This window comes from Aethalodelphis obliquidens, unplaced genomic scaffold (genome assembly GCF_003676395.1).
Source record: "Aethalodelphis obliquidens isolate GAN/ISIS:26980383/991018 unplaced genomic scaffold, ASM367639v1 scaffold30, whole genome shotgun sequence".
Classification (NCBI taxonomy): Eukaryota; Metazoa; Chordata; class Mammalia; order Artiodactyla; family Delphinidae; genus Aethalodelphis; species Aethalodelphis obliquidens.
Window position 1 is genome coordinate 17368747 of NW_020837974.1, and position 142620 is coordinate 17511366.

Sequence of the window (142620 nt, forward strand, 5' to 3'; positions counted from 1 at the left end):
TCCTTATCTGTGAAATGAGAGCTGAACCACTTGCCTCCTGGGGCGGTTGAGGGGAGGCAAAGAGACCATGGCTGGCATAGCTGGGTAGAAGAGGCTTAGGGCAGTGCTGATGGAGCAGGCAGCAAAAGCTCGTCTCCAAACGCCAAGTACAGACCCTGAGTACATGACAGCTGCCATGACAGCACAGAAGGGTCTCAGAGTACAAGCTGAGTATAGGAAGCTGGGCTTGAAAGGGCAATACTCATTCCATTTATATGAAGTTCAAAAGGACACAAACCAATCTTGGGGTTAGTGGTCAGGAAAGTGTCCTGGGGAGGGTGGGGCGGGAGAGAATCTTCTGGGGGGCGAGTCACGCTTTGTTTCCTGATCAGGTTATACACGCTTGTGTTTACTTTGTGAAGCCGGGCACTTGTCTGCATGCACATTGCAATAAAAAGAAAAAGAAAAATACGATGGGTGAGAGGGAAGGGAATAGAGCAGAGGGTGCACGAGGCTACTGGGCTTTGTCATCGAAGGTCTCAGAACAGCCAGTTCTCAGAGCTGGTGGATCCCCAAAGACCCCGGAGTCCAAGTCAGCTAACACTTCAAGTTCCCCTAGGCCTTTGCCATGGGGCCATCAACCCTCTAGTTGCCTGCTTCCAGCAATGGGGCGCTCACTCCCTCCGGGGGCAGTTCCCAGCTCCCAGCCACCTCTCACGGCCACGGAGGGTCATCTCCCCCAACGTCAACCAAATATCTAAGAGAATGCAGATGCATGACCTCAGTGAGTAGACAGGGGGCAGGTGGCGAGCACATGTCCAGTCCTAACAGGCACCCGCCACTCTGCTTTGCACCATGTAAATGAAGACCTAGGGGTCACTAGGGTGCTCGATTTTTCACAAGAAGCTAGAAACCCAGATTTGTATGTATATTACCCTGGTTTTTAAATGCTCAGTTTTTAAAAACCACACCCCACATTTGTGGTCCCTCTGTGGCTTACAGAGGTGATGTCCTCCTGGGTGAGTGGGTGTCCCGAGACACCAGAAGACCCCCAATGAGAGAAAAGAAGCAACAGGTGAGACCCCTCCCCCGCACCTTCCCTAAGCTCCCTAAGCTCTGGCACCCCCAAACGTTCCTTCCTTCTGTCCCCGTGGGATGCGGTTGTTATGGTGATGAGAGGGAGCAAGGCTGGAGACACGCCATCACCGCCTGCCCTCCTGTGGCCGAGCAGTATCATTTGTCGGTGAGGAGTTCCAAAATTTTGCAAAAGCCCCATTGCTTTCCTCCTCAGGGGGTGCGGACGAGGGGATCAAAGAGCAGTCCTTACACCCCCCCAGCCCTGCCCCACCCTCCCCATATGAGCCACAGACTCCCCACTTCCCTTGGGCTGTTTCCTCTGCCTCTCAGTGCCCTCCTCCTACGCCACCCTCTCAGGATGTTCTTGATCAAACGCTACTCTTTCCTCCCCCCACCTCCCAGCTCTGCCTGTCCCTCTGTCCAAACATCATTTCCATGCTCATAAAGAGTGAGCCGTGCGCATCATTTTGCTCCATTTCCAGACTGAAAGTCCTCCAGGCCAGGGACTGTGTCTCATGCACGTCTCCTCGCGAACGCAGAGGCAGCCAACCAATGATGGCAAAATTGAAGTCGTTGGCTGCCTCATTGTGGATGTGTTCCTTCCTCCAGGCCTTTGTACATGCCATTCTCACTGCCTAGAATGCCGGCCAGTGTTTACACCCAATGACTAGTATGAGTACAGGGATGTTTACGATGCCTTTCATATTCACTATGTGTTGTTATTTTCACAAAAACCCTAGAGAGGGGCAAAGCGAGTCATATCCCCATGTTATGGTTTAGGAAATTGAGGCCCAAAGAGGGAAAATGACTTGCCCAAGATCACTGAGCAAGTGGGTTGCAGAGCTGAGACTAAAATGCAAGTTTCTTTTTTGTTTTTTTTTTAAACTCATGCGGCTACCAGACTGGGGTCAAAGAAAAGTCCTTCAACGTTAGAGGGGAAGAAAAGAAAATAAAGAATTGGAAAGTTAGTCAGGAAAAATGCAAATAAATATAACAGGTATACGATATTAATACTGAATAAAATGGAATTTAAGGCATCAAAGTATTAAAAGAAAGGTAGCTGTTTTATACTGATAAAAGGAGCAGCTCACCAAGAAGGTATAAAAATCATGAGCCCTCTTCTACTCGTATTGTATTTTGTTTATAAGCACCTAACAACATACCTACAAAAACGAAGCAAAAAACTGAGAGGAGGCCAGAGAAAAATGAACAGATCCTCTATCATGGTGGGAGATATATCAGGTAGAGAAAACTACATAAAAACAGAGAAAATATAAAGGATATAATTAGTAAGCGTGAACAAAATATATTTCTAGAACTTTAACCCAACAAAAACACACATCCTTTCAAATACAAGAGGAACAAACAGAAAAAAAATGGACCAGAAAATCCTACAAAGACGATCTCGACAAATTCTCCATCACTGATATCATAGAATCTACAAATGTTGACCATTATGCAATACATTCAGAAATCAACAATCAAAAAATAACTTAAAATATTCCATCTACCTTAAAAAATTATAAGGCACATAACACTTTTAATCAAAAGGGAAATTATAAACCATAATAGTTAGCAGTGAATGACACTGTGTAACAAGACCTGTGGAATGAAGCCATAGCAGTACTCAGAGAAAAAATTATAGCCTGCAGTTGATTTATTAGAAAACAAGAAAGACTGAGAACGACTGTTAGCCTCAAACAAGGAACCTCAGAATGGAAGAAACCTTAATTGACAGCAGCTCGTGTAGAGGAGAGAACTGGAGGGTTTAGCTGACAAGTTCAATACCAGCCCCAACTGGGGTGTGGCCACTACAAAGTATGATTGCAGGTGGTATCAACAGAGGTATGGACTCCAGATCCAAGGAGGTGAGAGTCTCCCTCCTCTCTGACTGGGCAGGCTTTGGGGGAGGCAATGGTTTCTATGTGGGACTCTGACCAATTAGATCATGCCCAAAGCCAGACTGAAGAGGAAGAATGACTGAATGAATTATGGCTGTGTCATCTGAATAAGAGAATCACTGCGCTGGGATGGAAGAGGATGCTTACTACCTCCAAGGGGTAGAACCAAAGCCAGAAAGCAAAAGTTCCTGGAAAGCTAATTTGGCTAAATCCCAGGAAAGATATTCTCCCAGTTAGAGCTGTCCAACAGTAGAATCTGGTTTCTAGAAGGCCTACTCCCCATAAGCAAGACTGTTGGGAAGCTGAGGGTCTGCGGGCTTGGAGGGCTGCCCCCGCAGAGATCTGGCGTCCCTCCTCTCTGGAGAAGTTCCTCTTAAAAAGACAAAACACTCTCTTGGCTGCTTCAGGAAACCCTCAGGCCTTCCGCAGTTCACCAAAACAGCTCTTGGTGACTGTGCTCCCTTATTTCTAACCTAGAAACCTACTTCTTTTAAACTCTGCTCCTTGGGCTGGATGGCTCAGAATAGTAGTTAAATGCATAGGCTTCCAGCCCTGGATTTGAATCCAGATTCTGCCCCTTCCAAGTTGTATCACCGAGTAAGTCTCTTCCCTGAGCCTCAGTTTCCTCCCCAGGGAACTGGGGAGGCACCGACGCATCTACCTGCCTCCATGACCCTCAGCCCCACCACGCCCCCTCTGCTTTAGCGTGTCTGCCATGCTGGGAAGATGCTCATCGGTAAAATAATCTGTAAAATGATCTGGGCAATGATTGGATCACCTGTGACGTCGGTCCTGGCCTGACCACATGCACAGGGCTGCTGGGCAGATCGATGGGAGGTGAGCAGTTCCCACCCCGTAGAGTTACTGTACAAGTTGAGTGAGACAATGCAGGTCTCTGGCTGCTATTGGCCTGCCTGACCTCTCTCCCCAGGGCTCTTCAACTTGCTTCAACTCCAGCCAACCACATCAGCTTCCTCAGGGCCTTTGCACTTGCTGTTCCTTCTGCTGGGATCACTCTTTCCCCAGATATCCACGTGTCTATGTCAGGTCTTAGCTCAAAAGTCACCTCCAGGGCTTCCCTGGTGGCGCAGTGGTTGAGAGTCCGCCTGCCGATGCAGGGGACACGGGTTCGTGCCCCGGTCCGGGAAGATCCCACATGCCGCAGAGCCATGGCCGCTGAGCCTGTGCGTCTGGAGCCTGTGCTCCGCAACGGGAGAGGCCACAACAGTGAGAGACCCGCGTACCACAAAAAAAAACACAAAAAAGTCACCTCCACCACTAGATGGTCAGCTCCATGAGGGCCCTTGTTGCTGCATCAGTCACTGCTGTGTCCCCAGCCCCAGCAAGCTTGCTGAGTTGAGTATAAGCAGCGACCCCCACGCTGGCACTCAAGACATGTGCGCGCCTGTCACTTTCAGCTTCGCAAACTGGCTCTGCAGGCCGGAGGCTGTTAGTCCCTTCACAGTCCTGTTGCTTAGAACACCTCCTCCCTCTCAGGAAAGCCGTCCCACCAAACCCTCGAGGGCCAAGCTTCTCTTCCCCTCACCCGGACCCCCCTCCTCCCTCTCTCTCTGGAGGGAGGGGGAGGGGGGACTCAGATGCCAGCCCAGACGGTGAGCATCCCCAGACAGTCGCAGCTCCCAGGCCTGCTTTGGTGAAGACTTGGATTTCTTAAGTGACGTCGAGAAGATGAGGAGTCCCAAGGGGGCCCCAAGAATGAAAATGAGTCAGTCGGAGGCAAACCCGAAACCTCAGAGGCATCACCACTTCTTGGAAAGGCGAAGATGTGTGCATTTAGACAGAACTGTGCACGCAGAGCGGGGGCAAGCAGCAGGCCCGGAAATGGGGCCGGTCGGGCGGACGAGACCTTTTCTAGCATCCTCTCTGGTTCCCTCCACCTGGCCCGCTCCTCCAGGGTCTCTGCCCCTTGTCCTTCTAAATGTCCCTCCTCAGAGAGGCTCCCCTGACTCCACCCCCACACTGCTTCCAAGCACTGTCACTATGTGACACGATACTGTAGGTGCCTGTCATCCTGGGTGAGATCCTGGGGGCCAGGTGTGTTTCCGAATTCAGAATTACTCAGATTAGAGAAAGGTCATCTTGTATAAAATACCACCCATCAAAACTACCCCTGCCCGCCATGGGGCCCAAGGAGCACACTGTGACCAGTCACATGAACATCTCTGCAGCGAGACACACGAGTCTTCACACCAAGGGGAGTAAGTAAAGCCTCCAAAGAGCCTCGCATTTAGTTCATGTCAGGTCTTGCTTCCACCTGAGTGATGAGAACGCTTCCGGTTTCCAGAGCTTGTGGATTTCCAATGTTAGATAAGGAGTATAGATATGTGTATGTTTGTTTGTGTACTGCCTGTTTTCAGAACTAGAAGTCGAACTCCAGGAGAGCAAGGACTTTGTCCAGTGCTCTATCAGTAGCACCTGGCACCTTGCCTGGCACACAAGTACCCAATAAATATCCGAAGAAGAAATGAATGAGGAAGCCAGGCGCTGGATGTGAAGAAGTGACTCTGTCCTGATTGGGGAGAGAAATAGCAATCACGGGGCTGTGGGCAAGGTATCTCCAAAAATCATCTCACGAATACCGCCCCCTCCCCCTCCAAACACCCATTTTACTGACAAGCAAACTGAGGCTCAGAGAGGTTAAGCAACTTCCTCCAGATCCCACAGATAGGAAGAACAGCAAGCTGACATTTGAACCTGGGGCCCCTGTCTTCAAGCCTTTTCTCTGCCTCAGGGTCAGAGAAGCAGAATGACTTGGCTGGAAGCAAAGCAACAGGGGTTACGGCCCATCAGATGCAGGGTCCCCTGGTCTCTCTAGGTCTCTCATCCTCCACTGGGGTTCTCCCATCCACATTCTTGCAAGGGCAAATTCGTACAACATCTAGGCAAGCGTCGGCCTCTCTTCTAGCCGAGCCAAGGGAAATCTGGTCAAACAAGACTGGTATGTCTCCACGGTCCTGAGGACTGCTCCAAAAGATGTCCCTCTCGGCCACCCCAGCAAAGTGGCACAGTGGGAAAGGACAGAGGTTGGGAAGGAAAGCAGGTTTGAATCCCTCCATCTGTCACTCTTAGATGTGCTCTTAGATGTACGACCTTAGGCAAGGCCGCCGCACACATCTCTGAGTCTTGGTTTCCTCACCTGCAAAATGGGCAGATTAAATGCCATCCAATGGGGTGCATTTATTTACTTAACAAATATATGGTGCTTGCTTCACACTGGGCGCTGTTCTGTATGCTTGGCACTTATGGATTCAGTTCATCATCACTACAAATGGTATAAAGTAGACACTATAATTTCACAGATGGGGAAACTGAAGTCTTGAGAAGTGGCAAAGCCAGCATTTGAACCTGTGCGATCTGGCCCCAGAGTCCATGCTCTTAACCTCCAAGCTATATTTCTCGACAGCTAACAGCAGACATGGATACTGACTGTGGATGTGTTGTGTTGGAAACTGTGCTAAGGAGCTTATAAAACATGATGTCATTAGCACTCACAGAAGCTCAATTTTACAAACGTGAGGAAACGAAGCACCCAGGGGACCTCTGTCCCTGCCCCACTCCCAGCTGCCATCAAGGGCAGTGGACATTTGATCCCAAACTCTCTCCTCCATCCGGGGGGTAGGGATGGGGGGTAGGGGGGTAGAGAGAAGGGGGTCCGGGAAAGGGTCTCTCTTCTCATTTCCTTGATACTTCATTTCAGCTCCTCTTCTGAATCTGAACAGCAGGAAATTGTGAATGCCTTCGGGGACAGCATTCCTGCCCCTCCCTCGGCTTTCTGCAACCCTGGGCTTTGCTGTACAAAACACATCAGTTACTCAGTCACTGTCCAGAATTTGGAAAACCTCAGGTCATCCCAGACCTGTTGGTAACTGGGTGTATTGTAACCAGCGTGACTGGTTAGTGGTTTTCCCTCCCTGCGGCCTTCCCCCAGCCTCCCTCTAGATTTAGCTCCAGAGGTCCACGGTGGGGCCCAGGAATCTGTATCGTGATTCTTATGGTTCAGGCAAAGGTAAAATACACTGGCCTACACTCCTCGGCATGGCATTCAAGGCCTTTCACAACACTCCCCACCTTTCCATCCAGCACTGGCTTTTCCCCCCACTCCCTGAACGACCTCCTAGCCTTTATCCATGCTGTTCCCACTGTTCAGCATGCTGTTCCCTCTCATTCTACACCTACCAAGCTCTTCTCCTCCTCTCCCAGGGCTGGCTCAGAGGTCCCTGCTCCATGAAGTCCGTCCCACTGACCCATGAAGGTTGATCACCCCCTACCTGTGCTTCCTCCCTTCCTCATAGCTCTCCCCAACCGCCCCCCCGAGAGGGAGCTCCTTGAGGGCAAACACCAGTGCCCTGAACAGCACTCAAGCAGTGCCTAGTGAGTGCTAATGAGTGAATGAATGGCTGGGGTAGGTCACCCCTCTTTGTATACCTCAGCATCCTCATCTGTACTCAGGGTGGGGCTAGCTGAGTTCAAGTGGCCTTTGTAGGACTCTGGAAACCCCTGACTGTGGGGGAAACCTGGACAAAAGTAAACCTGAGCCTCAGTTTTCCCACTGGACTTAAGGATTTTAATAAAGGCACTGCTGTCCCAGCAAATGCCTGGTGATCCTAAAAGGCCGCCCATAGGGGAGGAGTTGCAGGGGGGCGGGGGTCCTACCTCGCCGCAGAGGGCAAAGGCTGGGATTCAGGCAGGGTAAGTGCTGGCCTGGGGGTGATGTATGAATCCCAGCAGCAGGCACCGTTTGCTGGTCCCCAGACTGTCCTGATTACAAGAAACATAGATTTTGTTCAAGAGAAGAAGAAGAAGGAGAAGGAGAGGAAGGAGAAGAGGAATCTAGATTCCTGGGTTTACTGAATCTGAATCTCACCAAAAAGAGCCTGAGAAACTGCACCTTAAGCGAATCCCCTGGAGAATTTGTTTCCGGGGTAGTTTGACAAATGTTGACATGTGGAGGGCAGTGGGCTCTGGTGCCAGAATGAGTGCATTGGAATCCTGCTCTGCACTTTTTTTGTGGGCATCACCTTGGGCAAGTCATGTAAGCTGCCTGTGCCTCGGCAGTTCTCATCTGCAAAATGGCCACAATAAACACAAAGCAGCGACCAGAAAGGTTATTTTGAACTTTAACTCAGAATACTTTCAGTGCTCAGAGCAGGCCCGTACAACATAAGTCCCAGCAAATGATCGCTATTATTGGGCCCATCCAATACTCAAATAAGGACAGCAGAGGTCGAAAAGGCCTTGTTTCACCAGATTCCTCTATCCAAATCCTCACCGACCTCCCGTGCGCGGGGTTGGGGGTGACTGCCCAGAGAAGACGGGGGAGGTTGGTGGCCCAAGACCTGCCTCCCCCCACGCTCACGACGTTCCCAAGCCCCTTCAAGGGGCCGCCCCTCTGACGTGTCGGGGACGGGGCGAGTTTGGGGCGTGCGGGTGTCTGAGCATCAGCCCTAACCTCCCCAGCCCCGCTTCAGGTACGCTGGGCGGAACGCACGGAGGCTCCGCTGCCCCTCGCGCGAAGAGGAGCCGGCAGGTGAGCAATCCCCACTGGGGATCGGGAAATCCCGGGGTCCCCGCCGCCTGGCGTCCCGCCGGCGGCCCAGCGCTCTGTGGACCGCCGCCGCGTGCCCGGGCCGATCCCCCAGCCTCCCACCCGTGCGCGGGCCCCGGGTCCTACCTGTGTGCTCCTGGCCCAGTCGCCGCTCCAGCGCCGGAGCGGGAAGTGGGAGACACCCCGGGCGGCCGTCCCAGCCTTGGCTGCGTCGGGCGGGGCTTTCCTAGGCCGCCTGCCAAGCCCGCCCAGCTTCCTGCGCCCCGCCCCGCTCCCCGCCCATTGGCCTGCGCCTCCCCTCACCGCCCCGCTCACCCCGCGCTCCTCGGGTCGCCCTCCCGGCAGGGGCGCCGACGGTCACAGCTGAGTCCCTGTCCCGGTCCCCTCCGTCCCCGCAGTCCGAGGGGCTGCCGATCTCTCCCGGAGGCTATCCCAGCGCCCGGGCCCCAAGGCCACTGGAGGTCACACCCCAGCGGGGAGAACTCCGCAGGGCTTCCCCTAGCTCTCAGAATAAAATCCCAGCTCCGGGTGGAGCCTCCGGATTTGGCACCAGCCGGTCCCACCGCCCCTGCCCCTGCCTGTCCTGCTGAGGCCCCTCTCTGCCTCTCTAGGCACAGGGGGCAGGTCCGTTAAGGGTTGGGGGGCTGGGCATCTTTAATCCTGCTACTCTTCCCCGACAGCCCAACTTCTGCTGGATGCGGACGTGTGTTCTTCTCTTCAGCAAACGTTTTCTGAGCGCCTTCGATATGCCGGGCTCTATCAAAATGTAGATTGTAAAAAAAAAAAAAAAATGTAGATTGTGAAACAACTCTTCAATCAACAGTTAGTACCATCTGGCAGACCCCTTTCTAAGGCCATGCATATATTAACTGACAGCTACCCTGTGAGGGAGCTATACTACTGTCCCCCAGTTTACAGATGGGGAAACTTGCTCAGAATCATGCAGCCGGTGTGGGATTCCAACCCACGCTCCATGGACCACTAATCACTGCACACCGTAAAAGCCCTGTTAGAGCCCAGAAGGTAGGGAAAAACAGTAAATGAACAAAGTATTTCAGGTAACAAGAGATACCAAGAAGAGAGTAAAACAGAGAGAGACTTATCTCCTCCTGGAGGAGGAGACGTTTGAGCTTCTAGCCTGAAGGGGATGGGGGCAAGACTAGTTTAGAAAGTGAGAACAGCAAGTGCAAAGGCCCTGGGGTGGGAACCAATTTATCGTGTTGGAGGAATTGCCTGAAGGCCAGGTTGGCTGGAGAGCCTTGAGGAGGGGAGAGGGGAAGAAGGTCAGGTAGGAGGTGTGCAGACCCAGGCTGGATAGTGCTGGGGTCCCCTCCTAAACATGAAATCTTCTTTTGCCCCGTCTTTGTGTCTCTGAGTTTGTGCCAACTTTTATCTGGAGACAGTGGAAGTCTCACTTTGGGAATGTGTGGTCTGGGCTGTCTGCCCTCCTGGCCTCCCGAACTGGGCTCCCACCCTGTTTTCTGCATCTTTAAGTCATTCTTCACTCTTCCCTCGCTTCCACCAGACCGACTGCGTCTGCGTCTGCGTACGAACCCCACTGCTTACTGTCGGACTCTGGGTGAAGTGGCTCGTGCACTGTGCCTCAGCTCCCACATCTGCAAAGTGGGGGTGATCACAGGCCCCACCTCATAGGGTCTGAAATACATGTGATGAGATGCATGACAAGTTCTTGGAGCAACGCCTGGCACATAGTAGGCGCTCGATCGATGTTCGCTGTTGTTCTGATCAGAAGGAAGATGAGAAGCCAATTCAGAGCCTGCTTCCTCCACCTGTTTGCTTGGTTGTGAAATGGGGGTAAAAACAGCACTGAAAAGACAGGAAAGGATGGGGCAGATGTGGTTGGATGTGAAGACATTTGGGAAATCTGGAGAAAGGGAATATGGGAGTTCTTTGTACTTGCCACTTTTTTGTAAGTCTGAAATTATGTCAATGTAAAGCGTTAACGACCCGACGCAGCCAAAAAAAAAAAAAAAAAAAAGAGTTAACGAAAATAAGGCAACGTCCTGAAGCCTTAGAAGGATAATACATGTAAAGTTTGCCCTCTCGCATATAGCTGCACTATTTGGATGCCTGCCTGAGCTGTCTAAACTTTGTCAGTGGCTGCTCTGTGTCAGGCCTTGGAAGGGGAGTTGGAGGCCCCAAAGCAGTAACAACTCAGGCCCTCAACACAGGCGGTTGCCAAGTTCGGCCTCAATACGAGCTCAGCTCACATTACATTACTTGTTTTTAATCCTGTCTTTCAGGTTTAAATTGTTTTTTTTAATTGTAGAACAGTTGTAGATTTTACAGAAAAATTGTTAGTACAGAGAGCTCTTATAGTACCCCCTCCCCTGTGCATAATTTCCCCTATTAGTAACGTCTTGCATTCATGCAGTACATTTGTAACAGTTAGTGAACTGGTATTCATACATTATTATTAACTGAAGTCTGCTCTTTACATTAAGGTTAAAGCTCGCTTTCTTCTGAGCTGTTCTGTGGGTTTTGACAAATGCATAATGACATCTATCCACCAGGACAGCAACATAAAGAAGAGTTTCACCTTCCTGAAAATCCCCTAGGCTTCACCTCCTCCTCTCCATGAACCTTGGAAGCCACTGATCTTTTTACTGTCCCTATAGTTTTGCTTTCTCCAGGATGCCATATAGTTGGAATCTGACCGTATATAGCCTCTTAAGACTGGCTTCTTTCACTTAGTAATATGCATTTAAGGTCCCCCCCATGTCTTTTCATGGCTTGCTACCTCATTTCTTTTTAGCACTGAATAATATTCCATGGTCTGGATGGACCACTCCTTATTTAGCCATTCACCTACAGAAGGACTCCTTGACTGCTTTCAGTTTTTGACAAGTATGAATAAAGCTGCTATAAACACTTGTGTGCAGGTTTTTATGTGGACACGTTTTCAACTCCTTTGGGTAAATACCGAGTGTGATTGCTAAGATCATATGGTAAGAATACATTTAGTTTTGTAAGGAGCTGCCCAACTCTTCCAAAATGGCTGTGCCATTTCGCATTTCCGCCAGCAGCGAATGAGAGTTCCTGTTGCTCTGCGTTCCTGCCAGCATTCGGTGTTGTCAGCTTTGGGGATCTTAGCCAGTGTAGTAGACGTGTAATGGTAGCTCATGGTTGTTTTCATCTACAAGTTCCTTAAAGATGTATTATGTTGAGCATATTTTCATATGCTTATCTGCCATCTGTGTATCTTCTTTTTCATCTGTCAAGATCTTTTGCCCATTTTTAAATAGGGTTGTTTGTTTTCTTAGAGTTGAGTTTTTAAAAATTCTTTGTATATTTTGGATACAAGTCCTTTATTGGACATGTGTTTTGCAAAGATTTTCTCCAAGCTTTGGCTTATCTTTTCATTCTCTTAACAGAGTTTTTTGTAAAGTGGAATTTTTGACTTTAAATGAAAGTCAACTTATTAAAAAATGAAAGTCAACTTATTAAGTTTTTTCATTCGTGGATCACGCTCTTGGTGTTGTTATCTAAAAACTTATTGCCAAACCCACATCCTAGATTTTCTTCTATGTCATCTTCTAGAAGTTTTATAGTTTTGCACTGTACATTCAGGTTTATGATCCATTTTGCATTATTTTTTGTGAAAGGTAGAAGGTCTATGTATAGAATCCCTTCCTTCCTTCCTTCCTCCCTCCCTCCCTCCCTCCCTCCCTCCTCCCTCTCTCTTTCTTTTCTTTCTTTCTTTCTGTTGTCTGCCTGTCTGTCTGTCTCTGTCTCTTTCTCTCTCTCTCTCTCTCAGCTCACACTTGGGATCCTTGAGCTGACATGTGAGAAGTCCAGCTACCCTGAAGCCACAGTCCTGGAGAGAGAACATGGAGAGAACACAGAGAGACAGAGAGAAAGGCCGGAGGAATCCCAGCTGTACGGGACTTCCCAGCCCAGGCCCAGATGTGAGCAAGCGAGCCCTCAGATGTTTCCAGCTCCCATTCCTTAGCCATCCCAGCTGACACCAAGAGGAACAGACATGAGCCGAGCCCACTGAACCCTGACCAAATTGCAAAGTCACCAGCAAAATGAATGTTGCTACTGTTTCAATCTGATGCCAAGTAGCACAGAGACAAACTGTCCCCACTGAGCCCGGCCAGGTTGCAGATTCATGAGCTAAATAAATGCCACAAAGTTTGGGGATAGTTTGTTTTGCAGCCATTGTACCTTGAACTGCTGCAGACCTACAATACTCACCTCTCACGTTCTTGCTTGCCAACAGAACCCAGGCTTCTTCAGGGCAGCGATGTACCCTCCCTGAGGCAATGGATCATGATTTGTTTCAGCCAATCATGACAGTCCCGTTCCAGCTTTCCTAGCCTCCCTTGTCCTATGGGTGGCTGAGTGACCCAGTTCTGCCAACTAAACACACATGGAAGTCTGTATGTGGGGGAGTGCTTCCGGGGCAATGTTAGTATTCCTGATAGAAGGGGTCTTGCGGCTGTGAACACAGACCATCCTGCCGCCAGGAGGGAAGGCCGAGACAACCACAGTGCGGGAGTCCTGATGTCTGCGGGCTACGGAAGCAACTCCAGCAAGGGCCAATATCTGGAATTCTTGTAAGGTGAAAAGAATTTTCCAGACATGGGAGCCCTGACATCTTTGAACAGCTGAACCGCAGCAGCTGTGGTCTACCTCCAGACACCATTTCTCCACAGGAGAAATTTTGACTTTTTGTCATTTTGCAGTTTTGAACAGAGCAGATCCAGGGGGTTTATTTCAAGAGTTGGAGCCATCTGGGGCCTCCAAGCTGGCCTGGCTCACCTGGTTTTGGGGGGTGAGGACCAAGGGATTGATGACAACCCTGAACCAAGCTCTGTGGACATAGCCAGCAGACTGTGTCAATGGGGCTGCGGGTTGATCCCTTTTGCTACCACCCTTGGGGAAGAATGACATCCAATCAAACCTCAGGTAGCTCAGGTTCGATAAACAGGCTTTCTTCTAAAAGAAAGGAATGATGATGACGGTGGTGATGATGATGACGGTGATGATGATGACGGTGATGGTGCTGGTGGGGATAATCATGGTGGTGGTGCCGGGGATGTTGATGATGATAGTGGTGGGGGTGTTGAAGTTGATGATAATGATAAGGATGGTGGTGGTGATGGTGGTAGTGATGAGAGGATGATGTTGAGAGCTGACATTTACGTAGTAGTGTGGCACTATGTACCAGACTCTGTTGTAGGCTCTTGTCATATATTAATTAATCCTTACAAAAACTCTTGGAATTAGGTACTATGATTAGGTCCATTTACAGTTGGGGAAAAGACACAGAGAGGGTAAGATACTTGCTCAAGATTGCACAGCTGGTGAGTACTGAGTGAGCACACTTCCTCAGGAGAGAGAAGCTCCTCTCAGCAGCCTAACTGACGTTGCAACACTGCGCTTGTTGCAATATGCTTGATTTGCCATCTGGGAGGAATGTACACAGAGCTTAGTGTTCCTGGCCGAAGACCAGTACACTCCTGCCTGCTTACTTCACTGATGTCCCGGGACAAAGGAAAAAAAGTCCTGAATTATACTGTCTCCAGGGTTGCCTTCCTCCAGGCCACCACGGACTCAGCTGTCAGAATTCACAAAGTTAAATCTCTCTCTCTTTTGATTGAGAATCTCCCTGTGACTTCTCATTGCTTAATGGTTAAACCAGAGTTTCTCAACCTTGGCGCTATTGATATTTTGAGCTGGATAAGTCTTTGTTGTGGGGAGGTGTCCCATTCATTGTAAGATGTTTAGCAGCATCCTTGGCCCCTACCCACTAGATTCCAGAAGCCTCCTGCCTGTTGTAGCAATCAAAATGTCTCCAGACTTTGCCAAATGCAAAGTGGGGTGGGAAGTGGTGGTGGCCCCAGGCATGGAACCACTGGGTTAAAGGAAACAGGCTTCCAACCTTTAAAAGCTAATTTGACCACAGGACTCTCAGGGGACCCTCCCATCAGACAGCGGGCTTCCCAAGGGTGAAGACCCAGCCTTACTTGGCTTATTTCTCTTCCCCTGAGATTGATCTGTAGCTCAGAGCAATGAGGACTCAAGAGATAGTAGTCAAATTGAGTACAACCAGATTGTGATCGGGGTAAAAGGCTACAAGCAGGAAGCGTGGGGACTACCAGGGAGGGAGGCATCCGAAATGGGTCCTGAGTGCATCTCTGAAGAGGAATGAGCTGCAGTGGAAGGTAGGGCAGCATTCTGAAGGAGACAAGAGGGAAGGTGGGCACCCAGGCAGAAAAAGCAGCACGAGCAAGGGGTGGAGGTGTACAAGTATATCTCAGGGAGTGCCGGGCTGGGGCCAGCAATGCAGCTTGGGGCCATATTACAAAAGGTCTTGAACACCAGCCCCAGGTGATGTGGAGCGTCAAAGGATTCCAAACCAAGGCAAGAGAGGTTCAACCGTGGGTTATAGAACAATCCCTCTGGCAGCTGCATGGATGGTGAATCTGAGGGAGACACGGCTGGTGACCAGCTAGGGTGTTGCAATAATGCACATGAGAGCTGAGGCCCAGCAGAGGGGAGAGCAAGAGGCAGAAGGATTCTAGGCATGGCAAGCGGCACTGTCTTCCTGTTTCATTGTGGATAAATCCTAATCCTTTCCAAGAGTGAAAAAGCAAATATAAAATTTCCGGCCCATAGTAAGTGATTAATAATATGAGCTTCCCCTTCTCCATCTCTGTTCCCTGGGCTGGCTGTGCTCTTCTTGCATTCCTCAGCCTGCAGAAACCACCGTCTTTTTTGAAGGCCTGACATGTCCTCAGTGGAGAGGTCTTGAGCTTCCCAGACAGGGTACCTCCTCTGTATGCCTGTGGCCACTTACCCAATGTGCTTGTTCAGGAGTTTTGGGCACCTTGTGATTTTGTGCTTGTTTTCTCTATTAGATGTGAGCTCTTTGCGGGCTGTGACTCTGTCTGTCTTGTTCATTTACTCTGTGAACCAATATTTATTGAGCACCTACTATGTGCCAGGCACTGTACTATGTACTGGGATACAGCTACAAACAACAGTCTTGTATTTCCAGCACCCACAGAGCACCTGCTGAGTGAGTGAGTGAATGAAGGCGTGGACTGTGGGATCGTTGACGTGGCTGAGACCTACAGAGCTTCGGTGAGTCACCCTCGACTGCCCAGCAGGAAGTGACCAAGGAGGAGCTGAAGCCCAGACAGTTAAAGAACGTGGAAACCAGCTCTCGGCACACTGGGGCTCCACGTCCAATGCTTTCCTGTGATGTCTCTGTGTTCCCTGAGTGGCCTTTTGCTGGTCCTTGAGTGCCATCTGTGTCTTTGGTCTTTAACTCAGCTTACCTCTGGCTGGGTCTTTTCTCTTCTCCTTCGGACACTCAGACATACCTCTTGGGAAATGTCATTCCTCCAGACTGGACTCATTTCCATTCCTTGGAAACTTGCCATGTGCCCAGTGCCATATAATTAATTGTCCCATTTAATCTTCAAACAACACTGTGTATCCCCATTTTATAGACGAAGATGTTGAAACTCAGAGAGATTAAGTAACTTGCCCAAGATCTCACAGCTAACAAGTGGTAAAAATGCACAATACCCAATATCCCTCCTACTCCACAGCCTGTGCCCTTGACCACTCTGCTATACTTCCTCTCTGGGATTCTATCTGGGAGGTATATCAGTGGGCTTCTTTGCCTTGAGGGCAAGACCCAGACCAAAATGAGCCAATGACTCTCCTGCCTATGACCATCTCTCCATGCACATGTGCATTCACACCCTACACACCCACTCCCATATCCACAGTCACAGAATTAGCGTTATTTTGGAAGATGCGGGGCCATTCTGGGACAGAGGTCACAAAGATACAGCTATTACAAAAATAAAAATAAAAAAAGATAAGGCTATTATGTCATCCTCATAAAGACAGTTGTTTGCCTCAGCATGTCTGGAAGGAAGTTACAAGGATGAAAGGACTAGTATGGGGCATGGAGAGAAGAAAGTTGAAAGGCTAAAGTCTCAGGGTGATTGAAGGAGGTTATAAAAAATGATGGTTAAGAAATCAGAGATATACAGGACAATAAAATATGCAGGAATGGGGCCTTGGGAAAAAACAGGCTGGTTTATTTAAAACCCTGTCACCCAGAACCCTGGGGTTTATTCATTCATTCAGTGTATATTTATTGATGCCTATTATATGTCATCACATCCTGGGAGCTAGGGACTGCAAAGGCGAATAAGACATGGTCCCGGTCCCCAAGGAGCTTATGGTCAGCTGGAGGAAAGCATGACCAAGTAATTAGGGTACAATGTTATACCAGTTCTGAGAGGGAAGCATGAAAACAGAAGTTTTCTGGAGGAAGGGCCAAACGTGGAACATCTGATGGGTGAGTAGGCGTTCTCCAGTTTAAACGTGAGTGGGACGAGGTGGGGAGAGTGACCCAGGGGAAGAAACAGAATTTGCAAGGTTATTAAGAGGAGACCAACTACTGGGGTAATTGATACGAGATTAAAAAAAGCTGAGGGGACAGGGAGAATGACAAGACAGTTGGAAAAGAAACACAGGGTTCTGGTCCAGGAGAATAGTAGCTTTTAAATCTTTTTGATTACAACCCACAGTAAGAAATGCATTTTCTATTCTGGCCCGGTACAATCACACACACACATGCACATGCACACGTGTGTGCATGCATGTGTGAAACAAAGATCAACAAAGCAATATTTTGCACTGCGACTTGCCATTCATTCTGAAATGTTGTATTCTGTTCTATTTTGTTTTTCAAATGTTGGTCAGGGGTGAAATAAGCTTATCACAAAATAGTACACATCGTATGATTTCATTTATATGCAATTCTGTAACAGACAAGACTAATCTAATCTACGGTGGTATAAATTAGGTCAGTGGCTGTCTGGGCTGCAGATGGGGTGAGGCAAGATTAAAAGCAAAGAAGTGAAAGAGAGCTTTCTTAGGAGATGAAAATATTCTGCATCTTGATTAGGGTGGTGCTTACATGGACACATGCATTTGTCAAAAATAAATACATAAAAATAAATGCATGGGAGGGAACTTTCTGGGGTGGTGTTGATGTTCTATATCTTGCTAAGGAATTTGCATTGCACAGGTGAATGCATTTGTCAAAACTCATCAAGTGGTACACTTAAGATTTGTGTATTTCATTGTATGTACATTTTATATCAAAAGGAAAAAAATTGTGGGCAATTAGAGAACTGTAGTTGATGATATGCAGGCTGAAGTGTTAGAAGAAAATATTCTGGTGTCGGCAACTCACTTTTTGAAATGCATCAAAAATTAAAATAGATTGGTGGATGGATAGAGGAATGGAAATATTTACAGATACGTGATAAAGCAAATATAAAAAACTATTAACACATGTCAAGACAATTCAATGAGGAAAGGCCAGCCTTTTCAATAAATGGTGCTGGAATAACTGGATATTTACATACAAAAGAATAAAGTTGGGGACTTCCCTGATGGTCCAGCACGTGAGGTTCCACGCTCCCACCGTGGGAGACCTGGGTTAGGTCCCTGGTCGGGGAGCTGGATCCCACATGCATGCTGTGACTGGGAGTTCGCAATGCCACAACTAAAAGAGTCTGAATGTTGCAACTAAAGACTCTGCATGCCACAACTAAGAAGTCTGCATGACTCAACTGAGGGATCCCGCATGCCGTGACGGGGATCCCGAGTGCTGCAGCTGAGACCCAGTGCAGCCTAAATAAATAAATATTTTTTTAAAAACCCAAAAAAACAAAAGAATGAAGTTGGATCCTTACCTCACATCATATACAAAAATTAACTCAAAATGGATCTAAGACCTAAATGGAAGAGTTAAACTATAAAACTCTTAGAAGAATACATGGATATAAATTTTCCTGACCTTGGACTAGACAATGATTTCTGAGCTATGACACAAAAAACACAATCAACAAAAGAAAAAAGAATAAGTAAGTTTGACATCATCAAATTTAAAAGCTTTGAGGCTTTAAAGGACACCATTAAGAAAGTGAAAAGATAATCCCCAGAACTGAAGAAAATTTTTCAAAATCATATATCCCATAAGAGACTTGTATCTAGAATATGTAAACAACAAAAACTTGCACACAACGGCATTATGCATAATCCCCAAAAGGTGGAAACAACACAAATGTTCATCCACTAAGAGTGGATAAATAAAATGTGCCCTATTCATACGAGGGAATATTATTTGGGAATAAAAAGAAATGAAGCACTGATACAAGCTACAACATGGATAAACCTTGAAGACATTGTGCCAAGTGAAAGAAGCCATCTGTGAAGGATCACATGTTGTGTGATTCTGTTTAGTATATACGGAAGTTCCAAAATAGATAAATCTAAAGAGCCAGAAAGTAGATTATGTTGCCCAGGGTTGGAGGTGGGGATGAGACAGCAGGAGACTGATGGTTAAGGAGTACAGGGTTTCTTCTTGGGGTAATGAAAAGGTTCTAAAATTGATTGTGGTGATGGTTTGCGCGGATCTGTGAATATAGTAAAGCGATTAAATTATACACTTTAAATGGCTGAATTGCATGGTTTATGGATTTTATCTCAATAAAGCTGTTTAAAAATGTTAATGTAGACATAAATGAAACAATTGATAAATTGCTCTTCACCAAAATTAAACACTTCTGCTTTTCAAAAGATACTACTAAGGAAATAAAGAGGCAAGCCACAGATGGTAAGAAAATATTTGCAAACTATGTATCTAATAAAGGACTTGTATCTATAATATAAAGAACTCTAAAATGCAATAAAAAACAACTCAATTCCTAAAAATGGGCAAAAGACTTGAACAGACATTTTACCAATAAATATAGACATATAGCAAATAAACATGTGAAAAGATGCTGAGCATCATGTCATTAGGGGTTTAGAAATGAAAATCACAACGAGATACCTCAACACACATATTAGAATGGCTCATATTTTTATATTAATTTTTTTTTAATATATCACAATTCCAAGTGATAGTGAGGATTGAAACAACAGGAATTCTCACACCTAGTGGGAATGCAAATTGATATAGTCATTTGGAAAATAGTTGGACAGTTTCTTATAAAGTAAAACATGTTCTACTATACGACCCACTTTTCCACTCTGAGGTATTTATGGAGAAATGAAAACTCAGGTTCACACAGCAATCTGTCTGCAAATGTTTACAGTGACTTTATTTGTAACTGCCAAAAACTAGACGTCCCCCAGCTGGTGAATGAATAAATGAACCTCAGTACATCCATATGATGGAATGCTATTCAACAATAAAAAGGAAGAATCTTCTGATACACACAACACTGTGGAAAAATCTCCAAAGTACTATGTGTTATGAAAGAAGCCAGACTGAAAATGCTACCTACTGTATGACTGTTTATATGACAGACTCTAGGGAGAGAAACTAGACCAGTGATTGCCAGGGACGGGGTGGGAAGCTGGGTCACTGCAAAGGGGCAGGGGAGAATTTTTTAGATTGAAGGCACTGCTCTGAATCGTGATTGTGGTAGTGGCTGCTTGACTGTATTTGTCAAAACTCACAGAACTGTGCACTAAAGTAGGTGAATCTTACTGTAAGTAAATTATACCTTAATCTAAAATTTTTAAAAATATGTATTAATGGTAGAATCTAGATGGTGGGAATATGTGTATTCAGATCTTCTTGGTATGTTTGAATAAGTTCAGTATCAGATATTTGGCAAAAACATCAAAAAGATATTAAGCGATTGATAAAAATAAATAAATGTACGCATGACCAAAACAAACAATTAATTACACAAAAAAATAGTGAGTCATTTCACCCTTCAGATCTTAAATAATAAATTAATAATTAAAGCATTAGAGGTCATGACCCACTAAATTGATTTTATAAGCTACTGATGGGTCGTGACCTGCAGTTTGAAAAACACTGCTTTAGACCAGGTTAAGGCACTTAGGGTTTAACCTGAGAGAGCCTGGGGAGACTGGGGCCTCCAGAAGTGAGCAGAGCTAGGCGGGTTCCCCACTCTGGGACCAGGGCCAGTTGGAGGTCCTGGGCAGTAGCTGGAGCCTGTGCCCAGCTCAGAGGGAAATAGCTGTCTGCTGTCCCCAGGGAAGCTGGACCACGGACAGAATCCTGTCTCCTGCATCAGAGAGCCCGCTTGAGGTGACAGCAGAAGGCAGTCAGCGCTCTCGAAGTCATCTGGGTGGGTGAAAACCACAAGGCTCTCATCCACCATCTGGACTGGATTGGACCCTGGATTTTCACTCGATGCTGGATGGGAAAAAGTTCTCCCATTCTGACAGAGATTAGCTTTCTCACCAGCCTTGTCACTGGGCATACAGGGTCAGGCTTAATTTAATTTATTACTAAAATCGTGTTTCCTAACTTCAAGACAGTTGTGGTCAAGGAAAAATGTATCTCTATTATATGTGATTTTTATATTGGAGTTACAGTTAATTTCAATTTGTAGAGGTGTTCATGCATTAAAAAAATGTTCTTCTACTTAAAAGTGCAAGTTTGGAAGCCCTCATTCAAAGTCATTTCTGCAATTTTAAGAGCTGGGCTTACCTACCCACGGTCTTGGAGCTCAAGACAAAACCCTGGTGTCTTCTTTACCAGAGTCATCACCTGAGCTCTGCACCATTTGCCCAACGCTCAGAATATTCACAATCCCGGAGAGGAGCAATGCCTTTCATACCTCTTTGCTTTTCCATAGATGTTTTTCCCTCTCTTGTTCCCCTGGTGAAACTCCTATTCGTCCTTCAGTACTCTGCTTCACCTGCACCTCCTCTGTGGCGATTTTTCTGGATTCCTTCTCCTACAGCAGAGGCAGTGATTCCTTTTTTGGCATTTCCATCTATCTGCGCGAGCAGCTGTAAAGTCAAGCTGGCTCTCTCTTTGGATGAACGAAACGCCACAGGAATTTGTTGTTCCAAATAAAGTTGTCTGGTGCCGAGACCTCATGCCCCAGAGTATAACAAATTACTCTAAGTAGCTGCTTGGACTCTCCCAGCCTCCAGGTTGAGACAGAGGGCATGTATGCAGTGTAGACACTTACGGAGAACCCTCTGGGCTCTGATCTACAAAAGGCACCACGGAGGGGATCCTGTCACCTCCCTGTGCACCATGAGGCAGCATGGCATTGTCACACAATCCCCAAAGGCCCGCACCCCCTCCTCCCAGTTGAGGAACTCGCTGCTTCTGCCCATCTCCCCCAAGCTCTTCCCTCTGTTCCCTTCTTCCCCGGGAGTTTTCACTGGAAACACAGCATGGTCTTGCTTGCCTGGGGGGGGCGGGCAAGGGATACCGAGGCCAGACAGTTTCTTACTAACTCATACCCTGTTACACATGGATCAGCGCTTACTCACCACGTTACAGTGATTTATTTCCTGGCCTGGACCTTTCTCTGAACTGTGAGTCTTCTGAGCTCAAGAACAGTCTCACTGACCTTGGTCTCCAAATGCTCAAGAGTGGGCTTTCTCATTGTGTCACTGAGGCAAGTTTTTTAAACTTCTCTGAGCCTCAGTAAAATGGGCCCAATCTTATAGTAGTTTGGTTGGGATGAACAAAGGTAATGCATATTAATTCCTTAGAACAGTGCCTGTCGTGTACCAATAACTCAATTAATATTAGCTGCTATTATTACTTGTTATTCTTATTATTGTTACTTGTTGTGGGTGTTTGGTTGCCTACCCAACAGTCATTCCCAGCTCCTTTTTTTCCACTTTAGAGACTGAAAGTGCAAAGTACTCATCTTCCCAGCCTTGCTTGCAGCTGGGACAGGAGCCTGTGCCCCAATCTTGGGCAACAGGACTTGAACAAAAGTGTGCAAGAGGCTTCTGGGAAAGATTTTCCTCTCTGATAAAAAGACAGTGAGATAGAGACCTTGGACACTATCATAGAGAGAGGTGATGCTTGGAGCTGTGGCAGCCATCTTGTGACCACGAGGGCAGAGGCAAGGATAAAAGTCAACATGCTGAAAATGTCAGAGCAGAAAGATGCAAGGGTCAGGGGCCCTGATGACATCTTTTTTAAAAGTAATTAATTAATTAATTAATTTTTGGCTGAGTTGGGTCTTTGTTGCTGTGCACGGGCTTTCTCTAGTTGTGGGGAGCTGGGGCTACTCTTGGTTGCAGTGCATGGGCTTCTCATTGCAGTGGCTTCTCTTGTTGCGGGGTATGAGCTCTAGGCGTGCGGGCTTCCGTAGTTGTGGCTCACGGGCTTAGTTGCTCCATGGCATGTGGGATCTTCCCAGACCAGGAATCGAACCCGTCTCCCCTGCATTGGCAGGTGGATTCTTAACCACTGCGCCACCAGGGAAGCCCCATGACATTGTTGAGTTGCTGCCCCAACTCTGGAACTTCCTATCTTAGAACACTTTGTTAAATTGGATCTGAAATGTCCTTATTATGAGGGCTACTTTGAGTTGGGGATTCTGGTATTAGCAGCTGAAAGTATTCCACTGAATACATTATTACAGAAATTTATGCTCAGTAACTGTTGAAAGGAAGTGGCAGTACGACTCCTGGGGCCCTTTCAATGAACACCCTCTACTCTCCAGCCTCCACTCCCCCACCCAGATTCACATTAGCACAAGAGCTGACTGCCAATCGAGGTCATAGATGGGTAATGCTTCTTGGTCCACTAGTACGTGTGTTGGGCTCTTGGGCAGTTCTACAGTGTGTCCATAGGAGAGTGGGTGGACGCACAGCAAAAGAAAATACAGAAGGAAGGGAGGAACCACTCACAAGTGAATAATCCAGATTCCTCGGGCTTGGTTTGTGCTCAATCTGATCACACAGCCTTGTTCATTTCATCTGGGGGCATCCCGTAATCAGAATTGTAACATGGGGGTCAGCCTGTCATGGATGAGCAAAGAAACCATTACCTATCATCACCTTGTTATGACTACTTCTAACTTAGTTTCTGTACGTTATTCATTTTATTGTATTGGAAACTTTGTCTCTCTTTTGCTGAGAAAAGGGGTCGGTGGGGAGACAGGGGTTATGTTTCTCTTGTTTCTGGTTAATTTTGTGACTAGAAAAAATTTCGTGGGAAAGACAGATGCACAACCTATTTACACCACAACTACGGGTCCCATGGTGATGCAGGATGTTACAGCAATAACTGGTGTGTGCCTTGTACAGGTTTATTTAACACTTGGTGTGGGAGTCCCATAGGTCAAAAACTAGCTAAAATTTTTGAGAAGGGGTGGGGTCATACATTTTAAGGATGTGATAGGTCTGCTATAGTTAAGAAATATCATTTCTGTGGCAGCACTTGTCTCCAGCGCTTTCTTGAGCTGCCGTGTTCTCTCCTCATGTCACCACAGTTCTGTGTGTGTGACCATATTTCATCTCCACACTTACAGAACTTTCTAGGGTCAACAATGGCAGCTTCAACACAAAGGCCTTCTTTCTCCAGGTCCCACGCAGTCTCCCCAACCTCTGCAGCTGCCCGTTCTTCCTCAAATGTTCTCCTGTGTTGATTTATAAGATTCCACACAGACTCTCTAATCACCTTTTTCTCTTTCCTTTCTTCTTCCCTCTAAATGGGGTCATTCACCATGTCCTCTTCTTTTTCCTCTAGCACTCTCCTTCTTGTTCAGCTCATTTACAAACTTACTTTTCCCTTATCGGATACGTGCCCGTGATCAAAGCTTCAACCATGCATAAGGATGTAAAGTCAGTGAATGTTTTCCCCTGGATCTACTCCCCCACCCCCGACCCGCCCAATCCCTCTTCCCAGAAGGAAGCTCTATGAGTATTGAGATGTGCATTCTTGTACAAACAGAGACATAATTTGATAGTGTGGTTTTGACCACAGCTCTATGTTGATATTTCTGTCTCTACATCCGGCCCTGCCAGTCCTCCGTGTCCCAGTGTTTCACGACTCCCATCTGTGTGCGTTTCCCCTGTTGCTATCTCTCAGACCTCTCAAACTCCATGCCTAAGACCAACTCATCATCTTTCTCCAACTTTACTTCTCCTTCTGTGTTCTCAGCCTCAGTTAATGGTGTCGCCATCCAATTAAGCAAGCTGGAAATGATGTCACCATCTTTGACCTCCCCCTGTCTGTCGGTCTCTCTCTTTCCCCTTCTCTCTCATGAAAGACAGCTGTAAGCCACCATGGTCTGCCCACTCCACTCCTGGATTCATTTTCACATCTGCCCTATTTTCCTCTCCCTGCTGCTTCTGCCCTTGTCCAGGCCCTAACTCCCTCTCATATGAACTAAAGCAACAAATTGCTTTTTGTTGCTGGTGGTAGCCCCTGTATTATAGCTTACCCAGCACCCCTTCTTCTCTCTCACTTCATTCAAGCTGCCATGGCCCATGCCTAAAGAATGAATCATGACTGACTGAAGCCAGAAACAGCAGTCCTAATCCTCTTTGACAGATTCTCACTTTCCTGGGCTCCTTTGCACCAAGAGGTGGTGATGTGATTCAGTTTTGACCAATAAGACATACAGAGGAAATCTGGAAAGAGGCCCATGAAGAGAAAGACCTCTGCTCGCCCCGCCCCCTCCCCCCAACCAGCACCATCATTTTCATTTATGTTTTATTTTTTATTATTTTATTTAATTTAACATTTTTGGCCATGCCATGTGGCTTCTGGGATCTTAGTTCCCCGACCAGGGATTGAACCCGGGCCCACAGCAGTGAAAGCACAGAGTCCTAACCACTGAACCGCCAGGGAATTCCCTCATTTATGTTTTAGAAGTTTAAACTCTTTAGGCTGACATTTGAGGCCAAGACAACCTCACTCTGCACTCATCTTTCTTGCAATGTTACCCACTTCTCACCACATACCTTATGCTGGAGGCTGGGAGTAAGAAGGCCAAGAGTAGGTATGTCCTCCATGGTAGCTGGTCTCCAAAGACGGCCCCCAATGGAGCCTATCTCCCAGGATCCACAGTCTTGTGCAGCCCCCTCCCACTCTGAACCTGCACAGGTCCTGTCAAATACTTTAATTCTTCGATTGCAGAGGGCCTGATGCTGTCAGTCTGGGTCAAGACGGCCCAGCAGATTCCACTGTTACATCCTCAGTAGCCCTAAGCCACGGGATAAGCAATCCAACCGCGCCGAGACCACTGCGCCCGAGGCAGTGTAAGTGAGCCCCAGGAGAGGCCATGTGGAGGAGAACTGAGAATCTCAGTCAACACAGAAGACCAAGGTGCCCAGCTTGTGTTGGAGGGTGAGCCATTCCCACCAGCCTCCACCTGCTTGTGTCTCCTGAACTGACACCCAGCGGAGCAAAGACAAGCTGGCAAGATGGGGTGAAAAAGTAAGTGAAAATCACTTCTAGTCAGACTCAACTAGTCTCCTCTTTCTTGCAGACGATACTACCCCTGCATCCACACTTTGCCTAGATTAGGTTTCCTCCTCATCACGTTTATCCCATCCTCAAGGCTCATCTTGAATGTCACCTCTTTAAAACCTCTCGATTATGTCCACCCTGAACACTTGGGTATTTGGATCAGCTCTGGAGCAGGTGTGTGTTTTTGCCCACCTGCATGCACCCTCCCTTTCTATTGTAACAGTGCACCGATTTTGTTTGGATGGATGACCCCTCCTTCCTTTTTGGTGAAACTGTCAATCAAGTTGTCCACTCACCTCTGCCTTGGGTGGGACATAAAAACTGACTGGGGCCAATCAGCTGCTCTCTCCCTCCAGTACAAATCCTGAGATGGGTGACATGAAACCTCAAAGGGATGGCAGCCTGACTGCATCCTCATAGCTTCTGCCAGCTGGGTCCCCCAAGCTGCTCTCATCCCTGTTCAGTGCAAGAGTTGATTCTTCAGCTTTCTCTTTGTTATTTGTTACGATGAATGCAAAAGTGGAATGAAAATGAAAAATTTGATGAGTCAACTAGATACATTCTTTTCAATCTTGGCTTCCAAATCTATTTTCAAGTGAGTTTTAATTAAGAGATAAAACATATGATTTTACCTCTATTTTTATGATGATGGTGTCAACATATATGTATATATATGTTTTCAATCATATTATAATTGATTCATAACTTCAAAAATGTATTAAGTGCTAAAGAATAAAATACTTTTGAAACATCAGAACAAAAATAATATTCACTAAGCTCTTAATTCATGACAGATACTATATGTAGGGTTTTTAGTTTTTCATCTCCCCATCCCACCCCTCCCCCAATCCTGATGTCTAACACTGTATTGTGGACAAAGGGAGAAGCAGCAATTTGGAAATATTTGTCTGTCATTCCCAAAGGAATTAATAATTTTCAAATCAGAATAAAAGTGTCCCAAGAGGTTGCTGAACCCATGAGGAAGAACCATGGAGAAGGAATTCTCCACTTTTCTTCCTTTTAGAAGAAACACATGTAAAGTGAAAATGATTTACAACCTGTTCCCAGTGAGAAAAAGAGAGAGAAAATGCTTTTGTTGGAATGACCTTTAAGAGCCTGCGCCGTGGGACGTGTGAATAAATTTAAGTGTTTTCTAAATCAGTCCTGCTCAAACTTTGATGTGCTCGTGATTCAGCTGGCGATCTTGTTAAAATGCAGATTCTGCTCCAGTAGGTCAGGGTGGGGCCTCAGACTCATGCTGTGAGATGTCCCACAAGCTCCCAGGTGATGCTGATGCTGCTAGTACATGGACCACCTTGGAAGAGCAAATGTAGAATGTTCCTTATGTGATCAGAACAGTCACTGCAATTCAAGAGCTCTCAAAAGGCTTACTGGAGACCACGCTGGATTTGGAGTTTTGATCAGCTTGCCCTGAATTCAACCTTTGATAAGTTTTCTTTTTAAGTCAGTTAGGAAATCACTATGACCTTGAATCTTATCTGAAAATCACTCAGACGCAGGCAGAAGAGAGGCCTGAGGAAGTAGGTGTATCAAATTCTAAATGTGGGGCTTCCCTGGTGGCGCAGTGGTTGAGACTCTGCCTGCCAATGCAGGGGACACGGGTTCGAGCCCTGGTCTGGGAAGATCCCACATGCCGCGGAGCAACTAAGCCCGTGAGCCACAACTACTGAGCCTGCGCGTCTGGAGCTTGTGCTCTGCAACAAGAGAGGCCGCGATAGTGAGAGGCCCGCGCACCGCGATGAAGAGTGGCCCCCGCTTGCCGCAACTAGAGAAAGCCCTCGCACAGAAACAAAGACCCAACACAGCCAAAAATAAAATAAATAAATAAATAAAAATGTTTAAAAAAAAAAAATTCTAAATGTGTTCCCTTTACTAATATTTAGCTTTCTTATTATTATTTGCCACTTTTCCAACATTTATTTGCTCAGGCCAGGGGACGTTAAAAGAAGGCAATTACAAGAAGAGGTTAGGACTGCTGGTAGCTTGACAGAGGGAAGAAGATGGAAATACTGTAAACAGCTGATGCTACAGTTACAAACTTGGGGTATTTCATGCAAAGGCAAAAAGCCCTAGAAGTAGTAATTGTCCTCAAAAGCTTCCCTGTACTCATCAAGAAAAGTCGTTATTGGCTTAAAATGGCAGATAAGTATTTTAGAATTATTAATACAGAAAACAGAAAACTTTTAAAATGTTAGTGTATGAAGGGATAATCTAGTTATATGGAAAATTCCTTTCTGTATAACAAATCTTGGATGATGCTACATAAATATGGCTGTAACTAGATCCCAATTTTTATAGTGTCAATTTCATTATATCTAAAATCTTCATGATCACAGACTCTATTTTGAAAAATAATATTTCTCATGAATATAAGACATGCTTTTCGAGAAAAGTTGGAAAATATAAGAAAGTGACACGAAAAAACATTTACCCGTAATCCCCCCAATGAGGGATATCCACCGATAATATTTTAGTATATATTCTTCTAGTTCTCTAGTTTTCTCTTTCTCTGAAAATATTCTGCATCGTGTTTTTTTTCTGACCTCAAGTATTCTTTGAAAACATGATTTTCAGGCTGCATAATGTTCTGCAGAATTTTAACTTATGCCAACCATTCTCCTTTTTAATTATATGGAGACATTTAAATTGTTGCTATTTTCCTCTGATGGAATTAAGGCTATGATGCACTTCTTTGTACGTTAACCTTTGTGTGAGTCTCTGATTATGTCCTCAGATTCCTAGAAGTGGACTTATGAGGTCAAAGAACATGATATGTCTAGGCTCGTCATGGGCACAGCCAAATTGCCCTTTATGAAAATTGAACAGTCTACACTGTCCAGCAACATGCACATTTCCCAGTCCACTGTTGGACTCTAAATAGGGATCATTTTTAAAGCTGACCTTTGGGAGCTGTCTCCATCCTTCTAAGACAAGGGATGAGTAGAGGGCAATCACTTTCCCTTTCTGCTCCACAAATTCATACCCATTACCTCCACCAGATCAAACTTCAAATGTAATGAATCTCCAAATTATGTGAGTAACAGATGCTAAAGATGAAAAAACGAAAAGGGTTTAACCTTTCTACTTTCTTCTCCCTTTATTGCCATGTACTTTAAAAAATTAAAATGTGGTTTTCATTCTTTTTCTTATTTTCACTCTTCCTATTAGAAATTTTAAAAAAATACAGAAAAGTGAAAGAGAAGAAAAATGACAGTCATCCGTTTTCCCACCATCCAACATTAACCACTGTTAAGATTTTGGCACATTTACCTCTATCCCCTTTGTTAAAGGGGATGTTTGCAAAATTATACAAACTCTATATATGAATATACGGTTTTATTATTTTAAGATTATCATATTACAGATAAACCTCAAGACTTCCTTATTTTCTACCTCATCCCACACCCCTTCCTAGAGCCCCTCTAGTAACAGTTTTGTGATAATATTTCCAATCCTTAAAAAGAAAATACTTTTATATGCATATATTTATCTATTGGAAATATAAACTATTCCCATTATGCATTTCATCATTTTTGCATAAATGCTAATCCTGTTGCATCCTTTTGTATCTTGCTTTTTTCCCACTCCATTCTATGCTTTTAAGATTCATCCGCGGAAATACTTGAGTCAATTCATCCTTTTTACTGTTACACAATTATCTATTGCACGTGAATATTTTGCTTTTTCATTTCCCTGTTAAAGATGTTTTCTTTTTTTTCCTCTATTGCCAACACTGTGACAGCAAACCTCCTGAAGAGCCCAAGGGAAGCTTTCTCCAGTTAATTTCCTAGAAGTGGAGCTGATAGATGAGCTTTTTCTATTTCAGTAACACCAAATTGCTCTCCAGAGCAGCTATAATATTTACAACTCCACCATATACGTACCAGAATACTGGTCTCCTCTCACCCTTGGCAACGTTTTGTCATTCTTATGGGGGAAAATCGGTATCTCTTTGTTTTTATTTCCAAGTAATAATAAGGTTGAACATCTTTCACATTTTGCAGCCATTTGAATTTCCTCTTCTGGAAGATACACTGGGAGACTCAGTTTTTGCAACCATGTTTGTACTATAGATGGAGCTGACATTTTCTTTAATTCTGCTGTTCTCATTTTGGTGTCAAGTTTAGACTAGCCTCATAGAATGTGTTGGATCGACTACTCTATCTTGTTCACATTCCAGGGCAGTTTGTGTGATACAGTTTTGTTCTGTTTTTTGTTTTTCGCATTTTTTGTGTATCACTCCAGTAAAATTATCTCGGTCTAGGCATTTTGGCAGTTGGAGCCAGTCTTCTATACTACCTTTTCAAGTTTATTGATGATTGTTCATCTACTTCTCTTCTTTTTGGACCAGGTTTTGTAATTTGTATTTTTGTCAGAAATTACCTTTTATCTAGGTTTTCAAATGTATTGGCATAAAGTTGTTCATTATGTACTCCGATGTTTTCTAACATTTTCATTCTATCTGGTGTCTCCTCTGCCATTTATAACATTGCCTATGTGTATCATTTTCTTGATCAGTCTTACTAGGAGTTTGTTTATTTTATTTGTTTTTAACAGAACGTCGGGTTTTGATTTCCATAATCAACTTCATTTTCTTTTGTTTTTCATTTTACTCTTCTCATTTTGCTTTTGAAAAATTGCTTTCCCTTTTGTTGTCTCTTCAGTTTTTATTTTTCTACCTCTTATATGCAACACTTAAATTTTGTTTTCTTGCTTTGTAATAAGTACCCTTAAGGCTATAAATCCCTCCTCTAATTGTTGTTTTAGTTAGATCCCACAAGTTTTATGTCTCACAAGTTTTATGTCAGGCTTTTATTGTCATTCATTTCTAAATATTTTATAATTTTTTATTGGTTTTCTTTTCAAGCCGTGTGTATTCTTCAGTTACCAAATGTATGTTCTTTTTCTTTCTTTTTTAAAAATTAATTAATTTATTTAAATTTTGGCTGCGTTTGGTCTTCATTGCTGTGCGTGGGCTTTCTCTAGTTGAAGAGAGAGGGGGCTACTCTTCACTGCGGTGCGCAGGCTTCTCATTGCGGTGGTTTCTCTTGTTGCGGAGCACGGGCTCTAGGCGTGTGGGCTTCAGTAGTTGTGGCATGCAGGCTCAGTAGTTGTGGCTCGTGGGCTCTAGAGTGCAGGCTCAGTAGTTGTGGCACATGGGCTTAGTTGCTCTGCAGCATGTGGGATCTTCTGGACCAGGGCTCGAACCCGTGTCCCCTGCATTGGCAGGTGGATTCTTAACCACTGCGCCACCAGGGAAGTCCCTGTTGTTTTTGTTTTAAAAATGTATTATAAAATCGTTCAAAATACAAAAAGATATAAAAAAATAATATAATGAATACCCAGCTTAAGAAATAAAACTCAAATGTATGCTGATAATTTTCAATTTTACTTTTCATACGTAAAAGATGCAGGTGATAAAAAAACAAATCACTTTGTCTTGCTGGCCCCCTCCTGAGAAGCAACTGCAGTTACTAATTTAAGGTGTATTCTTGTGAGTTGAATAGGTTTCTTTTTGGCTCTCTTTTTGTTGTTGATTTTTCATTTTACTTTGTTGCGTTTTGTGAATACAGTCTGTAGATTCTTTGGAATTTAAGCTTCCTTTGCTGGGCCAGTGCCTAGTCAATTTCTGTAAATGTTTCAACTGTGTTTGAAACGAACAGATGTGCTAATGTTCTTTGTCTAAAGTACAAAATTGATTTCATCACTTCCTCTCTGAGAGCTTCTGTGGTCCTCGGGTTAAAGACCCACTGCCTTAGCCTATGATGTGGTCCCAAGCTTCCTCTTTAGCCAAGCCCTCAGTTACCCTCCTTTGATACAACACATTTACAGACATGTAGCTCTTGTATCTTTTAGGGTCAACTTTCAGAAGAAATGCTTGAGCTGTCAGAGTTGTCCTGTAGCAGACAGTCCAATGCCTGACAACGCAAAGGTCCTATTAGATAGATACTGAGTCAACCAGAGAATGGGCTGTGTTCTGAGGATGGAGTTATGCTGAGACAGGACAGTCACCCAGTGGTGGGTTACTCACTCCCTCATCATGAACTCTAATCCTCACTCACTACTTGTTCCTCCTGAACCCAGCCTGCCACACTGAGGCCTCTGGTTGCAGTACCCTCCACGTCAATTTCTCAGCACTTTCCCTCCTCCCTCCCTCTGCCTGCCCACCATGGTGGATCACTTCAAAGGCCCTCCCACCAACTCCTCCAGTTGCTTTGCCTTCTAGAATCAGTGGCATATGCCCAACCAAGACCCACCCCAGGATGAATCCACACTTAGCTTCTGCTCTGAGGCCCCTGACACGCGAACGGGAGATTGTGTGTGTGGGGGGGCGGGGGGGGGAATGGGGGGGAGGGGAATCGGGTAAGCGACTGTCCCGTCTACACATTTAAGGTTTCAACCTTCGCTGGAACCTCACTTTTGCACTCACTTCGGCCTCTGTTCCAAACCTTTTGACCCCCTCAAGTCCCCTAGCATCTCCCCAGCCCCTTTATTCAGCAGAATGATAGTTTGCTAATTTATGGAGAAAAGAGAAGACATCAGGGGTGAGCCTTTATTTAAACATTTTCACTTCCTTTCCTTCTGTTTCAGAGCATCTCTCTTCCTCCTTAAGATAAAAGTAATCCTGTCTCCGTATGTCCTTGACCCCATCCTCTCCTGTCTCCCCTGTTTTTATTCTACTTTTCCCCTCTGCTCCTGTGTCTCCCCTTCCCAAACCATCCTTCCGAAAAGTAGTCAGCACCCCCGACCTCAGCTTCCGTGCATCCACTCCTATTGGAGGCCAAGCTAGCTTCTTCCTCTCTCTATGGGCTCTAACTGGCCATCAAATTCTAAACTCGGGTCACATCTTTCTTGCCCTGTCCAGAGCGCTGAAGATCCCGACCACTCCCTGCTTCTCAAAACTCTCTCCTACCTATTTTGCCCCTGATACCACTCTGTTTTGAATCTCTTTCTGGTCTTTCTACCTTCTTTCTTGTCCCTTTGATCCTGAAATGTCCCCAGCGTTTTCTACTCGTGGTCCTCAGTTTTTATCCCTCCACACACCAGGAAAACACACAATTCATTACGAAGGGGTGCAGTCTCTACCAAGCTCCGAACAAGCACTGCCATGGGAGAATGCTGGCTGATTGCCACTACAGTGCCCCATTTTTCAAGAGCTGTCAGATACCCTAGGGTTTTACGTGAAATGCCTCAACTTTAAATATAGGTTATGAATTGAAAGTTTGCCAAAACTGTGCAGAGTAAATAAAACATGGATGGTCTCATTAGGGCTGTTCTTTTCTTATTCGACTGCCCCTAGGACAATTTACAAGGTACTGTATTAGTAATGGAAGTTCACATTTATTGAGGATTTACTATGTGCCAGACACACCTCTGAGTGGTTTGCATGTATTAACTCATTCAATCTTCACAACAATCCTATCAACAAAGTGCTATTATTATCCTGCTTTATAGAGGCAGCAAACTGAGGCAGAGAGCTTCAGTACTTTGCCCTGGGTCTCAGAGATTCTGAGTTTAAGAACCAGGTTTGAAGTCCAGACAGTCCAGCTCCAGAGCTCAAGTTTTTAACCACAGTACTCTGCTGGTTTCCTCCCGCAGTAGATGAGAAAACTGAGGTCCAGAGAGACTGAGAAGTTGCCCAAGACCACAGGAGTGGTAACCGGCCAAGTAGGGACTTGAAGATATCATCACAGGGATTGACACTTGCACTTTCTACTGGTCTATAATTAGTTACCTGTTACCTGTTGCCCCTGCTAGACTGCACGACCAGCTCTCAGACCAGGGACTGGAATACAAACGTTTGTAAAATGAGTGCCCTGGAGACGCAAAACAGTCCATTCACCTCTGTTAATAACTTCATTTACTTCTCACAACAATGCCCAGGTAGGACAGTAGCTAACATTTAATCAGCACTTCCATGTGCCATTATCTCTTAAAACCTCACAAACACACTATTTCACAGGGACTATTATTATCCCTACTAGACAGAAGAAGAACCTGAGGCTCAGTGCAGCTCCATGACTTGCCCAAGATCTGGCAACTAGTAAGTGACAGTCAGGATTCTAGCGCACGCTATAAGACAACAGAGGCCTCTTTCTTGACCATGAGGCCACACTGTCAGTTCTACAGATGGGAAAACTGAGGCCCGGGACGGGGCACTAACTTGTGCCCACGGAATCGCGCCCATTGAAGAGGGCATACTGCATTCTTGCTCTTCCCCCTTTTGGGCCGCGGAGTGCCACTGCGGAGCGGGAGGCGGAGGACGAGAAGCGGAAGCCCTTTCCTGTAAGGTACCGAGAGCCGCTTAGATGCGCTAACTCCCGCCCTCAAGGACGGATCCCGCGATTCCAAGGCAACGGCGCGGGCTGGAGAACAGGAAGTGAGTCACCCGGTGGGAGGGACAAATCTGCTACAGTCACCAATGGGAGCGCCGCGTCAGCGTTAGCCCCGCCCCGAGGGAGGGGCCGAGCCCGCCTTTTCGCCTTCGCCGCCGGCAGTGTGGGCTGTGCTTGAGCGCTGTGGTGGGTAATCGGGGCGCGGGGGCGCGAGGCTGACGGGGAAGGAAGAGTGTCGCTCAGGAAGGCGAGGGGCGGACGGCCGGTGGGGGTCAGGCCCCGGGGGTCGGTCCGCGTGCTGTGCCACAGTGTGGCTCCGAGGCCCGGGGACTGGGGCTTCTCAATTCCTGATGGGGAAACTGAGGCCCCGTGAGGGGCGGCAGAGCTAGGTAGACCGGAAGCTCGTCCATCACACGCAGACATTTTAAAAACGTAATATTAGGTGAAAAAATACTTTAAATCATAATATTAGTTGAAAAAGCAAAATACAAAATTCTGTCTAAACTGAATACGTAAAATAGGGCCTTCACTGACCACCCTCTTAGTCTCGCCGGCCTCTGTGCTTCCCCTCTATTTTGGGTACAGAACATATTACTTTGTACAAGTCCACAGCCCCTTATTTTAAAGCCCTGAGGCTGGATGTGTTCAGAATCCCGAATTTCTCGGATTTTCGAAAGGTAATATGGCACATATATTATATGTTCTGTCATATCTTCAGCGGGGTCTGGGGCAATGTCTTGTGATCAAATACATTACCTTTCTCACAGCTAAATATGTACATATTTACGCGAAAGGGGTAAACAACAACCATAAATAGTCTCACCTTAGGTCAGGTCAGGTTTTGAAACTTAAAAGATTAGTTTTGAGATCTTTCGAGATTTGAAAATTGCAGATAAGGGATCTGGATCATAATTTTATCGTTCACTCATGTTTCTCACTAATTCGGACTGAGGCTGCCACAGTTCCTCACCCTGCTTTTGTATGGTCACTTCCCTGTCTCCATCACTAACGCTGTGTCGCCTTGTGCCCTCTCAGCCTCAGTTTCCTCATCTGTAAAATGGGGTCAGTAATGCTTTCCTCATAGGTTCTGGGGAGGATGAAATGAGACTGTGAATGTGGAACATTAATACTGTGTCTAGCACTTGGCACAGATAGTTATGTTTGAGATTTGCTTATTCCACAAATATTTCCATTTTTAAATTATTTGAATGGTGATACACACCCCCCTTTCATAGAGACTACTGACTTCTCTGCATAAACAAGCCTATAAGTATCTTTCACCCTCATTTTCCCACCCCTTTCTCCCAAATTATAGCATTGTATACTGTTCTATACCTCCTTATTAACATTTATTTTGGCTGTTCCTTAACATACTTATATAATTTTCTTTTTTTTTATTAAGATAAGTTACCCACCTATAAAAATGTGTGATATAAGTTTGAAGAACAAAAGTACAGTGAACACCATCCACACACCACCAAGTTAAGGAATAGTACATTGTCATATCCTCAAAGCCGCCACTGAATCATTTTCTTCCCTCCCTACAGATGACTACTGCCCTGAATATTGTGTTATCATTCCCTTGTTTTTCCTTGTACTTTTTAGTATCTATGTATCGCTCATGAATGCAGTGTAGGGTTTTGCTAGTTTTTAGATTTTATATAAATGGGATCCAAATATATATTTTGTGTGACTTGAGTTTTGCACATAACATTACATTTATGAGATGCATCCATGTTACTATGAGTAGCTCTACTTCATTGCTGTTTTGAATTCCATGGTATGATTAGAAAGGCTTTATGTAGGTGTTCTTCAGTTGACTGGCACTTACACTGTTGCCAGATTTTTGCTATTACATCATGCTTCATAAACATACATCCTGGGGTAAACGTGGAAGTTTCTGTAAGGTATATACCTAATAGTAGATTTCTGGGGATATCAGATTTTTAGTGGTATCAAATCAATGTCTGAAGTGGTTATAAGGGCTTATACTCTACCAGCAGTGGATGAAAGTTTCAGCCTCAGCCATTCTTAAGAATTTATGCCTTTCTGGTGACGGGTAAGATATTAATCACTATGGTTTTAATACTCATTTGCCTGATGACATTGAACATTTCTTTATGTATTTATTAGTCATTTGTGCATTCTTTTCATAAATTTTCTCTTACATTGCCTTCCCCTTACTGATTTGTAAGATTTCTTTATATATTCTGAATCTTTTGTGTGTGGCTTAAATGTGTTTCAGATACCTTCCAGTTTGAGCTTGTCTTTTGTCTCTCTGTCTCTGTCTCTCTCTCCCCCACTTTCTGTATTTTTGATGAACAGAGGTTCTTAATTTTAACAAAATCGGATTTATCAGTATATTCTTTTATGGTTTGTACTTTTCATATCTTTTAAAGAAATTCTGCTTTCCCTACCTTTGGGTCATAAAGATATACTCCTATATTGTTGTCTAAAAGTTTTATTGTGTTTCCTTTCTTATGACCTTAATCCTCAAGAATTGAGTTTTGTGCATAATGTGAAGGAAGGGTCTAGTTTTATTTTTTTTCACATATGAATAATGGGTTGTTCTGGCACCTTTCATTGAAAAGTCTGCTTTGATCTGGAGTTCCCTTTCTTCAACATACCAAGTATCCATATATGTATACATTTCTATTTCTTTTTTTTTTTTTTGCGGTATGCGGGGCCCCATTTCTATTTCTTAGTTGTCTATTCTGTTCCATTGGCCTTATTTGTCCATTTCTGTACCATTATCACCCATTATTCATTACTCTACCTGTATAATAAGTCGTGGTACCGGGTAGGACAAGTCCTCCTGCCTTTATCTTCTCTAAGAATGTCTTTGCTGCTTTGCCTTTACATTTTCTATGTAAATTTTAGAACCATCTTGTCAAGTCACACACAGACATGTACACAAAGCCTGTGAGGATTTTGATTGGAATTGTACTGATTCAATTGCATTGGATCAGTTTGGATTTTAAAGTGATTGCTTTGAACATTTCATCCTTAAGTGTTATGTGTGCTGTGGGTTTTTGTAGAAGTTTCCTTCTATTCCAAGTTTGTTAAAGAATTTTTAGTATGAACAAATGTTGGATTTTATCAACTATATTTTCTGCATCTATTAAGATGATTGTATGCTTTTTCTCCTTTCTATTAATGTGGTGGCTCACACTGATTGGTTTTTCTCTCCCGCCACAGCTTTATTGAGATATTATTGACATATGACTTTTTTTTTTTTTTTTTGCGGTACGCGGGCCTCTTACTGCCGTGGCCTCTCCCGCCGCGGAGCACAGGCTCCGGACGCGCCGGCCCAGCGGCCACGGCCCACGGGCCCAGCTGCTCCGCGGCACGTGGGATCCCCCCCGGACCGGGGCACGAACCCGCGTCCCCTGCATAGGCAGGCGGACTTCCAACCGCTGCGCCACCAGGGAAGCCCTTTTTAACATCTTTATTGGCGTGTAATTGCTTTACAATGGTGTGTTAGTTTCTGCTTTATAACAGAGTGAATCAGTTATACATATACATATATCCCCATATCCCCTCCCTCTTGCGTCTCCCTCCCACCCTCTCTATCCCACCCCTCTAGGTGCACAAAGCACCGAGCTCATCTCCCTGTGCTATGCAGCTGCTTCCCACTAGCTATCTATTTTACATTTGGTAGTGTATGTATGTACATGCCATTCTCTCACTTTTTCCCAGCTTACCCTTCCCCCTCCCCTTGTTCTCAAGTCCATTCTCTAGTAGGTCTGCGTCTTTATTCCCATCTTGCCCCTAGGTTCTTCATAACCATTTTTTTGTTTGTTTTTTAGATTCCATATATATGTGTTAGCATACGGTATTTGTTTTTCTCTTTCTGACTTACTTCACTCTGTATCACAGACTCTAGGTCCATCCTGCTCACTGTAAAGAACTCAATTTTGTTTCTTTTTATGACATTTGATGGACTTTCAGATGTTTAACCATTGCTGGGATAAATCACAATATATTGTCCTTTTTACATTGCTAGGTTCGGTATGTTAACATTTTTGCTTTGTTCATGAAAGATAACGGATTTTCATTTTACCTTCTTTTGCAGTCTTTGTTAGGTTTCAGTGCCCAACTTACGTCAGCTTCATCAGATGCTTTGGGGATGGTTTGTTCTTTTTCTGGCTCTGGGATAGTTTATGTAACATTTGAAATGATTTGTTTCTTGAATGTTTGGTAGGATTTCTTGATAAATCCATTGGGACCTGAAGTGTTCTTTGTGGGAAGATAAATTTCCCATAAAATGTCTTGAATGGTTATGAAATTGTTTAGGTTTTTAAATTATCTTTAGTCAGTTTAAAATGAATTTCCTATGACTTTGCACATATTTAAAATACAGCTTATTTTAAGTTGTCTATAATATCTTTTTAAAATGTTTGTGTCTGCAATTAGTTACCCTTTTTCATTCCAAATATTATTTATTTATAAGTTTTCTGTCGGAAAATCTTGTCAGAGGTTTGTCACTTTTACTAAGTGCCTTCAAAGAATAATTTTGGTTTTATTGATCTTTTCAGATATGCACTTATTTTCTATTTCATTAATTTCTGGTCTTTATTATTTTCTTTCTTTAGCGTTCTTTGGATTTAATTTGCTGTTATTATTTTTATAGCTTCAGATGGATGTCTAACTCACTAATTTTCACGCCTCCCTCCCCCCCCAAAATATATATTTATATATAAACATTTAAGGCTATTAATTTCTCTCTACTGTTTTAGTTGCCTCCCACCAATTTCTATGTGTAATATTTTATTTTCAGTTCAAAATATTTTCTGATTTCCATTAACAATTCCTCTTTGATAAAGGATTAAGAGTGTGTTTCTTAAATTTTAAACAGTTTTTCTACTTTTCTTTCTGTTTTCTGGTTCCCACCTTTATTGCATTGCAGTCAGAGAACATGTTCTGTATGAGACCAGTCTTTTACAGTTCGCTAAGACTTGCTTTCTGACCCATATGTGGCAATTTGCAAAATTGTTCCAGGTATGCTTGAAGATTGTGTATTCTGTAGCTGTTGAGTACAATGTTTTATACATGTCCATCAGATTAAGTTTTTTGTTGTGTTTTACAAATCTTCTCTCTACAACATTTTTTTGTTCATTTATCAATGATGGAGAGGGATATCTTAGAATCTCCCACTATGGTTATGGATTTGTATGTTTATTTTTGTAGGTCTGTTAACTGTTTTGAGGTTCTGTTATTATGTGCTTAAATATTTAAAATTGTTATGGCTTCTTTGGAACTGAACCTTCTTATCATTTTATGGGGACCATCCTTATCTCTAGTAATGCTTTCTGCCTTTAAGTCTATTTTGTGTCATATTGATATAGCCACATCAGCTGTCTTTTGGTTAGTTCACAGAGTGTATATTTTCCTATCCTTTTACTGTAAATTTTTTGGCATTCTTATGTTTTAGAGGTAACTTCTATGTCATATAGCTAGGTTTTATTAATTATTCAATTTGACAAGTTTTTGATCTGGTTTAACAGCCTGGCTCTGTCATCTACTTAAAGACCCTTAGTTTGGAAAGCCTGAATCTCCAGAGTTTCTAGGGTAAAAGTCCAAATTCCTCAGCCCAGCGTATTCTGTTCTTGTGTCTGGAACAATCACTGGCAAATAAGGGGTACTCAATACCTAAAAATAGAATGGATGAATGAAGGTACCTGATCCTAGTGATAGGAAATAGACTTGGCAGGACTTGGGGACTGGCTGGATCTAGTCAGCCTCAGAGGAGAGGATGATCAGGGTTTGATGCTCAGGTCTGTGGTGTCTGTATGTCTGCGTGGACTGTAACACCCAAACCAGATGATTCTCGAAGAGGACTCGGGGGGAGGAAGGGGTTGAGGAAGGAGGAGATGAGTCTGGTTTAGGATTGGTTGAGGTTGAGATGCTGGTGAGATATTCTCGAGGAGAGCTAGCAGGCAGTCAGAGAAGCCGGTCATGAGATGGTGCATCTTCCCAGCTCTGAGGCCCAGCTGATGATGCCATTTAAAAAGAGCAGTAACTAGCCTTTTTGCGTATCTCCTAGAGCTAGTTCTTGGCAAATCCTTGGTAGTCATATCTCATTTAAACTGCATTTTATTCTTTAAAGATCGTATTATCCCCATTTTATAGAAGAAAAGACTGAGATTAAGCATATTAGCTAAAAATGTGTCTGTGTTATATTTGCTTAAGGTAACAGCGACTTTCGTATAAGATCATGGCATCACCTGAAATGGATGTTAAAACCTCAGAATTTCAAGCCCCTCTGCAGTCAGAACCTCCAGAAAAGACCTGGGGGTCTGCATTTTTAATACGCAGGTTAGGTGATTCTTAAGATCAGGCGGGTCTGGCAGGCACAGGTCTCAAAGCTGTCTAGTTCTCGCCCTCAGGTCTTAGCTGCTGCACTGCGCCACCTCTCTGTGGCAGGGGCAGGCTTTTTTTTTTTTTTTTCGATACGCGGGCTTCTCACTGTTGTGGCCTCTCCCGTTGCAGAGCACAGGCTCCGGACGCGCAGGCTCAGCGGCCATGGCTCACGGGCCCAGCCGCTCCGCTGCATGTGGGATCTTCCCGGACCGGGGCACGAACCCGCGTCCGCTGCATCGGTAGGCGGACTCTCAACCACTGTGCCACCAGGGAAGCCCGGGGAAGGCTTTTTGATCAGGGCTTGTGCAGTCCTTTTATCAGCTCTGATCTTTGTGGAAAGTTAGCGTTTTAGTAGAGAGCAGGAGATGTTGAAAAACACCTTGCAGTCCTAGCATGACAGTTGTTTTATTAGTGGTTTGGGAAAGGAGAAGGAAACTAGCATTTATTAAGTGTTTACTAGTAGTTCTCTAAGCAGTGAAAGTTATTCTGATTTTATAGTGAGAAATGGGGCCTCAGCTAAATTTATCCCAGGCCATAGATCTGGTAGGAGGCTGAGCCAAGTTTCAGACCCAGAAGTGTCTACTAGTAAAAATAGCTCAAATTTTTTTTTTAGTGTCTAGTCTGTTACCAGGCTCTTATATGTATTTTTTTATTGAGGTATAGTTGATACACAATATTATGTAAGTTTCAGGTGTACAACAGAGTGATGCACAATTTTTAAAGGTTATACTCCACTTATAGTGTTATAGGCTTTTATGTGTATTTACTCATTTAATCCTCATAGTAATTCTAGTGAAGACGTTTCTATCACTATTCTCACTTAACAAATCAGAAACTGAAGCACGTGGAGGTTAAGTGTCCCCGTTTCACACACCTCCGTGGTGGAGCGGCCTGTGAATCCAGGCTTTCTGGCTGCTTCCAGAGTCCATACTTCTCACCACTGCCCAGTACTAATTTGCCTCACCCCTGACTCGTGTCCTTTTCATCTTTGTACTATTCAGCGTGATGAACTAGATTTTAAAAACCATAACAAACTTTTATCTGTTAATGTAAATTGGAACGGACCGTGGAACGTTGCTTTTGGTGCTCAGACATGACTGGATTGCCTTTGCTTCTTTTTTAGTTCCTCCATCCATGCAGGGCAGCACGAGGAGAATGGGCGTCATGACTGATGTCCACCGGCGGTTCCTGCAGCTGCTGATGACTCACGGCGTGCTGGAGGAGTGGGACGTCCAGCGCTTGCAGAAGCACTGCTATAAGGTCCATGACCGTGAGTATCGTTTCCCTGTTCCCAGGCTGCTCTGCCACCGTGTGATCAGGGACTAGTGACACTGGACTAACACCATGTACCCAGTCAACCGATACTGCCGACCTGGGCGTTCAAGTCTCTCACCATCTCATGCCAGCCCACCTTTCTCATCTCATCTTCAACTTTTTATTTTTTTAAAGTAAATCTGAAATTTAGCCCAGTGGCTAAGAACTTGGACTCTGAAGCTGGATAGTCATGGTTCACACCAAAGCTCTAGCACCTTCTCCAGTCCAAGTTGCTTCATCTCTATAATGAGGATAATCATTTGTACTTCATACCTGGGGTGGTTCAGAGGATTAAGAGACATAATACATACAAAACACCTGGCACAGAAGGCGCTGCATTGGCTATTGATAGGAAGAGGGCACCTTAGCACAGGGGTGAAGGGCACAGCCTTGGACTTGGCCAGATCGGTGAAGTGCCATCCCTGCCCTGTGCCAGCTGTGGGCATTGGGAGCATCTTCTCAGTGGGTTGTCGGGAGGGGTAAGTAAGATAACACATGCGGAGCACTTAGAGACAGGGCCTGGTTTCAATAACTGGAGGTAGCAGTAGAAGCAAGAGGATCCATTTTGATAGATCAGTGAAATCAATGTTGGTAGATCTTACTGACTGAGTGTCAGTATGGGTAGATCTTGTTGAGTGAAAAAGAAAGTTGATAAATTATACCTATTGTATGATGTCATTGTGCTAAGTGTTTTTGTAAAACTTCACGATCTTTATTGTTCATGAATACATACATCTGTGTGTAAAAATATAAAAGTGGATTCTAGAAGGATGTGCAGTACACCATAAGTGTGCTTGCCTTTGGGGAGAGGAGGCGTGGGATCGTTTTGTCACTAGAAATCAAAGGATACTTCATCATTACCCTGTTTTGTTCTTTTATTAAAAAAAAGACAAACATGGCATTGTCAGCATAGTCTAATGGTTGTCCTTCTGACTGATTAACAGGAATTTAAGTATTTGTTTTTTATTCTATGTTTTTGTCTTTCTGTATTTTTAATTTTCAAAAGAAGTAGTCAGCTAAGTCGAGAGGGGTGGGGAAAGGTGTGGGAGGGGCCCTGGGTGCACCGGTGAAGGGACCCAAGACGAGGTGACACATTTCGAGAACTGCAGTCTGTGGCCTGACAGAGGCAGAAGCCAGATCCCTAGGAGCTGAGGGGGGGAGGGCAGTAAGAGGGAAGACAGTGAGGAGAGAAGCAGTATCTTCCTGATGTGCAGAAGAAGGAAGACTTAAGAGGGTGGCATGTAGAGAAGAGGCAGGGTTTGAAGCGGCTGCTCCAGTGAGGTGTTCACGGGAAATTCTGGGAGCTAGATGGCACGCATCAACAAATTAAAAGCTTGGAGGGGCCCTACAGTAAGGAATCCTTTTAAACTCTGTTTAATCTTCTGTCTCCAAACTTAATTGACCTACAAACCTTGGGAAACTCTGGACAAGAACATATGCCGTGTGGGAAGAGAACAGGTTCTTGTGGTACGTAGGTTTACAGGTTATGAAGAACTCATAATTGTACACCATAGTAATGGGTTTTTTTTTAAATTTAATTCTGTGGATATTGCAGACTTCTAGAAGGATTTGAAGCAGGAGAGTGACATAATTATTGCTGTGTTTGAGACTCTCCTTCTGCTGAAAATATGTTTGCTCTAACTACCTGTACTGTGGTGGATTGGGGTCTTTGGTGAGAGCCTCCTTTATGGAAAGGGAATATTACATCTGTCAAGCTACCTTCTCTTGCTCTTTAAAAAAACACAGCAGGACTTTAAACCTGGCCCTCAATGTCCTTTAGTGATGGGCAGAATCATGCTTTTCTTAATTTTACCTACGTGACAGTTCCTTTTCCCTTTTAGTTTCTCATCTGAGTCCTGAGTGTGAGCTTTATTGTTGAGGGGAAGTTTCAGAGCTCACTGGAAGGAGCTGTATGATGCCTGGGCACTAAGAATGAAAGTGGTTTTGTCTTTATTTGACCTTTAAAGTTGTCATGACCTAATTTAGGAAAGTCCTGTAAACTGTGTCTAGGAATTGATTTATTCTTCACACTTTATGTACCGTTTCTGTGCCTCGAGATATGGTTATGGCTAGGGTAGTCAGGATAGAACTATAGGTGTTTTCTCCCATCGTTCATTAAAAAAAAAAAAGAGAGAGAGAAAAGCTTGTTTCCAAGTGTTAATGTTATTTGAGAGATTTTTAAACTGAGGGATGATAGAATGAAATTATCTAAAATTAAGTGAAAACTTGTAAGACCAATATTATTAATCTCCTATCTTTTGAAGAGATTCCTAGGAAATTCCCCTTTTACCAACTAGAAAAATATTTAGGTTCCCAGAGAATGATGAAACAAAGGAGTATTTGAAACTGCAAGTTTCAGTTTCCCAGAGCATTTGTCCCTTTTGTCAAAGCACTTCCTATTCTGGGCTCTTGCTTGGGCTCTCCTTTTACTGTCATTAGGGGAAGACCAACTTCCCACATCTCTGGCTAGTGAAGAATTTCAATTTTTTTCTGATGTCCTGGTATAAAGCCTTGGCCTTTCTTCCTGGCATTGGAGCACCTTAGATTTTGAACCAGGGCTTATGTACAAGCATGTGGCCATCCAGCACCATTTCCTGAGACTCTCCAGTGGGCCAGGCCTCTGTGCAAGAGATAAACTTGACACAGAGATAAACTTTTGCTTCGCCTTGGGTTTCGTGAGTCAGACCTGGAATCAGACATGGAATCAGATGATTCCAGTATAAGCCCCCTTGATGGGAGTAAGTACAGGAGGCCTGGGGAGTGGTGGTTAAGAAGACTTGGATTTGAGGATTTCCACTTTAGACCAAGATAGGGTAACAGGGACTAATTTACCTTCCTGTCTGAAACAATAAAAAAATGGACAAAAACATGCAACACCAGTCATTAGTCAGTGAAGGACAGTGATCTCTTGAGAGGTAAGCATGAGGGTTTTTCCCTCTTGACACCAAATATGCATTTTTTTTTCCCAGCACTACCTCCCCAGTTCTCTGGACACCAACTTGAGTGTCCAAGAACTCAGTTCAGTTCTGACACTACCTACCTGGAGTTAGAGTCAGATCCCACCAGTGAGGGGCTTAGTCCCACAAGACTGCCCCTACTTACGATGCCAGTCTCAAGTCCTGGGCCACCCATACTTCTGACTGGCTATAAATCAGGGTTCTCATGATGCCCTCCTCAGGTTCAATACATTGGTAGAATGGCTCATGGAACTCAGGAAGACACTTCACTTGCATTTGCTGGTTTACTATAAAGGATACAACTCAAGAACAGCCATATGGATAAGATGCATGGGGCAGGGGTGGTTTGGAGCCTCCGTGCCCTCTCTGGGTGTCCTACCCTCCTAGCACCTGGATGTGTTCACCATCCCGGAAGCTCTCCAGATCTCAACATTTAGGGATTTTTTTAATGGGGGTTTTATCACGTAGTCATGATTGATTAAATCATTGGCCGTTGGTGATTAGCTCAGTCTCCTCTGCCCAGAGTTGTGGGATGGGGCCGAAAGTTCCAGGCATGTAATCAAGGCTTGGTCTTTCTGGCAGCCAGCCCCCATCCTGAAATTGTTTAGGGACCTGCCAAGAGTCATCTCATTAGAACAAAAGACATGCCTATCACCTTATCACTTAGGAAATTTCAAGTGTTTTAGGAGCTCTGTGCCAGGAACCAGGGACAAAGAGCAAGTATCTTTCTTTCTTTCTTTTTTTTTTTTTTTTAACATCTTTATTGGGGTATAATTGCTTTACAATGGTGTGTTAGTTTCTGCTTTATAACAAAGTGAATCAGCTATACATATGTCCCCATATCTCCTCCCTCTTGCGTCTCCCTCCCTCCCACCTGCAAGTATCTTTCTTATACCACAGGGAGAATTGGGTTGCGCCCTACAGTTGCCTCCGCTCACTGCTGTGAGAGCACTTTCAGACCATGGCACAGGGGAAACCAGGCAGAGCTAGACAGACACTCTGAGTTGAGATGGAGCTGAGAGTTCAAGGAGATGAAAGCAGCTAGGGTTTGTAGGACAGAGAACTGTACTGGAGAAGAGAGATGCACAGAGAGAAAAGTAGAGATCTGTAGAGTGCCCCTCCACCCCCATCAAGGATCCAGCTGAGAACTGATCAGCACGGGAACTACCTGAGGCTAAGGAAAGAACCAGTTGAAAGAAAGAATTAGGGAAACAATGTGGCATGTTCACACGGGGCTGGGAATAGTGCCTATTGCAGGCCCAAAATGGCTTCCCTGGTGAATTCTACCAAACATTCAAGGAAGAAGTAATACCAATTCCACCCTCACTCTTCCAGAAAATTGAAGAGAAGGGAACGCTTCCCAACTCATTCTGTTAGGCTTGTGTTATCCTGATACTAAAACCAAAGACATCGCAAGGAGAGAAGACTAAAGACCAAGATCCCTCATGAATGTAGATGCTAAAATTCTAAACACAGTTTTTGTCAATCTCATTCAGCAATATATAAAAAGGCTGATGTAATATGACCAAGTGGGGTTTACCCCAAGAATGCAGGGTTGGTTTAGCATTTGAAAATCAATCAATGTAATTCACCACATTAACAAACTAAAAAAGCAAAACCATATGATCATCTCAGTAGGTGCAGAAGAAGCATTTGACAAAATCCAACACCTACCCTGGCATGATGAAGCAGAAGTTTCTTACAGAAAATGAAAGCGATCCTCAGGAGCAGGGTGTAAGCAAGATAAACAGGACCTCAGGCGTTAGAGCAGGAGAGAGGAATCAACAACTGTCTGCACAGAGTTGAAAAATCCAACATCTATTTCTGATTTTAAAAAAAAAAACGGGCTTCCCTGGTGGCGCAGTGGTTGAGAGTCCGCCTGCCGATGCAGGGGACACGGGTTCGTGCCCCGGTCCAGGAAGATCCCACATGGCGCGGAGCGGCTAGGCCCGTGAGCCATGGCCGCTGAGCCTGCGCGTCCGGAGCCTGTGCTCCGCAGCGGGAGAGGCCACAACAGTGAGAGGCCTGCGTACCGCAAAAAAAAAAACCCCTCAGCAAGTAGGAAAAGAAGGGAACTTCCTTAACCCAATAAAGGGGATCTATATAAAACTACTGCTAACATATTTAATTGTGAGAAACTGAATACTTTTCCCCTAATATCAGGAGCAAGACAGGAACGTCCATTCTCATCATTTCTGTTCACCATTGTACTAGAGGTTCTAGCCAGTGCACTCAGGCAAGGGGAAAAAAAAACCCACATTGGAAAGGAAGACGTAAAAGTGTCTATTCACAGACATGATCATCGTAGAAAATGTGATGGAATCTTTGAAAAAGCTACTAGAACTAATAAGTGGGTTTAGTAAAGTTGCAGGATACAAGATATACAAAAATCAGTTGCATTTCTGTGTGTTAGCAGTGAATCATCAGAAACTGAAAAATTTTTTAAAGCACCATTTATAATAGCATCAAAAATATGAAGTACTTAGGAATAAATCTGACAAAAATTTGTAAGGTCTGTAAACTGAAAACCACAAAATATTGCTGAGAGAAATTAAGGAAGATCTAAATAGATGGAGAGACATGCCATGTTCATGGGCTGGAAAATTCAGTATCGCTAAGATATCATTTTTCCCCAAATGATATATAGATTCAACTCAGTTTCAGTCAAATTGAAACCACTAGGTGGCGTTTCAGGGAGGTCTCCGAGGAGCTCCGGTTCTTTATGTCTCAGTGCAGAAAGAATTCAGTGAGAGGCAAAGCGATAGATAAGAAGTGATTTATTAGAATAGGACGCTTGTGAGGTTACAAGCAGCGGACGGGCAAGAGGGTGCCGTGTGCCGAGAACTTAGTGGGCCACAGTTTTATAATCAAAGGAAAAGTGGGGAGGGGGTAAAGGCCACCCTCTTCCTCATTCTAGAGTAGAGGTCAGGCTTCCATCATCAGCTCCTCCTACAGGTTGGCCAGGGGAGTTTTCTTGTCCCTACTTGGTCAAGCCAGGACTGTCGTGGCACTATGGAAATGAGCAAAAAGGCGGTAACATATGCTAAAAATGCTAAATCATCTCAGGTTTTGGTATAATGTCACCTTTTCCTTATATTTTTGTTTTTAGTACATGCAGAGGAGTGTGTCCTAGGAATCATTAACTTACTGAGTCAGGATATGGGTAGGATGTGGGTCTCATGCCACCATTGTTTTATTGTTTTGGGGTGTGTCTCATACTTCTGTTGCATGGTTTTGTTGCTAAGCAAGTCTGCTTTCTTGAGTCATCATTAACTTCCAGAGGTCGCCAATACTTTTTTCTTTACTTACAATCCCCTAGCGGGATTAACTGTTTAATTATAGTAAGTCCCCTACATACAAACGAGTTCCATTCCAAGAGCGCGTTCTTAAGTCCAGTTTGTTCGTAAGTCCAGCAAAGTTAGCCTAGGTACACAACTAACACAATCGGCTATATAGTACTGTACTGTAATAGGTTTGTAATACTTTTCACAAAAATAATACATAAAAAACAAACAAAAAATAAAGAAAACATTTATAATCTTACAGTACAGTACCTTGAAAAGTACAGCAGTGCAGTACAACACCTGCCACACAGGCGCTGGCGTTGAGTGAACAGGCAAGAAGAGTTACTGACTGGAGGAGGGAGAGGAGGTGGGAGACGGTAGAGCTGAAGGATCGTCAGCAATAGGAGATGGAGGGCAGGCTGCAATGTCACTCATGCCTGACGCTGATGGCACAGGGTCTGGTTCCTTGCTGGGTTCAATTCTATCTACCCTCCTGAAAAACCGATCCAGTGATGTCTGGGTAGTAGGTCCTTTTTTCTTGTCATAGATGACATGGTAGCACTGGATTTCATTCTGAACGGCTGCTGAACCTTCGTGTACCGTGAAGTCTGACTCCCAAGAGAGTTGGCAAGTAGTTATGGGAAGATTCATTAGTTCAATTTCCTAAAAACAAAACAAACATGGAAGCCTGAATTTTGAAGCCTTCGAAGGAGGCCCACGTCCCCTTGGAAAGTAGGTATTCCTGATGATGTTGTCGGGGAATGGTGTTGCCCAGCTCGGGGTCTGAGGGGGCCCTGAACCTGAACCTGACTGTGGGTTGGAATGTGTGTCATTGATCATGTGGTTTTACTGGGCAGAAGCAGAAAGTTGCCACAGCCCACAGTTTCATAGCAACGAGTCTTTCAGAGTTACCCGCCTTGTTAAACTATTTTGGGGCTGGTCTTTCTGGTTCTGTTTGGTTGAACAAGTTGGGTTTTAGGGGATCATTGGGTCCAGCCTCCTCGTCTTACAAAGCAGGAAGCAGAAACCCCTGGGAGTCTGGTGTGCTGTGTAGCCCCTTCTCACACAATGACTCTGGGCCCCAGCACTGCCCAGTGCTGCCTTCTGAGTCAGTGCCCAATTCTTTGAGGGCCTGCCTTGCCTGAAGCTCCTAGGGTTTTTAAATTGATTGATTGATTGATTGATTGATTGATTGATTGCGGTACGCGGGCCTCTCACTGTTGTGGCCTCTCCCGTTGCGGAGCACAGGCTCCGGACACGCAGGCTCAGCGGCCATGGCTCATGGGCCCAGCGGCTCTGCGGCATGTGGGATCTTCCCAGACCGGGGCATGAACCTGTGTCCCCTGCATCGGCAGGCGGACTCTCAACCACTGCGCCACCAGGGAAGCCCTAAATTAATTTTTTTAATTTGAAATAGTTCCAAACTCACAGGAGAGTTGTAAGAATAGTACAAAGAACTTTTTCCCCCCTGAATCATTTAAGAGTAGGTTACCAATCTGAAATTCCATCACCCCTACATTCTTTAGGGTGTGTTTCCTTCTAGCAAAGACATTCTCCTGAATAACCGCAGGATAACCATTAAATCTGACATTAACATTGATCCATCACTATCATCTAGTCCACAGACCCCATTGGTGTTTCTCCAGTTGTCCCAATATTGTCTTTTTTAGCAAAGGATCCACCCCAGAGTCATGTGTCACATTTAGTTGTCACATACAATTTGTCCTCAGGACAAATTAGGTAGAATATCTGAAATCTTAGATTAAAAAATTAAGACTTAACATTTTTTCAGCGAGCAGAATAAGTAATATGACGTTCAGGCAAAACACCAGTGAACTGAAGTGCATGTACCAAAAATAGATTAGGGAACACAGTGTCAGAGGAACATTATGGATGATAGATATTTTCCGTTCTTGTCAAACCTCTCATCTGCCCTCATCCTAGCTTTGTTTTCCTCCTGCGGATTTACATGACCGCATCTGCGCTGTTGTCTCTGCAGGCCTCAGGGCTCAGACTCATCGTTGGGTGGCACGTGTTAGTGGTGAGGCAGTGATGCTGTCCACCTTTCAGTTTAGTATTCTATCCTGTATCTGCAGTCACGTTTATACGCACCTTCTCTTTCCAAGGAGAACTCAGCGATGATTAGATGCTGGCTCCAAATAAGTTTTCCTCCTGCTTTTAATGATTTCATTGTCCATTTCTGCCCTTTGGCCGTGATGAACAGTTAATAAGCATACCGCTGTCAGCCTGCTTGCCTTTTCAGTTAATCAAGGGGGATTAGGCTTGTGACCATAACTGAAAAGTGGCATAAAATTAGCATGAAAAGTAACATCTCAAACGCAACTTGATGAATTTTTCAACATACAGAATTTCATAACAGGCAGTTGTGATGTGCTCAGACCAGAGTCTTTGGGTTCTGGAAGCTCTGCAGCCACGAGGAAACAAACTCTTGTGGCTTTCACATCTCTGGCTCTTGAACGACTCACTGTGTCCAAGTTCCAGCCGGCCCTTGATGACTGCGGCGCAGGAACCCAGCGGGGAGATGGTCCCCAGCAGTCCTTCCAGGCCAGTGCGGATCTGCTGAGCCGGGGCCTCTGTGTGCTCCACGCTCTCCCAAAGCGTGGCCTTCATTTGCTCCAGGAAGTGTTTCATACTGGCTCCCAGCCACAAGGGAGAGTGTGTGGGTGTGTGGGAGGGCTGGGAGTGGATTCTTCAGCAGGATTACCACACACACCACTGGCAGGAATAGGGAAGCCATTTCTTGAAGACACAGGTTCAAATCAGGGACTTGGGAAAGTGTGTTTTTCTTCACTTTCTGAGTCTCTGCTTTCTGTTTTATAGAGGAGATCTTACCTCATGGAAAAGTCATGAGTGTTAAACAGGAACTTAGGTGAAGTGCCTGGCACAGAGTACTTCCTGCTCCACGTCCAGTGCATGCGCCTTGCTGCCCCTTCCTTCCTGTATGTCCCTCCCCCTACCATCTACTCTCAGGTCCCGGGGCTGGGGGTGGGGGTGGGAACTCACCTCAGAAGATCCAGGATGTTGGTAAGTAGGGTGATAGGAATTGTTATGTAGACCATAGGCTGCATTTCTCGCGCTGGGATTTTCTCAGAAATACTCGTGGAAGGAGATCAGAAGTGCAGGTGCTGAGTGGGGGTGTGAGTGACAGGAAGGCCAGCACGGCTGAGAGTAGAGCGAGGGGGCACACGGGAGCCACTGGTGGCTTCCAGGTTGGCAGTGGTGGTGCGGGTATCTGGCTTCACCCTGGCTGCATGTGGAGGACGGGTGGGGGGCTAGGGTGGACGCTGGGAGGCTGGAGGAGGCTGTGTCGCACTCCAGGGGCGAGGCGCTGGGGACTCAGAGGAGGGCTGCAGTGAGCCGGACGAAAGCGGCCGGAGTCATCCTTCCGATGGCACCACAGGCCTGCCCGTGCCTTTCAGCCACCTTCCTCACCCCTGCCGGGAACGGGGTGCTGAGCCAAGTCCCACGTGTACAGAGTGTGGACATCAGTGAAGGCCACTCAGATGAGAACAGGCAATGGCTGTTTATTCAGAGCTTGCTCTGACAGGGGGACTTGTGTTTTGGAGACTTGCTGGCAGGCAGAGGAGTGGGAAAGCTGTATAGAGGAACAAAGGGAAGGCTTCAGCTGTGCCCTGATAGGAGGCCGTGGGCTCAGGAAGCTGGAGGCGGACAGTCTAGAAGCAGGACAGGCTGTGATTGGTTGCGGGAGCACACCTGGCTTTCTCAGGTTGGTCCTAAGTTGGAAGCAGGGACAGAAATTAGGGAAGCTGTCAGTTATTAATCAAGACCTGTTCATTTTTTTTTTAATATAGATTATTTTATTTATTTTTGGCCACTTTGGGTCTTCGTTGCTGTGCGCGGGCTTTCTCTAGTTGTGGCGAGCAGGGGCTACTCTCCATTGTGGTGCGCGGGCTTCTCATTGCAGTGACTTCTCTTGTTGTGGAGCACAGGCTCTAGGCGTGTGGGCTTCAGTAGTTGTGGCACTCGGGCTCAGTAGTTGTGGCTCCCAGACTCTAGAGCACAGGCTCAGTAGTTGTGGTGCACGGGCTTAGTTGCTCCGTAGCATCTGGGATCTTCCCGGACCAGGGCTCGAACCCGTGTCCCCTGCATTGGCAGGCGGATTCTTAACCACTGCACCACCAGGGAAGCCCAAGACCTGGTCATTTTGAGCCAATTATTACAGAGCTTATGGCTGGCTTCCTGAGCTGGTTGCTAGAGATAGTGGTCTGACCTCCTACAGGTCTAACTTACAGGTAGCAGGCTGGCTTCCTGGGCTGGTTACTCTAGGTGGTGGGTTGGTTCCCTGGGCTGGGTGCTGCAGATTGTGGATCAGAGCCCTGTTTCTATAACGTTTCTTGTCCGTTTGTACGTTCAGTCTCTCAGAAGAATGTGTGTGACACAGTCTGCTCCTTTGAGTTGTTTGCAGTCCAGCTTCTGAGAAACCACAACCGCTTATCCGGTGGGTCAGGGGACGGAGTGGCCTCTGCAGTCACCGTGTCTCTTTATGGCAGGGCTCCAGCCTACACCAGAATTTGAAAACTGGTGGCGTGTCATTGGGATCTAGCTTACAGTCAGAGCCCTGAGCTAATCTCCGTTGTCACAAGACGCTACCATTTTTCTCTTTTTTGATTCAGACTCCTGGGGGTTAAGGCATCGAGTTATGTTGTTGAGTGTCGAAATATTTTTTTAACCGTTTATTATGGAGAAAGAAAGGTAGAGAGAATAATACAACGCAGCCTCATGTACACATCGTCACCCAGTTAAAATGATAACTCATGACTAATCTTGTTCTATCTGTGCTCCTCATTACCCCCATATCATTTTGACACAATTCTCAGACCTCATTGCATATCTGAGTAAGAATTTTTTTTTTTAAATGAATGCTCAGGTCCTTTTGTCACTGTGCCAGACTGAAGGCCAGATGTTTGTTTTCTGACCTGGACTTTGTCACTTACCGGCCCTGTGGTCTTGGATAAGTCCTTATGCTCTCTGACCCTTGGTTTCCTCTTTTGGAAAACAGACTGTACCACATACTGGCTCCCCTTGGCGGTCGTTCGTGAGGGTCTGATGAGATCCTGAGGGAGCAGAACTTTAGCACGTAGTGACGTGACATACAGATGGAGAGAACTCTTTGTCTGATCTGTCTGCCGCATGAGAGACTGCTGTCCTTCAGTCCCTGCGCTTCCCAGCGCTGCTCACTAGCCGCACTGTGGAAGTGCCGTTGTCAGCTCACATACCTGAGTGTCGAGGGGACCATCTTCCCCAGGCAACTGAGGTGAAAGCCCTAGGCTGGGACGCAACCCCCCACACACCTCTCTGGCCCAGGGTGCCTGCCTGCCAGCCTCTCCCAGCCCAGGGGTCTGCTCTCGGGCCTGATGTGGCCTAGTGCCCACGTCTGGTCCAGGGCCTGGGCTGCCCCGTCCTCAGTGCTCAGGAGCACAGCCCGGCTGGCCCCATCAGATGAGAGAGCTCTCATGGGGCACGTTGGCCCATAAGTGGTTTGGTCCCCTGGGGTCTTATTTTTTGCTATTATTTCCTCTGCCTAAAATAGTATTTCCTCTGCCTAAAAGTTTTCTATCTGTGGTGCCTGGTTTGGAACAAAACTATCTGTTGCTCAGAAGTTAGGGCGGCAGACTTCCTGCTGCCCAAGTATGCAGTGAACCCAGGGTTCCAGTAGGCTTCCGGGAAGCAGAGACTCTGATTAACAAGAAGAGGTTTGTTGGTTAAATTAAAATTTATTTTAAAAGAAGAGGAGGTAACAGTGGTGGCCAGAAAAAAACGACCTCTCAAAATGAATTGAACCAGCTCTCACTCCTCAGAGAAGTGTCCCGTTTGCTCAGTGCTACCCCAGCCAGTCCACTGCCCTGAGTCCCATTTTTTAATTGCCCCAACAGAAGAAGGGCATTTCCTGCTGAAGAAAGAGCTGTTCTGTCCTCTCCTGAGTCCTTGGCCTTTAGTTTAGCTCCTCCCGCAGCAGCTCATGTGACCCCCGTGACCTGGCCGAGTAGTCAGGGCTGGAGGAATGATGGATGTTGGCCAGGCACAGCCCCTGTACGTGGCCTTGGGGCACAGCCCTGTGGCGTCAGCACCGCCTCTGGCGTCTTTCCCAGGCACTGCTCAGATACTTTCTGTCTTTCTGTATTGGCCGAGTCCCTCTTTGTGACCCTGAAGGCACAGTGCCAAGTTCTGGAGGAATGTAGGTGTGACCTTGGTGGGGTCTGGGGTAGGGAATGTTCCCAGAGGACACTTGCTCTGCTCCACAGAGGCTGTGTGGCTTCTTGCCCAGGAGCTTGGCCTGGGCTCCATTTCCAACGCTGGGCGAGTTGTTTAACCTCTGGTATGTAAAGGTGATAATAACAGCTCACCTTATGGAGTTAGTGTTCTTGCAGTGATGCAATGAGCCAAGCTAATGAGCAGTGCCCAGCACATCCTAAGGTGATGACAGCCCCACATTTACAGGCCTGTTGTGCTCAGCCCAACAGTAGCAACCTCACCACCTCACCCGTAAGAAAGGCACAGGTACACCCTGCTTACATGGAGAGAGAACACAGGTGGCACCAAAGATCTACAGACCCTTGCTTGCTTCAGCCATGGTGCTAATCGTCCTGGTTAGGGTGTCTCTTTGCTCTCTGAGAAGAGGCAGCTGTGGTAGGTCCAGGGCCTTGTTCTTTACCTCTTATAGCTGGTCATCCCATGTTGCTGACTGCTGGTCATTGGTGTGGAGGGACCCAGCCTCTGATCCAGTTCTACCTGTAAAAACTTGGTATTTTGATACTTACCTGAAGCCTATCTTTTTTTCTCAGTTGGTTCGGGATCTGAAGGGAGGAGTAGGTTACTCGTTAGTTCTCTGAAGTCCCTTGAAGTGGTAGAACCAAGACTGGAAATAGTTGTCTCAGAATCATGTGATGTGGTCTTTATCTCACGCACGGCATCATGGCTGTGGACTCATGGGATATTGGGGCCAAATGGATCCTCGGACACTGCTTTAGGCCCACTTTGTTCCTACAGATTTGCCAACTGTAGCTTTTCCACCATGGGCTCCAGGAAGAGGGGAGGGAGAGGGGGCAGAGCAGTGAAAATTAGCTGGTTTGAAGACTTGATTTTGGGAAGCACTGATCTGGTGTCACCTTGATACTTAACGGGCACATCAGGGATCTTGGTAGCAAGCAAGAGTTCCCAATTCTGGCCAACCTGAAAAGGAACGTGTTGGGAGGCTGTTGGGAAAGGAACACACGGGACTGACCGTTGGCTGGTGGCCAGACTGGGGAATGGGCCGAAGCCCCAGGGCACCAGGCACAGGAAAGCACAGCAGCACCTCACGGCCAAAGCCACCCTCCCCCTGCAGCGACTGGGCTAGAACCACCTTCCGCCATCCTTTTGTCCCTTGCTCAGACTGAGAGGGTGTCTGACAGGCTGAGCACGGGTTCTGGCCCACTGTTGGCTGACCTGGGACCTGGCCCCTGCAGGTTCCTGCACTCTGGTTTTCTGCCTATGGGATTTGTTTTCCCACCAGAATCACACAGATGGGGTAAAGGAAGACTCTTTGGTAGAGTCTATTTAGGGAGTGGGGCAGCCAGAATTGGTAACTGGAACAAAGTGTGATGGGGAAGGAAGTGCTTGAGGACCGCGGGAGGACAGAGACAGAGCGCGGAACCCTGATCCTTTGTGGTCAGGGCAGGCCTGCACAGGAAGGGACGTGTCTGGGACGCCAGACGGTCAGAAGCCTGGCTGGTTGGAGCAGGCGTGGTGGAGAGAGGGTTGCGGGGAAGTGTTCTCGATGTGTGAGGTTGGATGTGAGGTGGCGGGTGGCCTTCAGGGATGAGAGAAACGGAGAGGCTGGCCTGGGGGCCCACAGAGGGGCGGGGCGGAACTGGGCCGGCCGTGCTGCTGCCTCTGTGGCCCCAAGAAGTCCAGTTAGGGCGGGGGTGTGGCTGAACAGGAGAGCAGCTTATTCCCAGGTAATGGTGCAGCGCAGGGCATCTGTGGGCAGCACAGGCAGGTCCGCCCAGCAGAGGGCTGTGGCTGAGCCCCCGAGAGGGCCGCTGTGCGCTGGAGCCCACGGGAGCCCCTGAGTAGGCGGCCGGCTGCTGCAAGGTCAGTGGTAGGAAGGGCTTTTTTTTTCTTAAATTGAGAACATTCATGTTTCTGAAAAGTGAGGCTGGACAGCAAACTGGAGGTGGTAGGAGAGGGGAAAGCTCAGGGCGGCTATTAGCTCATCTCCGTGCTGACGAGGAAAGTCCGAGGTAGCAGAATGCTTTTGATCTGCCCACAGAGTACGTTCTTCTGAACGACACCCAGGAGAGGCCTTTTCAGTGGAAAATGTGAATTGTCGCTTTCAGGGGGATGTGAGACTTGCCACTGCATCACGTGGGACGGACGGGCTGGCTCCCGAAGCAGAGGCCCTGTTGGTGGGCAGGAGATGGTTCCTTGTGCCTGGGGGCCCCGCGCCTGAGTTTCCCAGGCTCGAGTCGGGTGCTTGCCGGGGGCCGAAGGGTCTCCAGCAAGCCGGGCGCGTGGCTCGTCCGTGGTAGCTGGCCCCGCACACCGGGGCGAGATGCTTTGCGTGGTGTGGGAGCGGAGGAAAGCACAGGAGCACTTCGTGCTGGGGCAGCAGAGAACAGCTCGTGGAAAAAAGTGCCCTGCAAGTTGGCTTTCGTAACTGGTCGATGGGAGTGAGGAGGAGGGCGCGTGAGCAGGGCACGGAGGCAGGAAATGTGACCGTGTTTCACTCCTCTGATCATGGTGTTTCAGCAGCTGTGGCCAGATTTCATCATCACGCTACCGTTAGGATTTTTGCCACGTCCGAGTACCACCTGTTTATTAATACGAATTTTTTCTTTAAATTGCTTTCTTCCTCATCGTTTTTTGTTTTTTTGGTCACGCCACGTAGCTTGAGGGATCTAAATTCCCTGACCAGGGACTGAACCCGGGCCACGGCAGTGAAAGCTCAGAGTCCTGACCACTGGAGTGCCAGGGAATTCCCTAAATTGCTTTTTTTTCTTTTCTTTAACTTAAGCAACTTTAGTTGTAAAGGAAGATTAGATCCTGCCTGTGATTCACGTATTAGTATTTCTGTCCGGGTCTTTGTCTTTAGCTTTTCTGGGCCTCCTCAGCAGACGCCGTGCCTGTGTCACAGCTGCCGACTTTACGTGGCTGCAACCGCCATTGCCACCAGTGTGATCTTTTAGTTTTTTAAACTTTCATAATGTTTAGCTATACAAGGAGCTTACAAGTACCTTTCTAAGAAGCCAAACAGATAAAGTTCAAGTGCCCTGGGATGACCTCCTCATTTTAGTTCCCTTCCTAGCAATGGCCTTGTTCATCAGTTTTGTGGGTAACCTTCCTGGCCTTTTTCCTGCATATTGTTTTGTTGGTTTTATTATTGTTTTTAACATAATGTTATATATTGTCTGTTTTCCCGCTATTTTTTTCTTACAGTGATTTTTCTAAGGCACAAATCTTTTGAAATTAATTATTTTAATAAGTGAAAACAGTAATACATACATTTGGTTTAAAAAAGTCTCACAGTACAACAGGGTGATTCCAGGACCCAAGGCTGACCATGTCTCTCCTGTGCTTCCAGCTCTGAGAGGCTCCCATGTCCCACAGGAGGAAGGGCACACGCCCCCTAGCCCGTGGGGCCCTGGGCCATCTGCTTCCTGCTGCTGCCGCCGCAGCCTTCCCAGCCGTCCTTCTTTTCCCTGCCAGTCTGCTGTCCATCTACCCCAGCCCCCTGCGGTGCTCCCCGGGCTCTGTCCGTACCCCCTCCTCTGACAGGCTGGTGGCCCTGGAGAGGGTGCTGCTGCCTTGTGCGTCACCAGGGGCAGCACGAGGTGGCTGGCATACAGATCAGGGGCTGTGGCCGTGCTGTCAGGGCTCCCCGCTGCTCGCTGTGCCTGGCGGTGTAATGCTGGGTGAGTGAGCTCCCCTCTGCAGGCAGGATGGGTTCATTACTGCGTGAAAAGTGCTCAGATCAGGGCCTTCCCCGGGGTGGGTGCTCCGTGTGAGCTGCTGTTCTTACCCTGTCATCGTTATTCTTCACTGTCGCAGCCCCGGGCCAGCACAGGTGTGCCAGTGTTCGATGTGTGTTTGGATGTCGAATAAAGGGAGGAAGGATAGAGGTGGACCTGACGCGTGCGTGAGGACAGGCAGGGGCAGAGGCTCTACGGAGGAGTCAGGCTGTGATGCCCACTGCACTGAGGTGCTGAGTGGGGACAGTGACAGGGCGGCAGGGAACTGGGGCTGGGGAGGAGGCCGAGGGCTGCCAGCCAAGACAGGAAGACCTCAGCAGGCTCAGATGCCATTTCCCAGGCGTTTGTACTTCACAGCGCTGTCTCTTTGCTCCAGGAAGAAAGAAGCCACAGGCGTTGGCGCTCACCCAACAGGACCAGGGCCTCCACCCATTTCTGGCTTTGCTGTCCCGTGTTCAGGGTGATGGCGGGGTTGAAACAAGCTGCACCTTTTTTGATGGAGCACCCTCCCCCTTTTTCGCTTTTGCCTGTTTATTTCCAGGCACTGCTACCGTAGAGAAGTTGGAGGACTTCATCAACAACATTAACAGTGTCTTGGAGTCTTTGTACATCGAGATAAAGAAAGGCGTCACGGAAGATGACGGGAGACCCATTTATGCGCTGGTGAGTGCAGACAGAGCCCCCTGGTGGACGTGTGAGGGACCGCGGTGGAGACAGCCCCGTGCCCTCCTTACTGGGGCGAATGCAGGTGCACCCGCCTCACCAAGGGCTTGGAGGGAGAAAGGGATAAGATGCCTTTTCATTTAGAACAAGACATAGAAGCTGGGAAAAGCAACAACGTGCATGGCTGCTAAGGACTGAGACATATTTGGGGCCTCCTGTTGTTTTCAGGTTTTCCCTCCCAGCTAGGGGAGGGGGTGAAATACAAACCCCCATCCTTGGCTCGGGAACCACCTTAGGCTGTCAAGGGAGATCAGGCTCCTACCCACCAGGCCCACACAGAAAGGGGCTCTAGCCCAGGGTTTCCCAAACGTTGTCCATGGAAGAAAGGGTTATAGAATCAAATAACATGGAAATGCTGGGTCAAATCGGTAAATCAGATTTATTTACTGCCAGACTTACCAGTGCCTTTTTCATTTGAAGCTCCATTAGCATGCAGACAAGTTTCCTGAATTTATCTGAGTTTGGAAGATATCGCACGATCTTGGGAATTCTAAAATCTCTGAAAATTAGACATACTGACTGAGCTATAGGTTTAAGCCTGTAACATAAGACCGGTTACAAATTTATCCCTGTGGCCCACAGTACCGGGACACAGGTGCTCCGTGACTGGCAAGGCAGGGAGGGAGGCAGGGAGGGAGAGAGCGCCAACAAGTGAATTAACAGACAAGTGAAGGGCACAGCCTGACCCTCACGCTGACTTATTTTTTAGGTGAATCTTGCAACAACTTCAATTTCTAAAATGGCCTCAGATTTTGCAGAGAATGAGCTGGATCTGTTTAGAAAGGCTGTAAGTACAGTAACTCCCATTGCCCAGCAGCTGGGCTTCTTATAGGAATACCTGTCTTTCACTGGAAGTGGAAACTGCAATCTTAGAGGGTCACCACTGCTGCCCGAGAAAGCCCTTTGCAGGGAGATGTCACCAAGCGCCTCGCCCAGAATTCACAGCTGCCAGGCGATTGCTGGGGAGGTTGCCACGGCTGCCTAGGAAAGAAAGGCTGGTCCGGGTTTGACCCCAGCTGGTTGAGCAGCAGTGGGCCTCCTGGGTGTGTGATGCAGGTGAGCAGGTGTCACTGCCTGGTACTGTGGCAGCATCGCCCGGGAGCTTTTGCTAGAAAGGCCGAATCCCAGCCCCCACCCAGGCTGCTGAATGTGACCCTGCATTCTAAGAAGGTGCCCCCGACCCGTTTGCACAGGCACATTTGTGAAGCGCTGCTCTGCCTGCCTGGCTTTGGAGTTGTTCCCTCAGCCACCTTGTCACGCACCTGGCTGAGCACCCGGTCAAGACAGTGGTTCTCAGCTCTGGATGCAACGTAATAACTGGGGAGGTAAAAACAACGCAGACGTTCTGGCCTCAGGTCTGTCGAGTCCAAGTCTCTGAGGACTGACCGAGTCCTAGAATCATTCCTTCCTAAGCCTCCCCTGGGGACGATCAGCAGCCAGGGTTGAGAGCTGGGCTCTAAGATGCCAGACACACCTGTGTGTGCAGGAAAGCCGTCTTCCCAGTGGCTGTGCCCTGCTGTGGGCAGAAGTGTTAGGGCACTTGGCCGGCCGGCCGGCCTCTCGCGGCCCTGGGTGCACAGTGCCTCTGCAGCTCCCGAGCGTGCTCTCGCGGCCCACCCTGCTCTCTTGCCCTTCCCCACTCCAGCCTGCCACTCAGACCAGCCCTGATGGCCTGCCCACCTTTGAGTAGGAGGGGTGCTGCCCCGTTTCCTTATTCATTCATTCCTCAGCTTCTCCATCTTCAGGGAGGTGAAGTGACCCTTCTTGATTTGGGGGGGCATTAAGGTCATTCATTTGGGATGGTGTTACAGGAGGGACTTTTGGGTCAAAACTGTTTATGGCTTTGGATGCATATTATTAAGTTATTTTCCTGAAAGGTCCTACAGTTCTGTCTGTGATAGGAATAGTATAACTGCACCCCTGCCAGAATTGGTATTATTGCTTGAAAGTTGTTTGTGCCAGTTTAATAGATGAATGTGGTATCTGCTTCTTCCAGTTGGAACTGATTATTGACTCAGAAACTGGCTTTGCATCTTCCACAAATATTTTGAACCTGGTTGATCAGCTTAAGGGCAAGAAGATGAGGAAGAAGGAAGCCGAGCATGTGCTGCAGAAGTTCGTACAAAACAAATGGCTGATTGAGGTACTTCGTGCCGTGGATTTTCCAGCTTGGCTCACTTTTTAGAATGAATCACAGTTTTTCCTCCAAAACCATATTGTATCTAACGGACGTCTGTTGAGCCAGGCCCGTTTGGGTCCCTTCTCTGCTTTGAGGCCCACAGTGACCCTGCGAGGAGGACTGGAACCTCCTGTTCACTCACGTGACCCGGGGGAGCCCCAGCTGGAAGCGGCAGAGCCGTGGGCCCCAGACTCTGCTCCCAGACAGGCCACGTAGTGTGGTGCGCAGGAGCACAGTGCTGGCGTCAGCCCTGGGCCTGAACCCTGGCGCGGGTGCCCCCGCGTTCCTGTGGGGGTGGTGTGCGCCCCTGGGGGCGTGGCGAGCGGGGCGAGCCGCGTGTTGGGTGCCAGTGCTGGGCCCTCCTGGGAATCGCCGTCCCCGTCCTGGTTATCGTTGCCAGCGTCATGTTACCCAGGGCCAGCGCTGTGGGGTTCTTTCACTTAGATGGTGGCCCTTAAACAGCAAAGGGGACGTGTAGATAAGCGTTTGGAGAGGAGCTGTAGGAATCTGAGAGGTTCAAGTTTCTCGACGCCCCGTGTCTAATTCTGTTGGCTGGAGCAGTCAGATGTTTCAGTTCTTTTTCCACAAACGCACCACCATTTCCAAGAAACGCGAGTCAGACAGGCTCAGCGCTGCCTCGTGCACCACAGTCCTGCCCCTCGGGGGCCTGTGTCTGGGCAGGACGTGCCAAGACAGTCCCTCAACTTCCTCATTTGGTGGGAGGCCGCTGCTGTGGTGACACGATGCTTCACTTCCTTTTGGGGTGGAGCTCACCTCTGGAGTCCTGGCGACAGTGTTCTGAGTTACTGATCTCAGAGGGTGGGCGGGCCCTGGTAGCCTGACCAGAAACGTTCAGTGCCTGAGGTACTTGCCTGATGGGAGGAAATGTCTGAAGAGGCCACAGCCGCGAGGGCGGGGCGAGGGGGAGCTGCCAGCATCTCTGGGCGTGTCTGCGCGGCATGTGCTTGTGTCCTCGCAGCCGCCCTGTGAGGGCGGGGAGCCCCTTAGCTCTGTTTTGTAGCTGAACCCACTGCAGCTCTGTGATCTGGGTGAAGTCCCACACCCGGCAAGTGGCAGAGCCACGTTCAGGCCCCAGCTTGGGTGACTGCAGGTCCCCATCAATTGCTTTGTCACAGTTCTTCTTCCTCTCTCGGGTGGATTTGGCGATACGGAATGTTCTCGGGCAGCTCGGGTCATAACTGACCATGCTGTGTCCTCGGGCCAGGCTTTCTAAGGCTGGGGACTGTGACCTCATCGTTGTACTTCATCACTCCTGGAGGTACTACTTCCTGAACGGCGACCGGGTGGGTAGATGAAGTTCCAGGGGAACAGCATTTATCTAAAACTTACCCCCCAAATAATACAAGAAATCCTCGTAGATTAGGAAATAGCAGTATTCATACGGGACTGTGTGGGTACGAACACCCGTCGTATCCCCCGAAGCTCGCCCTCTGCTGCCCAGGCGCAGCCTCTGTGCCTGGCTCTGGGCCCCAGGGTGGTCATGTGTGTCTCGCACATGCAGGTGCTGTCCCACCACGGTGCAGGGCTGTGCGCCCGACTTTACCGGCACTGATGCTTTGCTGCCCAGAGCAGGGACGACAGAAGGAAAGGACGCCTCTGGGGTCCGCTGGACTTGCCTTGGGCCCTGCCTCCTGTGCTCTCTGCTTCTTCCTCAGTGAAGTGGAGGTGCTGGTGCGTCCTTCCAGGTCTGGGGGTTCCCTGAGCGCTGGCCTCCGCAGCCCCGACGGCCTCCGGGGACCCCCTGTGCTGACTGACCCCTCCGGCCTCGTGTGGACAAAGGAACAGACCCGGGAGGAGGGGGAGGGCATGGTGGTGAGACACCCCTAGGGTCCTCCTGTGGCCTTGCCAGTACCTCTGGCGGTGGCTTCTCGCCTCTGAGCCTGTTTCCCGTCTGAAGGATGAGCACGGTGGTGGCACGCAGGTGTTTGTGTAGCGAGGGCGGAGTGCTTTCTGAAGTGGTTGGCATGGGCGTGGCGGTGAGTTCTGTGGCACTTTTCGAGGAACAGCTGAGGGGCTGCGAGGTGAGTGCTGGCCAGTTCCCCGACCAGTCTTCCTGGGGCAGCACCTTGACCGGAGGGACCATGTCTGAGTCTTATCCTCAGCCTCTCAGAAACGGGACTTTCCTCAGAAGCCACGCTGTGGGGGAATGTCACCTGGCGGCAATTTTTTACGAAAGTACCTGGAGAGCCCTGCCCGGTACCCTGCGCCCGGTACCCTGCGCAAGGCTCCGTCCGCCCTGGCCTTGCACAGGGTACGGAGGTGCTGAGGCACCTGTGCAGCCCCTCAGGGGGCCCCGGAGTAGGGGGTGGTCAGGGTCAGCAGGCGAGCCCCAAGATATGGAGGAGGCCTCAGAGAAAGCACGGATCCTTGGAGCTTGGGTGTCTGCTGGCAGCTGCATCTCTGCACACCCTAGGGACCAGTCCCCACTGCAGGATCCCAGCTCAAAGGATGGCTGTGAGGCCTGGGAGATAACCTGGGTTTGGGTCTTCCTTGGAAATCCAGGGCAGGCCGCCTGTCCCGGTGACAGGGCCCCGAGGATGAGTGGGGTCATGAACAGTAAGCGCCGGGCACAGTCTCAGGCCGCTAGAAGACGTTTAGTAACTGCAACTCGAGCCTGACTCTGAACTTGAACTTGCTCACCCCAGCCTCGGGCGTTCCTCCTTGGGATCGATGCAAGGGCTACTTAACTCTTCCCTTAGACGTTTATCACAGCACTGCCGAGCGCTGGGCCTCGCATCACGTGCTGGGGACACAGAGTGAGCAAAACTGGGCCGGCCCACGGTCTGGGGAGGGAGCCGGAGGTCAGCCCCGCATCTCGCTGAAGTAGAGTTACAGATAGAGAGGAAACAGGGTTTTATGACAGCGCTAACAGAGGAACCTTCCCTCTGCAGAGGAAGTGACACTCAGCTGAAGGCTGGATAGAAGGCACCTGGACTGGGGGTGGGGACCATGGTCCAGGGCAGAAGGAGCAGCCTGTGCCCGAGTGGGCATGGTGGGCGCAAGGAGCTGCGGCTGGGCGCTCTGGAAGAGGGGACAAGGTGCACCTGGAGGTGGGCAGTAAGGGGTTTGGTTCTTCAGCCTAAGAACGGCGGAGCATCACAGGGCTGGGCCTCGCAGAGCTCAGGTCGCTGGACAGGGTTGCAGAGGGGCAAGGGTGGGCCCAGAGGGCGGTTAGGAGGGTGAGGGTGGCCGTGGACATGGAGCGTTGTTACGGACTAGGGAGCTTTTGAGAAGGTAGCAGCCACAGGACCCAGGGCAGCCTGGGAGGCCCGCCTTCCCGTGCCCAGCACCTGAGGGGCACAGAGCTCCTGTCCGCTTCCTGGCTGGCCCGACAGCCTGCGGCACGGGACACCAGCGCCTCGTGCCGGGCCCCCGTCCACTTGTTTGAGTCCCCGGGCTGCGTCCTGCCTGCCCGCCCTGCTCTCCACGGTCAGCGCTCCTGCTCTCTGACTGCGCCCATTTGCTGTGTCTCCCTCTGGGTGGTGGCCCGCCTACCACTGGAGGCCCAGAGTGAATGCACTTCCTGGCTGGCTTACGGTAGGGAGGGGGTGTGAAGTGGGCCCCGCTCGTTGCAGGCGTCAGGTGGAGAAGAGCGGAGACACGAAGGAGTGCTGGGCTGACCCAGCAGCCGCAGGTTCCGGTAGTGGCTTCTCCTGAGGCCTGCAATGTCGGCCTGCCCACCGGCCCCACCGGCCCTCCAGCACCCTTTGCCCAGGAGCCCCACCGGCAGCTCCCCCTTCCCCAGCGCGGGCAGCGGAGGGGAACGAACACGGTTAAGAGGTTCATCTCCTGCTTCACTAGTCGGCTTTCATGAATAAACGTCCGTGGGCTTCTGTGACCCCTGCCTCTGCCCTGTGAGCTGGCCGTAGGGTAGTTACCGCAGCCAGGTTTTCTGTACGTCCTGGCTTTCCACCGTGTCTGGTTGGGGGAACCGGGAGGCCCTACCAGCCATGCCACCCAGCCACGCCGGGGGCCTCCCTGGACCGTCTCCAGCGTTGCCCGTAAAGTGGCGCGGCTGGAAGTGATCACGGATGGTCCCCTCGGAGGCTCCAGGCAGCAGGGCTGGGGGCACCTGCTGTGCTGCTCCCTGGGGGTGGGGCTGGGGGGCTCTGGGGAGGAGAGGAGGAAGTGGGCGCTTGGGTAGGGGGTGGAGTTCATGCTGTGGGATCACTGCCTCCCTTTCCCGGCCTCTGTCCTCATCTGGGGGGCTGGGCAGGCCTCACACGTGGGGCTGCCGTGCAAGATCCAGGATTCCGTGAAGGCACAAGGAAGGCGCCAAGAAGATGCGGGGGCGGGGGTCCTTGCCTCGGTTTCCTTTTAGGTCTTACCTAAGTTTTCCCCACTAGAGGCTCTGCAAGAGGCCGGCGTGGATGCCTGTTGACTGGGGTTGGTGAAAGCCTGTGCGGCGTGGGGCGTGTGGCCCTCTCCCCGTTTCTGGGCCTCGGGCCATGGGAGCAGAGATACAGGGTGGGAAGAGGGCCAGGTGTGCCAGTTTCGTAAAAGATGCCTCTTCCTGTTGTGTCCCTGCAGAAGGAAGGGGAGTTCACCCTGCACGGCCGGGCCATCCTGGAGATGGAGCAGTACATCCGGGAGACGTACCCCGACGCCGTGAAGGTCTGCACCATCTGTCACAGCCTCCTCATCCAGGTACCGCAGGGCCGGGGGCGGGCACTTTCTAGAAGGCCCCAGGCCTTCCTCCAGCATGAGCAGAAGATGGGCGTCTCCGCAGAAGTGTCCGAGGATGAGCACACGAAGGCCCGCCTCTCCTCCCTGGTCCCTCTGTTCTCGTCCCAGGGCTCTTTCTACTTTTTTCCAGATAAGGCTCTCAGAGGTCTTCTGTGTGGTCCATATTATCTCAGCAGCTGTGTGGTGAACACCTTTCTGTCTCAACCATGGTTTCCCCGTCATCTGTTTTCCCCTGTGTACTTTGTAGGGCTGCAGAGCACAGCAGCTGGACCGGTGCTGGATGTTTATGTTTCCTTTTTATTTTTTTGCGATCGTCACCTACACCGGGATAGGCCTCTTTGCACGTCCATCCTTGGGCACCTGGTTGTTTTCTTGGGTTGAATTCCTGGGAGTGGAGTTTCTGGAACAGAGTGCACACACGACTGTTGAAAGCTTTGCTCCACGTTGCTAAAGTGCCTTCTGCAAAGCGGCCGTCCTCATGCCCACTGCAGGACCCACACGTGCTGGGAGCCTGGGACTAGCCTTGCTGCTCCAAGGGCCTGGCCTGCCGCCCTCGCTGCCGCGCTCCGGCCTTTGGAGCCTTGAGCTTCCTCCCCGTGTGCTCATTCGTCAGATTCTTTACTAAAACTCACTGCACTAAGTTAGACTTACGGGTTGTTCTTATTATTAATCTGGGGCCTAGAAGACAAAAATACTGAGCCTGCGGGACGTTTTCCTTGCAGTTTCCTGAAGGTTTATGAACACGGCGGGCTCCACGGCCATCACCTTTCTCATTTCAGGGTCAGAGCTGCGAGACCTGTGGAATCAGGATGCACTTGCCTTGTGTGGCCAAGTACTTCCAGTCCCATTCGGAGCCGCGCTGCCCCCATTGTAACGACTACTGGCCCCACGAGATACCAGGTTCGTGTCCCTAAGCCGCTGTCTCCTCCTGGCCTCTGGGCGGCTGGGCTGGCAGGGCTGCGAGCGTGCCCGAGTTGTGGTGCGTGGCCCTGAGGGGCCACGGGGGGCAGGGAGGCAAGGTGCGCCAACAGAGCCGCCACGTGTGTGCAGGACCCGAGCTGCACACGCTGAAGCAGCTTCTGCTGTAAGCTGAGGCCAGCTTTTGCTTGCCCTGTTCCACAGGGCTCCCTAGACCCTGGCAGACATCCTGAGGCATGTGAGGGTCTGGTGTAGACGAGGCTCTCTCCCTGGCAGCTGTCTCGGGAGGGGAGGTATAAGCGGTGTCCCCAGCTCCCTCTGTTTATCTGTCAACTGGGGCTAATTCTGCCTTCCTGGAGAGTAGAATGTTCCATAGGACAGAGTCCTTGGCACACAGCCGTGGCTGTGGATGGCAGCCGGCCGCACCGTTCACAGTATTTTCTGGCTTTTCTGCGTACAGAAGTCTTTGACCCCGAGAAGGAGAGGGAGGCCAGCATCTCCAAATCGAACAAAAGGTCCTTGCGATCCAGGCAGCACTAGCCGGCCACCGCCTTCAGGGCAGTGACCGGCACGCCCCGTTTGGAAGAGAGGCATCAGTTTCGTGTTTCACGTGATTCACCTCCTTTATCTTTTATGTTCACTTGTTAACAGGTTTGGAATAAACTTACTAAGCAGCCACCTCGGCCTCGTCTGTGGTTGGGTGCCCCCCTTTCCTGGAGCTCACTGAGAGTTGGGAGCCCCCCGGCTTGGGCTCCGGAGTGAGGCTGGCAGAGCTCCTCCTGCCCAGCACCGTCCGAGGCCACTTGCTCAGGGCGGCTTTGCCTTCGGTCCCCAGCTGTGGTCACCCATCCCACCCACACTGGCCGGCCCGACTTGGGCTTGTGGGGGCCTTGGCCCCCCCGACGCCCCCCGGGCTGCACCCTCCTTGGCCCAAGACGCACCGGCCTGAACGGCATCACCCACCGGCTCCAGGCTTCTCCCGCGGAGTCACCTTCCCACCGTGCCAGGCGGCCTGGCACGACCCTGCTGACTGCCCTTGCCCGCGGGCCCGGGCCACGCGATGGGGCCCCATGTACCACAGCCCCTCTCCCCTCCTACCTTCCAGGGCATGGCATTTCTTTCTGTCCCTGGACGAACCATCGTGTTCCTCACCGCCAGGCCTCTGCACACACGTCTCCCCCGCCTGCCTGCCCTCCCCTCGTGTGTCCCGCCCTTGCGGGCAACACCTGTCCACCCTTTAGATCTTAGTTAGGCTGTCACCACCTCCACTCCAGTCCCCCACCTCCCCGCGTGTCTCTGACCATCACACTTGCCGCACTATTTTGACTCCCTGTCTCGCCTCCCTTCCACCCCAGAATCAATCAGGACCCCTTCAGCCATGACAGCAAACCCAACTCAGAGTGGCTTAAACAAGGAAGGACTTGGCCAGAGGAGGTCCTTCAGGAGAGGCTTGACTTAGTGGTTCCAGTGATGTCACCAGGCATCCTATTTCTCTCTCTGCCCTGTTATCATGAGTGTTGGCCTCACGCTGGCGCCTAAAACACGGTCTTCCAGCAAATCCAGCCTCTTTCTTCAGGGTAGCAAAATGGCTTCCATACTTGCAGGCCTCGCTCACCCAGGCCCCGCCGTCAGGAGGAAGAGGGCGGGCCTCATTTAGGGGCTCCCCCATCCCAGCAAACATCCAATCTGGATACCTGTGGGGGAGGGTGGGATAGTCCAATGGGCACTCTCGGCCTGGGCCACCTCTGAGCCGTGAGTAGGGCAGCCCCTCCCGAGCCACGTAGCTGAGTGAGGAGGTTCTCTAAGCAAATTGAAGACGCTGTTACCAGGGAGAGAGGGAATGAATGTGGGCGCCCAAAGGGTGGGGTGTCCTCCACCCGTGCGGCAAGGACCCTCTGCCCGATTCACCTGCATCAACCCACTGTGGGGCGGGACCCGGGTCCGGCCTGGGCCCTGAGGCCCACCCCCAGGCAGCGAGAGGCGCTCAGCTGTGCGCCGGCCCGGCCCCTGGGCCAGCCTTCTGAAGGCAAACACAAGCCTGGGTGAAGCCCTGCGGGAGCCCCGACTGGCGGGCGGGCAGGTGGGCGCAGCTGTGCCACCGAAACCAGCCCCAGCCAGCTTACCCAGAAAAGGGGTTTCTTGGGAGGGTCTGAGAAAACATGGACCCTGGGCTCGGGGATTCCCGCGGGGAAGACCCACTCCCGGTCACGGTGGGGACTGCAGCCACTGCACAGCAGCTCCAGCTGTTCTGTTCGTCGTCCCAATGCGCCCTCAAGATGCAGGTGCAGGAAGGGCTCCGGGTTGACACACCCTCCAAGGCTGCATTCCCGGGAGGAAGGGCATCCTCCACAATGCTGTTCCAGACAAGGGCGAATGGAGGCCAGGGCCCAAAAGCAGAGCAGCACGCCGTGGCCCTCCTGCCTGTCCGGGCAGGTGGCTGGGCGGTCAAGGCCAGGCAGGGTCACACCACGCAGGTGTCAAGGAAGCTCTGAGCACCTGCTGCTGGGACACTGCCCTCCTGCTGCCAGTCTCCCCTGCGGTGACGCCAGCACGAACTTCCTGAGGACCCCTTGGCACGGCCCAACCAAAGCCCTAACCCCAAGTTCCAGAGCACTTGCCTGGCACTCAAGGCCTTGGTGATCCGGCCCTGCCGCCCCCGGGCACAGCCTGTCTCCCACCACTCTGCCCTCCCACTGGTGCCCCAAGCGTGTCACTCCAGGGATTACTGGACCGGGGACACTGACCGCTCTTCCGGCCTCCAGTCTCCCCCTTTGGGCTCTTCTCACTCGGCAATGTGATCAGCCCTCGTCTCTCCTTGCTTAGCACCTTCATCCCTCCCCCCGCTGCCACAGTCCAGGCCCTGCCCTCCCCATTCCCTCAGCGCCCTCTGCTCGTGCTGCACCAGCCCCTTCCTCTCTCCCAAGGCCAAGGCTTTCCTGCCTCGGGGCTGCTGCACCTGCTGCTGGGAGCACCGTCCTCAAATCTCAGTGTCAGTTCTGGACTCCAGGTCCTTCAAGGTTCTACTCAGACGTCAGCTATGAAAGTCACGTCCCCAATCCCTCCCCTGTTGCCACATTCCACCGTCACCCTGTTCTCTTGCCTTCATGGCACTTACCACTATCCGCACTACTTATTTTATTGTCCGTCTCCTCTCCGGACCCCCCCAAGAGCATGAAACACAAGGAGGGCAGGGCCCCCATCCTGCTCGATGCCGCGCCCTGCCTGGCACAGGACTCCGGTGTTGAGCAGGCCTCTCTGCAGCTCCAGTGGGTGGGTGCCCGTACCTCCCCTCGGCCCTGCGAGCAGCTGGTTGGCACCTTTCTTCTAAGCCGCCTTCAGTCCACACCCCTCAGAGCTGAAGCCAGCCCTCCAGCGGGGATACTAGCAAGATGGGAGCCTTGCCCGGAGAGCAGATGAAGATTTCATCTTCCCATCTGACAAGGGACACTTGCTCGAGGCGGCCAGGCCTCAATATGTTTTAATGAACGCTTCCTCTAGTCCCTAACTTCAGAACCATGACATTACAGGAGAACCGCTTTTCGTCAGGAGTGGGACCTGCCAGCTGGGATGGATGGGGTCCTAAAGGCTGGGCCACCGTGGGAGCTGGAGCCGGGGAAGGAGTGGGCGTTATGCAGGCAGCCCTGGAGTTATGGCTTGTCTGCAGCCCGTCTCCTCACTGATGGCGAGCCTGTGGGCATGGTGGCATCCCTATTTTATGCCTGACTGCCTTCAGCGGCGTTGATATTTGCTATAAATTCTTCATATGAAAAATGAGGTAAATAACTATCAATAATGCTGGGTAGGGGAATAAACGACCTCACAAGCAACTGCTCACAGAGCCCGCGATTCCTTTCTAAACAGCTCTCGTATTCGCCCGGGCTCACCCACGGCGTCAGACCCACGGCCACCCTGCAGCTTTGCCCATCAGCCCCTCCTCTTCCCTGCTGAGAATCAAACGTATGTTCTGATGATCTCTCTGCTCAAAACGCTGAAGCCCCAAGACCTACATGATAAGGTTCAAATTCCTTGGCCTGGTTACAGAGGACATTAGTAGCTAGTTTTAGCTGCCCATCAATGCTTCCCACCCCCCTTCTCACAGTAACTCAGGGGGGGCCTGTGAGCCAGGCCCCGCCAATCAGAGCAGCCACTCCCTGCCCCACGGCATTGCCCCAGAATGGGCGAAGGTCCCAGGCCCAATGGTCAGAACCTTCCCTGAGGTTTCTGAGCTGTGGGTAGAGGTGCTGGGATCTGGAGTTGACCTGCTGGGGCCATCTTCTCCCCCCGGGAAGAAGGCTACCTACAAGAGGGAAGAGACCGAGGCCAGGGTCAGACCAGCAGACATGAGGTGGCCACGGAGGGAGAGAGGCCTGGTGGGTAGAGGCATGGCCCTGGGCCGCCTCCGCAGCTGTTCCTGCAGGTCTGTGACACCCCTGCCCCCAGCATCCTTACCTGGTCAAAATTCAAACAGAACCACCCATGTTTTATACAAACAAAACAAACGTGTTTATGGAAAGTCTGAAGCCTGGGCCTCTCTCCTGGCCTAAAACCCTCTTTCAGAGAGGAGTGGTCCCGGGCGATGGCGGCAGCAAGGGGCAGGAGGGCCGCCAGGTGGTTCCTGGCTGCTGGGAGCGTGTGGAGTGGGAAATTCACCAAGCTGGCAGGGCTGTGCGCTTCCCTGAAGGCAGGTTACACTTCAGTAACCAAGCCAGAAACGGCCCCAGGCTCCCCACTGCCCAGCAGAGGCCTGAGCTGAGCACCCCCGTGACCAGGCCATGGCCACCCCGCTCCAGAGCCTGCGGGCCATGGCTGTCCCGACAGGCCAGTATTTACAACAGTAATAATCAGGAAGGCTGGTGACAGCGGCTGAGGTCTGTAGCGCAGCTCTGCCCACACCACGTCCCCAGAGCCCTCTGTGGTGAGGACTAGCGCCGCCCTGTTCCCCAGATGGAGACACAGTGGAGTTCCTTGCCCCACATCATGCAGCGGTTAAGCGACAGGGCCAGGCTTGAATCCAGGCAGCCAACCTCAGAGCCCCGGAGCTTCTGTGCAGGTTGTGGGCCGGGAATGTCCCTTTGGGGTCCCACCCGCCTGCCTCTGCTGCCCACACTGGCCTGGGCACCCCTCGCCCTGCGTGTGCCAAGACGAGGGAGTCCTTAGGCGCAGGCCGGGCCGGGCACAGGGCGGAGGATGTGTGACCACGAGCGCATCTGCTTGCCGGGCACCCTCCTCTCGGGCTACGACCACCAGAAGCTGACCGAGAAGCTCAAGTCCAGAGCCCGCACGTAATGCCAGTACTTCACCGGGATGAAGAGGATCTCTCCCGGAGACAGGATGCAGGACAGGAATGGGGCCTCGGCAAACCTGGGGAACTTCTCCACGTCGGGATTCTCCACGTCAACCTGAGGAAAGCGAAGGAAGTCACTGGCCTGCTCTCAGAGACGGGGTGTGGAGGAGGGGAAACGGTGGGTCCCACCGGGTCCTCCAGGCCCACCTGGCTCGTGTTGTGAAGAAGGTGCGTGTCATGAGGATACAGGGCCTCTGACTCCTGCGGGGAGTATAGCCGGATGTATTTCCTGCCCATCACCTGCAGGGAAGAGAGCCGCCCTCCTCAGCAGGTGCCCGGCTGCCCCGGCCGCCCCGCGCCCAGCACACGCATCAGGTTAGGAGTCACTGCCTGCGCTACTGTTGCTAACAGGCCCTCGACGGTGGCACCGCGGTCTCAGTGCTGCATGTGTATTAACTCTGAGCCTTAGCACACCCATCCCAGGTGGTTTATCCTTTCCCCGCATTTTACAGGTGAGGATATGGAGGCACAGAGAGGTTAAGTGAATGGCCACGTTCGCAAGGCTGAGAGGCAGTCTGGCTCCCGGCCCCTCTGCTGCCTCTGGGGACTGGTCCCCGGGCTGGAAGAACACTCTCACTTGTCAAACCTCTCTTCCTGCGACGGAAGGTGGTTTTATAACAGGTGCCCCTCCCCTTACAACATACACGCACGCACGTGGCGCGCTGCTCTATCTGGGTCTCCATAAAACCACCCACTGGCTGAGCAGGTTCCCCATATTTGGAGGGTTCTGGCAGGAGAAGCTGGCCTGGTTCTGATGGACGGCAGGGGAGAGGCAGCCGTCGGGGCACTTGCTCCATCCGGAGATGGCGCCCGGCCCCATTCTGCCCTCAGGAGGCGTCTGGGAACCCAGACGATGCAGGAGCCATGTCTGGAAGCCGCCCCGACCAGGCAGAGGGCCCCCCGCTGAGGCCTGGTACCTTTCTTTCTCTGTTTTCACTCTGTCCACGTCCCTGTCAGTGGTTCATCTCTTTAGTGTTTAAATGTGGACAACGTGGCCAGGCCGCGTGTGGCTGGGCCAGGAGGAGGGGGAAGGCCGATGTTCTGAGCAGCTCCAACCTGGGCTAGGAAGTTCTGCTGGGGATCCTGGTGAAGCGGGGAGATGGTGCCTTGGGGACCGAACCAGGCGTTGATGGTGATCTCCTCTTCCTCCCCGGCGCCCAGGCAGCAGTAATCGGGGATGCTGATGTCCTGCTTCAGCTCCGGGATCTGTAGGGTCAGAGCAGACGTGGAGGTTCAAGACCAGGCCTGTGGGACACAGCAGCCCAGAAGTCCACTGACTCTCCCAGAAGGCCGATACACACTCTCTTCTTGTGTAATATTATGACTGTAGCCACATTTTACTGTATAGGAGTTTAAAAATCAATTTTAAAAAGTAAATACATAATTGCTAGGGAAGGGTTATAATTTTATTTTCAGATTTCTTTCCATGTCATACGCATTTTAACTTCGTTTCCTCTTCTTAAAAACCTGATACCACTGCTTTGTACCTAAAAATAAACCAGCTTGCAATTTTCTAATTTTAGAACATCAAATTAAAGAAAAACAAAAAGAAAATGGGACTGAGCAGTTAATGAAATCTCTGGAAGGGAAGATTTTCCAAAATTTCCTAATGGTAAAGCAATCACACTTGGTACATTTAAGAGAAGTTACTTAATACAAAGATGGGGAGTGAAATGGGAACCATCTGAACCGTGTAAAGGAAGGTTAATGTAGAGAGTGCACACAAACTGATAAGGAAAAATAATAAGGATCCCAATACATAAGGTATACAAATAAGAAAAGGACAAAAAGCAGATCACACATAAAGATGAATTAGATATAAAGAAGGGTTTCGGTCTCATTAGCAATAAACATTGTCATCATTTCCCACTGATCAAATTAGCAGAAGTTGAAAAAGTGGTAACACACGGTGGTGGTGAGGATGTGGTAAAGGGGGCACCCTCATGCCAGGCTGCTGGTGGCATCAAGCAATGTGGTCAGGACTTCCCTGGTGGTACAGTGGTTAAGAATCCGCCTGCCAATGCAGGGGACATGGGTTCGAGCCCTGGTCCAGGAAGATCTCACATGCCGCAGAGCAACTAAGCCCGTGCGCCACAACTACTAAGCCTGCGCTCTAGAGCCCGCGAGCCACAACCACTGAAGCCCACGGGCCTGGAGTCCGTGCTCTGCCACAAGAGAAGCCACTGCAGTGAGAAGCCCGTGCACCACAGCAAAGAGTAGCCCCCACTTGCCGCAACTAGAGAAAGCCCACAGGCAGCAACGAAGACTCAATGCAGCCAAAAATAAACAAACAAACAAATAATAAAAATTGGGTTAAAAAAAAAAAAGCGACGTGGTCAAGTGTGGAAGTCTTAAAACCATTCATGGACTTTGGCCCAGTTGGAAGTGAGCTTGTGCTGCTCCTTTGCGTGGCGGCATCAGGGGCCTCCGGGAGGCTGTGAAGTTAGGGCTCCCGAGGAAGCTGCTCCAGGGCAGGGAGCTCAGCTGACCTGTGGCTTCCAGGGGCCCTGGGAGGCCGAGCCCCACTATGACTGAGACCAGGGGATAGGACAGGCCGGTCTCTTGAGATCACGTGGCAGGGGCCTGATCAACTTGAATCCCCCTTTTCTTTACTTAGCAAGAGAGGACAGGACTCAGGACCCACGAGTCCTCACATGGGGACGCCTGGGCAAGAGGACACAGCCCACCTGGCCCCATCACCTCCTGCCCCCCTGTAACTTTGGACCTGCAGCTCCTGAAGGCTGGCACATCCCCAACTGGGGCCCCCCGGTCAGGACAGGGACCCCAGCTTCCCACTGGCTGTGGTCCTGACCCCGAATGACCCAGGTCTTCCCTGTTCAGGGCACACACCCAGCCCCTGACCTCGCCTCCCGCCCAGCACTGCCCGTTCTGGGCAGCTGTGGCGTAAGGCCTGGCCAAGACCACATCTGCCGAGTCCCCCAGGATGCCTCAGCTCCATCTAATGAATGGTTCGGGTCCCAAACTAGGAGTCTTCCTGGGCTGCTCCCTTTCTTTCGATCTCTGCACGCCCACCACGTCAGGTGCTGGCAGCTCACACACGTCCTAACCCCGTCTCTCCACGCACGGCGTCAGCTCTCCCTAGACCGCTGCAGCAGCCTTCTAGTGGTCTCCCTGCTTCCACACCTGTCACCTCAACTCCTCCCCAGACAGTGCCACAGCCATCCTGGAAATACTTCCCTTCACATTAAGAAAACCATCCTTCTTCCAGCCCTGATCTCCCTCTCAGGCCCCATCTGCCACTTCCCTCCCCTTCATGCGCTCGGCTCTGGCCACGCTGAACTCTCCTGCCCCTTGAAGGTGAAAGTTCACACCTGCTGCTCTCCCAGCTGGCATGGCGCTTGTCATGTCCTTTTAGACACGAGAAGAAAATACAATGCAAGTTGATGACAGGGATAAAATACCCACAATGCTTACAGTTGACAACTAGCTTGCATCCAGAACATATATAAAGGATTCCTAAAATTCAAAATAAGAAGACCAACAACCCAATAAAAAAGAAATGGGCAAAATATTTGCCATGTGGCTGGGTACCTACTGCTCATCTTTTGGGCTGTTGCTCAGACATTACCTCCCCAAGACCCCTTCCCTGACCATCAGATGGAAAGAGCCCTTGCCCCGCCCAGCCTCCTTTGTAGGGTACATTTCTCCTTTCCTTCAAGGCGCTCATTACCATCAGATACGTGTGTTTTTCAGGTCCACGGGGCAGGAGAGCGACTGTCTCCTTTGTCCCTGCGTCCCCAGGGCAGCGTTCAGCGCCCGTGCACAGGGGCCTACAAAGCAGCCATCTGCCGCCCGCCACCAGGGCCACAGCCTGGGCCACCCCCCAAGTACAGAGCGAAGAGGAGAGCGGGGGATGAGGCAAGGGGTGGACGGAGGGCTCCCCAGGGTGAGCCCTCCTCTGAGCGTTTCGGCATCCTAACTGGACGGCTTTGAAAGCACAGGATGAATCTGATTCACGCTACACTTCACTTTGTTCTGTTTTGTTTGCATTTGAAAACAAAGTCTCGTTCTTCTCGTTATGAGGACTATACATACTCATTATAGATGATTTGGAAACCGCAGAAAAGAGAGGGAGGGACCCCCTCGCCCTCTCGCCCCCCGCAGACAATCCCTGTTCACCTTCTGCGGCCTTTCTTCCTGTCCTTTGCCAACTCAGCTGTGGCCATCCTGCACAGCACTGCACAGCCCCATCTCCTCACTCCCCACGAGCCAGACGGTCCTGGTTCCTGCCAGCACTTCCCCAGCTCTGCATTTGGCGGCTACGGGCCCCACCTGACGCAGGTCTGGGTTACGGGTGATGCTGGTGCCATTGATCTGGGTGCGGCCCAGGATGGACCCTGCACCTCTAAAAGCCAGGACGCTGGCGCTGTCTGGGCCACACCTGGACGGTCTCAGGGGAGGATGTGTGACGGAGACAGAGCTAGCGCAGCCTGCCACCGTCCCTCTTCTTCCCCTGGGCGCTCTCCTTGCATCCCCCGGCGCCCCTGTTGGATTCTCCCGGGAATACCACCTCGGAGTGGGAACCCTCCAGCTCACAAACGTCCCAGGCTCCTCGCCGTCTTGGCCTGGCCTTCAAGGCCCTGCCAGCTTGGCCCCAGCCTCCCTCTTCGGCTTCCCGCTCTGCTTTTCTGACCAAACCCTCTCACGCTGGTGGACGCGCCCAGCACGTGGGGTTCGTTCTGCCCTCCGACCCTGGCTCATGAGGCGCCTCTCCCTGGGACTGGCCTCGGCCTCGAGCCCTGCTCCTCCCCTCAGCTCCAGCCCACGGCCCCCTCGTCTTTCAGTCTCCAGCAGTTCGTCCTGAGGGTCCTCCATCCAGCCAGTCAGGGTACCCAGAGGAGTGGAACCCGGGCCCTGCCACAGCGCACAGGCCCAGGTGCGGGGAGCCTGCCTCGTAAGCAGACGACCGAAAGGTGGTCAGGGCGGCTCCAGGCCCTGCCCAGGGAACTCTGTGAGTCCAGGTCAGCGGCCACTCGCTCGTTCTGGGTCAGGTCACAGCCTGCCACCCTCACCTGGGGGACCTGTTCCTCGGTTCTGACCACACCTGGGCTTTAGACTCCATCCCCTGGGGGCCATCCTAGGGCCTGCTCTGCTCCCCTGCTGTCCGCTGGCGAGTAGGGCACGCGTAGCGGCACAGGGGCCTCCCTGCTCACCGCAGGGGGCAGTACCACTGGGGAGCAAACGAGGCTGCGACCCCTTTCCAACCCTCCGGGGCCAGCGCCTAGGAAGGGAGGTGGGAGGAGGGGAGAGGGTGAAGGGTAGAGGGGCTCGGACTCACCTGGTCAAAGAGCTGGTGCTGAGCAAGGTACCCGATGTCCTTCGGCTACTCCACGGGAGAAAGACCAGAGGCGACACAGAAAAGTCCCATTAGTCGTCGGACACCTCCTCAGAGCTGCCCGTGTGGCTGGCTCTCAGCACCCTGTCCTAGGCGTCACCTGGAGGGCCCTCGTCTCCGGCCTGCTTGGTACCCCCTCCTCCAACCCAGGGGCGAATGTGATCCCTTGCCAGCCAGCAAGACTGGGCTGATGGGGGGACTCAGATCTGGCCCTGCCTCCGCCCTGAGTAAGTCACCCTGAGCCCCGGGGCTCAGGTTTCTCACATGAAACGTGAAAGGGCTGTACACACATAAGGATTTTTTTAAATAAAAATGGAATCATACAATCTATATTACTGTGACGTCTGCTTTCTTCATTTAGTGATATACCATGACGACCTCTTCAGGTCAGTACACGCATATGTGACTCACTCCTTTGATGCATGCATGTTTATAGACAGGATGCATCATTATTCATTCAACCATCCCCCTGCTGGTGGACATTAAGGTGGTTCTGCCGCGGTGCTTCAATAAACAGCCGAATGCTCTGGTCCTGACGTTTACATGCTTCCAAGAGGAGAACAATGCAGTCAGGGAGTACGTGGATTTTAAACCTCAATAGCTTCTGCCACGTTGTTTTCCCAAGCGTTACATCATTTACAATCTCACCAGCAGTTAATGTGAGAGTCCACTTTCCTACAACTGCCTGCACTGGAGATGACCATTTTGTGAAAATTTCTACCAATCAGATGAGTTCAAAGATCAGTGTTTTACAAACCGGGCTCCCCGACGCTCAGGGGTTCTTTGAAGATGCCCGAGGGCCTCTGCAAGGGTCAGATGGGGGCGGGGCAGATGGGATGCTGGGCACCACTGACCCAAACTGCGGCCAGAGTGGCCAACAGGTATCAGGAAGAGGAAGACACCCAAGGCCCTCACTGTAAGAAATGACAAAATGGTGCAGCTGCTTTGGAAGACAATCTGGCAGTTCCTCAAAAGGTTACACACGGAGTTACCATCTGACCCAGCAATTCTACTCCTCGTATACACCGAAGAGAAACAGAATCACACGTCCGCACAAAAGTGTGTACGTGAATGTTCACAGCAGCATTTTTCATACCGGCCAAAAAGTGGACACAACCCAAACGGCCATCCACTGAGGAATGGACAAACAAGATGTGGTCTATCCATCAAAGGGACAGTATTCGGCCATACAAAGGCACGGAGCACTGGTACGTGCTACGACAGAGATGAACCCTGAAAACGTTATGCTAAATAGAAGAAGCCAGACACACGTCGTCACATATTATATGATTCCAATGATGTGAAATGTCCAGAATTGGCAAATCCATAGAAACAGAAAGCAGATTCGTGGTTGCCTGGGGATGGTGGGGAAGGGGATATGGGAAGTAACTACTAATGAGTACGGGGTTTCCTTGGGGTGATGAGAATGTTCTAGAATTAGATAGTGGTGATGGTTGCGCAATCTTGTGAATATACCAAAACCCACTAAATTGTAACCAAAAAAACCCAAACAAAGGAAAAAAACCTCCAAAAAACAAAGGGCCTGAAATGGGAACCTTATGTCCCGCCTGCCTTTCTCGTGCTGGCCAGCCTACTGACCACAGGCCCTTAAAGAATAGCTTCTTGACTCCTCCAAAACCTCCCCTGGCGACACATGGAAGTTATTTGTCCAAATGTAACGCGTCCCCTCCCTCCTAAGTATTAGGGGACAGGAGTCAAACGACACACCTCATTCCTGATGTACTTGCTGATGAACTCATCGACAGTCATGAGCGTCTGGGTCCACTCCTCGTCCGTGTACCTGGAACCGACCTCTACTGGGACGGTGCGGCAGCCAGCGATTTCTTGGATGTACTCCAGACTATTTGGAAAACAGGGATTGGCATCGCCATCGTATGCTAACACCCATTGGGTGCCCTGCTAAATGTGCTACGCTGGTCTCCTTTCATTGGCACAAACGAGGTGGAGGAAGACCCAATTCACTGCTGAGGAGACACAGGTGCAAGAGAGGCGAGGTCACCTGCCCACCTGGCGCTGGGCAGCTTTGCAGATACAACCAATGAATCTGGTTCTTGCTGGGCAGCTCTATTTCCCTGCTTGCCTAGCGCCTTTCAACTTCACTCTTTGCTCGCCCTGTCACAAGCAGAGATCTTCTTCGGGCCAGTGGAGGACAGTGCGGGGTGGTGAGGGGCCTGGGTCCTCAGCTCCGGTGGCCTGGTGCCGAGTCCAGCCCTGCCTGTCACCCACCAGGGGACCTGTGGCAAGTCCCTTCACCTCTCTGAGCCCTTGTTCCCCGTTTGCAAACTGTGGGTAATGACAGTGCCCGTCGCACAGGAACCAGGGAGGGGACAATGAGGGAAGACATGGCATGTGCCCGCCTTGCGTGGTCAAGCACACAAGTGTCAGCGGGAACCACTCCCTCCGCAAAACCACTGCCACGAGACAGCCTGGCTCCATCCACCTGCCCGAGACACGCCTCCTCATTTCAAAATTAGGCTACTGTCCAGCTGCCTGATCTGACCTCTCCACCATGAATCTGAGGGACTGGAAACAGACATGAGGAGAGAATAAACACAGGAGCCCTTGGAGCCCACGCAGAGGGGGTGGGGCTGTCTTGGGTTCTTTTTTTTTTTTTTAATTATTTATTTATTTTTGGCTGCATTGGGTCTTCGTTGCTGCTTGCGGCCTTTCTCTAGTTGCAGAGAGCGGGGGCTACTCTTTGTTGGGGTGCGCAGGCTTCTCATTGCGGTGGCCTCTCCTGCTGCGGAGCACGGGCTCTAGTTGAGTGGGCTCTAGTAGTGTGGCTCACGGGCCCAGTTGCTCCGCGACATGTGGGATCCTCCCGGACCAGGGATCGAACCCGTGTCCCCTGCATTGGCAGGCAGACTCTCAACCACTGTGCCACCAGGGAAGCCCTTGGGTTCTTATTTCTACTCTCAAGGCTCAGGAACCCCTAAGAAACTCCACAGAATTCCTGAGATCCTGCAAAACTGCATAATGGACTTAACATTGGACTTCCATGATGCACTCCTTAAAAACTGCTTAGGGCCAGCAAGCTGTAGAAGCTAAGAATCTTACAACCTCTGGCATCGCTTCAGAGCACTGTGCCTTTAACGCCTGTTTAGCCCCTCGGCCATCCATCTCACTTCACTGCCAGTGAAGTGTCTGTGGGGCTGTATTCACCTGCGGATGGGAGGAGGAATTTGGGGGTCTCTGGGGATGCTAAATTGGGAAGAGGAACCACACCGCCCTCAGCAGACACCCACCTCCACTTCTTCATGCACGGCCAGTGGTTGGCCACACCTTCCAAGACCACAGGCCTCCCTGGATCCAAGAAATGCTTCCTGAAATACTGGAGGGATGGACAGTGAAGCCGGGGCACCGTGCTTTCTGACGTCATATCTGGAATCGGAACGTGGTCCTTCCTTGCTTTCTGTTCAAAATTAAGACAAAACAAGATGGCAACAACTGCAGAAAGGCCAAAATTCGAGGCATTCCACTAGGAATTTGCATCAATGGTAGTAAGACAGCTGAGGTGTCATTAGTAACAATAATAACAGTTAACATTTATTGTCAGTTTTACTGCTGCTACTGTGACTACTGACCTTTCACGATACCAAGATGTTTTCTTCTCTACCGGTTCATTTAAAATGTTTGTTTAATTATAAAACTAATATATTGCTTTCATAGAGGAAAACTTACTATCCCAAACTCCACCATCTAACATACAAGGATTCTTCTCATTACTGTATGTTCCTTTCCCACTTTGTCCACACATATGCATCTCTGATCCACTCTAAGATTCACGATGAATAAGCAACTCTGCCTCTTCTGTCCAATAATTTCTCTAAAGTAGTTTCCATGCTGCCACTCAGTCCTTGCAATGTCTTGAGTGGCTGCCTCATCATTTACTTAACCATCTCCCAGCTGAGGGACCTGAACAAGTTACTGTCTCTGAGCCCGTTTCCCCACACGTTAAACCCCACTGGGTGACGAGACCTCACACGTAAAGCACCCAGCACTGCCGCCTGGCACCTGTCACCTCCCTCTGCTCCCCCTGCTGGACCCCAGGCCCGTTCTCAACACTCACGCAGTGGCGGCAGCGACAGCTAACATTCTTCCCTGCAGGCGATGTGCGAGGCCTTGTACTTGCCTCTTCTTTTCTCACTGTCCCCAGTGTAGACTTTGACTTCCCTGTACTCCCTTGTCAGACAGGCCTTCCCCGACCACCCTGTCTGAAGCAGCCTCCCCCCCTTTCTCACCACCTGGGAGAAGACATTCTTTCACAGCCTCACTAGAATGTCAGCTCCAGGACGGGCGTCTGGACCACGCCCTTGGTTCCCGGCACATCTGGGCCACTGCTGGGGCTCAGTAAGGCTGCCGAGCAAAGCCCCTCCTACAGGCAGGGGAATGGAGGTGGCACAGGCAGCAGGGGGTGGCGCAGGAATGTGAACCCAGGCAGCTGCCTTCAGAGCCTGAGCTCCCACCCCCTTGACTGTATACACTGCTCCAGACCGCGAACACCACCTTGGCCATGAAGCCACCGCCATATCCCTTGGGACAGCCCTGGCCGGGGCAAGGGTGGGTGCAACCCCTGGGTCCAAGGGGACAGATATTTGTCCCTTGATCCGCACGTCTGCCCGACCCTCTGAAAGGTCCACCAACACCCCATGCTCTTGGCCCTGTGGCACCCTTGGCAACACTGGGTGTTGTATAAAATCTCATCTGATAGTTTCAGAGCCAAGAACGGCTGCTTTGTTTGTTTGTTTGTTTAAACCAGAGGTGAGGTTGGACATTTCCCACATGTTTAACAGATCTGTTTCCTCCTTGTGAACAGTCTGTTCGTGTGTCTGGTCTCTCCACCTCCTGGGGCCCAGATTTTTCTGTTCCCCTGTTGATTTGTGTAATTCTTATACAATAAAGATATCTCCTCTCTGACAGCTTTGCTGCAAATTTCTCTTCCCTGTTTATAGGCTCACTTTTTATTTCAGTTACATGTATGGTGTATTTATGACATCCATTTGCATTATTCTTATAGAAAAATAATGCTCACTGGAGGGAATTCTGAAAACAAGAAAATATTTAGAAAAATGTCGAAAACACCCCGTAACTCCCTCACCCAGTGTCCAGTACAGTCTCGGCCCTTTTTTTCCGGGGGTCAGCACTCTGCTACTTCACAGATAAGGAAACTGAGGCTCAGAGGAGGTGACTGACTTGCCCAGAGGTGCTGTGAGTGGGTCCGCGTGTCAGTGCTGGGATGTGAAGCCTGAGGAAACCACCCTCAGTGACTCACATGCACTTAAACACCAGTGAGGACACGGCCAAGTATCTAAGGGGCAGGACCGATTAGTCACGTGAGTTGTAGTATCTCATCCAAACTCAGCAGCACAAAGACAGAGGCAGCCAGGAAAGTGGGTGACACCCCAGCCAAGGGGCCAGGAAGAAGCTGAAAGAGGAGGGCTCCCGCTGGCTGCAGGGCTCGGCCACACAATCCCTCTGAGCCATTCCTCTCAGGAACCACAAAGCTTTCACCCTCCTGCTCTCCCCAAGGGGCACGGCTTTTGCACAAACTGGGGAAAAAAAAAAATTGAGACAAGAGGCTGTTCCATTTCCAAATCGATGGAGATGCCATTTTTTCAACCAGAGGGGTCAGCACGCCAGGGGCTTCAGCCCAGGGGAGAGCTGACCTGTGACTTCTAGGAAAACAGGGCTGATGGATTTTGTTGGGTGCGGTCAGTGGCGGTTGCCCACCCCCCCGCCCCCGGATACCTTTATGCCAAGCGGCTCCTGGCTCGGGCCGGGGGCGGGCCTTTTTCCAGAGAGCAGGTGCTTCTGGAGGACGGCAGTGACTTTAAGGAGGATGTCCCCAAGGATGGCCGCCCCCATCAGCAGGCCCATGTCGCAGGCTTTCAGGGCGGCGGCCACGGAGGCAGCATCCCCCGGCGGCGCGCACAGACACACGGCTTTCAGGAGGCAGCTGAAGGAGTACACCTGCCGCCAGCCCTTGTCCACGTGCTGCCAGGGCCCTGTGTTGAGCTTCTCCCAGGAGTAGTCGAGCAGCGCCTCGCAGGTCTGCAGACACTCTTGCCTCCTGTCCCCGTAGAAGAGCTCAGCGGCTTCCTGCAGCAGCGTCACCACGCTGCCCTCCACCTTCTCTCCCAGCTCCAGCTTCAGCTCCTCCTTCGTGCGGGGCAGGAGTGCCCAGAGGGCCTCCCAGAGCGCGCCCGGCCCCGCCATCAGCCCAGCCGGCTCAGTCCGATGAGTGCTGGGGGGAAAGATAAGTTACAGCAAAACACCACGTTGTATGCCTACATATTTACAGTTCTACATTTTCATAAAATAAGACTGGGGGAAAACAAGCTAGATCTGTGATGACATCCAGTGGCCAAAATGTCAACCACTGAAATTTTAAAAATATATAAACTATTTTCCTAAGAAAAGAGAGAGACTGAGAGAGAGACCACGCACAGACCTGGACCCCTATAGGTTACCAAGCCTTCCGGACTTGTCCCATGTAACACACATCTCATCTGCACTGATTCTTCAACAATGGTCTTCTCCGCCCTGTGAGGGCACCTGTGAGGGCAGGGTCCCTATCTGTCTGGTGTCACCACTGCATCTTCAGGGCCTGGCGTAACACTAGGCACACAGTGGGCACCGGACCCATATTTGTTCAGAGAGTAACATGTATTATTCTTGTCTGAAATGCCTCCAACATCCCTCTTCTCTGGCAAACTCCTATCCAACCTTTAAGGCCCAACTTAAATGATCCCCTATGTGAAGCCTGCCAAGATGCTCTGAGAGTGTTTTGGGTTTGAATAGCCCTTGAGCTTCTTGCAGAGTCAAGCTCATAGTAGGCACTCAATTAGGACTACTGAAAGAATGAGATCTTAACGTCTCTGGAGGAAACCTGGAAATACATAAATCCTATACGAAAAGGTTTATCACAGTTGGTGCCTTTAGTGACTTTAGCCTGCACATCATGTACAGATGGCAGGCCAGTCTCTAGGAATAAGTACTAACATGTGAATAGGTTCTACTGCTCACAACTTACGGTGATTTATCTGCACTACAATGTTGTAGGCATTATACTAACAGCTGCCATATGCCCTATCTCATCTGATACTAAGAAATAGGGACCATCATGCTTTTTGCAGAGACTGCTCTACGCTGGGGGTCAACAAACTTTATCTGTAAAGGGCCAGATATCAAATATTTTAGGCTTTGCAGGCCATACAGTCACTGTTGCTACTACTCTGTCACTGTCGTGTGAAAGCAGCTTTATACAGTATGTAAACAAATGGGCATGGTGTGTCCCAATAAAACTTTATCTACAAAAACAAACTCTTGCTTTAAGCTCACCAAAGCCCATTCCATCTCCTTCCTGGGCACACAGTTAGACTCCATTTCTCACTTGTAATTAGATGTGACCACAGCACCTCGTTCCAGTTCATGAATGGAAGTGACGCATGCCCCTTCCAGGCCTGGTCCATAAACACTTAAACACTGTATGATCCTCCACACCTTCCCTATCCACTGGCTGGAAGCTAAAGACTCTGAGGCCTTAGGGGATGGCAGAGCCATAAGACAGCCCCCCAACTAGGAATATCCACACTGGAATGCTTCCGGAGCAAAAGCTAGACTGGTGTTGTGTTTAGCCACTACGGTGTTGATGCTTGTTGCAGCAGTTATCCTGCCCTGAATGAAGCAGTAACTTCCTTCTATTATTGAGGAAGCAGATGGCAGAGAACATAGTAGAGGGTATTTGTTGAGTTCTGGTGGCTCAGAATCCTCTTCTCTTTCTTGACAACATACCTCCATCTCCTTTTGAGAAATTCCATCATGCCCACTGAGATCAGTCTGGTGGGATGTTGCCAAGGGGTGGGTATGTGACCCAAGCTAGACAATGAGTTGCCTCCTTTGCATGTGAACTTTAAGTAGGTCAGCTTGACCAGAGACAGCTGGCATTTCATTTTGTCCTAGTGGCAGTTTCTGGACCAGACTATTCTTGCTAGGGCCTCACAATTATTGTCCGCAATTCCTAGGATGCACTTTAGTTCTCGTCCTTTCCAAGCCCAGGTCTCCAGCTTTCCGTCGATTCTGTGGGCCCCACAGTCTCCCAAGAAATTTCTTCTTGCTTATGTCAACCAGGGTTTCTGCGGTTAATAATAAAAGAACCTTATTTGACCCTTAAAAGTAACTGACACTCAAGAGCCACTGGTGGATGGTGAAGGCAGGAACGAAGACTTGCTGTGATAAAGCCCCATCACATGCTCCGCTTCTCGTGAGGGAAGAAAGTCACCCTAAGGCACAAGAGAGCCCAATGATCCCGGCTTGCTGTTACGAACACGCTTATCTAACCCCCTTAAGTACGGGCAGGACCTGTGATTTGAGTGGTCGGCAGAATAACGTCCCCCAAAGACGTCCACATCCTAATCCCCAGAACCTGTGAGTCTGTTACCTAACATGGCAAAAGGGACTTTGCAGATGTGATGAAGAATAAGGGCTGTGAGATAGGATTATACTGGATTACCTGGCTGGCCCCAACCTAACACAGGAGTCCTTGAAAGGATCCTTCCTGGCTAAAGTCAGAGTCAGAGGGAGACGTGATTACAGAATAGTTAGACAATGCAATGTTGCCAGCTCTGAAGATGGAGGAAGGGGGTCCCAAACCAAGGAATGTGGGTGGTCTCTAGAAGCTGGAAAAGGTAAGGAAATGGATTCCCCCCTAGAGCTTCCAGAAGGGAATGCAGCCCTGCTGAGACCTTGATTTTAGTTCCATGTTTAAATTCTAACCTATAGAACTATAAGCTAGCAAATTTTTGTTTTAAGCCATCACGTTTGTGATAATTTGTTATATCAGCAATAGAAAACGATTATTACTTGCCTCTAACCAACAGGTGTGTAGGTTTGGTATGTGTAGCTATTTACTTTTTGGTCTAAGATGGCAAAAGTGACGAGATGCCACTTCTGGGATCAGGTCATATGAGACTGGACCTTCCATCTTGCTGGCAGACTTTCTCTACTGCCTTCTTGGTTTTCACGCATCGATGAAGCAAGTGGCCCTGTTGGAGGGGCCCATGTGGCAAAGAACTGAGGGTGGCTTAGAGCCAACAGCAAGCTAGGAACTGAGGGCCTCAGTCCAGCAGCCCTCCAGGAACTGAATTTTGCCAACAACCACAGGCACTTAGATCCTTGTCCAGCTGAGCCTTCAGATGAGAGCTCAGCCCTGACACGGTAACTGGAGCCTTGTGAGAGACCCTGATGTAGATGACCCAGCTAAACCCTGTCCAGACGCCCAACCCACAGAAACAGAGATAATACATGTGTGTTGTTTTACAGTCACTAAATTTATGGTGATGTGTTACGCAGCAATAGATAATAAACACTCCTACCAGATTTGCTGGACATGCTGGGACTCCATCTATAACTCACACCAAAGAACAGGAGGAGAAAGCATGGTTCCCTTTAGCTCTAATGTGTGTGAAGACGTTAGCAGTAGACAGAGAAACAAAGATGTGTGAAGGATGCTAGAGATATGGTCCCTGAGGGTGCTTCGGACAAGCCATTCCTATTGCTGGGCTCCATTTCAGCTCATTTCAGCAGACAGAATACTTGCCTCATTTCACCCCCACAATGACCCTACGAAGCTGATAAAGTACTTACAAAGGTGTGCTGTAAAGCCAGGAGTGCTCCAAGCCCTTTATATATACTCTTAATTCTTACAGAAACTCTCTATTATCATCTCCATCTTACAGATACGGAAGCTAAAGCAGAGAAGTTAATGATGTCCCAAAGCAATTCAGCTAATAAGAGGTGGAGCAGAAATTTAAAACTCAGGCAGTCTAGCTCACAAATCCATGATCTTATAAACGAGGGACCGGAGCCACAAGATCACAAGCCAGCACATGATGAAGCTGCACATCTGGGTTAACTCTCGAGAAAACTCTGAGGAAGGAATTATGCTTCTCCCCATTCTACAGATGAGAAAGCCCTATCACTTCACATAAGAGAAGGGTGTACCCTCTCGCTTGTTGTTTCTGAGGTGCCTCTTCCTGGGCCTGTCCTAAAGTAGGTGCAGTAATTCAGAGTTCTCCTCAGCTCTGCGGTCTATCCCCAGCACCGCTTCCGAATTGTATTTGCTCCTCACATACTGTGGAGTGGACAGGGGTGCATGTGATCATTTCCCCTGCAACCCCACCCTCCGATTTTGCTGATGAGAAAACTAAAGTCCAGAAAAAAAAGTCCAGACCACAGTCAATCGATTGTGCAGAGACAGAACTGAGATTAAGCTCAACCTCAGTGCCCTTCCGTATGCGCCATGTCAATGCTCCATGTTTTTTGGTTTTTTTTTTTTTTTTCTGTGCCACGTGGTTTGTGGGATCTTAGTTCCCAGAACAGGGATCAAAACCGGGGCCTTGCAGTGAAAGCACGGAGTTCTAACCACTGGACAGCCAGGGAAATCCCAATGCTCCATGTTTTATGTACATTATCTAACATATCCCTCACAATTCTACAGTGTGAGGTTTTACAGATGAATGAAGTGAGAGTTGGGAGATTAAGCAATTTGTCCAAAACTTCACAGTAAGTGGCAGTGTCCACTCAGACACTCTTCATGTTCGGGCATGAGGACTGCATCAGCTTTTGCAGCTTTAGATCCCAGCTCAGTCCCGGGTTCACAATGGATATCCTTCCCAGCTGGCTTACTGCATGACAGGACTCAGAGAGCCTGAGTGGCCTGGCCCAAGCCCGCCAGGATGATTTCTATCTCCAGCCTCCTAGAAGATTCATAAATGTCTTGTGTTGGTCTCGTTAAGAGCTTCACAGTGCAGGGCTTCCCTGGTGGCGCAGCAGTTAAGAATCTGCCTGCCAATGCAGGGGACACAGGTTCGAGCCCTGCTCCGGGAAGATCCCACATGCCGCAGAGCAGCTAAGCCCGTGCACCACAACTACTGAGCCTGTGCTCTAGAGCCCACAAGCCACAACTACTGAGCCCAGGTATTGCATCTACTGAAGCCCGCGCACTCTAGAGCCTGTGCTCTGCAACAAGAAGCCCACGCACCGTAACGAAGAGTAGCCCTTGCTCGCCACAACTAGAGAATGCCTGTGTGCAGCAATGAAGACCCAACACAGCCAAAAATAATAAATAAAAATTAAAAAATTTATTAAAAAATACTATACTAATATCAATAAATAATATATTTTAAAAAAAAAGGTTCACAGTGCAGACTTCCAGCATGGTCTTATCCACTAGCCACACGCAAAGCAGCACGTGGACCCACCAACTGGCCTTCCTGGGTGGCCTCAATGCTCATCCCCTGAGTGTCTCACATGAGTCTCATAAAGCAATTTCGAAAAATCTCACCTTGAGCGTGCAAAAGGCCTCAGAGGCCTCATATCCTGGCTTCTCACAAAGGTCTACAAAAAGGCCTCCCAGAAGACGACTTGTTTGCCTTAATACAAAAATGGCTTCTGCTAGGGCCTATGTACCAACTTTGTAAATTGGTCTCTTGGTGGCCTTAGAAAATAGCCTCCTGGAGGGTTTCAAATGGGCTATAAACTAGTTCCCTGGGACAGATTTTAACCTTTGTAAACTGGCCTCCCAGGGTGACCTTACAAAATAGTCCCACGCAAAGGCCTTACAAAGCCAGCTTCTAAGGTGGCCCCACATGCTGCTTTGTAGAATGACCTCCCAAGGTGGTCTCTGGTTTTCATAAACTGGCCTGGTAAGGCGGCTGATGTGCTGCTTCGCCAGCTGGTTGAGGGGAGGGCCTCAGGTTGATGGCCATGTGGACCAGCCCTCTGGGAGAGAGGGCCTCAAGCTGGCTGTATAGAACAGCCTCTTCGTGGCCACATAAAATAGAATCCAGAGTTCCTCAGTGAACGTCTTACAACAAAGCCTTCAGAGAGGCTTACGCTGATGCTGCACGACACAGCCTTTCAGAGGTGAGAGCTTCGGGACGGCTGTGAGTTCATTTTCAAAATGGTTTTACAGGTTGCCTCTGTGTTAGCCACCTGAAACGGCCCTGCACGTCTCACGATTGATCTTAAACACTAGTCTCCCAGGGGGGGCTTACAATTGCAGCCTGTAGCAACCTGGTGAGCTGCCATGCTGGCCACCACCCACCTGAGTAGTCTTATGTATGGCTTGGTTCCATCGGCCTCCCAGAATCTTTCATGATTTAGCCTTTCAGTTGCCGAATCACACAGCCTTCCGAGGAGGAGCCACAGCATGTTACATAAAAGTCTTCCAAAGTGGCCTCATGACCTGTTTTAAAAACTGGCTTCATTACATATTGGGCCCTCGTCTGAGGGCCAGGTGAAGGCTGGACTTTGTCTTAGTTGTACAAACCTATGTTCCATGATTCCTGTTAGCCATCTGAAATGGCCTTATAGGAGCAAGGTCCTTCCCTGGCTGGGTGAAACACCTTCTTGTCAGCTGTGTGAAACAACCTTCCAGAGGAGCTGGCCTCATGTGGGCTGTAACCAGCAGCCTTCAAACAACCAACCAGTTGGTACGGCCTTCCACTGAAGGTCAGGCAGAGGCTACATAAAGCTGCCTTTCTCAATGGCCTCACGTCCAGGCTTTACAAATCAGGCTTCCAGCATTCCCCACACATTAGTCTGATAGAAAGGTTTCTTGACAATTGTATCAAGCAATTTTCTGGAGTAAGGTATCAGCCTGAGTAGCCTCATGGCCTGGCTTTACTGATTTGCTTCCCAGAGTTCCTCACTGAACTGCCTTTTTTTAATAAAAGGTTGTATTAAACGAACGAGGCTTCCAGAGGAGGGAATCAAGGGTAAACTGTGTGAACAGTCTTTTCAGAGTGGGACTGCAAACTGGCCTTTACACTGGCTTCCCAGAGCTCCACGTAAAAGGGATAAGCAACTTGCATAAACAGCCTTCTAGTAGGTATAGGTGGATTAACTACGGAATTTATCATACAAACCAGGATGCTATATATAAGCCTTTTATTTATTTAGCTTGGTAAAATATATGTTTTTCTTTTGCAAAATCTTTTACTCTCATCATTTTTGCCAATGTTTTTTTTTCACTGTTTGGAACTGCCATTTCTGCACGTAGGAATTTCATCTTACACAAGTTGAATACTGGAAGTACTGATAGTAGCTTTCAGGGACAAATCATAAACTGGCATTATTCCAGGCACATTGAGACCCATGGTCCCCATAATCACAGGCCATATGAAAAAGCCTGAGTGGCCTTGTATTCTCACTTTAAAGTCAGTCTCCTAGGGCTAGACAGGTATTGGTCTTAAAAGACTTCTTGTTGGTTACATAAGGCTTTTTTGAAGGGGGTGAGGGTAGAGGTGAATTGCCTTTTATAAAAGGTTGTATTAAATGAACAAACCTTCCAGAGGAAGGTCTTGTGTCCTGAGTGGTCGTGTGTCCTGGCTTTGTAAACTGACCTTCTGGAGTGCCACCTGTCTGTACTGGTCTCATGACATGAGACAGCTTCCACAGGAAGCTCAGGCACAGGCTGCACAGAACTGCTCTTCTCAGTGGACTGTTTGTTGGCACAGGAAATCATCTTGAAAAGGGGGTCAGACCAAGGTTGTATGAGCTAACCTCTCAGAGTGGCTTTTGTCTTGGCTTTGTAAACCAGCCTAATCTGAACTTCATAAACGGCTTCTTGCTGGTCACGTTAAACACCAAGAAGCCAATTACAGGCTGTAGACAACAGCCCAACTCAGGTCCTGACTTCATGAATTCACCATCCAGATAGAGGGCATTATGTAAGCTGGCCTTTGGTTGGCTGTTAGTTAAGTGGGTTCCTGACGTTCATAAAATAAAGCCTTCTAGGAAGCCACCGCAGTCATCCCAGAATTCTCTTAAGTTATCTTTAAAACTCTAAAGCGCCTCCCAGAATACGTCGGCCTCAATCTGGCTTTCTGGGACCAGGCTGCCCAGTCTTGTAACGAGCAGACAGGATCGGGCTTGGGCCGTCGGTGTGGCCCCAACACCTGCCCACCTCCTGCCCCTGGATTTACTCCAAACTTGTTGGGCACGGTGACCCATCTCCGCTCAGAATTAACCCCTATCGAGTTAGACACCCCCGTCCTCCAGGCGGCCACATGCACAGGGCCCACTGGGTCCCCCACGACGAGCGGGCTGGGCGGGCTCTACGTAACCCACCAACCCTCCACCCCGAGGTCTCACACCTTTTCCCTCCCCGGCGCCTCCCCCGGGGCTTCATTTCCCTTGGTCCACATTTGGGGCCCAATGGTTTAAGTGTGCCCAGTCGGCCTAGCTCCAGACCGACAAAAGACGACTGGCCCGGGAGGGTCAGCCGGCAACCACCTGCCACTACAAACACGGCGGAAATCGGAAGCCTCGCAAGTGCATTAGAGTCGCATCAACGCGACACCAAGAACCGCGCAGGGACACGACAGCCTAGTCTCACGCACGCGCAAAAAGAAACGACTGGCGTAAGAAGCGCACCACGCACGCGCAGGGCCTTCCTCCTACCCCGGAGGCGCTGGAGTTGAACGGCTAACCTGCGTTCTCAGAGCGCATGCGCTGCCCCAGGTTCTTGCCCCCCACCCCCCCCCACCCCCCCAACACCCGGCTCAGTTTCGCTGCTTTGAAGGGCCGCCCTGGGCTTTCCAAAGCGCACGCGCGAGACCGTCCTTTCCTGCTTCACCCCGTCACGCTACGCCTGCGCAGTCCTCCCCTCTCAGCCCGGCCTCCCCGCTTCTAAGGAGCCAGAGCTGCCCGCCCTCTCGAGTTGCTCAAACTCACCTGTCTCGAGTTTGGACAGTGTCGAGTCGTCGGAGGCCGGCGACGACTTTTCCTTCTGGACCGAATACTCCGGCTGTCTCCGAGTAGTCAGAGGCTTGCCCGAGGAGTATCGATCACCAAGGCGTGCCTAGAGGAGCGCCGAGTGATCGATGCCGTGGCCCCGCCCCGCCCCGTTTAAAAGCCGGAGGGTGGAGCGACAGCCTAGGCTTGGGCTTTCGCCTCGGTTTCTGTTTCCAAGTGGGTAACACCTGCGATTGCCTCTGTAACGATAACTTCGTGTACAATCACATCTACCATTTTATCTAATCGTACAACTCGGATTTTTCTCTCTGTTTTAGAGAGCGGTAAATCGAGGCTCAGTGAGATAAAGTGGTCAAATACTCGTACTTTCGGAAAGTCGCAGATCCTGACTTTTCGAAGTTCACCCCCAAGTGCTGCATCCACGGCCTGTGCGAGTGAGGAGGACTCAGGGTTTCAGTACGGAGTGGCGGGCTAGGGGTCAGAGTCCGTCCTTCTGCCCCTGCTAGCGTGGTGCTGAGTGGTGTGGGCGTCACTGGGGGTTTTGGTTTTGAGCACGCTCCCCATGGTCTCCAAGGACTAGGCCCTTTGAAGCATTGAACAGAGGCGATAGAAAGTTCTGCTCATACTGCGTTTGGAATCCACGTGGAAATAGGAGGGAAATTTATTTACTGGTGTTAAAGAAAAATTTATTTGTGGTATTTGTCAGACTTTATTCACTGGGACTGCTGCGATGGGAGGGGCGGAAGTGTTGTGATAGGGGAGAGCGAGGGAGCACAGCTCTGAGTACAGCAAGGACAAGTGGAGATTGATAGCCAAGGAGCAGGGTCTGGGTCAGTGGATGGAAACTTATTAAGAGGAAACATAATGGGTAAGGGGAATTCTGGCTAAACCAAGGTCCCAGGTTTTTTGCTGATGGCAGGCCAGGGTGATAAGATATCAAGGGTGAAGGATAAGGATTTTGATCAGATATGAAGGGTAAGGGATTTTTGCTAAACTGACCCAGCAGAATTCTTGCTAAAACTAGACAAAGCAGATCAAAGACAGAGCCCAAGGGCAAGGTGTAGTTACAAAGAGGTCTCAGAAGAGTCCGACCAGAGTTAAGTTGAGGAGAGAGTCTTTGTCACTGGTTACCAGAGATGTGTCAGGCATTGTCTGGGCCCCCTAGACTCCTCCAAATTATGTAATTCTCTTCACAAGCCTGTGAGGTGGAGATTATCATGTCTTATTTACAGTCAAGGAAACTGGGAATTCCCTGATGGTCCAGGGGTTAGGACTCTGAGCTTTTACTGCTGAGGGTCCAGGTTCAATCCCTGGTTGGGGAACTAAGATCCTGCAAGCTGCGTGGTGTAGCCAAAAAAAAAAAAGTAACTGTACTGTCAGGGAGACTGAGGCTTGCTCAAGGCCAATTCAGCTGATCAGTGGATCTTGGGTACTGTGCTGGCACCAAAGAAAACACACTGAATCAACTTACCCAGCCCTCACAGATCTCACGGGTGAGATTCACAAATATTTATTGAGCATTTACTATGCACCAAGCACTTCCGAGGTACTTTTAAAATATGAAAATTGTAGATAGTACTATCATAATTATCATCCCCAGTTGGGTGATGACAGCGTTAAATTTTACCTGAGCCCTGTGCTCCTGGAAACAGTGAAGGTTAGAGGAAGACCCCTTACCCTTTTTTGTTCTGGAAAGGTGCTTGCTGCAATGAACCACCATTCCTCCTGTGACTTAGGGGAACTCATGGATGCCCACTTCGTTTACCTATGACAGGGCCAGCCACAGAGCCTCCAAATCCCTGTTCTTTGCCTCATAAGTAACTAGCTGAACTGCTTGTCTCCACCAATCATTCTGAGCAAAATTCCTGTGTGGATGAGAAAAGTGTTGCCTGTCATCAAGCCGTCAGCTGCTGTAGCCACACCTACCGGTGCACCCTGAGGAGAATTCAGGATGGAGAAAAACAGGATACCGGCCCTTGATAGTTAAGATGCATATCAAAGGAATCGTTTTAATGAGCCCACATTCTTGCATCTTCCCAAACATGGAAAAGCAGTAAAATCATTAACGTGAGATGTCTGATATTTGTGATTAGCAGTAATCTTTTGCTGTTTGACTACATAGGTTTTGTTTGTTTACAAAAACTCCTATATGTCTAGGCTACTCCCTTACTTCTTTGGAACAGTTCCTATCTGAGAGGCTATATGCTGGGCTGGAGTCCTCAGTAATGTCCCCGAATAAAATATAACTCTCAGTGTTTAGGTTGTACATTTTTTGTCGGTTGACACTTTTTTTTTTGGCTTACAGGATCTTAGTGCCCCGACCAGGGATTGAACCCGCAACGTCAGCAGCGAAAGCATGGAGTCCTAACCACTGGACCGCCAGGGAATTCCCTGTTGACACTTGTTGACTAAACTTTGGTTAAATTCTCTCCTTCCTCCAGGCCCCTGAACTTTGGCCCACTCTCAGCCTGAGCCTGCAGACAGCCCCTCCTGAGAATAGACCGGCCTCAGGATAAAACACTCCCTGACCTCCTGTCCCATCATGCCTCCCTTTCATCCAACCTCCCAGTTCCTTCTTGCCTCTTTTTCTCCTCTTATAAAAGGAAAATTCTTTTGCCTAATCCTTGAGATGCTTGCAGAACTATGGTCACAGCACTGTCTCTGTTACAATAGCCCCTTTCCCCCTTTGCAATCATCCTTTCAAATCAAAGTCTCCCCTTACTAAGTCTGATTTTGTTTTTTTATTTGACAGTGAATGGACAGAGACTACAGTGTGTGTGTGGGGGGGCACTTGGCCTCTAAGAGCCCAGACAGGCCCCACTGCAAGGACCAAAGGAGATTCGAAACCAGGACCCCCTGATTCTAGAAGGACCCTCTGATTCTCTTCCACAATCAGGAAAGGGGTTCTGGCCTTTAACATTGAGTGTGAAGTGCTGCCAGCCAGGCAGAGAGAAACAGCCCTTTTGCCAGCTTGTTTGTGTTTTCAAAACTGGCTGGTTGAGATGAAATACAGGCACAGATGAAATGTTTTTAGAAAAGAAAAGAACGACAATCTTTCACCATGGGGTTTCACTTTCTGTAGTCTCCTTGCCAATCCACCACCTCCCCTCACTCCCCCGCCATCAAGCTGACAGACCCATCTGAGTGCTGCAAGAGGCACTGAACAAACAAAAGGAGTCATTTATGTCCGTGTTTGTGATTTTTCTCCATTTGATCAACAGCCTGTAACTTTAATATATCCAAGTGTGCTGGGAACGTTTGCGGCTTAATTATCACATTTATTTAAAATACACACAAACAAAACTCCAAACTGGAAAACAACATTTAGCTTGGCAACGGAAGAGATGTTTAGTTTACTCCAATTGTTTAAAGATGATGTGAAAACCGCCCACATACTGGCTCTTCCACTGATTGGTTGAGTGACCTAGGACTGGTCAATTACCTATTCTGTGCCTTCCTTCCACTTTGGTATGTTATCCTCACTGCCTCAGTTAGTGAGTCTAAGATGATCTTAAAAGTCTGGGCAGGAAAAAACATGGTGTTTTGTTGAGTGGACTCCACTGGGATGGAGGCAAAAAGTCTCTGACGTCAAGTCAGACAGACTGGTCCACGTATTGCCTCTCTGAGCCCTAGCGTTCTCCTCCAGGAAATGAGTAAGAGAACCTACATCCCAAAGTGGTGGTGAGTATTAATAAGACAGCTGTACATCTCAAACTATACCCCCTATTCTCTTGTTTGTCCCAGAATCCATACGTTCCAACTTCCCATTTGCCTACTGGTCCAGGCCCCAGTTCCTGTTCCTTGTTTCTGTCAGGCTTGTGACTACTTTGACCGATGGAATATGGCAGGAGTGACGCTATGGGACTTCTGGGGCTGGGTTTTAGAAAATAATGCAGCTTCTGCTTTGTTCCCTGGAACTCTCAGGAGCCTGGAGCACCCATGTAAGACGTCTGAGCCCCCTGAAGCCCAGGTACCGGGTACTTGAGTGAATGAGCCTTCAGAAGGTTCTACCCCCAACCATACAAGTCTTCCCAGCTGAATTCTGGATGTGACGGAACAGAGACAAGCTGCCTCTGCCGCGCCATCTCCCACCCCATCGAATCTGCAAGCAGGTATAATGGTTAGTACATGTACGAGCTTTAGAGTCGCTCAGGATTAAATAAAGGGAAGGGGGGTAACTCAGATACCTTCCACGCAGAGGGGGTGTTCCAGGAAGAGAAAACAGCCTGTCTGCAGGGGGCAGGGCAGGAGAGACCATAGGGGTGATTTAGAGCAAAGATCCCCAAAGTATGGGCGCTCCTACCGGTGATACAAGGGCTGCCTGGGGAGGCATTTTCTCCCACGCCCGGGAACGTTGAAGTGTCATCGTGGCAGTCATTTCATCAGGAATGCCTGCCCAGTTTGCACATGTATAGGCAATGACATCTTGGTCACAACCACCACCAGCTCTACGGCGATTACATGATGACATAGTCTGCAAGAGGCATCCTGGCTTCAGACGTTAAATGTGAAAAAGAATATGCATCTTAGAATAGATAAAGAGGGATAAGAAAACAGTACGATCATTAGGGGTTGGCAGAATATGGGAAAACTGGCAAAGGCCTTTCGCGAATGGGAGCCTCTTGGGAAGAACTCACGATGCGCGGCTTGGGTGAGCGTGTGGCAGGGGGCCAGGGACATGGCGGGGGGGGGGTGGCCCTTTCTGGCCATCTTTACATTCGGCTCTGTAGTCAGTACCCCCCCCAAACCAGGCCTTGCTGCCTCCAGGCCCAGCCCGTGGCTTTTTACATCTCCAGTAGCCCAGGTATCCCATCCGATAACCTGAAGAGGCCTGGGGTCTTCCTGCGCTGTCTTCCTCTAGCAATTTCAGTGCAGACTGAAAACGGAGTGGGGTGGGGTGGGGTGGGGAAGAAGCTTGAGATTCTGGGCTGTCTTCTTTCTGGGGGGGGGGGCCCTGCACCGCGGGGCATGTGGGATCTTAGTTCCCCGACCAGGGGTTGAACCCGCGCCCCCTGCATTGGAAGCATGGAGTCTTAACTGCCGGACCGCCAGGGAGGTCTCTGGGCTGTCTTGAGAGGGAGCAGCCTGGGCTCTGCTCCTCACAGAACGTTGCAGTTGCCGCCACCAAGGCGTCTCAGCTTGGCTGCCTCTTTGCCCTGCTGTGCCCCCGCTGCAGGGGGTTTCTGGGAGCTGCGCCCAGCCTGGTGTGATGACGCCTCTGAGGATGAAGCAGAAGGAAGAGTCAGGATGTCCTGTCCTCGCCCTGTGTCCATCCCTGTGTCCATGGGGAGAGGCCATCATCCGCGAGCAGAGAGGGGGCAAATATAGACAAAGAGCTTAGTTGATTTTCCCCAGGGGGACTCGAAGGGCCATTTAACATCATCATCGTCATCATCATCAGGATTGCGATTACCATTGTTTTCAACAGTGGTGGTTCTGGAGACGTTGATACTAAAACTCCATTTTATTTTTTAATTAATTAATTAATTTAGCTACTGGCCATGCCACGTGGCTTCAGGGATCTTAGTTCCCCAACCAAGAATGAAACTTGTGCTCCCTGCAGGGGAAGCTCGGACTCCTGACCACTGGACTGCCAGGGAATTCCCTAAAACTCCATTTTAAAAATGAGAAAAGGGAAGCTTGAGGCAGTAACCCTCCCAAGGTCGCACAATTGCTGGGGCACAGTTGTGCCCCAATCCTCTAGTCCTGGCTGGTTACAGAAACTGCAGGAAGACACTTTAATTGCTCAGAGCCTCGTGTTCTTTAAAGAATCAGACCAAAGCTTGGGTACCCCAGACCTTCAGAAGGCTTACATCTAGTGAAGAAGCTGGAGAAGCTTGGGGTGAAAGTGATCAGTGATGCCCATTAGGGCAATTCCACGAATATTTTCCTGAGTCCTCTGATGAACCAGGCACTGTGAGGCTCTGGCAGGGGTGGTGGGGATGAAGCTACAAAGATGAAAAGGCATATTTTATGTTCTTGGGAACTTAAACATTAATAGGGAGAATAAAAATAAGGACAAACCCTAGCACATATCATCATCATTGATTTGTATCAGACATATTTTGGTTATAAATTATAGAAATCCAACTCAGATGGTCACATTTACTGAATCACATGACAGATAATCCCAGGGATTGTTTTGGCTTCAGGCAAGCCTGGACCTAGGTGCTCAGATGGTGTTGCCTCATCTTTTGGCCTCTCTTTTTTCCTCTGAACTGGTTGGTTTTATTTCTAGGCAGACTCTCTTCTTATAGTGGCCCCTGGCAGTTCCACGTTTACATCCTAGTATTAGCAACTCCAGGGGAAATAGAGTGCTTTTTCCTAAGAGTTGTAGCAAAAGTCCTGGAGAAGACTTCCATTGGTCTGTCTTGTATCCCTATATATATGCCTGAGCCAATCACGGTGTAAAGTCGTTGTGATACTGTGACTGGCCATGGAAAGGTATGAGTTCCCCCTTAATTGAGAGTGGAGGTTGAGCAGTTCTGCTCTCAAAAATTGGGGTGCTGTTACTGGAAGAAGGAGAGCAGATGCTGGGCAGGCAAAACCCATGCATAACACAACCTCAGAGATAGAAATGGCCTTGGTGTGCCTTATCCAATACCCTCACTTTATAGATGGGAAAACTGGGAGACCCTTCAAATCCCATCTCTGCCACTGGGCAGGCTCTGAGAAATCTCTTTACTTCCCTGTGCCTCAGTTTCCTCATCTATAAACTGGCTAGAATAATGACATCATAGGGTTAATTGGAGGGACTTCCCTGGCAGTCCAGTGGTTAAGACTCTGCGCTCCCACTGCAGGCACAGGTTTGATCCCTGGTTGGGGAACTAAGACCCCACATGCTGCGTGGCATTGCCTATATATATATATATGTATATATATATCTATATATATATAAAATATGTGTGTGTGTGTGTATGTATATATACGTATATGTATATATATGGGGTTAATTGGAAGGATTAACTCATATGACTGTTGTAACACATTTAGAACAGCATAACATTTGGTGCTCCTCTTTGCTCACATCCCCAGGATTCCCCCAGAGTCCTTCACTCTCTTCTCTGTGTCTCTGAAATACTGCATCCATCCCTTTGCTCAAATCCAGTATTGTCATCATTTGTTCTTACTCTCATGGAGCTCAGTTTCTTCCTCTGGAATGTGAGTTCTTCAGGAGCAGGGACCAGGTCTTGTGAATCGCTGTTCACTGCCCAGCACCTAGCAAAGGTCAATACATATGCGTAAAAAAATCAATCCATCAGTCAACCAACCAATCACCAAAGTTGGTTTTGCAGACCAGTGGTTCCATTTATCTAACGCTGCCTAAGAAACCACCACAATCGACTGAGAACAACATTTATTTTGTGCCCAAATGTACAACTTGCGCTGGGCATGGTGGGGACAGCTTGCCTGTGTTCCACTTGGTGGCAGCTGGGGCAGCTAGAAGGCCAAGGACTGGAGACATCTGAAAGGCTGCTCAGCGACATATCTGGTCCCTGGGCTGGGAGGATTCAGGCAGCCGCTACACAGTCGCTGCAACGGGATGGTGTCAGGGAGATGGACTTCTCCATGTCAGTGCAGGACATCTAAGTTGTACGACCCAAGAAAAAGAGTACCAGAAGGAAGCTGTATCACTTAAAAAGAAAATCAAAACAGTTTTAGAAGAGCTCTAGATTTACAGAAAAATTGCCGAGATGATATAGACAGTTTTCATATACCCAACACCCAGTTTCTCCTATTCTCTTAGGTTAGTGTTGTACGTGTATCACAATTAATGAACCGATATTGATACCTTTATATAATTAAAGCTCATACTTTATTCAGATTTCCTTAGTTTTTACTGAATATCCTTTTTCTGTCCTAGGATTCCATCTAGGATACATTACATTTAGTGTTCTTAGTGCCCTGGGGCTGTGACAGTTTCTCATACTTTCCTTGTTTTTGATGACGATGACAATTTTGAGTCCCTCAACTGGGATCTGTCTGATGTTTTCGTCATGATTAGGCTGGGGTTATGGGTTTGGGGGGAGAAAACCACACTGGCGAAATGCCCTTCTTATCACATTATACCAAGGGTATATACCGTCAGCATGACTGATCACTGTTGATGTTAATTTTGATCATGTGGTGGGGTGGTGATTATTAGTTTTCTCCACTGTAAAATTACTCTTTCCCCCCTTTTTCATACTGTATTTTTGGGAAGGAAGTCACTAAATATGCACAGCCCACACTTAAGGAGTGGGGAGTTGGGCTCCACCTTCTTGAGGGCAGAGTATCTAACATACATTATTTGAAATTCTTCTGCATGGGAGATCTGTCTAGTTTCCCCTATTTGTTTATGTAGGCAATCATTTATTTATATCACTATTGACTCATTTATTTTGTGCTAGGGTACGTTCTTTTTTCGTTGCTTGACTTGTTCTAGCTTTGGCCATTGGGAGCTCTTTCAGGTTGACTATTGTGTCCCTTTCATTCCCCTCCTCGTGCGTGTGTGAGCGTGTGTGCACGCGCGCACTTCCTTACCTTTAGGCACTACAAGATGCTCCAGACTTATCGTGTTTATTTCCTGCCTTTGTCTAGAATCAGCCATTTCTCCAAGGAGCCCTGGTTCCTTTTATTGGAGAATGGTACTAGAAACCAAGATCTGGGTGTTAGGTGGGCTCATTGCTACTGGGGTGTATCGCCTTTTTAAACATAGCCTCCGAAGTCATGGATTTCTCTTCTGTCATAATCACAGCCTTGCTCAGAATCAAGGGGAGAGAGCACAGATTTCCCGCTTGTTGGTTGAAGGTCTGTTACCGTCACATCGTAAGAGCTTATGAGACGGGATATACTGGTGCCATCGTTTTTGGAAAACACCATCTGTCACGACAGTGATTCTGCTACCCGCCCAAGGATTCTTATTTGATTTAAAACATCTTTCACCCCTGTTTGGTTCCTATTTTGCTTCAAAGAAACTCTTTCCATGGTGTGGTTTTTCTTGACAATGGTTTTAGTTGATAGAGGGACATACATTCAATAACATTGAGCCACACTGTGAGACAATCATTGCCTTCTCATTACTCTCCTAGTCCTTTTGTTGGGGTCAAGGAGAAAGTCTCAGTTTGGTGCTACAAATGGAGCACTTGTAACACTTGCTCATTTCTTCTCTTTTTTAACGTTCTGGCTCAGAGCGTTCTTACAACACAGCCTTCTGGGTAGAATTTAAGCGTATTTATTTATTTTACTCTGGCAGTCACTCTTTGCAGCAGAGACAGTCACTGCTTACCAGTTTGCATGCGCCCCCCTCCTCCCCCGCCCCCCTATGTCTCAGTCCCCTGCACTCTGGCAGGGCCTTGTGACTCTCTGTGGCTAATGGGCTGTGTGTGGAAGATTTAAAAGCCTGTGAGCGACCCTCCTGTTCTCTCATCGCCTGTTCTAAGATGGCATTGCTGCTTCTGCCTGACACTCATTGAGTGAGTAAAGCGGGCCTCCTGCCAACCCACTGTGGAGATGCAACACGTGTCGTGTGAAACTTTGCTCTTGGGATCAACTGTTATTGCTGCATCGCCTAACCTTTCCAGACTAATAAACGTTAAATAGAGTGAGTGATACCGGATTTTCATTTACATAATGATGCAAAATTCACCAAAATAAAAAGTGAATTTGTTCGAAGAAAAATAAGTGAATCATTTGCTAGATGATACCCAGATATGGTAAAAATCCTCAGGGCAAGGACTCAAATGAGTAGCATTTGGGGAAATACTGCCATTGTTTTCTCAGCTTGCTCTCTGCACGGGACCTCTGACCTTTATTGGGATTGGCCAGAAAAAATAAATCTCTGTTAATTCCCATTTGTTCCCTGTATGTCCTAGGGCTTAAACAGCAATCACTAGAATCTCTTCATTAAAACTGATTAGTCAGAGATTACATGAAAAGATCTGAATTTTCAATTTCGTTTTAGAGCCAAATACCTTGACGATTGTGTTCCCCAGACACTAATCAAGGGTATAAACCTGGTGAGAGGGAGCTTTTCAAGTCTTTCTGTTCATGGGGTGCTCTTTAAAGGCAGAAACAAATGCAAACTGACTCAGAATGAGAGACCACCCAAACACTGCTGCGGAGAGGGGAAGGATGGAGCCCTTTCCAACTCAGTGCCACCAGCAGCCAGCCATGTGCTGATTAGAGAGTAATTGGGTCTTGGCACAGTGATTTGCATGTTGGAAACTGCTAAAATATTCAAGTACTTGACTGTGTCTCTTCCAATTAGATGTAATAAATGCAGATTTGGGTGGCCATATGTTTTATTTTGATGTAATGATTTTAACCGTTATGGAGTGTATGTGCGTGCGTGCGTGCGTGTGTGTGTGTGTGTGTGTGTGTGTGTGTGTGTGTTTCTCTAGGGCTGCCTGATTTGAGATAAGCTGGTATTTTAAGACGCAATGTGATTCACTTATTAGAGACTCCTTGGGATTGTAAGAACAGGTAGTGTTAGCCTGTTCAAACTAGAAAGTTTGAATCCTTCTGCTTTTATTTATTCCCTCCGTCCCTTCCTTCCTTCCTTCCTTTCTCCCTTCCTCCCTTTGATTAGTCTCTCTAAGCCTCAGTTTCCTCATCTGTAAAATAGGGATAATAACAATACCTATGAGAATTTTTATGAGGAATAAAAAATATCTTTCCTGCAGATGAGGCATATAGTACAGTGTTTGGCACATACAAAGTGTTCAATAAATGATAGCCATTATTTATTTTTTTAAATAAATTTATTTATTTATTTTTGGCTGCTTTGGGTCTTCATTGCTGCATGTGGGCTTTCTCTAGTTGCGGTGAGCTGGGGCTACTCTTCGTTGCGGCGCGCAGGCTTCTCATTGCGGTGGCTTCTCTTGTTGCGGAGCACGGCCTCTAGGCGCATGGGCTCCAGTAGTTGTGGCACGCAGGCTCAGTAGTTGTGGCGCACGGGCTTAGTTGCTCCGTGACATGTGGGATCTTCCTGGACCAGGGCTCAAACCCGTGTCCCCTGCATTGGCAGGCGGATTCTTAACCACTGCGCCACCAGGGAAGCCCCCATTATTATTGTTATTATCAGCTGTGTGTCTCTTAGCAGGTTACTTAACCTTTCCGAACCTCAGTTTCTCCATTCATTACTCCAGATTGCTGTGATGTCTGAAGGAGATAATTAGATATTATTTTTATTATGTGCTCAGTGAATGAAGGAAGGAAGGAAGGAATTTTGGGACTCATGTATTAGTCAGAGTAGGATCCCAACAGTAACAAACTACCCCAACATTTTGGCCAGACACAGTAAGTTTATTTCTCCCTCTCACTGCATCCCAGTGTAGAGGTACAAGGAGGCTCTGCGCCATACAGTCATTTGGGGACCCACAGTCCCTCCAGCCGAGGCTCTACCCTCTGCAGGGGCCTCAAAGTCCTCTTCCTTCCATCCATGGATGGGAAAGATGGTGGCAGATCTCATGTGGGAGATTTTTATGGGCCAGGCCTGACAATGGTCACTTCTGTTCTGCTTCCAGTGGCCTCTCAGTACAAAGCTGGCCACAAGGAAGGGTGGGAGATGGTCTAGCTATGTGCCCAGGACAGCAAAGAGGGTGACACCTCACCCCGGATTAAGGTTCCTAGAAACCACAAAGTGAGGACCGCCAACTGCGTCTGAGACTCACAATGTAATAACAAATGATCTGACTTGATGTCACAACAAGTTGAACAGGCAGGGGAAGGCTGGAAGGAGGGGAAAGGAGAGAATCACATTCAGAACAACAATGGAGACCTGAGTCTCTGCTATGGCTCTGAGTCCCACGTGTTGGAGCTGTAAACTGTGTCCATACCCCCTCATCCCTCCTTCCGTCCTTGGTCATTTCCTCCTTGGGAATCCATTAGGAAGCTCCGTCATTGTTTTTCTGATTTCATTCAAAATGCCACCAAGACACATGCTCTGCAGTCTGCCACTTCAGTCCTAAGTGGGGTGTTTTTGCTAGATGGATTGATTTTTTAAATGACAGCATCTGTTTGCTTGTACACATTTATTTATAATTCTTCCCTTGGCAATTAGAGCGGGGGAACCGGTGAGCGGTAACCAGCTGTTTGAATTAGCGGGAAGGCAGGCAGTGATTTGATCTGTGAAGGAGTACCAAAGCCCTGGACAGAAGCAATAAAAACGAACAGATGCCTCAAAACACACCACCCCGGGGAGGGACTTGTAAATCACGTCACTGCTGGCCCCAGAGATGGCAGCTGAGCTGGAAAAGCCCATGAGAGTAGGGGGCTCTGTCTGGCCTTCCCTGGGACTCAAGGGGGTTGATGGGTATATGGGGGAGGGTAGCAGAGTAGCTGAGGGGAGTGGACCTCAGCAAGTTGGACCCTCTGCTGAGTTCCCATTTCACTCAGGGGAAAACCCAAAGTCCTTACCATGGTCCACATAGCCCTGCTGATGTGGCCCTACTCTCTCTCACTCCTACCTGCCTCACTTGGTCTGTTCAGCCACTCTGGCTCCTTGCTGCTTCTAGAACATTCCAGGGTCTCCCTGTCCTCAGGGCCTCTGAGGCTCCAGCTTCCCCTGCCTGGAGCTCTCCAACTCCATCTCCAGTCTCCAGGGCTCTCTGCTTTCGCATCTGTGCTCCAATGTCCCTTCTCAGAACCTACTAGTTAACACTGCAGCTCTAGCCTTCCTCTCCTCTCTCCGCTGGTTTGACTTTCTCCCCAGCACTCACAGCTTTTCTAACGTGACATGCATTTTAAATAAACGTTTATTTTCTGTCTGCTCTGTAGAAGCTTCACAGTGGCAGGGACCTTGCCTGTCTTGTTTCCTGCTGAACTGTGCTTGGCACATAGTAGGTGCTCAGGAAATATTTTCGACTCGATGAAAGGATTTACTTTGGAGGGACACATTGCCCTTTTCACTCTCCTCCTCTGCAATTTCAGGGGGAGGTGTCACAGAAAGCCCAGGTCACCTAGGGTGGCGCCCTGGGGACACCAACCCTGTATTCTCCAGCTCTGTAGCTCCCCAGGGCCTAGCCCAGAGCTTGGCACACAGTAGGTGTTTCATAAATTGTTGTTCTATAAATAGTTATTGAGAGATGACTGAATGGCCCAGGTTGACACTCATCAATGCTCGGGCAAAAACCAAGGCATCATCCAGAGTCTTTCTTCTATTTTATTGTTGTTGCTGTTGTTATTTTTTATTATTATTATTTGATTCCTTTGCCCAACACCAGAGAGTCTGACCAGCAGCACCTCTGAAATATACCTTTCCTGCAAGCACCAGTCTCCTGATCCTCCCTGAGTGCCGCGGCCTGGGCCACCGTCACCTCCCACCCAGGGGACCCATCCCCGCTGCTACTCTTGCGCCCCCTACTGTTTGTTCTCCAAACAGCAGCCAGAGTGAGCTCATAAAACTGTCAATCAGATCTCACCCTTCGCATGCTCGCCACCCTCCCAAAGGGGCTAATACCGAAATCCAAGCTGCGGCCACCGTGGTCCTGCACACGTGTCCGGTTCTTCTGCCCTCCCTCACGGCGAGGCCACACTTGCCCCCTGGCTTCTTTTGAATATCCCTCAGAGCCTTTGTACTTGCTGTTCCCTCTTCCTGGAATGCCTTCTCTCTGGTTGGTTCCATGCTGCCGGCTCCTTTATCCTTCAGGTTTCAGCTCAGATGTCACCTCCTCGGAGAGGCCTTCTGGGACTACCCCATCTCAACCAGTCACCCATCCCCTCCCCCTGCCTCACGGGGAGGAATGGCCTGAATCCCTTGAGGTTCCAGGGACTTCGGTCCTCTCTGCTCCGTCCCCTCCCCCCACCTCCTCCCATCTGCTTTTGTACACGAAGCGGCATCTTATTTGGATCTATTACTTTATCTTTTTTGTTGTTCCACCTGCCTCCAGTTTCCCCTTTCCCTTCTCATCAGATCAGGCAGCTGTTGCCTCAGGGGAGGGATACAGGAGAAGGGGAGGAAGAAATAGCCCATAAGAAATAGCCCATAAGCCTTTCTTGGCTTTTCTTCTCTTTCAGGAGAATTTAGAGTGCTCTCGGAGGAACCAAGAGGCTGCTGGGGATTTGAGGCACCTCGGAACCGTCTTGGAACAACGGTGGGGAGAACGGACCCCCTCCCCAGGCTGCAGAGAGACTTCCCTTGGCTGACGCAGGGGAGGGGTGAGAGGTGAAGGGCTGGGGCCTGAGTACCTCCCCGGCCAGGTCCCGGAGAGGAGGCTTCCTCTAAGGCCTCCCCTTGGGTTGAATCCTACCCACAACTATGCTTCGTTTGGCCCATGAATTGTCTTAATTTTTTTTTTTTTTAGTTATTTGTCCATAAGAGATTGGATATTTCAAAATTCTCTTGAAAATTCAGGTTCAGATTTGCAGTTTCTCGTGAAAAAGAGATCCAGTCGCCCTGGGCCTGTGCTCCTGTGAGGCTGCCCCTCCCCATGGGTGAGCCTGACACCAACTTGCTACTTCCCGAAGCCCCTACCTCTTGCCGCTGTGTCACAGCCAGTCTACCTGGCTTCTTTCAATGACTAGTCTGGTCCCTGGGGGCATCTGAGTTCTCAGGTTCCGGATGATGGTGCCAGAGACAGCTTGAGCGAAGTTTCTGGGGCATGTTCTGGAAGCTACAGAGAGTTCCTGCTTCTGAAGGGGTCGTGTGGTCAGGAAGGATGGAAACCCACATAGACAGTGACTGACCAACACTGACTGTAACATCTTGGCACTGCGGAACCCCAGAGCCGAGGCCCAGTCCCAGAAGGGAGGGGGAAAGTCAAGCGGACTGAAGTTTACTCTAATGCTGGCACGGCAAAACGAGGGCAAGCGTCAGAGATTCAATGGGTTACAGAAGAATTTAACAAACGAATATATTTCTCGAGGAACCGTATTTGTGGATGAGATGCAGGGCTGCTGTCACCCTCCTTCAGGCTCCAGATTATTCCCTCTTCTATGACATTGACTTTCAGTCAGAATGGACCAATTCTTATCTCCTCTTTACTTAAGGAGGGAAGGGCTCCAGGGTCTCTTATTGGGAGAAAGCCTTTAGGGCTGGGCTGGAGTTGACCTTGCGACCCTTTTAGGGAGTTATCACGCCCGCTGGGCAGGCAGGTCTAGAAGAGTAGGAAAGGCCTGACTCATTTCATGCATCTTGGTTGAGCCGCGTGCAAAAGCCGCTCTTCGTCAGCTGCTCCTGGCCCTGGGCTTTTCTCTCCCTCATCTGCTCTGCTGAGACTGGCAGGTGACAAAACTTACAAAGAGTCCCGACCTGCACTTCCATGTAGAACAGCAAAGCATCATAACTTCTGGGTTATGACCAAGGGGAGCAACTTTTTCCGCCAGCTAAGGTGACACGCGGCAGTTGGCATTTGAACAAGCTGCTTCTCAGGACCAGTAAGAGAGAGTAAGCGCCACCTCGGAGCTATCAACTCTCAGAGAGAGAGGAATCGCTGCAAGCTTGTGACTTCCGTTATTCAACTGGTATTTCCCTCGAGGTGAAGGGAGAGGTAGGTTATTTATTTAACAGGGCACTTGTTAAGTGCTAGGCACAGCACCCTTTACTTACTGCTTCAACAGTGCTTTGCAAATGTCAACTCAATTAAATCCCCACCACAACCCTATGAGGTTGGAGCTATTGTTATCCTCGTTGCACAGTGGGGAAACTGAGGCACAAACCTCTAAATAAATTGCTCAAGGTCCCACAGCTGGTGAGTGACAGAGCTGGGATGCGGTGGCCTGGCTTTAACGTCTGTGCTTCTAACCACTGTCCTGTGCTTAGGGTGACCAGCTGTCTTGGTTTTCCTGGGACCGAGGAGGTCTGTCCCAGGATGGATGTGGGACTTTGAGTGCTAAACTTAGGACAGTCCTGGGCAAAATGGGACAGTTGGTCATCCTAGCTAGGCTGCTTCTCGAAGATGGAAGGTGGTTGATGGTGAAGATGGAAGCCCCCTTCTCACCAACCTCTATTTATAGGTTTTCCCCAGTCTTGTAAATAAACTATGCCAGGCGCTGTGTTGGGGGGTAGAAAGGGCAAACATGGCCCTGTATTCCTGGAGCTGACTCTCCTCTGGGAGAATTGTGACAATGAGACAAATAATATATTGGCTACTTTCAGATTGTAATGGTGCTTTGAAGGGAATGGAGTGAGAGACAGACATCTTTAGAGAGAAGAGTCAGGGAGAGCATCCCTGAGCAGGTGGCCTTGGAAGTACAGGTGTCCCCCATTTTTTGAAAGTTTGCTTTATGCCAGTTTGCTCTTATGAAACACCTATATTAGGACCTCTATTTGCTAACCGACAAAAATCCAAGGAGGGCTTTCTCTTTTATGAAAAAAAGGTGAAAAGTGAAACTAGCGTTCAGTGTTTGCTTTGCAGCGAGCCATTCATGACACAGTCATGCAGCCCTGTCAAGCTCCTTCCTGGGAACCACACTCAGCATCTCGGCATCAAGCCACCGTAGCTCTGAACTGGGCCTGTGAGCATCTGTGCTTTACCTTGTTTTATTGTGTGCATCCGTGAGCAAGATGTGTCCTAAGGTAATTGCTTCTTTGCTTTATGCCATTTCGGCTTACAAAAGGTTTCATAGGAATGCTCTGCTTTCAGATAGCAGGGGAATCCTGTAACAAGATGTGGCTATCCAGGGGAAGAATGATCCTGGCAAAGGGGATAGCAAGTGCAAAGGCCCTGAGGTAGGAACAGGCTTGGCTTGCTGAAGGAGTGGCAAAAGCTTGGGGAACAGCAGGCAGTGGGCAAGAGATGAGCGTGAGACATGGCTGTTGGTGATGAGGAATCTGGATAATATATTAACAACAGGCAGCCACTGGGGGATGTTAAGCAGAGAAGGAGCTGGATTTGAGTTGCGTTTTGCAGTAGTGGCTCTGGCTGCTGTATGGAGAAAGGACAGAGAGGGATTCAAGGGGAAGCAGGGAAGCGCATTAGGAGGACATTTGTCTTCCCAGTCCAGGCAGAGGTGAAGATGGCGTGGACTAAGGTGGAAGCAACGAAGTCGGAGTGAAATGGGTGGATTCGGGAACTATGTTAGACATGGAGAGGTGATATTTGCCATGGTTAAGAAGCGGAGTTGGAGGGTAAAGACAGGCCCCCACCCCTACTGTTGGCAGGACCGGGGCAAGAGCACAAATGCGGACCCCCATACATGTCTAATATTTAGAAGTCAAGCTAACACCATTATTAAGTGAAATATATCCTGCTCTCCAGTCCTGGGAAACACCTTCTCTGTAGGCACCTGGAAGCCAAGTTTACATTAGGACTTCTGCGACTTCTTGGGGTTCTGTGCCAGAATGTGGTGGCCATGGGAGACTGGGGCAGTGACCTCCAAGGTGTGGGCTCCTTTTTTGCTGGGTTATAGAAAGGGAAACATCAGGGATGATGCCTGGGGTTTTGGCTTGAGCAAATTTTATTCCAAATTCATCCTCCGTTGTGGCAGATTTTTACTTATACTCCCCTCCCCCAAGGCTGAGTTTCTTACTTTTTTTTCTTCTCCTTCAAGACTGCTTTTGGAAGTTTCATGCAGACAGGCCTTTTCTACTGACTGTGATCTCAGCCAGTTTCTAGCCCTCTTTGAGCCTCAGTATACTCAGCTGTATATTGGGACCACTGATACCTTCTTGCTACCTACCTGCCACTTAGTGAGTGAGAGGATGCATGTAAAGTGTGTGTGGCAGAGACAGCTGTACATCCACAAAAATCCCTTTCTTTTTTCCTCTGGGCACGTAGCCTGTATTTCCTAGTCCCACTTGCTGTTAAATGTGGCCATGTGACTGTGTTCTGGCCAGTGGAATGTGGGCATAAGCGATGTCCTTACTTCCAAGCCAGGACTATTATAACCTCCCCCCTCAAGGTCCTTCTTACTCTTCGCCTGTCTGCTGGCTGGGTATGAAGCTCCAGCGGAAGGCTCTGATACCTTAGAACAGGGGTTGGCAAATGATGCCCCATGAGTTAGATCTCACGTGCTGCCTGTTTTTGTAAATAAAGTTTTATTGGAACACGGCCATGTCCATCCATTTATGTATCGTCTATTGCCGTGCATATGTGCTCTAATGGCAGAGTTAAGTAATCGTGATAGAGACTCTATGACTCACAAAGCCAAAAGTATTTACTGTCTAGCCCTTTATAGAAAAGTTTGCTGACCCTTGCCCTAGAAGATGGCAGAGCCATAAGATAGGAGGAGCTAGGATCCCTGAGTAACCACATAGAAGGCCTCGTGCCTGCCAGAAGTTGCCATGTTGGACTGATTCTCAATGAGCAAGAAACAACTGTTTATTGTGTAGACCTCTAATATTTTGTGGATTGTTTGTTAAAACATCTGGAATTACTTATCCTAACTAGTGCAATGCTTGGTACACAGAAAACAAACAACAAATGATATCTTCCTCCCATTCTCCATCGTTTTACAACTCTCTGTATACTATTGTATTTGGAATAGCTCAGAAAAATGAGTTGGGCTTCCTTTAGGCCTTCTTTCACCTCTGAGCCTTTGCACAAGCTGGTCCTAACCCTTCTGCCAAGAACATTCTTTCCCCATTTCTTCACCTCACTGTCTCCTACGAACCTTTCAGGTCCTGAGGTAGCACCACTGCTTCCAGGCACCATCCCTTCCTCCTGTGCCCCCCAGGACTCGGTTGGGTGCCTCTGTTATATGCTCCTAAAAAACCTTAGAGAAACAGGATAGCAGAATGGTTATGAGCTGAGATCAGGTTCGGCCGCTGGGCTTCAGGTCCTGGCCTGCCACTTAAAGCCATAAGACTCTGGGCAAGTGGCTTAACCTGTCTGTATCTCAATTTCCTTATCTGTGAAACGGAAATAATATGATCTATCTCATCGTGTTGTTGTGGGAATTAAATGAAGTAAAGTGCTTAGAAAAACATTTGCTACCTTGCCGGGGCAGAGTGCGTGTTAGATGATGGTATTACCACCATTCTTATTGCTGCCTCTACCGGAGCAAGGATCCCACACTCCTCCTGTGATGACGCTTTTCCACAGGACTCTGAGATAACTTGATGGTTAGCAGGCTCTCAAAACGTTGTGATTGGATGAATGAGGGAAATGGTGGCTGGTGCCCAATCCTCTGGGGCTTGGAGTGTAGGTTTTTCAGGCAAAGCTGCCCTGGGCAGTGCCTGGGAGAGGGTGAGGGACTAAGTGAAGCCGTGTGTCCTGAGCAAGGGCAGTGTGTGGTCAGGGGAGATGGGCTATAAGCCATGGAACACAGCTGTTAAGGCTCTTTGTTGTAAGACCACAGAAGCCACTGCAGCAATCTTAAGTTGAAGAGGAATAACAAATGATTTAATAGAGCACAGAATTTCCAGAGGGCTACCGCCAGACTTGAAGGCTATGCAGACAGGAGGAACACTTAAATTACACCACCAGGCTGCTCTGATGTGGACCCTCTTCCTGCCATCCCCAGCCAGAAGCCACCCGGTCATACAGGGGTCCCACTCTAACTTCTGCATGGCTGCTCTGAAAGCAGGATGCCTCTCCTGTGTGTTTCCACGGACAGATGGCACTGGAGAGCGCACAGAGTCTGTGAGAGAGCTTCTTTTTTTTTTTGCAGTACGGGCCTCTCGCTGTTGTGGCCTCTCCTGTTGCGGAGCACAGGCTCTGGACGCGCAGGCCCAGCGGCCATGGCTCACGGGCCCAGCCGCTCCGCGGCATGTGGGATGTTCCCGGACCGGGGCACGAACCCGTATCCCCTCCATCAGCAGGCGGACTCTCAACCACTGCGCCACCAGGGAAGCCCCTGTGAGAGAGCTTCTTGATGCCAATCTCCCTGCCCCAAAGAATTCTGGGGACCTGACCCTTTATTGAAGCCCCTTCTATTTATCTAACAACAATGGTGGATAATAATACTGACAACTGACATTATTGAATTCCCACGGGACACCAAACAATGAGTCATGTGTTTACAGCATTGTCTCCCATCATCTTCACAACAATCCTGGGAGATAGGTGCTGTTATGAGCTTCATTTTACATATGAAGTCCCCGAGGCTCAGAGAGGTTAAGTAACGGATCCAAGGTCACACAGCACAATGGAGAATTCAAATCCAAGTGAACTCCGGAGCCCAGATTCTTGCCTGCCACATCATCTTGCTGTCTTTACTCTCCCGGAAACCTACTTGGTGATTTAGACAATGGAGGGAGGGCATCTATGCATTTATGAAACCTGGTCTGGGCCAATCTTCCCCCTAGGAAGGGATTTCCGCAGGGCCTGTGTTGAGATTGTACATTCCCGCTGAAGTGGTGGTGGTGGGAGGGGTCCCTAGCCTGGGGGACAATGAGCCTTTTGACCTCCAGCGACCAAAGGGAATGGAGCTAAGCTCCTGTCAGCAAGGCTGATGACATCAATGCCCCAGGATACTTTTTCCCTTTTCTCCCTTCTCCATCCTCCTTTATCTTCCTTCACTTATCGTTGTCACAACCTCCATCACCACCACCATCCTGTTATAACCATCCCTCTTCACGATGCTCCACCGCTCTCACCACCGGCGGCCCACTGTCCTGGTTACATTATGACCATAGCAGTGACCATCACGCATGGCATTATCACCATCTCCAACCATCTATCAACCGCTCCAACCATCACCAAACTATCAGTGCTACCATGTCTGCCATCAATATGACACCTTCATCACCATTGCTATCACCATTATTAATCCCACCAACACTGCCCCATCACCATCCTTATACTGTGAGCCTATTTGCCATTATCATTCACCACAGTCCACCACTGTCACCACCACTTGACTCTACTTGTCACCAAATCACTGCCACCGCCACCACTGCTTTCATTGTCACCATCACGCATATTTTCATCACCACCAACACAATGCAGTACAAGTTACAGATACTTTATGAATCTCTCCTGTATTTTAAGCTTGTGTTAAATGCCAAGGGGTAAACATGACTAAGAAGGGGAGTGTGACTCATGTCCACCATCGTTATCATCATTAATTTTGAGTGGAACCTCATTAATGCCATATTAACCTCTATCCCTGGCTAAACAGTTGCTTTGAACAGAACAGCATCTTGTAAAATTTGTGCGCTCACCCGATACCAGAACATGTCCCAGAACCCAGCTCCCGCTCCCCCAGCCCAGTCCAGCCCATGGATTTCTTGTTGGCTTTGCCTGGGGCCCATCAGATAGGACACTTCCCCTGCCGCCATCCTTTTCCAGGCCTCTTCGTGCCTGTCTGACTAATTTAATACTGGACTTTAATACTTCTCAGCCTCAATATGGTGATATAATTGTTACCACATGTTATGTGGGTTTTATAAGCTTGAATTAAATGTCACTTGGTTGAAAGCAGAAGATGGGAGAAATCTGTTTCCATCACCAAGTTCGTGTGAGGCTGCTGGAAGGCTGTTGTCTTTTGGAGACTGTGTGGGGATTCTGGGGAAAATGATCTTTCCTCTGAACAGGCCACGGAGAAGGAAGAGGCGCCTGCAGGCCTTATTTTGGCCCTAAATGACCAGTCAGAAAGAGGTAGATTTCGATCCATTTCAAGAGTCTGGGGTTGATGGGTTGGATATGCTTCACGGACTCTTCTTGACCCTCTGCGCCCTCACCCACCCCATCACTCCACCCGCATTGTACTCTGATACTACTTCCCAGCTGTGTGATTGTGGGCAACTAACTTGACTTTTTTTTTTTTTTTTTTTTTTTTTTTTTTTTTTTAGTGGTACGTGGGCCTCTCCCGTTGCGGAGCACAGGCTCCGGACGCGCAGGCTCAGCAGCCATGGCTCACGGGCCCAGCCGCTCCGCGGCATGTGGGATCTTCCCGGACCGGGGCACGAACCCGTGTCCCCTGCATCGGCAGGCAGACTCTCAACCACTGCGCCACCAGGGAAGCCCCCTAACTTGACTTTTTTTGTGCTTCAGTTTCCCCAACTGTAAAATTGGGATAATAATACACCTACTTGTAGTGAAGGTTTTATGAGATCACCCGCCTAAATCCAACACAAAGAATTGATCCACAGTCACGGTCATGGTAATAGTAATTGTACTGGCACCGACACTCATGCTACTAATTATAACAATAACTAGTGGGTTTAGGGGCTGATGACTCAATAGCCCTGTGGCCATTCTAAACAGCTTGAGTGAGTTAAAAATGGTCATTTCCACTGTGTCTGTGGTTCTCACAGGCAGGCAGCTGATTTTCTTGAAGGGGGCTTGGAAGAGGCAGTGCAGAGATTTGGGTTTGATTCCTGGTTCTGCTACTTACTAGCTGTGTGACCTTGGGCAAGTCCCTTAACCTCTCTGTGCCTCAGAAGTTGTAAAATGGGGATGATCAAATGACAGCCTCATAGAGCTGTGGTGTTGATGAAATACCCAAGTGCTTGGCACGAGGTCAGTGTGTGATTAGTGTTTTTTGTTGTTATCATTGTGAATCAGTCAACCAAACAAATGTGTCCCTGTTTCCAGTGGTTTCTAAGTGGATTCAGGCATGTTGAAATGTGTCAGGAATGCTGGTGGGGGTGGATCCCCCATCTGTGTTTACATGAGGGCTGAGACATCTGGAGAGCAAACCCTCGGAAGCAGCAAGAAGCGGGGCCTGCACCCACGGCATCCAATTTAAGGAGACCCTCACTCCCAGGCGCTGGTCCCACACTTCCACGAGCCTGAGAGTAAGCGCCTCCTTAAATTTTGCATCCTGAGCCCTATACTTGTCTCACCCCTCCTGATCCTGGTAAGAAGCTAGACTGGTCCAGCTGCTGCAGTGGTCAGAGCAAGGCCAGGATGCTGAGCCCAGACTTTCATCATAAGATCTTATAACAGCCACTAGCAGGAGCAAAAAAAAAAAAAAAACAGAGAGAGAGAGACAGACATTGCTACAGTGAGGCAGTGAATATTTGTCTTGCTCTGTGATTTCTTTTGAACATCTTTGGGAAATTGTCTTTCTTCGTAGCCCTGCCTCCTCAAGATAGAAGTCAAGGGATGCCATCTGGCAGCCCCCCTTGCAACCTGGGTGTGGACCAGGGATGGTCTCAGGATAGCAGGAGGAAGGTCCTGGCAGGGGCGCCATGGGTCCAACTCCAGCAGCATGAGGGGTCACTGTAGGGTCTTTGCTAAAATACCTTTGCAGTGTCATCTGAGGACCCTCCCTGGCTTGGTGGGCTTAATTCTCTAGCTTCTCTGGAGACTCAGTGAATGTTGCTGATAAATGCCTTTATTTCCTCAACCAACTAGAGTGGAGCCTGTTGCAGGCACCCCAAAGCCCTGACCAGCGTTGACATACGGAGTCTTCAAGGAAGCGATGGGCTGGAAAGGCCTGGAGCTGGGAAGAGGACAGACACCCACGTGCTTTTTTCTCGTGCCTCTCATCTCTGTTTCTCTCTGGCCCCGAGCACAGATGAGGTTTCTCAGATTTTTGGTTCATTTTTGTAAGTTCCAGACCTCACAGAAAATAGACCCAATGTCTCTTGGCCTCAGCATTGAATTTTTTGGGAGAAATTCATCTGAACGGCCCAGCTTGGGTCAGCTGCCCTGTCCCGTTGCTGTGTCCAGGGAGTGGGGTTACATGAAACAAACGCTCTTGCTGGATCCGCTCCCTTTGGCGGGAAGTCTCCTCGGGAAGGAGACTTTGGGGGGAGCTGTGCACGTATCCCCAAGGATCTAACTGTAGTCAAGAAGTTTCTATGGCTGGAGCGAAAGAGGCCACTGAGACTTTTGGGGGGCTCCGCCCTGTGGGGTTGGAGATGGCTGTAACTCAAAACAGAAAGCTCTTTCATTCTGGAATACACTGGGGCCCAAGGGGCTCAGACAGGAGGCTGCTGTAACAGTGAATTAACAAAAATATCCATTTGCCTCCCCTGCTTCCCCCTCCCCGACACAGGGCACAGAGCGGTGACATCTGGAGGGCTGGGGATGGTGGGGACATTGGTGCCTGGCAAGGCAGCAGCTAGGCTGGGCTCAGATCTATTTGTGAGTATATGTGAGTACCTTGGGTAATCCCATAAATACTGCTGATGGAGAAACAGGGCTCTGGAGGCCAAAATTCTTGTCAAAGCAGGTAAATCCCCGTCACTGCCGTTAATCAGGCAGGTGGGCCTGGGGACCCCCAGGTTAGATGGTCATTAGCTCAGCACCCTCCCAGGCACCAGCACCCCTTCCCACCCCATGCAGCCATTTCTCTTTATATGCAGAAATATATGCAGAATTCAAAGTGAGAGGAACGGAGGACCTTGGGTTGGTTTTACAGAAACAAAGTGAGATGTAGTGTTTCACAGAATCTAGACTTTCTGAGGGAGAAAATACAACACTGTTATGAAGAAGAGGCTTAACTTGTGGGAGCTCATAACACGCCCATATGGAGACGGCCCGTCCGTATGGGCCATACAGGTGTGACGAGAAGCACCCACCCCTTTCCCTTCCCACCTGGGGTCCTACCTGCTGGAATGGGAGAGTGTGGAGATGTCTCCTCACAGCAGCTGCCCCAGCCTTGTCTTCCGTCCTGTTCTTTGCCCACCAGACCCCCTCTTCTGTCTCTGGGTCTCCAAGTCAACAATTGCCTTCTCCTGCCTCTGAATGTTGAACTTTGCTGAGCCTTTTCCCTGCCTTTGTTCAACTGGAACATTCCTATCATTCTTCCAGACCTCTCCTCAAGCTTCCTCTCTGCACGAGACACTCTGGGTTGCCTTCCCAATATCCATTCCCCCTTCTGATAACAGAACCCATATATATATATCAACAGGATGCTCCCGGCCGAAACGCCTTCCCGACCTCCCTTGCAGGGGGCCAGTCCTGTGACGTAGGCATCGCTCCCCTCTCCAGTGTTGTCCACAGAAGCATGATCACAGTCTCAGTGATGTCCCCTGCAGATCCGTAGTTGAGATGTGGTGGTGTTTGGCCAGGATCTGGGATACTTCAACACCCTGCCTCTCAACCAGCAGATGGAATGATGATTTTGGAATCGGACAAACTGCTTTCAAATGTGGCTTCTGCATAACATAATCATTGGGTGACCTCTGACTGAGCCTCAGTTTCCTCCTTTGCACTGGGAACAACGCTGGCGTCTCAGGCTGTTGGGAGGGCTGGTCCAGGGTATAAACTCCACAAAGATGATACGCCCACATGACAGGACGGGCACACAGTAGGTGCTTAACATATTGGGGTTGAGTGGATGAGAGGGCAGGTCTCAGCAGAATGATTGGTCAGGAAATCTTATCAAAAAAACTGAATGGACACCCAGGCCACCTCTGGGCTACAGGTTCCTGTGGGGGACACGGGGAGGGCAGGGGAGGGGAAGAAAGGGTTAAGTGTTGGGGTCCCTCCCCCAACATTAGAGCAGATCGGCTCTGATCAGATTTATGCAAGGGATTCATTCCTGAAGCCATGCATTATTCAAGACTAAATTTCCCAGAGGGATAAATGCAAAGCAAGATCTGCATTATTTCAAAATCTGAACATACGGCAAGTCTTTATTAATATTTTTAAATCGCCGTTTTCCAAGTCACGTAATGCAAATTTTCATAAAATGGGACGCGCTGTTTCAGGGTTCTGGACAAGATTCGGTGGGCAGGAAGTTTTCTGAGGGTTAAACAGTGATACTCTATTCCTGGCCTCCCAAATGTGTGGGCGGGGGCTGTAACTAGAGGGGAGGCTGATCACAACCCTTTGATATTAAAAGCCATTAAAGTACCAAGGTCAAAGAATGATTAAGTTCAACAGAATTAGAGCTGATTCAAAGTTATTCCTAGGGAGCAGTGTGAATTACTGAAAAATTAATTGGTGTCTTTTTTCCTCTTTTTCCTCAACTGCTTTAGGCTCGTCAGAAAGGAATGAGAGGAATGTTTCTTCCCATTTCCCCAGGACCTGCTGCAAAATCAGAGGTTCCACACCCCCTGAGAGCAGAAGGGCAGAAGGCAGAGGGCTGGCTGAAAACACAGATTCCTGGGCCCCAGTTCTGGGGTGGGCCCAGGACTCTGCATTTTAAACAGACACTTCAGGAGACTCTGATGTGGGTGATAGGAACCCTGGGTGTCTGAGGCTCCCTGGAGTGGAATTTAGCTGGCTCATCTGGGATGCAGAGGTGCAAGGGGCTCGTGCTTGCAGGGGAAAGAGATAGTTGGGCCTCTGGGACTGGGTGAGGAGATGCTGAGGTTCTGAAGGTGGTGGCCCTTGCAAAGGGCCCTCCAGGTGGTAGGTCGTCAGTGGGGTGGCTCCATGAGGGCTGTGGAAGCTGGACTCTCAGTCCTGCAATCTTGGGAATGGGGTCCCTGGGGCCCGAAACAGGCCTGCATCACTGAAGAGAACCCTTGATGGGCATCTGTCACCCATCCCAAAGAGCAGTTGTTGGTGGGGGCATAGTGAATGATGGTGACAACGTCAGTAGCAAACATTTATCAATCGTTCACTAGTGCCAGGTCTCATTGTATTAAATACGCTAAGTTATAGGTCTCAGTATTACTCCCATTTTACAGATGAGGACACTGAGGCACAACTTGCCCAAGGTCACACTGCCAGTGAAAGGGAGAACTGGGATTTAAATAGAGGCCATAAGCCATAGAGTCTATTCTTAGTCCCTGTGCTCTACAGCCACAAGCAGTAACTGAGGGGATGATGATCACAAGACCTGAAAACTGAATCCTTTCTAATTATTTTGGACCAAACCCTGGAATCCTTGTATGATCCACAGAAAGGAGAAGACTCCAGAAATTGACTACTATTGAGTTTATTATCTAACCAATGGGGGTATGACTTGATTTAGACATCTAAAGAAATGGGGCATATCTTCTATTTCAGGAGTTATAGTAGAACGATTCATACCTATGGCCCCAATAAGAATGTCACAGTCATATGCTTGCCTTTTTTTTTTTTTTTTTTGCGGTACGCGGGCCTCTCACTGCTGTGGCCTCTCCCGTTGCGGAGCACAGGCTCCGGACGCGCAGGCTCAGCGGCTATGGCTCACGGGCCCAGCCGCTCCATGGCATGTGGGATCTTCCCGGACCGGGGCGCGAACCCGCGTCCCCTGCATCAGCAGGCGGACTCTCAACCACTGCACCACCAGGGAAGCCCAGCTACTCTTTCTTTAAGGTCTTATATCACTCAGGTGAGGAGAGACTACCTTAAGGCATAGTAGTGGAAAAAGGAAGCATCTACCTGAGTGCTTCTGTAGAAGTGGTCTGTGTGACCCACCAGACCAGCCCAGGGTGGCCATCCTTAAAAAGCCAGAGGAGACCCCAGGTTACCTCTTACCACGCCAGCCCTGGGAGCAGTACTTTCAAGAGTAAGAATTGAGAGAAGATGGAGAAGGAGGTGTGTGCGCGCACACGCCTGTGTGTGTGATGTGGGGCCTTGGCCTGATACATTAATGGGAGGAGGGAGAGGAAAGGGGGGCCTTGAGAGCCCGCTTGTGGCCGACTCAAGTGGTGAATGAACCCCGGGGCCCAGGCTGGGTGCTAACAAGGAAAGGAAGAGTTGCCGGGTAGTAGGTAGACTACAGATTTGGGGAAAGAGACCACTGCCTACACACACACACGTGTGTGCACACCTGCTACAAGGGACCGATTTCTTTAACCAAGGCTGCACAAGGCAGTCCCCAGAGTGGGAGCATCTTCTCTTGATTTCTCATGCCCTCCCCTGGTTCCCTCCATGGGACCAGTTCCTGTGTCCCTCTCCACACAGGATGGTTCTTTTAAGGGATGAGGAGACAGCAGAGTTCTGCTGTGATGCGGACCTTCCATACCTGGACCGACAGCTGGGGAGAAATCCCCCAACAACCCGGGCACCCTGTTAAAGGGCTGTTTACACCTTCAGGCTCTGGCTTTGGAGCCAGGCTCACTGGCATCCTCAGCCAGGGGCAGAAAGCAGAGCCAGGACTCAGGCTCTCCTGAACAGTGTGTCCACCTCCACCTGCCCAGGATGCAGGGGGGTCCACCCCTCTGCAGTAATAGTGGTTCCCGTGTATTGAGAGCTTAGTAGGTGCCAGGAACTGCCCTCACTTGATCTGATTTAACTCTCACAACAAACCTGTCTAATGTGCGTTCTGAATACTCAGTAAATACTGGTTGAATGAAGGGATTAGCCCTTTGAATTGGATCTTATTATTCCCCTGGTGGTTCTCTCACCTTGTTTCCTACCACTCTCCTGCTCACTCTGTTCCAGACACACTGGCCTCCTTCCTGCCTCAGGGCCTTTGCATTTTTGTTCCTCTACCCAGATGCTCTTCACTCAATATCCATGTGTCTGGCTCCCTGTCCTCCTTCAGGCTTTACCCCAATTGCTCCCTCTCAGCAGGGCCTTCCCCCAAACACCTTATTTAAAATTACAACACCCCCTCCCTCCTTCCCCTACCTTATTTTCCCCCAAACATGAATTACTTTCTCCCAGTCTATACATATTCTTCCTGATTGTGTTCATTGTTTGTCTGGTCCACTAGGATCTACATTCCTTCAGGCAGAGATTTCTGTCCGACTGATTCATTGCTGTGTCCCAGGTACCAGCTCAGACTAGGTGCTCAGTACATATTTACTGACTGTATGAAAGAATGGATGAGTTTCCTTTTTACAGAGGCTTTGGAGAATGAGCTGATCACTGTTCAAGTCCACATGGCAAGTAGGTGGCAGAAGTGGGATTCAAGTCCAGGCTGGCTCCAAATTGGAATGTAGGGCTTGATCCCGGAGGAAGTGCTGGACAGGTCTTTTTAGGTGGGTTATGAGGCAAGTTGCCCTTGAGGTGTAGGGGAGGAAGAAAATGCTTTCTTCCTCTACCCATCTTAGATTCATTGTCTGGGGCCCTGTGAATTAGACCCACAAGAGATAAACAGAAGTTTATTAACATGTACGTCTAGCATACTCATGGGAGTGTCCAGTGCTGAGTAACTCAAAGGAGTGGTCAGGACTTGGGCTTACATAGCATCTTAACACAGGCACAATATAGTGCTAAAGTGACATGAGAAGGAAAAGGACTTTGAGTTTCTAGGGCAGCAAACTGTGGGGAGGTAACTATGGGGAAACTAATGGAAGATGAGAGCTAGTTAGTAAAGTTTGTTGTGTAGATTCCTCTAGTGTCATCTCCATGCTCATAAGATTCTAGAGTTGTCTCCAGTGATTAACTTCTGTCCTTCCCGGTAGAGAGTAGGGACACCTTTACAAATTTATGTTCTGCTTTTAGGCAAATAGGAGAAGGATGGAGAGATTTTCTTGTATCTTTTTTTTTTTCAGTTGCCTTCAGCTCAAAAGAATCCTTATGCCAAAATGGCATATTTTGGGGTGGCATATTCTGCCACCCTTCAGAGGCAAAGGGTTTTAGTGGCTGAATGTTGCAACTTGCATACAAGCAAGTTCAAAGACGCTCCAGCCAGCCTGCCAGGTAACAGCAGGTAGCCTCAGGTGGCTGCAGGTAATGAGAAGATGCTTTGGGATGGGGCCTGCCCTGTACATTATCTTTGCTGTTATTTTGCTTCAAGGGACAATTGGTCTCTTATAGCAGATGTGCACGTGTGTGTGTGTGTGCGTGTGCGTGTTAGCCAGTTTGTGGGGATGTCTGCATATACAGCCACCTGTCTGAGAACCCCTTCCCATTGTGGACCCTGTGGGCTGTACAAAGGAACCCTGGGAGTGAGCTCCGGGCTTTGTCCACACCAGGGCAATTATGTGGGTAATTGTGCCAGTGTGCCCATTAGCTGACATAATCAGGGAGTGAATTAACATCAGCTTTTCTGGCTGCATTTTAAAGGCATTATTTAAATGCTCTTTTTTTTTTGAGCCTATGCACTCTTCAGAAATTAAATTTAGACCATGATTTTATTACCCTTTTTATTTAATTTATCCTAATGGCTGCATTCAAGCTGTGAACCAGCTGTTGACTTTGAAAAAACATTGTTCCATTTGAAGGGAGCATTTTAAAACTTAATGTAATGGCTGTAAGTAATCACTACAGCAATTACAAACCCCAGCACTGTGCGTCATAAGGGACACAGGGGGTTTGGAAGAATGCTCAGGTGGGCAGAGGGATGGCTGGGTCAAGAGGCAGGGATGCAGCTTTGGGGGAGGGGGAGGGGGGAGGGTGGTACGCAGGAACCTGCAGACCACACAAGCCTGCTTCTCCTCCCTGGGCTAGCTGGGGCCTGGGCACGTGGATCTGCTCAGCCCCTCGCTCCTGCTGGCCTCTCCCCAGCCACTTCATCCCATCTGACGCACGTCTGTGCTCCGTCCCCTGCTCCTTGCCAAGGACAGAGGAATATAAGAGGTTCCGAGTTCAGACGGAGTTCAGGGGCTCAACCTGGACATAACCTTTTCATTAGTTCCTTTCTGACTTTCTATTTATTCATCTACTCGTTTATTCAATCACTGTGGGAGGTTGCAACAAAAACGGGCACAAATTCTTCCTATCCCTGTATCCAGTCCCTCTGTGATGCACTTCTTCCACTAAGAAGTGAAGTCTACTCCAAATTGCGGATTTGAGCTTAGTTATGGGATGGCCTTTGGCCAATGGGATGTTAGCAAATGCGGTGCCAGCTGAGGTTAGTCCCCTCGTGCTGCCCTGAGACTCCACGTGGAAAAGCCCGGGCTAGCCTGCTGGATGAGCAGAGACGGCGTGGAACACGGTTGAGCCGCCCAGCTGATGGTAACCAGCTTGCTAACACGTGGGTGAACCCCCTTCGACCACCCAGCTCCAATGAGCCAGCCCAGTAAATCTACTGAATCCATGAGCTAAATACAGTGACTGTTGTTTTGAGGCACTACATTTAGGGGTGGTTCTCTATGCAGTAAACGTAAACTGAAACAATCACTCAGCAATCATTTCTCTGGCGCCTAATCTTTGCCAGGCGTTGCACTCAGCCGTGGGGATGTATAGCCCGGGGGTGGGCTTGAGATTTGGCCAATCAGAACACGCCATTCCTCTGATCACAGCTTCCTATTGGCCGGTTACCTCTTGCCTGGGGTGAACCATCCGACTCTCCTGCTCTGCCCTGCTCTGCAGACTGCAAGGTCTCTGCATTCCAGACCCAGCTCCAAGTCTCTCCTTAGCGCCACCCTCAGATGGGCAGTGGGCACTGCCAGTAAAGCTTAGTGGTTGAGGGCATCAGACTAACAGGAGGTTCAAGTCCTAACTTCTCTACTAACCACCATCTACTGTCATGAGCTGGATGGTAGAGTCAGACTGTCTGGATTCCAATCCCACCTCTGTGACATTAGGTCACAGACACAACCTCACTGGGCTCTAGGTTCTCTATCTGCAAAATGAGAGATGATACTACCCCATTCATAGGGCTGTTGTGAGGATCAAAAGAGATAGAACCTGCCACGTAATAAACACTCACTGCAGGAGAGACTTCCTTCCATCGCTCTCTGAGTCTCCGGTTCTCCATCTTGAAATGGGCAGACATCATGCTACCTATTGCTAACAACCACCTGAGGATGGTGTAAGGATGAGAAATGATGAATGCATTTCAAGGATTTACCACTGGGGATCACACATGGAATGTGCCCTATAGATGGCAAATATCATTGTTTTTTGCTATTAGTTATTATCAACCAAGCAAGGGGGAAAGCTCTGGGCTGAGGCTGGCTTTCTACCTCCTAGCGATGAGCACTCAGGGTGCTTTAGGTAGCTGTCCTCCCAGGACATATGTCTTTGCTGGAGCGACAATGTGGCCAAACTGACTTACCATGTATGTGGGTTATGATCTTTTCTTCTCTGGCCTCAGTTTCCTTATATTTAAATCAGAGGATTTCAGAGAGGCAAATGGTTTTAAACTTTGTGCTTTCTATGACCGATTGGTAATGTCTGTCTGGAACCATGAATGGAGATCTCACCACATCCTGGCCTATCAGGAAGAAGTGTCATGATGGATTAGTGATGTCTGCAATGTATGTGATGTGGGAGGATGGAGTGTATCTGCCGACCTAGACTAGTAGTCTCTTAGGCGTCTCTTGAGAGTACTAAGATTCAGTCACTGTGTGGATTTCTGACCTGACAAGTCTATATATCAGCTTTCATGTTGTGGGTGCTTCAGAGTGGAGCTCGGGGTGGGGAATGAATATTACTCATCTTCATATTCTTAGGACCTAGTGAGGAGTTTCACTCCTCAAATGGCCTGGAGGAAAGACCATAGATTCTGTGGTCACAGAAACCTGGAGTTCTATCCCAGAGCTGCTATTTCCCAGCCGTGTGTCTGTGCAGTGGTAATCACCAGTGCTGTTTGCCAAGCATTCTGGAGCTCCCATTTGGGGGGAACTAGATAGTATGGTTGTAGGATCATGTGATTAGCTCTGACCAATGGGCTGTGAGCAGAAGTGAGATCCCTCAGAAACTTTTCTTTCCTTTTTCCATGATGACCGACAAAAATGTTCCAGATGTGCTTAGCCATCAACCTGGACCCCAGAGTGAAGGCTGGTCTCCCTGGGAAGCTGAGTCTGAGATGGAGATTAGCACACATGAAGTTTACCAGGTAATGCTCTTGGGATCCACACTCATGGATGAAGGGAGGAAAGCAAGAGCTCTGAAGCTGGGGTGGTCCTTCAGAGATGTCCCAAGCTGGGGCAATGGTCTGAGCTTTTATACCTTCATATCAATCACTCACTGAATGTAAGTTACCCCCAGGAACTTTTGTTTTTCCTGGTCATAAAATATTTATAAAGGCATACTTTAGGGAATATAGTGAATATAAAATTTAGGATCACAATATGAAGCAATTTCAATCCTCTCAAAAAGTCAGCCTAGGGCTTCCCTGGTGGCACAGTGGTTCAGAATCTGCCTGCCAATGCAGGGGACACGGGTTCGAGACCTGGTCTGGGAGGATCCCACATGCCGCGGAGCAACTGGGCCCGTGAGCCACAATTACTGAGCCGTGCGTCTGGAGCCTGCGCTCCGCAACAACAGAGGCCGCGATAGTGAGAGGCCTGCGCACCGCGATGAAGAGTGGCCCCCGCTTGCCACAACTAGAGAAAGCCCTCGCGCAGAAACGAAGACCCAACACAGTATAAATAAATAAACACATATAATAAAAAAAAAAAAAGTCGGCCTAGTCCACAATGCTCTGCAGATGTAAAGCCACTGGTGAGACTCACTGAAAGCAGTTAGACTAGTAGAGGAGGCTTTTCGTGCACATTTATAACTAGATCATCCGAATACCTCTATTAAGTGCAAAACCACACATTACACCAATGCAGCAACAATGCATTCGTATTGTTTTCATTAGTAGTCAAATTGCATAGAACAGCAGAATAAAGCACAGTGGGGCTCACAAAATGGGCTAAAATATGAACCTGTCCTTGCAAAACACACACTAGGAAGGGAATGCAACCTTGGAGGCGGTGGAGCTCTTCAGCTGAGAGCAATTCCCGCAGAGGGAGCACAGCTGCGGGCTGAGGGCAGCGCTTCCAGCAGCTGGAGAATAGCAGTGGTGCCCGCTTCTTTTCTGGGGGGAGCGCCACATGGCATGTGGAATCTTAGTTCCCCCACCAGGGATTGACCCCGTGCCCCCTGCAATGGAAGCGTGGAGTTCTAACCACTGGACCACCGGGGAATCCCCAAGGAGCCAGCTTCTACAGCCTGTGAAAATTATTATTATTATTATTATCAACCAAGCAAGGGGGAAAGCTCTGGGCTGAGGCTGGCTTTCTACCTCCTAGCAATGAGCACTCAGGGTGCTTTAGGTAGCTGTCCTCCCAGGACATATGTCTTTGCTGGAGCGACAATGTGGCCAAACTGACTTACCATGTATGTGGGTTATGATCTTTTCTACTCTGGCCTCAGTTTCCTTATATTTAAATCGGAGGATTTCAGAGAGGCAAATGGTTTTAAACTTTGTGCTTCCTATGACCGATTGGTAATGTCTGTCTGGAACCACGAATGGAGATCTCACCACATCCTGGCCTATCAGGAAGAAGTGTCAGGAATTTGGCGAGCCAGCTGCTAAACATAGTCATCATTAAAAATTAAATTACATAAATGTGTAAATACATTTTATTAAAAACAAAGGTAATACATACTCAAGACTCATCACTTCCTAATTGTTTTATTTTATTTTACCTGAGCTCTTGAGCTGATTTCCATCATTGTCTGGTGGAAACACTACACAGCGTGTGCTATCACACAACTCCAGCTCTGCATTCAGTGACCTCGGCAGCTTGAGATCCACCCTAGTGGGAGTATTTATACCACAGAAGCTGGCAAATGCTACAAATCACGGCTTTTTCCTTTGTTTGGTTGATTGTCTAGACTGGAGAAAGTGATGGAAAAAAGGCAGACTAAACTAAATGTCACCGGTAGCTGTTACATTGTGAATAGTAAAAAAAAAAAAAGTCAAATAATAGTTGAATTGCAACTATAGGTGGCTGTGGATGTATGAGTTCAATAAAGATCAATAAAAGCATTCTGTGAGAATTATTGGGCTATATGGAATTGACAATAAAAAGTGTTACCTATTTTATTATCATATATAAACAGTACACTATACATTCTTCATATCAGCAAAATCTGTAATAAATGTGTGTATTTATATTTTTTTCTCCCAGAGAATTATTATTAAACATTTACCAACACATCACTGGGGACTAGGTCCTTCATCCTCTAAGGGGCTATCTTGGGGATGAAGCACAGTGTCCATGAAAGAAGGTGACATGGAGCAGAGTCGCTGCCGTGACTTGTTGGACACGCAGCTTGAGAAGGAGATAGTTTACTGCTCTCTGATGCTTTATGACTGGGATTTGGGGGACTGTTTTTTACACAGCATGACCTAGCCTACACTGACTGATATACTTGGGTAAGGCGCTTAATTCTCTGGGCTGCAGTTTAGTTTCTTCACAATAATACCTCCTTGTAGGATTTCAGAGAGAACCAGAGGCGAGGTCTGTATTACCTTTGGCATCCAGTAGGCACTCTGGGTAGTGCTTTTTATTGATAGTAGTGTCTTAATAAATGATTATTTATCTGATTTAAGATGTGCTTGAGCCAATTCATACAAGTCGTCTTTGCATAGGTGGGACGAGGGTACAGCTTTCTGTCTCTCTGCTTCTCTCGGTATCTGTCTCCATCCTCTCGACCCCTCTTGGTGTCTTTCTCTGCAGTTGTGTCTGGCTCCATCACCATCTAGGGGACAGAACCGAAGGCCACCAGTCCCAGCTGGGAAGGCGGCACTTCAGGGGCCCTGGAGTGTTAACTGCACAGTTACTGTTGCTGCAGGTGCTTTGTCCCCGGGTCTTCTGAGTGGAGTAAAATGCCACCCCAAGAAGCAGTGGCAGAGGAGGGCCAGCCATAAAGGTTAATGTCCTGAAATAGCTCGGAGGCAGTGGTGGTCGGCAGGAAGAACAACTTTAACATAAAATAAAAACGGATGGATTGATCACTACAAAGCCGGGCTGGACCTCACATAGCCTCCAGCAGCTAAGGCAGAGGAGGGGGTGGAGCGCAGACCTCAGCCCAGAAGCTGTGAGGGACAGCCTGGCTCCCTGGGTAATTCTGCTGTGCGGCCAGGATTGAGGACTTCTGATTCGGAGGCCAACTTCACACCAAGCAATTATTGAACACCAGCTGGGTGTCCTACAATTCAACTCAATTCTGACACTATCTACCTGGAGATAGCATCAGATCCCACAGGTGAAGGGTTCAGTCCTACAAGACTGCCCCACCGCAGACACCAATCACAATCCAGGTCGTCACCTGTGCTTCAGACTGGCCATAAGCCAGAGGTTCACAAGACCCCCTCCTTAGGTTCCATTAATTTGCTGGACCTCTTACAGAACTCAGAGAAACATTTTACTTATTAGATTGTTGGTTTATTGTAAAAGGATGTAACGCAACAACAGCCAGATGGAAGAGATGTTCAGGGCAAATCATGGGGAAGGAGCTGCAGAACTTCCACGCTTTCTGAACGCACCACTCTCTCCGAATCTCCGTGTGTTCCTCAACCCGGAAGCTCTCCGAATCCAGTCTTTTTGGGTTTTTAATGGAGGCTTCCCTACGTAAGCATGATTGATTAAATCATTGGCCACTGGGGATTAATCCAACTTCCAGCCCCTCTCCCTTCCCCGAAGGTCAGGAGGTGGGACTGAACGGTCCAACCCTCCAATCGCGAGGTTGGTCCCCCTGACAACCAGCCCCCATTCTTGAGTGCTCTCCATTATCTCATTAACATAAACTCAGGTGTGGCCAAAAGGGGTTTGTTATAAATATCAAGATACTTTTATTGCTCTTATCACCTAGGAAATTCCAAGGGTTTTAGGAGCTCTGTGCCAGAAATAGGGACAAAAGTCAAATATATATATATATCTTATTATAAATCACAATATCACAGGATTCCTAATCATTTTAGTTGGTACACGGATCACCTTTGAACTGCACTGGATTGTTCAACAGGAATAACATGTCTCAGAGGAGATTGTGAGCATTAAATGTGATGCATTTAATAACTTATTAAAGGTCCGTCAGACGGGGACTCATTAAATAAATTATGGTATCCATAGCTATTTATAATGATGAGACAGATTTACACATGTTGTTATGGCATATTCTCCAATAAATATTAAGAGGAAAAAGCAAGATGGTGAGAGTCTTGATGGTGTGTCTCCCTCTGGAGGTGGGAGGAGAAGCTGGGGGAGCTGGATGCTTGTATATTCGTGACTCTCTCTAGAAGGGATACCCCTGAAACTGTTCCAGTGATCACCTGTGGGGATTGAAAATGGGGACTGGTTGACTGAATTAGGTGGGAAAGTTACCTTTTGACTCTGTGCCCTCTGATACTGTTTCACTTGATTACCATTTATATCTCGTACTTCTCCCTTTATTTGTTAATAGCAGAGAAAAAAAATCCCTGGGAGATTTGGATACCCGACCAGGTTTTGGAACCACCACCATCGTCCAAGACACCAGGCCAGTCAAGTGCAATGTCAGTATTGAGTCTGTGAAGATCCCAGATGACCTAGAAGTTATTTATGAGGTAGTGGGGCTGGGTCCCCGTAAAAGGACTCCAAAACACTATGGACAGGAATGACCTGGATAAACGGCAGAGGTCAAGTCTTTCAAAGAGATTGGTTGCACACCGGAAGGACAAAAGGAACCTGACAGTGCAAGTGTAGAATTTTTCGGGCTCATTCTGCATGGCAAGGACTGCAGTGGGTTGTTAAGACACAGGAGACTTGAGAGTTTCCCTACTGAGTTCTGCCTTGTTTTTTTCCAATTCTGTCAACTATTAGGTTGCCCCAGTGTTATCATTGGGCCCCCGAGACCCTAACGTGTCAGAACTCCCCTTCACAGACCCTGCAGCTGTGCGGATGTGGATCCAGGTGGGTCCCTTGGTGCCCAGAGGCCCCTGGTATTTGGGCGCCCAGATCTTAGGCCGGCTGCGGTGGCAGTGGAGTTGGGATTGCTTGAGGCCAGGGGCTCGGGGACAGTTATGTCTTCATGACCCCTTTTATGTGCCGGGCTGTGCTCCCCTTGACTCCTTCGTCCTGACTTTAAGGGTCAGTCTTTTCATCTTCCTGTCCTGACCCTTCCTGAGACTCCATTCCTTCAGAAAGCCCTTTCCCCATTCTCCCAGGGAGTTGCATCTGAGAACTTCCACGTTGCCTCACTCAAAGCAGCCTCCTGAGCCTCTGGGAGAAATGGTGCAGAAGATTCAGGATTGGCAATCAGGCCCCAGGACATTGGGCCAAAACTTGCCCTCAAGAATTAAGGTAGTTAGTTCCCTGGTGGCCTAGTGGTTAGGATTCTGGGCTTTCAGTGCCATGTCCTGGGTTCAATCCCTGGTCGAGGGAACTGAGATCTCACAAGCCATGTGGCACGGCCAAAAGAAAAAAAAAGACATTTATATAAACAACAAGGTCCTACTGTATAGCACAGGGAACTATATTCAATATCCTGTGATAAACCATAATGAAAAAGAATGTATATATATGTATAACTGAGTCACTTTGCTGTACAGCACTAATTAATACAACATTGTAAATCAACTATACTTCAATTAAAAGAAAAGAATCAGGGAAGTGTTCTGGGGGACAGTGAAACTATCTGACCTTGTCTTGCTGTGTACATAGCTGGCCGCAGGGCGGGGCATCGGGGTCTGTGTTGGGGAGTTTGCCTGTCTTGTCAAAGGCACCTGGTATGGGTGGTGCCCTCAAGGCATGGCTGACCCCATTTCCTCATCAGGAAAACCTGAGTAACGCCACCACTTACACAGCTGTGAGTGAAAACGGACAACAGAGCATCTGGCCGCCCACAGATGGTGCGGGCAAGTGTTCGTGGCATCTGGATGTGGGCAGGTCCTAGCAGGAGAGGGCGTGTCCCTGAGCTGCAGACCTCGCAGGGACTCCACCCAGGCACACACAGTCTGTTTCTTCTCCAAACGTCCTGACCTGGGCAGACGTCTGGGCTGAGGTGGGCCCTGCCGGGACTGGAGAAACAATGACGGAACTCGTGGAGGCTGCAGGGAGAACAACCCTTGTTGGGGACTGGCTGTACCAGGGTGGGTGCTGGGGACTTGTATGGGTTCTCGGATAACTGAAATTCTCGTGGACCCTTTGTAGCACCAAATGCCTAGAGAGTCAGCCAGGGGGATCTTTGGAGGCTTAAAAGACAAAGACAATGGACAAGCCTTTTCGATGCTGAAGGTCACTGCAACACCACTCAGTCTGATCCCTCCGTCTTCCTTTGCCCTTTTCTTCTGGCCACAAATTCTGGGCCATCTTCCTTTGGGTATGCAATCTAGGGTCTTGCTGACCTCAGGAAAACCCTGTAAGAATTTAAGGAGGCATACAGAAAGCCCTAGAAAAGAAGAACTGGGAGCTAGTCTTGGCCCTTTCCTGGACTCAGTGGTCAGAGTGGACCACTGATAACTGATTTTCTCCCTTCTGGTTCCTTCAAGCTCCATGACCTTCAGGCCCCATCAAAACTCATGGGTGTGAATAAATTCCTAAATAGGGAAACCAGCAACCCAACGTATCCCCTTAATTGTGTAGACCTGATCTAGAGAGATGAGTCTGGAAGAGAGATGAGTCTGGAAGAGCTCAGGGCAGAGCCTCATTTAATATGGACCCTATAGTTTTCCTTTTTCTGAAGTTTTGGAGTCAGGGACAAGCTGAGCAACTTCCCCCAAGCAGCCACAGAGAGAGTAAGATCTCAGCCTCACCCAGCAGGAACCGCCGCATTTGCATGCATCGGAAGCAATTTTTGTGAATTTAATTAATCACAGTTTACATGCTAATAACCCTTGAAATATTTTTATGGGTAAATAATGGATATTCCCTGCTGTGGGGGGAATTGCTGGTTCCAGTGCTCACTTATAGTTTATTTCCCATTGAGTGATTACAGCGTGAGAGTGATACCTACCATCGTGATGGGAGAAGAGAGGTGTGATTTTTGTTTCATGGATGAGGCCAGGAGAAGGTAGGATCTTCCCTAGTAGGTGCTTGGTGTCAAGATGGGGCAGCCGGAGTGGCCAATGCTGAATGTGGCCACTTTCACGTCTAGGTTTTCTGGTTATAACATCTTGATTATAATTCTATTATAGTCATCATCATCATAATCACAGCTGCCACTACCACTACCACTATGACCATGATCTCCTCTCTAACCAGTTTTGTCACCATCACCACCACCATCACCTCCATCATCACCATTAACATCAGCACCACCATCACCTCCATCATCACCATCATCACTCCTTAAACCAGTTTTATCAATACCACACCATCACCGTTGTCGCATCACCACTTCTATCATCTCCATCATCACTATCATCATCACAGTCACCACCACATCATCACCAGAGCCTTCAACACCACCGTCAGTATCAGCATCATTACTACCGTAAGCACACCAGCTCAACATTCATTACCTTTCTGTACCCTGGGGATGCTATTCCCTCCCTTCCTTGGATCCTGGTTCTCCTCTTTCCCTCTCCACACATCCTCGCCCTTCCACATCTAATCAATCACTAAATCCGATTGATTCTCCCTCCTGCATACCTCTTCAAGTTGTGTCCTCATCTTTCCTTATATTTCTTCAGTCTAGGTCCTCATAATTTCTCAGCTGATCTCCTGCAAAAATGGTCTCCCTATTTCTATCCAACGTAGTGCCAGAGTATCTTTCTAATATGGAAATCTGACTTCTGTGATTAAAACTTTTTCTCATTGCCTCATTGTTATCCACGATACTTCAACTCTACTATATAAACTGTTTTTATGGAAAACATTCTATGGACCCCACACCAAAGTGCGGCATAAATAAGAGAGAGTGCTTGTATCTTTCTGACCAATTGCTTCAGCAGCACTCACTTGCCTTATTAGTAGGACACTTATCACTGTTCTCTTAAGTTTCTTTCCTTGCCCCCACCCCTCCCTGGAATGCTCTCTGAACCTCAAAAATTTTTTTAGTTCACAAGGAGATATGTCTTCCTCCAACCCAGACAAAGCAAGAGCAGGAGCCTGGTAGCTCCACTGCTGCAGCTGCTTCTTCTTACCACAGGGGTCACCATTGAAGATAAATTCTGCACAGTCTTGTGGATGATTTGTTCTGTGGTTACACTGGGTTTAGTCTCTGGGTATCTGTCAAGAGAAGGTGTTCTGACTCCTTCAGTGCTATGCTTGGCCAAGGCCCCAGGGTTACATCTCTAAGGTCAATGTTGTCACTTCACATACACAGTCACTCTTTGGGTAAGAGGTGGACCCAGGGGCACTGGTTTGGAGTCAGTTCATAAGTATTACCCCATGCTTCCCCTCTGACCTAATTATTAGACAATTAGCTATTATTTGACTCATTCAAACCTCAAAGATCATCTTGAAAGAAGTCCACTTGAAGGGCAACTTGCTTTGTACCTATCCTTATGCTGCAGGCTACCCTCAGTGATGAAAAATGCCTTCTATTCCTAGTCATGCTATCTGTAATTGACAGCCTCTTTAAGTAAAGTTGAGAGAGGAACCCAAAGGTTTGATGTTCTTCAGGACGGTCCTATTATACTCCTGACAGTGGAGCATAGAGTACACTCTGCTCACACATCTTTTCTTTCTTTTTTTTTAAATATATTTTTGGCTGCATTGGGTCTTTGTTGATGTGTGTGGGCTTCTCATTATGGTGGCTTCTGTTGTTGCGGAGCACGGGCCCTGGGGCATGTGGGCTTCAGTAGTTGTGCCATGTGAGCTCAGTAGTTGTGGCTCACGGGCTCTAGGTGCATGGACTTCAGTAGCTGTGGCGCATGGGCTTAGTTGCTCTGCGGCATGTGGGATCTTCCCGGACCAGGGATCAAACCCATGTCCCCTGCATTGGTAGGCGGATTCTTACCCACTGTGCCACCAGGGAAGTCCTGCTCACACATCTTTAGACATGGTCTAGAGATGATGTAGGAAGAGTACAGGATTGGAAACAGACAGAAATCATTCGTATCTGTGGTGGAAATCAGCTGCATTTGCCTGCCCAGCATCCCATTGCTTCTTCAACTCTCACAGAACCTCAATTTTCTTTTCAGGAATCACCCTTCCCCCCACTGTCAGTCCCTGTGGTTTGGGCAAGACTGGTCTTACCTCTGTTCTCAAGGGGTGAGAATCTGACCGAGTCCTGGCCAATCACAGGACTGAAACTTGCCAGCTACAGTGATTGGTTCAGGGATCAGCCATGACTCAGGTAGGGCCAATGAAAGCCTGACCTGAGATTTTTTGCTAGAACGATAGGAAGAGAAGCACTGCCTTTCTGTTGAGAATGCTAAGCTGGTAGGATGTAGGCTTGAAGCTGTTGGGATTCTATCGTAGCCACCAGGTGGAGAAAGCCTAACTGAGAATGAAGTCAACTCTGCAGGGAGCAGAGCCAAGAGATAGAGATGGAGAGATTCTTGAAGATTTTGAGTACCTAGATCTAACTGTACCTGAAGCTAACATTACTGATGGTTTTTTCATGAGCCAGAAGATACTCATTTTCTAGTTAGGTTTGTCTGAGTTGGGCTGAGTTTTTGTTACTTGTCATAATATAGCTTACTAATTCGTCTCCTGAGAACCAGTTTAAGAGGGGTCTCACTAGTGAAAGATATTAAGACAGACAGGCAAACAGGCAGATAGATAATCTATCATAATTAGAAACTTCTTTTCACCTCTTTACAGGGCAGAGCTGCACCATCCCTCCTTGCTGGTTGCTTTGCTTGTGTCTGAGGCAGCCAGGGCAGGGTGCCAGTACCAGGCAGGCTGCAAATATTACAGAACGTCTGGGGAAAACAGTATTGTTCCCAATTTATGTTTTTGCTTCCCCTCCTGTCTCCTGCCTTTTTGCTTTTATTTAAGGCTGTGTTCGATGTTGTAATTACTTTTTAAATTGGTCACGTCTGTGTCTCGGGTGCATGGCTTCCCTCTGTTGCTGGGCCTGGCACTGCAAATAAACCCTGGTACTTTGGCTGGGAGGCGCCTGCTGAAATATTGCCCTAAATAAATAAAAGACAAATTAGATATTGGAAAATAACTTTAAATTACATCTGAATTCTTGAGGAATTACATCTTACATCTGCATTTAGGACAAATGAATTCACCATGAATAATATGTCTGGAGTGAGCGCCAATGGAGGGTAGCAGTGTGGGGCAATGGGAGGAGGGAGAATAGGATTAGATCTCTCTGAGGATAGTGAGGCTTAAAAGAGATGGGGCTTCTTAAGGGATGGTCATGGCAATGGGTGTGTTTCCTAGGATGTACATCCTAGGAAACCTTGGGTATGCCTGCTGCATCTTCCAGAGAGGTGGGGCTCCTCCAAAGGAAAGTTGCCAGGTTAGTTAACTGGGTTAATTTCCTTGTGGATGGAAGGGGATGCCGACATCACTATGTCCCTACCATCTACTGGGTACCTCACAAACATGGAGGCAGTGTAGTCACCAGCTTTGGGGACAGGAACCTGGGTACAGATGCTGGTTTTGTCACCACCACTGTTGACCAGCAGATAGACCCTTGTCACCAGGAGACTTCAGTCCCCTGGCTTGTTGCTGAGGAATTGGGGGCAGGGAGGGTTATATGTCTTAACAGCAGGGGCTTTGGCATCAATCTGACTTGGGTTCAATCCCTGTTCTGACACTTCCTAGTGACGCTTCCTAGTGTCTTTGGGCAAGTCACTTACCTCGCCAAACCTGCTTCTTCATCTGTAAAATGGAGCTCATAACAGTAGTAACTTGTCTCTCAGAGTTGCTGGAAGGATTAAATGTGATAATAAATATTACTTGTTCAGCATAACTTCACTCATAGAATGGTAATATTATTCAATCTTGTTATCTTACAACAGCCTTGTGTAATTAGATGTTAAAACTGAGGTTTCAATTAGGCACCAGGATAAGACAGATTAGCAATTTCAAAGTGAGGTGCCAATTCTCTGTATGCAGACTTACAAATAAAATAGTTGGAAACATGTACCTCAACTCTCAATCCCCTTTTACCTACTTCAGAAATAGAAAAGAACTGAAAATGAAGAGGAAGGCAAACAATTTGTGAGGAAGATATCTTTACAAAAAGCTATCCTGAGAGCCTTATTCTTTCCCTGTCTTAAGGAGTTAAAGGCGCTATTCTCTTCATTGTAAAGCTAGAGATAGGTGTATGGAGTACAACAGTAAGACTGGTATGTGGAGAGTATTAGTCAGGATAGGACAGTCTTTGATGCAGTAACAAATAAACCCAGAAGTCTCAGTGGCTTAATCAAACTAAGATTTATTTCCTGCTCAGGTTGAAGTCTGATGCTGTTCTCTTCCATCTTATAGCAGTGCTGTCTAGAATACTTGGCCCTCAAGGGAGGAGAGCTAGAGGGTGGAAGCCTCTGAGGTTCTTAACCATCTCAGTCCAGAAGGGACACATGGCAATCCTGTTCACTTCATTGGCCAGAACTTGTCACATGGCTTTAATCCAACTGCAAGGAAGTCTGGGAAACATAGGAGCACCTGGATGTTTGGTGAGTACTACCATTTCCTAGGAGCTCTTCCTCTAGGAGAGCTTGAAGGGGTTTAGCCTGCACTCCCAGAGTGTTTCAGGGCAATGGATGTGTGGCTGTTTCCAATGGACTAGCCAAGCGGGGGAGACCTGACATGGGATCATTGTGGGTCCCATCTGACAGGAGCTCCTGGAAGAAGGAGGTGAATGCATTGGGCTGAGGAAAGACCACTGTGACAAAGATGCATCCACTCAAGTACAGGGAAACTTCAGCTGGTGAGGCTCCAGGAGGGAACCCCAAAGCACTAACAAGTCCCCTATGAAAGTATCAGTATTAAATATCTGCCTAGTCTAGAGGGGGCAAGGCCAGCTTGCACAGTAGGGGTTCAAGTAATACCTTTCCTGCCCCCTTACCCTCCTCCCTCTCTGAGCACCAGCCCCAGAAGGGAGAAGTCTCTCCATGTCAGGCAGGGAAGGCAGAGTGGAGGCAGAGAGAAGCCAGTCACGTTCCCTGTCCCAGGGCTAACCTCCACCCAGACATAGGCTTGACCTGGGAGAACCTCAGGACTTGATGGTTAAACCAAGCTCAGAGTTGGATGAATAATTTGGTCTGGACACTCTACTTATTGAACTGAAACTATTTTATTCTTTCAGCAAATGTTTATTGACCACTGTTCTAGGTGCTGGGTTACATCCATGAACAGAGCACCAATGACTGGTCTTGTTAGGCTGCAATTCTAGTGTTGCTTCCTTGGAGAAGGATAGTCATGGTCAGAAGAGCCACGGGACCTGGGGTAGTTTTCAAACAGGGCAGGAGAAGATACCTCCTACTGAATGAAGTTTAAAGCCATGAAGACAGCCATTGCACTTGTCAGGAGGGCATTAGTCTCCCAGGTTTATAGATGAGAGAACTGAAATTGCCCGAGGTCACACAGCTAGAAAGTGGCAGAAGCAGAACATCCAACTTGGGCCTCTCTGACTCCGAAACGCTTCCTCTTTCCACGGTATAACCTAACTACCTCCTGAAGCCTTCTTCCTTTTTCCAGGAGTCTCACTCACCATGCTATAAAAGCTCGTCCCACCCTGCCATCCTACAGCCCTTGAAGATGGGTGCAGAGGAAGAGGCAAATGTCAAAGACTGCTCTTTCCTTGGAAGCTCAGAGACCCAGAGCTTCCTTTTCCCCACCCCCATCATAAACACCTACGACCTGAGGACAGAGGACCACGTGAGTCAACGGAACACAGATAGCCATCTGGGTGACATGTCCTGTGAGGTCCTGTTCCCTCGCCCCATTCTGGACCAGAGGAGCCCATAGCTGGCAGGGGTCATGAGAGGTGCAGGACGGCTGCTTTTTACTCTCCTTACTTATGTGCCTGTCACTGTTCTAAGCACAAATATTAAATCATTTGACCCTCAGAACAACCCAATGAGGCAAGTCCTATTTCTAAACTGATTTACAGAAGAAGCTGAAGCACAGAGAGGGGAAGTTACCGGCCTAGGGCTGCATGGCGAGGGAGGGGGCAGAGCTAGGATTCTAAGCAGGCAGCCTCCAGCCTCCTAGCCACTCTGCCATCCCACCCCTCTCCGCCTCTGTAATAGGAGCTGTCGGGTCCAGTCCAAGCCTCTCATTTTTCTGAATTGGAAATGGAGGACCTAAGAGGGGTGACAACCTGCCCAAAGTCCCACAGTCTGCTAGTGTCCTGACATCCATTGGGGTCCCTTCCCTGTACCCACTGTGGATCAGGTCAACTTTGGGATTCTGGGGAGGAAGACCAGAAAGTGCTTCTTGGTCAGTTGACGGCGTTACTGCTGAAAAGTTGTAACTGACCTTGTACCAAGAAGCACATAGAGACAAATACCTCCTAGAATGTGGAGAGGAAGCTTCGGTAGGCTGAGCCTAGGGGTGTCTGGCTGGGGAGATCCTGTACCAGATCAGAGCATCAGGGCCAGTCTGCGGTTGCAAGCAAAGGAGAACGATATATGCAGAAAACACATGCTTCGTCAGAAGGGTGTGGAACTGCTGAACCGTCCTAGCTGCTTGGGGGTCTGGGAGGCAGAGCCTGGGCAGCTTCTCCATCAGGGTGAATTAGCTGTGACCACTTTCCATCCAGTGTCACTTCATTCAAGATTCAAATTCTTGGGAGAGAGAATCTTATTGGATCATTTTAGGTCACATGCTTATCCTTGAGCCAATCACTGTATCCAGGTGCATGGAGCACCCTGACTGGCCAGGCTTGGGTCATGTGCTTATCCCTGGACCAGGGAGGGTCAGGCTTGCCAGAGTCTCATGGAGCAAGATGGGGAGGTTAGTATCCCATCCCTTCCTCAGGGCAGGACTGAGTCAGCTACCGGAGCATCACCACAGGACCTTAGTGTGAGTTAGAAGAAGGAGATGCCTGTGGGCAGGATCAGCCCTGTGAGCTCAGGGCTTGGTAAGCAGAGCCTGCATGGATGCAGACACTTGCCCTCCAGACCAGTTAAAGCAGATTGTCTAAATGTCAGCATCTTTCCTTTCCTTTCCTTCCTTTCCTTTCCTCTCGTTTCCTTTCCTTTCCTTTCCCCCTCCCTCCCTCCTTCCCCCCCTTCCCCCCTTCCCTGCTTCCCTGCTTCCCCCTTTCCCACCTTCGCCCCCTCCTCCTTTCCTTCCTTCCTTTCTCTCTTTCTCTCTTACAATTTAATGCCTTTTACTGTATTTACAGACTTGTGCATTCATCACCACCATCAACTGAAAAGCACTTTCATTACTCCAAGAAGATATCAATGCACCCCTTCACTGTCACTCCCAAATCCCCCCACCTTCCTCCACCCTCCACCCTAGCTGTAGGCAACCAGTAATCTACTTTCTGTCTCTATAGATTTGTCTATTCTGGACATTTCTTATAAATAGAATCATATAATATGTGGTCCTTTGAGACTGGCTTCTTTCACTTAGCATAATGTTTTCAAGGCTCATGCATGTATCAATACTTCATTTCTTTTCATTGCCGAGTAATATTCCATTATATAGATATACCACATTTTACTTGTCCATTCATCAGCTGATGCAAATTGGGATTGTTTCCACTTTTTGGCTATTATGAATAATGCCACTATAAATATTCCTGTACAAGATTTTGTGTGGATCTATGTTTTCATGTCTCCTAGGTATATACTAGGAATGGAATTGCTGGGTCACATGATGTCTTTATGTTTAACCTTTTGAGGAACTGCCAGACTGTTTTCCAAAGCAGCTGCACCATTCATACCAGAAGGGCAAGAGGGTTTCTTACACTTTGTTTCACACAACCACCAGAACTTACTGGTATCTGTCTTTTTGATTATAGCCTTCCTATCAGGTGTAAAGTGGTATCTTACTGTGGTTTCAATATGAATTTCTCTGATGGATAATGGTGTTAAGCAACTTTTCATGTGCTTATTGGCCTTTTGTATATCTCCTTTGGACAAATATCTACTCAGATTCTTTACTCATTTAAAAATTGAGTTATACTTTTATTGTTGAGTTGTAATAATTCTTTATTTAGTTTACATACAAGTCAGACATATAATTTGAAAAACCTTTTTCTCATTCTGTGGGTTGTCTTTTCACTCTTTTGATGATGTCATTTGAAGTACAAAGTTTTAAATTTTGATTAAGTCCAATTCATCTAGTTTTTCTTTTGTTGCTTGTGATTTGGGTGTCATATCTAAGATCCAAACTCAAGGTCACAAAGATTTCATCTTATGTTTTCTTCAAAGAATGTGATCGTTTTACAACAACTATATAGTCTTACATTTGATAGTCTTACCTTTAGGTCTTTGATCCAGTTTGAGTAATTTTTTATGTGGTGTGAGGTAGGGGTTCAACTTCATTTACTCTTTTACGTGTGGATATCTAGTTGTCCCAGCACTATTTGTTGGAAAGACTATTCTTTCTCCCTTGCCCAAAATCAACTGCCCATGGATATATGGGTGTATTTCTGAACTCCCAATTTTATTCCATTGATATTTATGCCAATGCCACACCGTCTCAACTACTGTAGTATTGTTGTAAGTTTTGAAATTGGGAACTGTGAATCCTCCAACTTTCTCTTTTTCTTCCAAGACTGTAAGATTGTATTGCTGATTTTTTGACTTTCCGTATGGATTTTAGTATAAGTTTATCCATTTCTAAGGAAGCAGCCAGCTGGGATATTGATGGGGATTGCACTGAGGCTATAGATCAGTTTGGGAAGTCTGGCCAAAATGGCAACACTTAATCTTCTGATCTATGAACATGGGATGTCTTTTCCTTTATTTAGGTCTTCCTGAATTTCATTCAACAATGTTTTGTAATTTTCAGAGTATAGGTTTTACTCTTTCGTTACATCAGTGTTTTCTAAAGCTCCTTTGGTGATCCCAATGTGCAAACTTGCATAGTGATTTCAGTAGCTCACATTCCTTCAGTGCTTTTATTCCAGACTGAGGTTCAGGGAAGTGCAGGGTATAGCAGAGCCAGGCTTGAGGCCCAGATATGTCTGACTCCTGAGTTAGGCTCTTTTATCAACATCCACCTGCTTCTCAGAAAACACACCTGGGATTGTAACTGAACTACAAGGGATCCGGGGCCCTCAGAGGATTCACTAAAAGGTTTGAGGCTTGGAAAAGATACCCAAGTGCTCCCACTGCCTTCCAGGGTCCCAAGTGGGTGTCCTCCATCTCTTCTTCTAAGTGAACATATACCTCTTGTATTAATTCCATAAATATTTACCGAGTCCCTCCAATGTTCCAGGTGTGGCTAGGCGCTGGGGCTCCAGCAGTAAACAAAAAGACTGCCTTGTGGGCTTCCCTGGTGGCGCAGTGGTTGAGAGTCCGCCTGCCGATGCAGGGGACATGGGTTCGTGCCTGGGACCGGGAAGATCCCACATGCCGCGGAGAGGCTGGGCCCGTGAGCCATGGCCACTGAGCCTGCGCGTCCGGAGCCTGTGCTCCACAACAGGGAGAGGCCCGCGTGCCACAAAAAAAAAAAAAAAAAAGACTGCCTTGTGGAACTAACATTTTTATAGGTGGAAATAGACAAAAACCTAAGCCAACAAATAAATGAGGGGGCTAATTTTGGACTGGTATAAATCCAGTGAAGGAAATGGATTAGGATGTGTGATATTGTGCGATAATGAGAAATATAAATATATATATATTTGGTCTTTGTTTTCACTTCCTAGCACAGAGCTCTTAAAATCCTTATAATTTTCTGAGTGATGGGGGGGTGATAGGTGCACCTTTTGTTATGATATTTGGTCTTAGTCCCTGGTTCCTGATTCAAGAGCTTCTAAGACCCTTGGGACTTATGATAAGAGTGTTGTTTTATATGCTAAGAATGACTGGGGGAGGGGGTGGCCTAGATACCTTCAGAATTGGGGCTGGTTGCCAGAAAGACCAAGGCGTGATTAGAGGGTTGGAACTTTGAGCCCCACCCCTTGACCTCTAGGAAGAGGATGGGGCTGGAGTTTGAGTGCAGTCACCCAGCGCCAGTGATTCAATCCATCGTGCCTGTGCAATGGAACCTTCGTAAAAATCCTAATGATGGGGTTTGGAGAGGTTGATGTGGTCACACATCAAGGTGCAGGGGTGGCGATGTGCCTGAAGAGGGCATGGAAGTCCTTGGACCACCCCTCCACCACGCCTTGCCCTGTGCATCTCTTCCATGGGCTGTTCCTGAGTTGTATCCTTTATAATAAACCGGTAATCGTAAGTAAACAGTTTTTCTGAGTTCTGTGAGTAATTTGACAATTAGCCAAACCCAGTGAGGGAGTTGTGGGAGCCCCTGACTCATAGCCAGTCTGTCAGGAGTACAGGAGGCCCGTGGCTTGCAGTTGGGGTCTGAAGTGGGGGCTGTCTTGTGGGACAGGACCCTTAACCTGTGGGGTCTGTGCTAACCTCGGGTGCTTAGTGTCAGATGGTGTTGAATTGTAGGACACCCAGCTGGTGAGTGGAGAGTTGCAGAATTGATTGTTGGTGTGAAAAAACCCAACACATCTTGGTGTCTGAGGTGTTTGGAGAAAAAAACACTTTAGGGCGTGTGTGATAGGTGGTTAAGAAAAGTCTCCCTGAAGAGTGACATTTGGGCTGAGACCAGCTGTGTGAAGACCTGGAACAGTGTCCCAGGCTGGACAGAATGGCAAATGCAGCTTGCTGTGGTGGAGGGACAGAAAGAAGCCAGGTGTGGCCAGAGTGTAGTGAAGAGTGAGAAGAGGATGGAGAGCCAGGTAGGGGGTAGATCTTGAGGGTCTTAGCATCGGTTGCTGTCCAGACAGGAAACAGACGGCACACTCAGGGAGGTAAGCGATGAAAGTTTAATGAGGGGACTATTTATGGAGGTTGGGTGGGGTTGAGGGAGACTAATTAGGAGGCATGAGGCACCTGGGCACCAGTAGCAGTGGGGCCCTTGTTGCCACCCTAGCCCTGACAGGGCCAGGGAGGAGCAGTGAGGGGAACCCAGAAATAGTCATGGCTGTAGGAGACCACCAGTGGCTCTCATCAGACGGACCCAGCCATGCCAGCCCACGGCCAAGCAGAGAGGAAGCTGGGAATGATAGCCCCTCCCTCCTTCCCGCCCCCATCTCCTGCTGGCACCTCCAGAAGCCAGAGGGCAAAGGTTGATGTTGACCCTTCAGGTCAGCCTCTGGGTCACTAAACAGTGTGGGGAAGGATGGAGAGTGACCTGGGGACAAACAGAGAAGATCTAGTCCAGTCGTGGAAGGGGTGGTCCAG

At 48.6% G+C, this 142620-nt stretch overlaps 3 protein-coding genes across 16 annotated transcripts in view; 1 reads left to right on the forward strand and 2 right to left on the reverse strand.

The window, feature by feature from the left end:
- The window catches only part of IL4R (interleukin 4 receptor), a 41521-nt gene extending 32787 nt beyond the window's left edge, over positions 1-8734 (reverse strand). For 3 of the 11 annotated variants that reach the window (XM_027126569.1, XM_027126570.1, XM_027126571.1), the window contains exon 1: positions 1-1302. This exon is cut by the window's left edge and continues 3836 nt beyond it. The gene's annotated coding sequence lies outside the window, so the exon portion shown is untranslated. Of the gene's footprint in view, positions 1305-3735; positions 4122-7866; positions 8534-8649 lie in introns of those variants that run through there. The other 8 variants (XM_027126573.1, XM_027126566.1, XM_027126572.1 and 5 more) reach the window with 6 other exon arrangements.
- A 25515-nt stretch (positions 8735-34249) lies between these two features.
- NSMCE1 (NSE1 component of SMC5/6 complex) lies at positions 34250-67288 on the forward strand. 4 transcript variants are annotated; one of them, XM_027126581.1, is made up of 8 exons: positions 34250-34359; positions 41660-41806; positions 58625-58746; positions 59516-59593; positions 60803-60949; positions 65537-65653; positions 66472-66592; positions 67046-67288. In XM_027126581.1, exons 2-8 carry the CDS (start codon positions 41671-41673, stop codon positions 67078-67080), a joined length of 756 nt encoding a protein of 251 aa, XP_026982382.1. In that variant the 5' UTR covers positions 34250-34359; positions 41660-41670; the 3' UTR covers positions 67081-67288. The 4 variants fall into 4 exon arrangements, with proteins under 4 accessions (XP_026982382.1, XP_026982383.1, XP_026982379.1 ...); XM_027126578.1 differs by having other exon boundaries at positions 34251-34359; positions 67071-67288; XM_027126580.1 differs by lacking the exon at positions 34250-34359 and adding an exon at positions 34447-34850 and having other exon boundaries at positions 67071-67288.
- Positions 67282-92202, reverse strand: KDM8 (lysine demethylase 8 (putative)). Its single transcript, XM_027126577.1, has 8 exons — positions 92071-92202; positions 83080-83575; positions 80577-80743; positions 79039-79171; positions 77254-77298; positions 73011-73160; positions 72102-72194; positions 67282-72009 (listed from the first exon to the last, which is right to left on the reverse strand). Exons 2-8 carry the CDS (start codon positions 83545-83547, stop codon positions 71845-71847), a joined length of 1221 nt encoding a protein of 406 aa, XP_026982378.1. The 5' UTR covers positions 83548-83575; positions 92071-92202; the 3' UTR covers positions 67282-71844.
- Between the last annotated feature and the right edge of the window lie 50418 nt (positions 92203-142620).

Excerpts from the sequence above, each read along its gene's own strand:
- NSMCE1 (XM_027126578.1), top strand. The coding sequence starts at position 41,671 with ATGCAGGGCAGCACGAGGAGAATGGGCGTCATGACTGATGTCCACCGG. Across the intron at positions 58,747-59,515 it reads GGAGACCCATTTATGCGCTG|GTGAATCTTGCAACAACTTC; the intron begins GTGAGTGCAGAC and ends CTTATTTTTTAG. Across the intron at positions 66,593-67,070 it reads CTGGCCCCACGAGATACCAG|AAGTCTTTGACCCCGAGAAG; the intron begins GTTCGTGTCCCT and ends TTCTGCGTACAG.
- KDM8 (XM_027126577.1), bottom strand. The coding sequence starts at position 83,547 with ATGGCGGGGCCGGGCGCGCTCTGGGAGGCCCTCTGGGCACTCCTGCCC. Across the intron at positions 79,172-80,576 it reads CCGTGCATGAAGAAGTGGAG|TCTGGAGTACATCCAAGAAA; the intron begins GTGGGTGTCTGC and ends TTTTCCAAATAG. Across the intron at positions 72,195-73,010 it reads AGCAGAACTTCCTAGCCCAG|GTGATGGGCAGGAAATACAT; the intron begins GTTGGAGCTGCT and ends TCTTCCCTGCAG.